The 144,179-nt window shown below is 41.5% G+C and overlaps 5 protein-coding genes across 6 annotated transcripts; 2 read left to right on the top strand and 3 right to left on the bottom strand.

The window, feature by feature from the left end:
- Window positions 1-5,115: 5,115 nt before the first annotated feature.
- LOC118566559 lies at window positions 5,116-8,956 on the bottom strand. Its single transcript, XM_036148909.1, has 6 exons — window positions 8,703-8,956; window positions 8,504-8,625; window positions 6,871-7,024; window positions 6,663-6,778; window positions 6,487-6,580; window positions 5,116-5,261 (listed from the first exon to the last, which is right to left on the bottom strand). Exons 1-6 carry the CDS (start codon window positions 8,890-8,892, stop codon window positions 5,197-5,199), a joined length of 741 nt encoding a protein of 246 aa, XP_036004802.1. The 5' UTR covers window positions 8,893-8,956; the 3' UTR covers window positions 5,116-5,196.
- A 4,460-nt stretch (window positions 8,957-13,416) lies between these two features.
- On the top strand, window positions 13,417-15,832 carry LOC105924865. Its single transcript, XM_012860636.3, has 3 exons — window positions 13,417-13,817; window positions 13,947-14,159; window positions 14,458-15,832. Exons 1-3 carry the CDS (start codon window positions 13,539-13,541, stop codon window positions 15,583-15,585), a joined length of 1,620 nt encoding a protein of 539 aa, XP_012716090.2. The 5' UTR covers window positions 13,417-13,538; the 3' UTR covers window positions 15,586-15,832.
- Window positions 15,833-17,842: 2,010 nt separating this feature from the next.
- LOC105924864 lies at window positions 17,843-21,878 on the bottom strand. Its single transcript, XM_036148908.1, has 6 exons — window positions 21,615-21,878; window positions 21,416-21,537; window positions 18,517-18,670; window positions 18,309-18,424; window positions 18,136-18,226; window positions 17,843-18,000 (listed from the first exon to the last, which is right to left on the bottom strand). Exons 1-6 carry the CDS (start codon window positions 21,802-21,804, stop codon window positions 17,858-17,860), a joined length of 816 nt encoding a protein of 271 aa, XP_036004801.1. The 5' UTR covers window positions 21,805-21,878; the 3' UTR covers window positions 17,843-17,857.
- A 2,703-nt stretch (window positions 21,879-24,581) lies between these two features.
- On the bottom strand, window positions 24,582-30,492 carry LOC105929799. Its single transcript, XM_036148907.1, has 9 exons — window positions 29,999-30,492; window positions 29,706-29,817; window positions 28,776-28,964; window positions 28,166-28,388; window positions 27,967-28,088; window positions 26,343-26,496; window positions 26,135-26,250; window positions 25,959-26,052; window positions 24,582-24,727 (listed from the first exon to the last, which is right to left on the bottom strand). Exons 1-9 carry the CDS (start codon window positions 30,478-30,480, stop codon window positions 24,663-24,665), a joined length of 1,557 nt encoding a protein of 518 aa, XP_036004800.1. The 5' UTR covers window positions 30,481-30,492; the 3' UTR covers window positions 24,582-24,662.
- Window positions 30,493-34,347: 3,855 nt separating this feature from the next.
- net1 (neuroepithelial cell transforming 1) lies at window positions 34,348-72,854 on the top strand. 2 transcript variants are annotated; one of them, XM_021319096.2, is made up of 12 exons: window positions 34,348-34,566; window positions 43,387-43,450; window positions 53,707-53,769; window positions 55,714-55,776; window positions 68,946-69,053; window positions 69,157-69,321; window positions 69,691-69,753; window positions 69,993-70,166; window positions 70,264-70,521; window positions 70,609-70,779; window positions 70,873-71,059; window positions 71,163-72,854. In XM_021319096.2, exons 1-12 carry the CDS (start codon window positions 34,430-34,432, stop codon window positions 71,609-71,611), a joined length of 1,902 nt encoding a protein of 633 aa, XP_021174771.2. In that variant the 5' UTR covers window positions 34,348-34,429; the 3' UTR covers window positions 71,612-72,854. The 2 variants fall into 2 exon arrangements, with proteins under 2 accessions (XP_021174771.2, XP_012723185.2); XM_012867731.3 differs by lacking the exons at window positions 34,348-34,566; window positions 43,387-43,450; window positions 53,707-53,769; window positions 55,714-55,776 and adding an exon at window positions 66,423-66,722.
- The last annotated feature ends 71,325 nt before the right edge of the window (window positions 72,855-144,179 follow it).

The raw sequence follows: 144,179 nt of genomic DNA on the forward strand, positions 1-144,179 counted from the left end.
CCACCCCCCCCCCCGCTCGGCCGCGATTGCCCCACCCCCCCCCCCCCCCCCCCCCCGCTCGGCCCGACCAATGTGAAATGCGTTCCGCGGTCCATGGCTGAAATAACTACTTGTTGCTCCAGAGGAATACCGTCTCCGATAGAAAACAGTTAAAAAAAAAAAGGCCTTAAAGCAGATGAACCACTGCGGCAGAGGACCACACAGGGTGACATTCTTGTCAGCTAAGACTGGGAAACTGAGGCTCACCATAAGTAGACAATAACAGACTTCCCCATTTCAGCCATGCTGTTAGCAGCGCTGATAAACCACTGGGTTCTGTATGGCTAAGCCATGCTAACACAATACACGCAATGGAAACATCACAATACACTGCAAGTCCAGACTGATTAAACCAAAGATTCCCTTTTTATTTATTTTTTTTATTTATTTTTTTTGCTAAGCAGCAGATCATGAGTTCTGTCCTGCAAGAACAGTTTTGTTTAATTAGCTGTTCTAATACTTAATGATACCTCATTCATTTTTTTCTGACTGGTTATAGATGATTTTAATTATTCATACAGTATAGAAAAGTCAAAGGTACCCCAGTCAAATTAATAAAAAAAAAAACTGCTACTATAAAGTTTAACATGCAACAAACAAAAAAGAAACTGCTCAACAAATCAATAAATAAAGGTTGATCCTGAATAGACAATTAAGTAAAATGGTCATTAAACATAAAATGTTATCATAATCATGTGCAACTACCTAATTGCTCTTTCATGGCTGTGTGCTGCAGCACCTGAATCTGTTTAACCTGTCATCCTCGCACACCCTAATCAGTGGACAGGAAGTGTTACAGGCGAGGTGATTGGTCTGCAGACGAGCTGCTGTGCAGTTTATCCAATGAAGGATAGGGTTTATTTGGTGACAATAGAGGATTGACCACTAATGAAAGTCCCATCTTAATGACTCATTTTCAAATGTAATAACTCAAGTATGCATTTAACAAGGGTTAGATGAGTTTAAGTATTGAACACATCCATTTACAATTTAATGGGACATAGACTAAAACAACATCACATAAATATTTCTGCAGCAGCCTGTTAATATTTTGGACTGTGGGCCTTATGGGCTTCCATTGTGCAGCACTTGGGGCAGCTGTAGCTAATTCATAAGAGCCATCAGACCTCCGTGTTGATTGGTGGTGTTCTCCCGCTGGGATCATGAAGCGCCCTGACACACCTGTGTCATGTGACCCAGAGAGCTCAGCTGCTCTGGTTCACCAGGATCCTCTCCACACATCAGCTCGGCCCTGCTGGGTTCCTCTGTAGAACAGGCAGGCTGGGAGGCTTTCAGCTGAGGCGTCATCCACTCTGGTGAAGTATTTGTTTAATTTTCACATGTAAAATACAAAAAAAAAAAAAATTCTTTCTAAACATAATCCATGGCGACAGAGCTCAAATCTCTTCAAGCCTCTTGCTGTTCTTCTCTAAACTTGTAGTGTTTGTTTGCTTCTGTTTAATCATTTATTGCACCGTTCCCACGCAGTGTTTTAGGAGGGGGGTTAAAAAAAAAAACCCTGAGCTGTGCTGTTTGGATCTGATAGGTGGTGCGGGGCATCTCCTGGCTGCAGCTGAACTCACAGAAGGCCTTCTCTAAGAAGCTGGTTTCACGTGGTGGTTTAGATGTTTGTTCCTGTTGTCTAGCACCATATGAAATCAGTGTTCTTGGGGACAGAAGGATCGCTCTGGCAGCAGGCAGGCTAGCATCTGGGAGACCAGCCCGGCGTCGGCCTCTCCCCCTTTGTCGCCACTAAAAAGATAACTGATTTCCTCTGGTGCTTAGAGCCGTCTGCAGCCTTCTAGCACCATTTGAAATCGGTTATGGCACTGTGGATCGCTGCATCTGAGGCTTGTCGACTAATCTGAGGATGACTGGAGAAAAGTCTGGATTCCAGTTCAAGCTGCTGTTTTTATCAAATGTTTAATTCACTGCAATGTGGGTTTAATAAACATGGTTTTGTTTTGTAAAAAGGAGTTTGATTTGTTAACTTTTTTCAACTTTTGTAAATGTGGCTGCGATTCACATTAGTTGCCACTAGATGTCGCCAGAACTTAAAAAAAAATGCACATTGGCCGTAAAGGAAAATGAACTCAGTGGGACAACGATTGTGACCAGAAGACTGTGGAACTGGTTTGAAGGCGAGCGAAGGCTTCAGGTTCACGTTACCAGGAGGGAGAACTCATCCCTGCACCAAAAAAAAAAAACTGGGGGAAAAATATTAAATGGATTTTATTCCCTTTTTAAGCTGTACTGTTGGTAGAATTTACGAAGGTACAGATTTTCTGAAATTTTCCATACATCGACCTTACAAATCATTGCTGAATGAATGCAGTTCAAACACATTCTTGTTTGAGTAAAATCTGTCTTCTGTATGCTATTCATGTTACCAATGGAGCGTTCCAGATGCTCAAACACCAGACGTTTGTGGACATGGCACACTCCAACCAAGATGTGGAGAAATGGCCTGTGAATACGTGTGAAATACTGCTGTTTAGATCTCTGAGAGCTTATGAAATGATCCAAAATTCATGTTCTGCTGTATCCTAAAGACTGTCCAACTGAATGAATTCTTGCATCTGTTAATGCTCCAAGACCTAGTTGGAGCCAGCGATGCCCTCCATGTTGTGGATTTGCTTTCTCTGGAATCGAATGGAGAAATATTTTGCCTCGTAGGATAATGTTCCACAGGCCCATGTTCTAAACTCCTCTGGGACAAGTGGTTGACGATCACGATGGGGTGATTTGACTGCTGGCTAAGTCAGAGTAAGGACCATGATGGGCTCACAGAAACACAAAACCAGGAAGGGAGTCCATGCAGAGTTAAAACAGACTTGTCAAAGAACACCGTTTTTATTCCTAACTTAACATGCCAGCAGGCACCTGAGCATGAGGCTTAACCACAAGACGATGAGGTACATCGCATAAAACCGGCATGTGGTCTGAAAACAGCATCGCAACTTCCTGACTTTTTACGTTTAAATAAAACTTTTAAAGTGTTCACATCTGAACTACACTTAGGACTAATGACACTGCCAAACCCAATATTCAAAAACGTCTTTATTCGCCCACAATCAAGGAATTTGACTTTGGTTACACTACAGCACTGGTGGTGTACAGACATTTGTTGTCCACGTGAAAACAGTTTGGGGGTTTTAATGCAGAGAAGAGAAAAATGGGTTGTGAAATTGCAATATTGTTTCACAGCAGCGTAGCAGGCTGATCAGGGTTCTAGGTGTACATGGTATTCATCAGAGGTTCTGACCGCACCAGGGGACCAACACCACTGTGCTTCAACACCAGCCACTCAAAGGTTTCATGACCGAAGATGTCTGGGTTACATCATGTAGTCCTTTAAACCACGTGGAGGGGTGTTTTCTTTTGGACCTGGATGATGGAGAATTTGAAGCAGGAGGGAACCTCACACAGTTCAAGAGACTTGTTGAAGATCCAAGAATGGAGCCAGTTAGTGAGTGCAAGCCTATATCAACCAACTTTTTACTCACATAGAAAGTACTGCTGTGTTTCTGTTTTTTTGTGTGTGTCTCTGCTCTGTCTTCTCAAAAAAAACCCAGTGGGTCGTGGCAGATTGCCGTTCACACCCAGCCTGGTTCTGATTCTGCTGAAGGTTTCTTCTTGTCAGTGACATAATGTCAACGACTGTTAACTGTGGCTCCACGTTCATCCAGGAGTGAATGCTGCTAGTCAATGACTTGCTGCAACCTGCTGGGTTTCTTTAGATTGAAAACCGTTAACCAATCGGTCTGGGAAGTTTGATTGGATTGATTTTTATCAAGTGCCTTCAGACGACATTTCTATATAAATACACAGATTTGATTTCTGACAGAATGGGGAAATATCATCAGGTCCTGGGGCTTTTTTTGGACTTGTGATGCTGAAAGACCCCATTTACATCCTCGGTCATCTCTTGGATCAAGGTAGGAGGTCAGAGGGGAGATGGATGTTGGTGATTGTAAAGCTCATAAGAGATTAGTATTCCTTTACTGTCCCACATGATCAATACAACATCAAAGTCAACTCTTTACTATTATGTACACTGCACCCAGAAGTTTACTTCAATGATTTTTCCAGGGTGGGTGGAGTTTAGGACAAAAAGGGTTGGGTGCACATGTTCTTGTAATTTCTGAACTCATGGTGTTGGCCGCATCATACTGTGGGACTTTAGTGTAATTGCAGGGGGGGCATGGTAGAAATGGACTGGGGGAGGAAAAGAGAAGAGAGAGAGAGAGATGAGAGCGAGAGAGAGAGAGAGAGTAGCGAGAGAGAGCAGAGTAGAGAGAGAGTAAGATGCGAGAAGTAGAGAGAGGGTGGAGGGGAGAGAGATAGAGAGAGGTGGGAGGGAGAGGAGACGAGAGGGGGAGGGAGAGAGAGTGGGTTGGGGGGCGGTGAGAGTAGAGATAGAGAGGTTTGAAGAGAGAGATATAGAAGCTAGATGATGTAGAATGGAGAGAGTATGGAGATTGATAGAGCGGGAGATGGAGATAGAGATCGAGGTATGGAGATGTGATAGGAGATATATAGATAAGGCTATATGTATATTTATGTGTTAGGTATATAGATAGAGGTTAGAGGTAGGATCTAGATATTATGAGAGGGTAATTGATTTATATATATATATATTAATTTATTTCTATATATAGTATATGTTATACTATATATATATATATATATATATATATATATTTTATTTTTTTTATTTTTTTCGGTTAATCCTTCTGGTTAGGAGGGGGGGGCGAGACTTTCTTCAAAATCACAGGGAGACTCACCAGGAAAAGTCTGGGAACCACTGCAGTAGGCTAACATTAAACTTCAGTTTCATTAGCAAATGGTTTGGAAAACCATGCATCCTCCTTTCATTTCACAACGTGCACTACTTTAGGTTGATCTAACACGTAAAAGCCCAATAAAATAAATGGGAGTCTGTAGCAGTCACATGGCAGCGTGAGGAAATCTACAGCAGTAGGAAGACTTTAGCAAGTCCCTGCCAGTCTACCATGATTAGGACAGAATCTTGCGTGTGTTAATTGTTAATTCATACAGAAAATGAGCCAGAGGTAAGTATTTGTCAAACATTTATTGTGGTTTGGTTTTCCTTATGTACATTTATACATCCATCTAAAATATCACAGAGTGTGGTCAGGTGGAGCTTTTAAACTCCTCGCAGTAGCCTGGCAGCACAGACAGAATTACACTCTTAGCTCCTGTAACAGAAGACACACAGACATGATTATGCTTCCGTCGTTGCTTATCCAGCAGACAAACATTTCTTCTATCTTAAATTATTTTTTAGAGCACTTACAGTCCTGGCCAAAAGTATTGTTGTTTTAAAAGCTGTGATTAAATACAAGCATTAAAAAGAAGATTCTGTTATATTCCCTAAATGTTACCACGATGACGTGACTTGCTAATGGTGCTTGGTTAATGGGTCACAACCACTTAGGATTTGGTCCAGTCAGTTTTATCATGATCTTGGGCGTCATGCTTCGCAGCTATAAGAACTTTCCACAAGGTTTGGAGGTTTGTCAAAGGATTTCTTTTGCCTGTTCTCTTGGAAATACATCAGTTGAGACAGACCCTGAAGTTGGACGAGGTGGCCTGGCTCGCAGTCTCCGCTCTGATTTATCAAAAAGGTGTTCTGGTTCGGGTTGAGGTCGGGCAAGTTCCACAACACCAGCCTCGTTCATTTATTCGTCTTTATGGACATTGCTTTATTCACTAGAGACGAGTCATGTTGGGACAGAAAAGGCAGTATATCCATCCATAGTCTGTAACATGCAGCCGTAAGTGGCTCCTTGGATCTTCCACCATGGCTCTTAATAACCCTGGCTAACAATGATAGAGAACCAGCTAATGTTTTTAAATATAGATACAATAAGGACATTTTATGGAATAATTGCATTGAATTTCCAAAACAGAATGGGACAAAAAGTACCAGTGACATTTTTAATAAATCTAGTGTTCTTGTCATAATGAAGCAATCCTCGTTTTGGAAAAGTAGTTTTTCTTTATTTAAAAACCTAAATATTGAAATAAACCCCACATTTCCTAGAGAAATAAAAAAAATAATCAATTACTTTAATCTTTTATTTAGCTTGTTTAATTGGCCCTTTGGTTGCTGATATATTAAATAATTATTTTTGTGTGCTTGCTGTTTTGTGTTGCTGTGTTCTGTGGGGAATAATAAATGTGGGCCTTATATTCTAACAGAAACAGTGTTTGAGTCCTTATTTGTGTTTGCCGATCTCTTCCGAATCTGAATAAAAATTTCATAAAACAGTTGCCGACCCCTGGTCTAGAGCAACTTATCCTCGCCATTGGTCACTCAGAATACTTCTGGCCATGACGGTAACGACAAAAATGTGTCCAGATGTGTTATGCATCTCTGCAGTAGTGCGTTTAATAATTTAATAATTTGGCCTCACTGACCTGAGCGGGCGAGGCAATCATAAAAGTGCTTCAGTTCCTCCGCAGTGGGAGGTGGAATTGCAGGCTTGGAGTTTCCCGAATCCTCGTTTGTGGTCTGAAATGACACACGCTGGGCTTGTAAGTCACACTAAGCAATAAGTGACTCTCCCTCTTCGTAAAGACCAACAGATCGGTACCTTTCTCCTCTTGTTTGGGTATGAAAAGTTGCCGTTGTGCACAGGTTCGCCACTCCGCTGGCTGCGTGGCGAGGCAGGAAGAGGCGGGGATGACGTCGCTTGCTGTATGCGCACAACTTTGAACACCACAGTAACACTGTCAGTAAACGAGCCCAATACGTATTCATATTTATGTGGATCATGTGCTGCTCGGACGATAGCGACTTACCCGCATCGAGGGCGAAGAGCGTAGCAGCAACATGTGAGCAGGCCGCCTCCAAGCCCACTATGCATGTGCAATGGGCGGAAACAACAAGGCCGTTGGGCTCAATGATAGCCCACACGTGGTGAGGATTCTCATCGACGCCTTCTGGATTGATCACCTGAGGGGAAAACAGAGGAGGGGAATCTAAAGAAGTTGCATATGATACTGGTAAGGGGGGATAAACAAAACTGATAAAGACGGTCCCACTCAAAATTCTCCAGCTTGACGTTTGAATCAGCGGGTAAAAGTTGGGACAATGACCCCAAAGGCACAGAGTTTAGATCAGGAGTCCTGATCTAAACCCTAAAAAATACCTGGACTGTGCCTGAAGGCCATATCCATAGAAAGAGACCAAGCGCTTTCCACAGAGAGTGGGTCAAAGAAACAGCCAGAGTGAGTCCAGAGTTTCCTGATGGCTGCAGAAACCTGGTTTTGAAGTGAAAACTCGTTCATTTAACTAAATAATTAGTTGAGGCGGATACTGTATTTCAGCCTGGGTGTCTTGTTGCAACACTTCTGGACCCGTTTGTTGTTTGCGGCATTGCTATTTAAAATAACTTCCACCCTGGGATGTAGGGTTGTTTAGTATACCGGTACTAATTTGGTGCCGGGTTACTGCGACATTTAAAACTGTACTATGCCTTAGATCAATGAATAAACGTGTCAGAATGGCCTAGTCAAAGTCCAGACCTAAATCCAACTGAGAATTTGTGGCGAAACTTGAAATTTGAATTTGAAACTCCTTCCAGCGGATGAGGGTAAATACACCGCTACCGTGTCTCCCTACTAGTCCCCCCCCCCCCGATTAACCCATGAGAACCCCTGAAAGCCTCAAAAGCTAAATTTAAAGGAGGTCTCAAATAGTGTCAAAAAAATTAAAAATGAAATATTTTTTTGTCACCAATGGTCACTGAAAATTTTTTAAGCTCAACATGTCCAGTATTTAAAATTCAAAACATTTATTCACAAATATCAGAATCAGACATACTTTAATGATCCCAGGGGGAAATATGTTCTGTTTTTTACCAAGTGGAGCCAGCCAATCCTGTTAGCGGATGCAAATTAGCCATGTGCGTGCCAAACAGAAGAAAGACATAATGTTGACAATTAATACTCAAAATTTTTCAATTTTAGTATTAGGGACTGATCTTATCTGTTGTGCCTGTGCACATTATCTGTTTCACTGTTGGTGAATGAGAAACATCCTCTCGAGTCCTTGTATGTCTTGTGAATGTGAAGAATTGACATTAAAGCCAACTTTGACTTTGACATTGTAATGTTATAGGCCTACTGCATATTGAGAAAATTTACATCGGTATTGCGCAACAATCGGGAGATGGGGGGACCCCCACCCCCCAAATATTGACAGGTATTTCGCACACTGCACTCCTCTCTTACTCCTCTCTCTTGGTGTATGATAATAAATCCCAACAAAACGCATTAAAGTTTGCAAGGCGATAAAATGTGGAAAAGTCCTGCATATTAAGCAGTGACAAAGAGAATCTCGGGGACATGTGTTTATTGATGCTTAATAATAAAAACAAACTGAAAATGGACCAGATTGTGCAGAAAGCCTGCGGGTGTGGCTCCGGGCTACCTGGCTGGTTATGATGAACTTGTCTCTCTGGGTGCACAGCCTCACAGATCGGACCCAGCCACGGAGGAAGTACCGGTAAGCCTCCAGGTTCTGGTAATTCCTCAGAGCGACCGCGCTGTACCCTGCATGCAAAGCCAGCGTTACAAAGTAGCCGCCAAACACGGCGTCCACTCGCCCTGTTGTTTAGAAGCCGCGGTACCTGGGACCTGGATGAGAAACATGAAGATGTCAGGGTAAGCCAGGGCTGGCAGCTCCTGGGTGCTGCAGTGTCTGGCGGCTTTCTGCTCCGTCGCGGGGATCAGGTACGGATCGGCCCCCACGGCGCTGATCTTCTCCTCATAGCGTTGCCTGCTGACGCTGTCCAGACCTTGGTAGAGATCCGACCTCATCGCTTCCAGCCGACTAACCTCCTCTGAGCAACGATGCACGCCTTCTTCTTCTTTTTATTTATTGGTGGATTGCAAACAGCTTCGAGGTGCACAGCGCCACCTACTGTACAAGAGTATGTAACTTCAGGACCTCCACAAACTATTCTATTTTTCAGATTAGTATTATGTTAGAATGTCAGTAATGCTTTCCTAGACATTATATATATCTTCTATGTACGGAAGAGGATTAGGGCCATTCAAAAAAAAGTCTATTCAATTCTGACTTTTTTTCTCCGAATTCTGAGATTAAATATAAATAAGATGATGGAGATGAGTTGTTCCTATTTTAAGAGCAAAAATCTTATTTCACTGGCAGGTCATTTACACTTGCCTGCCTAAATCAAGCACAAATACACTCATTTAAAGTAATTTTATATCATCAGAGAACCCTCACACCCCCACCATGGACTGTTCTCCCTGCTACCTTCTGGGAAGAGGTTCCGCAGCATTCGCTGCAGGTTCACCAGGTTCTGCAAAAGCTTTTTCCCTGCTGCCATCAGACTGTTGAACTGCTGAAGCTAAAACTGGACTCTATATCACATGTGTCCTGCATTGTTTACATTTCAATTGCTGTACTGGGAAACACACACAGACATGATTATGATTCGGCCGTTGCTTATCCAGCAGACAAACATTTCTTCTATCTTAAATGATTTTTAAAGCACTACTGTCCTGGCCTAAAGTTTTGTTGTTTTAAAAGCTGTGATTAAATCCAAGCACTAAAAAGGAGATTCTGTTAAATTCCCTAAATGTTGCCACGATGACGTGACATGCTAATGGTGCTTGGTTAATGGGTCACAACCACTTAGGATTGGGTCCCGTCAGTCATAGTCTGTAACATGCAGCCGTAAGTGGCTCCTTGGATTTTCCACCATGGCATTTAATGATTCTTGGCTAGCAATGATAGAGAACCAGCTAATGTTTTTAAATATAGATATAATAAGGACATTTTATGGACTAATTGCATTGAATTTCCAAAACAGAATAGGACAAAAAGTACCAGTGACATTTTTAATAAATCTAGTGTTCTTGTCATAATGAAGCAATCCTCGTTTTGGAAAAGTAGTTTTTCTTTATTTCAAAACCTAAAAATAGAAATAATTGGCAGTTCTTTGAAAAAGACCACATATTTCCTAGAGAAATAAAAATAAATAAATCAATAACTTTAATGTTTTATTTAGCTGGTCTAGAGCAACTTGTCCTCGACATTGGTCGCTCAGAATACTTTTGGCAAAAATGTGTCCAGATGTGTTATGAATCTCTGCAGTAGTGCGTTTTATATATTTTTTAGAACCATCTAAGTGTGACGTCATATCATTTGCAATGGGGATTTAAGTTTTCAATTGAAAAAACAAAAATAATAATATTTAATCAGAAAAAAATAGACAAGGAAATAAAATTGTAATTATATAACCATGAATTACAGCAAGTAAAGTGTGTAAAGATTTTTAGGACTATGGTTTGATGAAAAACTAAAAATGAATATACATATTCAAAAAGTTATTGATAAATGTAAGAAAATCTTAAATAATATGAGATGCTTGGCTGGCAGTGATTGGGGAGCAGATAGGCAATCACTAAAACAGATTTACACAGGTATGATAAGATCAAACATAGACTTTAGTTGTATAGTTTACGGTTCAGCAGCTAAAACACATCTGGCTAAATTAGACATTATCCAACATCAGGCATTAAGATTATGTACTGGAGCATTTAAAACCATCAACAGCAGCAATAGAAGTAGAAATGGGAGAAATGCCATTAGATTTAAGAAGAACAAAACTGGAAATAAATTATTGGGTGAATTTAAAAGGTAATAACTCAGATCATCCAACTTGGGAAATTTTAAATCCATGTTGGGAAAAAGAAAAGAAAGAAATGAGGAGTTTTGGATGGACAATTGAAAAGAAAAGAAAAGAATTTAACATGAATGATTTAGAAATTACTCAAGCAACACAAAAATCAATTATACCACCATGGATTTTACCAGAAGCGACAGTAGATATGGCAATAATGGAAAAGAAACAAGATAAATCTTACATTGTAGATAGTTATTCAGTGCAGTTACATTTAAGCAATTATTATCAATATATTCAAATTTATATGGATGCATAAAAAATAAATGGGAAAATAGGAATTGTATTTCTAGTACCAGATTTCAATATAAGAATGGGGAAATGAATTACAGACGGATTATCAGTATACACAGGAGAAATGTTGGCAATATTATTAGCTTTACAATGGGTAGAAGACATAAAACCATTAAAAAAAGTCATTTGTTCAGATTCAAGTTCTGCATTATTAAGTTTAAAATATAATAAATCAGATAGTAGGATGGACATTTTATTAGAAATATTTCATACATTATTCAGAATACAAAATATGGGTTTAATAGTTATATTTGGAAGATGGTTTCATAAAATTCAGAAGACACTAAGAGAAAGAAGAAATGGAAGACGGAATAGAAAGGAGGAGAGAGTAATAACAAGGTTAAGATTTGGACATACAGGACTTAATTATACACTTTTTAAAATTCAAAAACATAATACTGGTAAATGTGATTATTGTGGAAAGTATGAAACAATAGACTTTAGAGAGAGACTTTAGACAGCATTATTTGTCATTTTGTATGCACAAAGTGCGTACAGAACGAAATTTCGTTTGCATACAGCTTGAAAAGCTCACAGTAAATTGCACTAATTTTCAGGATAAAAATGCAGCAGCGATTTATGTAAACAATTGAAATGTAACAATGTAAACAATGCAGGGGAAATAGACAGTGTGCTATTCACGGTATCCAGGAGAGTATTATTAAAACCGTGTAATATACGAATGTGGTACAGAGTCCATGTGTGGCTTCAGCATTTCAGAGTCCATTTTGTGGCTTCAGGCGGTTCAACAGTCTGAAGCATATGTGCACATCTGTAAATGTGCAGTTATGCGAATGTGGCATGTTATATTAGAATGTAATAAATATGAAAGAGAGAGACGATATATGAGGCAAGAGTTTCAATGTATTAAGGAAGAGATAAATGTATTATTATTATTATTATTATTATTATTATTATTATTATTATTATTATTATTATTATTATTATTATTATTATATATTTTGAGGAAGCATTTGGGGATTAAACATATGCAAATAGTTATTCAATATGTGAAGATAACTAAATTATTCCATAGAATTTGATTATAGAAGGTGTGAATTATATAAATGAGTAAAATACTAAGATATATATAGATATACAGTATGTAGATATATAGATAATCCATCAAGAACCACACTCCATATCAGGTGGTGGTAATGCTGCTAAAAGTTTGTTGCTAACCGCCATTAAACACCAGACGAAGAAGAAGAAGTCATATCGGATGGGAGATAGAAAATATTATAAAAGATTTTGTTTTTTCTGATATAAATATTAGTCAAACCGTTTACCCGTCTCTATTTCATAATAATGTTGTTGATTTGACTTTGTTGGAGAAAAGGAAAGGAGAAAACATTTCAGATCCATATTTGATTCAATCATATTTAGATAATAACTACTATGGATATGTCCAAGTTTTTACAGATGCATCTAAAAACTCAAATAGCAGTAATGGCGTGTCTTTCATTGTTCCAGAATTCAGAGTTAAAAAATGTAAAAGAATTACTGATGGAGTATCAGTTTATACTGGAGAGATGATGGGAATCATTTTAGCTTTAGGATGGATTGAGGAAGTCCGTCCATTAAGAAGCATAGTTTGTTCTGATTCAAGTTCTTCATTATATTCATTGAAAAAAAATTACGCTATTAGTAGACCGGCTCTTTTATTAGAAATTCAGTTAATAACTTATAGAATTCAAGCAATGGGTTTATTAGTTATATTTACATGGATACCGTCACATATAGGAATAAGAGGGAATGAGTTGGCAGATAAATATGCAAAACAAGCTTCAAAATATAGTGTTATTGATATATTAGTTCCATTTAGTAAAGAAGAAATCAAATCTATTATTAAACAAAAGGTTAAGGAAAGATGGTTGGTGCAATGAGGAGAACAGGACGAAATAGAAAGGAGGAAACAGTTATATCTAGGTTGCGTTTTGGACATACAAGGTTAAACAGTAATTTATTTAAAATAGGAAAACATCGAAATGGAAGTTGTGATTTTTGTGGTCAAGAAGAGACGGTAAAACATGTTTTGTTGTTCTGTACAAAATATCCTGTTGAGAGAAGGAAATTAGTTAGTCGGTTACAAGAAAATAAAGTACAGTTAAATTTACAAGATATTTTAGGAAAAATGTCTACTTCTAAAGATATAAGTTATTTAATTAATTATCTCAAGAAAACAAAATTGATAGAAAAGATATAAGTTGTTTTTTGTTTTGCTTTGAGGGGGGTGTTTAAAGTTAGCGTCCCGATCCACACTCCATTCCAGTAGATGGCGGTAATGCGCATCTAAAAGTTGCTTGCCAACCGCCATAAAAAAGAAGAAGAAGAAGTCATATCACGTGGTACGAGGTATAAAAAACTTGCGGTGTCCGCCATTATTTCACTCTTCACAACACTGGCTTTTCCTCGCTAAACCCACTGCTTTTTCCGAGTGTAAAACGTCTCCTAACCATGGTTTTTAAACACTGTTGCTATGGAACGTGCAACAGCGACTCGAGGTACTCTCATAGACCGCACATGAAGGACGTTTTCTTCATTAATTTCCCGAAATTCAAGAGTGCCAGGGAGAAATGTGTGCGCTGGGTACACTTGTGCGGTCGGCCCCCAGAACAGTTCAACCCGCAAAAAGTGACCAAATTCACGTACATATGCAGCAAGCATTTTGTCGGAGGAAAGGGCCCAACCGAAGAACATCCTGACCCAATTCTAGCGACATCATGCAGGGAACAGGTAAGATGTTTTTTTTTGGTGTTTTATTGAAGCTCAAATCTAATCATACGTCGAACAGCTCAGGACGAAACGAGCTATCCTTTGTTACACTTATTTCACGTCTGCATGTCTGTTTTCTCATCATTTCAGCTGGATAGGTACTCTCAATATAAAAGAAAGACCCCCACACATCGACTTTTCACCAGTCCGCCGGTCTCAAAAAGGAGGAAACAACTTGTTGGTGGTTCCAAGGGGGATCTTGATGCGGCCGCTACTTTGCTTGATCTGGGTACTACCTCAGTTCAAACAAATGACGTAACTTCAAATTCCTCCGTGGGATCCGAGTTAGATGTTTTGGATGAGGTGAGAATAACTATCACATTTAATCAATTGTTCTGTAGAATAACATTTAGGCCTGGCTAGGCATAAATCGTTTTGGCATTCTTTTAAAAAATATCAAAATCACTAGAGCAACAATTTTCATTAGAATAAATGGATTTTTTTTAAAATAAATTTTAAATAAGGCACTTGCTAATGCGAAAAACAAAACAAAAACTAATGCATGTGCCCTATTCGACGATTGAACTCTTCTCAGTAGAAAATGATGTGATATTTTTTTATATTTTATATATTTTTGTAAAACCCTGTTTGTCTTTTTCAGGCATTCTCGGCAGCCGCCCTGACCGAAGTGACACAAAAGGAGAATCTCTGTAGTCGTTGTTCTGCCCAGATCCAAAAAGTGGACGTAGGATGCCAGACTGTATATTCGAAATACATCTTACAGTCTAAAGACGAGAACGTTATCCTGAGGAATCGGCTGAACCTGTCAGGAACTACGTCGCCCGTCCCCTCTGAAGGACGTCGGCCTACGCCTCACCTCAGCGTTGACGTCCTCAAGGACGATGACAGGGCGATGAAATTCTTCACAGGGCTTACCTATCTTCACTTTGTGGCTCTGTTCAATTTTTTAGGACCTGTGGTGAATAATCTGACTTATTGGAACGGGTCACAAAAGCGGGAAGTGAAGAAATCTGGAAAAAGGACAACATCCCCAATAGATGAACTTCTAATGTGTCTTGTAAGATTGAAAAGAGGATATTGCTTCTATACCATGTCATTTATGTTCAAGCAATCGGAGTCGTGCATCAGGTCAATCTTCACAACCTGGCTTCAGCTCCTGTATTGTCACTTCAACGATTTAAGAGCAGTGATGTTCCCTGACAGGTCTGTGTTAAAGAGGTTCATGCCGAAATCATTCAAGTCGTTTAAGAACGTCCGTTGTTCCGTAGGTTGTACCGAGTTCTCTGTCCGGGTGCCTCGTAACTTTTCTCAGCAGGGTAATTCGTGTTCGAATTATAAACATCGTCACACTTATAAATGCTTGATAGCGGTTGCGCCTAACGGTACGGGCGTCTTCGTGTCAGATTTATACGACGGGTCTATGAGTGACAGGGACATTTTTGAGCAGTGTGGCATATTGTCACACCTGAACCCCGGTGATCTCCTGCTGGCGGACCGCGGCTTCACAGTCGAATACTTGTTGACGCCTAGACACGTACGTGTCAACGTTCCGCCGTCTTTGAACTGTAGAGAAAAACCGACCGCACAAGAGGAACTTTTAACTCGCAGGATCGCCAAGTCTAGGCTACACGTCGAACGCTATAATGAAAGACTGAAGAAGTTTAAATTAATATCGCGCACTATTCCCTCAACATTGGCCCCACTTGCATCTCAGGCTGTATTTGTTGCATCTTGTCTGGTAAACTTCCAGGATCAGTTGGCTAAATAATGTCATTGTAGCCCTTTTGTGTGTATTGAGTCAATGTATGCTGTAAAATTCAAAAGTATTTACTTGAACAATGAACACAAAATTGCTTTTTCAGTATGAAATATCTGTATTTGAATCTACATGTATTTTTTTTTTTAATTTCAAGAAATGGCAATAAAAAAAATGAAATAACATTTCTCCTTTTTTTCTGGAATGTATGAACAAAGAATCACAGTTCAATGCAAAAAAAACAAAAATTTGAGTCACCGCAAACCCTATATCAGTGTAAATATAATGAATGGCAGTATTGTAAACATCACAATGGGTTGATCACGGACACTGAGGAAAATGCAACATAAAAAGAAAAAAAAAAGAAAAACCACAAGAAATATAAAATGCATTACTCTGATTAGTAAATCAAAAGTTGCCGTCTCTTCATACCTCAGCCCATTTTCAATATATGTTGTCACAACATCCAGGCCCCACACCTTCTTTCTGATAAAGTCCAATAGTCTCTGGTTCACTGAAGATGGTAGCGCATCATGATCTTTTATAAGTTGCCACATCTCATGGACTTATTCTGTGAGGCAGTCATTCTCAGGTATCGTTCTGAGGTTCCTGAGGTATATGTCTTTATTCTCTATGGCAAACAGGTAGCTGGTACTCACTGTTTATGTAACACAGTTTCCCACATACTAACAGCACCTGACCCAACATTTGCAACAGCCAACTCGTTCAGAAAAGTCTTAATGGCGCCGTCCGTCACACTGCTTCCATTTGGTCGAGGATCAAAACGTTTAACATTCGATGGCGGTCGCTTACCATAACCTTTTTCACTCACAGGCCCAGGCGTTTTCCTTTTTTTCCCTCTATTCCACTGACATGGGAGCTCCGTGCAGGCCGGCTTTCTACCGTTGTCTCCTCTAACCACATACTTTGTTAAGAGCAGTAACAAAGCAGCGACGTGGCTGCAACGTCCAAAGCCAGACGCCTTGCACTGGCACCCAGCAGACCTCACAGCGCCACTTATTGATGACAGTCTGACCGTGACGGTGTACTTTATGCCTTTCGTGGAAGCCTTGACAGTACACTTGTAGTTCATGATATTTCCTTTTTCGACGAATTTCACAGAATGTACAAAGTCAGAATCAACATACTGCCAACCACGACGGAGGGATTTTTCAGCGATGACATCTGTATTATCGTCTTCATCGTCGCTTTCTGTTCCAGGAGCAGTTGACATTGGCACAGACTCAACGAGCCAATGGTACACCTTCCCGTAGTTGTAGAGGGGAGGCAGGTTGAAGCTTTTAAAGTCCTTCCAGTCGTCTATCACAAGTGATGGATCTTGGTTTGCCCGACTTGAAGAAATTGCAGCTTGGCAACTGAAAAAAAAATAAAAGGAGTATTTAGTCTAAACCATCCTAATGTCTACATGTAGGCCTAGGCTACTACTTACTAACTGAACAGCAAGCCTGCCTCTTAGGGGCGGTTCTAGACAGGGGCCATAACAGAGGCCTGTGCCCCTGTAGAACTGTTCCTGGCCCCTGTTATGGCCCCTTTATTAAAAACATGATATTCAATTTCTTAGGATGATAAATGCTGACAAAGATACCGTGACTCACTGGTCATTTGGATCAGTTTTATTTTTTTTTCGTTTATGTTTTTACCCAATAATAAGATAACAAAATAATTTAAAAATAAATATATATTTAAAAAAAAAAAAAAAAAACAATAATTAACAATTAAGCTGTTTCACGTTAAGCTCCCGCTGTATTGAGAAGAGGTCAGGGGTCTGCAACCTGCAGTTCCAGAGGCACAATTGGCATTTTGGCTTACTTAATACATTAAACGATAAAATGTTGACCTGTTAAGTTTTTTTCCCCCCCAATCTTTTGTTCTGTGCCCCTGTAAAAAAAACACTGGCCCCACCCTGGGCCCCCTTCTAAATTTGGTCTAGAACCCCCACTGCTGCCTCTACATGTTCCCTCTATAAAAGGCCTAAAATAGGCCTAGCTAGCCACAGATAGACAGGCATGATAGGAGGGCGACTAGCTAAAAATAAAGGGCCTGCTACCATGATAGCATATAGGCCTAAAAAAAGACCCTACTCAAATAAATTTCAAATAACACAAACGTTAAACAAACAATTTGCCATGAATTTATTTTTGAATTGGAAATTACTCTGAGATTGAAGTGCAACATTGGAAAATAAATATACCGATTCCTGGACGGTTAGACAGACAAAACGACCGATGACGCCATGACAGCCGAGCAGGAGAAAAACACCGACTTACCGTTCGATCAACTCGGCCCGTTTTCCAGTCTTTCTAAGCCCTCGACACTCAAGCCATCGTTTGAGCTGAACGTTGGTATGTTGTTCCACAGTTCTGCCTGTAAACTGGGAGCCTGGGACATCTTGTGATGGTTTCACACCTGAAAAATCGGTCATATCGTATGTGTTGTGCGTGCGCTCTGCCACTGTCCTACCTTAGCGACAAGCGGCGCTGCACGTGAATATTAATGAGATGGTGACGTCACGAGCGCGGAGCGCTATTTGGCCTCACTTACCTGAGCGGATGAAGCTATCATAGTGCTCCAGTTCCTCCGCAGTGGGAGGTGGAATTGTAGGTTTGGAGTGTCCCGAATCCTCGTTTGTGGTCTGAAATGACACACGCTGGGCTTGTACGTCACACTAAGCAATAAGTGACTCTCCCTTTTTGTAAAGACCAACAGATCGCTACCTTTCTCCTCTTGTTTGGGTATGAAAAGTTGCCGTTGTGCACAGGTTCGCCACTCCGCTGGCTGCGTGGCGAGGAAGGAGGAGGCGGGGATGACGTCGCTTGCTGTATGCGCACAACTTTGAACAGCACAGTAACACTGTCAGTAAACGAGCCCAATACGTATTCATATTTATGTGGATCATGTGCTGCTCGGACGATAGCGACTTACCCGCATCGAGGGCGAAGAGCGTAGCAGCAACATGTGAGCAGGCCGCCTCCAAGCCCACTATGCATGTGCAATGGGCGGAAACAACAAGGCCGTTGGGCTCAATGATAGCCCACACGTGGTGAGGATTCTCATCGACGCCTTCTGGATTGATCACCTGAGGGGAAAACAGAGGAGGGGAATCTAAAGAAGTTGCACATGATACTGATAAGGGGGGATAAACGAAACTGATGAAGATGAAACGGTCCCACTCAAAAATCTCCAGCTTGACGTTTGAATCAGCGGGTAAAAGTTGGAACAATGACCCCAAAGGTACAGAGTTATAGATCAGGAGTCCTGATCTAAACCCTAAAAAATACCTGGACTGTGCCTGAAGGCCATATCTATAGAAAGAGACCAAGCGCTTTCCACAGAGAGTGGGTCAAAGAAACAGCCAGAATGAGTCCAGAGTTTGCTGAAGGCTGCAGAAACGTGGGTTTGAAGTGAAAACTCGTTCATTAAACTAAATAATTATTTGAGGCGGATACTGTATTTCAGCCTGGGTGTCTCGTTGCAACACTTCTGGACCCGTTTGTTGTTTGTGGCATTGCCATTTAAAATAATTTCCACCCTGGGAAGTAGGGTTGTTTAGTATACCGGTACTAATTTGGTGCCGGGTTACTGCGGCATTTGAAACTGTACTATGCTGCATTTGGATAGGACCGGTACTTTCAGCGCGGCGGCATCACTGAGAGAACGAGGAGCAAGTAGTGGAGAGAGAGAGAGAGACACTAGATCTGATGAGCTTTCAGAACCCTCTAGAGACGTTTTTCTAAGAAAAGCGACGAGCGACAAATCTAGCGACCGGGGGCGGTTCTAAACGGGGGCCAGTGCCACTGTAGAAATGGCCGTGGCCCCTGTACTAAGGATATAACATTAAATACACTTACGAGTATGAGCACTGGCGAAGAAACCATAACCTATACAGTTTTACTCGAACAAGGATTTATAAATGAAGGTGTTTCCCGTTTAGCTTTAGCCGTATTGAGCTGGGATAACTGAAGCCTGCAGTTCCAGAGCCACAAGTGGCTCACGTAAGATTATTAAACCATTAAATTTTACCGATTTATTGTTTCATGCTTTTGTTCTGTTACCTGACTCCGCCAGATAGATTTGCTCCGCATATCCATCTGGAAACCTTCCGTTGAAGTAATTTTGGGAAGGGGCTAAAATACTGGTTAGCTGATTGGCCTATGTTGGTGATAGACGGGCCAAATGAACCAATCAGATCAACGAAGCATATGACGTACTCGTCAACATGCTTTGTCGTTGCGACGACGAAAACACAAGCCAAGCTACTCTTGCTGCTGCAGGTAAAGGCTCGTTAGCTCAGCAAAGAAATACTCTGTAATTCCGATAAAACTTGCTGGATAGCCACGCTAACGCTAGTTTCATCGGCTGAAGCCGCCATGTTCTTTAGACTGAACTGTCGCGCTTCCCGTTGCGTCACACCTCAACCCGCCTCAAAGCCAACGCTGATTGGACGTTCGTTTGGTGAACGGCTCATAATTTTCTTTAACGGAGAGTAGCCAGACTGATCTGCGAGTGAAACCTTGAAAGCTCGCGAGATCAGGATGGTCTCACGAGGCTATTTGTTCTGTGCCCCTATGAAAAAAATACAGCCCCCCCCCCTCGGTAAATTTGGTCTAGAACCGCCACTGTTAATGACTTTTCTCCGTGTCTGCAGTTTGACTCAGCTGATCACGTCACCACAGATCTTGATAACTATTGAAGCTTTCTACTCATAGCAGCTTTATTTACTGGTGATGACTTTACTCTGATACCATCACCGCTTTATTCTGGCAATATTATGACTTTGATCTCCTAGTTAAGAATCGTCTAAGTACGGCCGTTCCATGCACTTTTGACTCAGTAATGATATTTAGTGTCCTATTTTTATTTGAAAGTATCAAAATACATGTTGTTAAATGTTGGTATCGTGACGACACTACTGGGAACAATTAAATGCCCCCAAAGTTATTTCAGTCAAACTAAAAACCAAAATGCTGATGGCTAAACCACAAGCTTAATGCGGAAGATTAACTTGAAGATCACATCATATTGGCATTATATATCTTTTTCATTAAAAAAAAAAACATATTGTGACATGGCTGTCCACATACATTTGCAGGCCTGGTAGGGAGAGCAATAACCTGTGAAGCAGGCACAGTAACTCTGGAGATCAGCATCACAGATCGGACCCAGCCACAGAGGAAGTACCAGTAAGCCTCCTTCTCTTGCGAAGACTCCTGGTCTTCACAAGGTAAGTAGTTAATTAAAACTGATAATCGAAAAGTACTATTTTCACTGTGTCAGACCAAATTCTGCCTCGTGTGCTCTGACAAATTAAGATAGGATTTAGTTTTATGTATTCATTTCGATATGCTTGCATGTTTATTTGACGTTAACACGCGTTTTCTTTTGTTGTTGTTGCTGCTTTCTCACGTGCATATAGTGAATGGCAGGGGAAAAACAGGCAAAAATACGCCAAGAAGGATTGCGTGTAGTGAAACCACGTGCAAAATGTGCCACCAGTAAATCATGTAAATAGAATAGAATGTAAGTAGTTTTACATACAGAATGTAAATAAATACAAACAAACAAACGTGTTACAGTGTTACAGCTCTTAAACAGTTTCGAGTTCCGTCATTGTGTCCCCCCGAACACCCACCCCCCGCGCAAAACTGGTTCCGGCCGACAACTCACCACCTGGCCTAAGCATTAACAAAGAGAATCTCGAGGACACGTGTTTATTGATGCTTAATAATAAAAAAACAAAAACAAACAAAAAAAAAAAAAAAACTGAAAATGGACCAGATTGTGCAGAGGGTGCAGAAAGCCTGCGGGTGTGGCTCCGGGCTACCTGGCTGGTTATGATGAACTTGTCTCTCTGGGTGCACAGCCTCACAGATCGGACCCAGCCACGGAGGAAGTACCGGTAAGCCTCCAGGTTCTGGTAATTCTTCAGAGCGACCGCGCTGTACCCTGCATGCAAAGCCAGCGTTACAAAGTAGCCGCCAAACACGGCGTCCACTCGCCCTGTTGTTTAGAAGCCGCGGTACCTGGGACCTGGATGAGAAACATGAAGATGTCAGGGTAAGCCAGGGCTGGCAGCTCCTGGGTGCTGCAGTGTCTGGCGGCTTTCTGCTCCGTCGCGGGGATCAGGTACGGATCGGCCCCCACGGCGCTGATCTTCTCCTCATAGCGTTGCCTGCTGACGCTGTCCAGACCTTGGTAGAGATCCGACCTCATCGCTTCCAGCCGACTAACCTCCTCTGAGCAACGATGCACGCCTTCTTCTTCTTTTTATTTATTGGTGGATTGCAACGTCTTCTTCTTCTTTTTATTTATTGGTGGGTTGCAAACAGCTTCGAGGTGCACAGCGCCACCTACTGTACAAGAGTATGTAACTTCAGGACCTCCATAAACCATTCTATTTCTCAATTTAGTATTATGTTAGCATGTAAGTAATGCTTTCCTAACATTATATATATATCTTCTATGTACGGAAGAGGATTAGGGCCATTCAAAAAAAAAAAGTTTATTCAATTCTGACTTTTTTCTCAGAATTCTGAGATAAAATATAAATAAGATGATGGAGATGAGTTGTTCCTATTCTAAGAGCAAAAATCTTATTTCACTGGCAGATCATTTACACTTTCCTGCTTAAATCAAGTACAAATACACTCATTTAAAGTAATTTTACTTACTTTTTTTTCAGTGCAAGCATTTTTTAAAATAAAGCGTGACCATAATCATGTCCTTATTGCTGTGTATAGACTAAACTTTTATCTAATTGTATTTCCAGCTGACTCCATAAGAATGCTCAAACTGGATGCCTGTGTCTAAATAAGGCAAATGTGCAAAACCCCCTTTTTGCGCTTTGTATCTAAAATGTTTTACACATCTTGTTCCCACAAACAAACAGAATACTTCACTTATTTAATTAAAATGTTGCACTCTTAGATGATTGAGCAGGCAAAAAAAATAATTCACAATATAACTGTTTTTGGAAAAATTCCAATTATTGAGCCTCATCTACTTTGACTGGACAATTTTGGCCCCGTGTGACAAACGTTTGTTTGGGCACCTCTGATTTTGAATGCCTGTGGAAACACTCCCCTCAGTAAAGTGGTCTCAGCAACTTGCCACACTGCAAAAAAAGACTGAACAGCGCAGTGAAACTACTGCTGGACTCATTACTGCCATTCTTAACCATCTTCACTGTTACCCATCAAATATCTCCTTGATTTCTAGATTATCTTCTGACTTTCAACTCTCCAAAACCTAGCCGGAAATTGCGACGGCGTCAGGTGAGTCAGCCTCTAAAGTGTTGCAGGCATCACTTGTCTCAGTTAATGTCAGCGTTCATGACTCAACAATAAGAAAGAGACTTTGGAAATGCTGAATCCATGGAAGGAAGTCGCAAATTTACAAAAAGGACATCTTGAAAGCTCCGAATGCCTTTGGGGAAATATTGGACCAATCAGAGAAAAGTGGAACAGTTTAGAAAGTGAGCATCTGGTGTAGAATTAACATAGCATTTGTTGTGCCATTATACACTGTTTAAAGTTATTTAATTTTTATTAAATAACCCTCTGTTAAGTATTGTCTGGTGATAATCAGCTCTTAAGCTGATATCAGGACAATGGTTGAAAGAGATGAATTCGAGCACAAGCAATTTTTTAACAGCAAACCCTGCACACAAATAGAATAAAAGGAGTGACAACTTCTTTTCACGTGCAAGAATTTAATAACAGAAATAAAATGAACATCCAGAGAACATCACTATGTAATGCTGTTTATCTGAATTAACACAATATTTCTATCAGTAAATCCTCTCTACTAGGCTAGTGAACCTTAACTAAACTATCAAGCAAAATGAAGATAAAAAGAAGCTAAGCTAAGGAACTATTTACATGCAAAACAAACAAAAAGACTAAACAAAAGTGCTTGATCATAATCAGAATAATTCGGTGAATCCCGTTCACTGCAGATCTGATAAAAAAACAAAACATTGAATGGAGTAAAAAAAAAAGATTTGGAATGTGTTTCAATTCATTCAAAATGCAAATCCTGAGTTACACAAAACATTATTTGAGGGAATAATATTTTGAGGAATGATTTGCTCAGTAAAATGATTACCTTAGGATCGCTTGCCTTTGTTTATGCGATTCTACCTCCGTGTGCTAGGGGGCGCTGCCGCGATCGGTCGCTAATATTGGTTACTTTAAAGTTACCAAAATTGCATTTAAACCGGCATTAACATTCCATATTAATGCAGGAATAAGGCTTATAGCTCTATCTAACGACGGAGCAGAAAAGAAAAAGCGTTATGCTTTAAAACAAGCTCCTTTGAATGTCCGAAACCGGATGTTAACCGAAGCCAATAGCATTTTGGCTAGCGGATTATCGGCATTCATTTTAAAGACTTTAGCTTTATTTTTTAGTCATAGTGAGTGGCCCGGATAACGTAAACATTAATGTTCCATCAATGTATGAAACCCTTGTGGAGATAACCTTTGTTATAACCATAAAAACACACGCGACAATGACAGGGTACCAAATACTAGCAATGAGCTACCTCCGTTAGCCCCTTTGTTCAAAGACACCGTGTACAACTTTAGAAGAGTTTATCAGAGTTGAGCGCGCAGCAAACAGAGATGGAGCACGCGCGCAATGTTTAAACGCTGAATACCATTCTCACTGCGTGCCCAAACAAAAGACACAAATATCGCTCCAGAAGTTGATATAGAAAAGAAAAGTCTGGGAACCACTGCAGTAGGCTAACATTAAACTTCTGTTTCATTAGCAAATCACCATGCATCCTCCTTCCATTTCACAGCGTGCACCACTTTAGGTTGATCTATCACGTAAAAGCCCAATAAAATAAATGAGAGTCTGTAGCAGTCACATGGCAGTGTGAGGAAATCTACAGCAGTAGGAAGACTTTAGCAAGTCCCTGCCAGTCTGCCATGATTAGGACAGAATCTTGTGTGTGTTAATTCATACAGAAAATGAGCCAGAGGTAGGTTTTTGTCAAACATTTATTGTGGTTTGGTTTTCCTTATGTACATTTATACATCCTTCTAAAATATCACAGAGTGTGGTCAGGTGGAGCTGTTAAACTCCTTGCAGTAGCCTGGCAGCACAGACAGAATTACACTCTTAGCTCCTGTAACAGAAGACAGACATGATTATGCTTCCGCCATTGCTTATCCAGCAGACAAACATTTCTTCTATCTTAAATGATTTTTTTAGAGCACTTACAGTCCTGGCCAAAAGTATTGTTGTTTTAAAAGCTGTGATTAAATCCAAGCACTAAAAAGGAGATTCTGTTAAATTCCCTAAATGTTACCACGATGACGTGACATGCTAGTGGTGCTTGGTTAATGGGTCACAACCACTTAGGATTTGGTCCCGTCAGTTTTATCATGATGTTGGGCGTCATGCTTCGCAGCTATAAGAGCTTTCCACAAGGTTTCGAGGTTTGTCAAAGGATTTCTTTTGCCTGTTCTCTTGGAAATACATCAGTTGAGACAGACCCTGAAGCTGGACGAGGTGGCCTGGCTCGCAGTCTCTGCTCTGATTTATCAAAAAGGTGTTCTGGTTCGGGTTGAGGTCGGGCAAGTTCCACAACACCAGCCTCGTTCATTTATTCATCTTTATGGACATTGCTTTATGCACTAGAGACCAGTTGGCGCAGAAAAGGCAGTATACCCATCTATAGTGTATACCAGGGGTCTGTAACCTGCGGCTTATGAAACCACAAGTGGCTCCTTGGATCTTCCACCATGGCACTTAATATTCTTGGCTAACAATGATAGAGAACCAGCTAATGTTTTTAAATATAGACACAATAAGGGCATTTTATGGAATAATTGCAATGAATTTCCAAAACAAAATAGGACAAAAAGTACCAGTGATATTTTTGATAGATCTATTTTTCTTGTCATAATGAAGCAATCCTCGTTTTGGAAAAGTTGTTTTTCTTTATTTCAAAATCTAAAAATAGAAATAAAAGGCAGTTCTTCGAAAAAGTCCACACATTTCCTAGAGAAATAAAAAAAAAAAATCAATTACTTTAATGTTTTATTTAGCTTGTTTAATTGGCCCTTTGGTTGCTGATATATTAAAGAATTATTTTTGTGTGCTTGCTGTTTTGTGTTGCTGTGTTCTGTGGGGAATAATAAATGTGGGCCTTATATTCTAACAGAAACAGTGTTTGAGTCCTTATTTGTGTTTGCCGATCTCTTCCGAATCTGAATAAAAATTTCAGTCTAGAGCAACTTATCCTCGACATTGGTCGCTCAGAATACTTTTGGCAATGACGGTAACAGCAAAAATGTGTCCAGATGTGTTGTGAATCTCTGCAGTAGTGCGTTTTATAATTTGGCCTCACTAACCTGAGCGGGCGAGGCTATCATAAAACTGCTTCAGTTTCTCCGCAGTGGGAGGTGGAATTGGAGGCTTGGAGTTTCCCGAATCCTCGTTTGTGGTCTGAAATGACACACGCTGGGCTTGTACGTCACACTAAGCAATAAGTGACTCTCCCTCTTTGTAAAGACCAACAGATCGCTACCTTTCTCCTCTTGTTTGGGTATGAAAGGTCGCCGTTGTGCACAGGTTCGCCACTCCGCTGGCTGCATGGCGAGGCAGGAGGAGGCGGGGATGACGTCGCTTGCTGTATGCGCACAACTTTGAACACCACAGTAACACTGTCAGTAAACGAGCCCAATACGTATTCATATTTATGTGGATCATGTGCTGCTCGGACGATAGCGACTTACCCGCATCGAGGGCGAAGAGCGTAGCAGCAACATGTGAGCAGGCCGCCTCCAAGCCCACTATGCATGTGCAATGGGCGGAAACAACAAGGCCGTTGGGCTCAACGATAGCCCACACGTGGTGAGGATTCTCATCGACGCCTTCTGGATTGATCACCTGAGGGGAAAACAAAGGAGGGGAATCTAAAGAAGTTGCATCTGATACTGGTAAGGGGGGATATAAGAAACTGATAAAGACGGTCACACTCAAAATTCCCCAGCTTGACGTTTGAATCAGCGGGTAAAAGTTGGGACAATGACCCCAAAGGCACAGAGTTTAGATCAGGAGTCCTGATCTAAACCCTAAAAAATACCTGGACTGTGCCTGAAGGCCATATCCATAGAAAGAGACCAAGCGCTTTCCACAGAGAGTGGGTCAAAGAAACAGCCATGCTGTTTTTAGCGAGCAACGAGAGCCCCCCCCACCTTCCAAACACTGAAGCCAACGCTCCGTCCTGGCTGCTGCTTGCAGCCCGCCTGCCGAAGGAGACCCGTTCCACGGCGTGTCCACATTTCAAATGAATCACACCTGTGCAAAGCAGCCGCTGATCCTGCCCTGGTCTATGAAGCGGGGTGTTTATGTCATTATGTTGTCACTGCACCGTCGTTGCACCAGTTCAAGTCTTTCGTTAAATGTTAAAATGTTCGGCTCAGGCCGTGTCTGCAGTTAGACTCAGCTGATCACGTCACCACAGATCTTGATAACTACTGAAGCCTTCTACTCATAGCAGCTTTTTTTCCCTGGTGATATCACGACTTTACTCTGATATCATCACCACTTTATTCTGGCAATATTATGCCTTTGATCTCCTAGTTAACAATCGTCTAAGTGCGGCCCGGTCCATGCACTTTTGACTCAGTAATGATATTTTGTGTCCTCTTTTTATCTGAAAAAGTATCAAAATACATGTTGGTAAATGTTGGTATCGTGACTACACTACTGGGAACAATTAAATGTTATTTCAGTCATAAACTAAAAACCAAGATGCTGATGGCTAAACCACAAGCTTAATGTGAAAGATTAACTTGAAGATCACATCATATTGGCTTTATATATTTTTTCATACAAAAAAACCCCACCATATTGTGACATGGCTGTCCACATACATTTGCAGTCCTGGTAGGGAGAAAAATAACCTGTGAAGCAGGCACAGTAACTCTGGAGAAGCTGCAGAGATCCATTGCTCAGGTGCAACAATGTGTGGACAGGACAGCTATTACTTGTGTGCGCTATAAAACCTGGTCTTCACAAGAGAATGAACCTGTTAAAGCCCTTGGAAGTCCTGTTTTACTCTGCAAAAGCCTGGATGAAGGCACTCTGGTCAGATGAGACAGAAAACAAGAACGTTTGGCCTAGATGCAAGAACACGGCATATGGAGGAAAACTAATAGTGAAACATGGTGTTGGTAGCATCATGCTGTGGATCTGTCACAGCATGATGGATGGAACTGAATACAGGGCAATCCTGCATATTAAGCATTAACAAAGAGAACCTCGGGGACATGTGTTTATTGATGCTTAATAATAAAAACTAACTGAAAATGGACCAGATTGTGCAGAAAGCCTGCGGGTGTGGCTCCGGGCTACCTGGCTGGTTATGATGAACTTGTCTCTCTGGGTGCACAGCCTCACAGATCGGACCCAGCCACGGAGGAAGTACCGGTAAGCCTCCAGGTTCTGGTAATTCCTCAGAGCGACCGCGCTGTACCCTGCATGCAAAGCCAGCGTTACAAAGTAGCCGCCAAACACGGCGTCCACTCGCCCTGTTGTTTAGAAGCCGCGGTACCTGGGACCTGGATGAGAAACATGAAGATGTCAGGGTAAGCCAGGGCTGGCAGCTCCTGGGTGCTGCAGTGTCTGGCGGCTTTCTGCTCCGTCGCGGGGATCAGATACGGATCGGCCCCCACGGCGCTGATCTTCTCCTCATAGCGTTGCCTGTTGACGCTGTCCAGACCTTGGAGGAAGTCCGACTTGTGACGGCGTGTGACGTCACTCAGTAAACTCGGCAACTGAAACATATTACATGCAAAACACTTTAAAAACTAAGGAATTAATTGTTTTATGGATGTAAAGAAAACATGCAAAAAACAAAAACATGCACACATTCATATCATAACTATCAAGTACTATTCAAAATAACAATTCACAATTTACCTCGAGTATGGTTATCATAATTTCTGCTTTCTTATCAATGTTATACAGTTGGAAATAATTATGCACCTTACTACCAAAGTTTCATATTGAACAATCTTACAGTTAAGATTGCGACCCGATAAAACACCTTTGGTTTTTCATCTTAACACCGAGTCTCGTGTAATAAATAATATTCGCTGGGGATTCAAAAGAAATTGTAAACCTAAATAATCCTTTGTGAACAATGTTTTTTTTTAACCTACCCGCGGCAGGTCATCTTCTGAGGCGCTGTCCATGTCCGACTCTGCTTTCGTAAGACATCCGGCAGTGGGACAGATTCTTCGGAGAGCTTTAAGGGCCCTACGTTGTTGCGACTCGTCCAGACCAGCCACTTCTACGCGTCTCTGTTTGTTTACTTTACACTTGGCGGTCTTGCCATGTTGCGCTGTGACCTGTAATGAAACAAATAAAATCATATTTATGAGAACCAAGCTCTATATATACTTCACTGAGCCAGGGTAATGTTCACATGTGCCTAATAATAGGCTATAAAAAAATAACATGCACCCTTCATTCTTTGTGTAAATAAGGGGAATTTATGATTAACACTCAATAATAATATATTGAAACCTAACCGGCTGGCACACAACAAATAATGAATTGCAACGTTTGCATGAGCAGGTTGGTCCTTCTACAGAAGCACCATAGAGAGCATTCTGACCAGCTGTCTCTCTGTGTGGTGTGGAGGCTGCAGTGCCTCCGACTGGAAGAACGTGAGGAGAGTGGTGAGGACAGCAGAAGGGATCATCGGGGCTCCTCTCCCCTCCATAAAAGACATTTCATCTCAGCGCTGTGTGTCCCGAGCCCGTAACATCATCAGGGACCCCTTACACCCCCACCATGGACACATTTGCACATTTGTACAGTACCCTTATCCAGCATTATAAATGCTGCTCAACTCTTAGTCTCCAATCACTGCTGCACTTTATTGGAAACTTACTGCATGTTTACATTTGTTTACATTTCAACTGCCTACTGTTCACTGCTGCACTTTACCCGGAAGTTAATTGGAACTGTAAGGTATCCTGTAGAGTTACTGCAATTTTTCTGAGCTGTATGAAAACGAAATTTCGTTCTGTATGCATTCTGTGCATACAAAATGACAATAAAGAAAGTCTAAGTCTTTGCAATACCTTTTTCTGGGCGCAGTCAGCGCTTGCCTCCGATTCCTGGTTGAGGCCGAATCTGCCCACTGCTTCCACTCTGAACAAGAGAGCAGCAATGTGACTGCACGCCTCTCCCAAACTGCAAAGAAAATCAACATACATGTAAGCAGAGCCAAACCAAAGTGGAACATATTCCACAGCTAATACGACGGAGTAAATAAATTCTATTACATGTACAAACATTCACTTTGCTCATTTAGTTGGAAATCTGGCCTTTAACCGGTCAAAATAATATATGGAAACATGTTTTGTTCCCTTACCCCGTTTCACATGTACAATGTGCAGCTACAACGTTTCCCTGTTTTTTGTTCAGGCACACCCACGGCTCCTGTGGCTTGTCGCTGGCCCGTAGGGATGGGGATACCTTTGCTTTCACAAAGCACACAGTCGTGTCCTTCTCCAGCATGTTACACAAACACGTCTGAATACGTCCCGATATGAAATATTTGTAGCCGTCCAGTGATTTCATGGCTTTCATGCTCTCGCGTGTGTACTGGCCCGGCGTGTTGATAAGGTAGTTGTATATGTCGGCGTACGGAACAGTTGGCCAGCATTTCACGGACTCGCTCCATCCCTTCAGGCTTTTGCTGTGTGGATCTGGCAATCTGACACCATCAACCATCAACTTACTCTTATAACGATCCTGTGATACGCTATCTAGAGAAGAAAAATACGCCGAGAACTCGTCGTTTACTTTGTTTTCGTCCGCCATTGTGTTCGCCTTTACCAGTCCGGCGCGCATGCGCAAAAAAAGCCGAGTAACTTCTTCTTTTTCTTTTTTGGCGGGTTGCAAACAGCTTCGAGGTGCACACCGCCACCTACTGTACAAGAGTATGTAACTTCAGGATCTCCACAAAGTATTCTATTTCTCAATTTAGTATTATGTTAGAATGTAATTAATGCTTTCATAACATTATATATATCTTCTATGTACGGAAGAGGATTAGGGCCATTCAAAAAAAAAGTCTATTCAATTCTGACTTTTTTTCTCAGAATTCTGAGGTTAAAGTCAGAATTCTGAAAAAAATAAATCAGAATTCTGACTTTATTCTGTCCCCTTCTGTACCTAATATTCCTTTCTAACTCCATTCTCGTCCTGCTTTTTGCATCATTTCCTTTACTTTCTCTCTTTCACATAAATATACTACACATTTCATTAATATTTGTTCAACTTTTTCTTTTTCTGCACAAACTATGTTGCACTTCTTCCTCTTTTTTGTTTATGCTTCGTCTTCTTTCCGTTTGTTGGCGGCTGTCAACCAACGCTGAGGTATTGCTTCCGCCTATTGGGCTGGAGAAGGAGGTACTTGGACAGGAAAGAGACATAAATCTCTTTTCTATTCTTTATTATTAATATTAAAATAAATATCACTCCAAATCAATTATACAAACCAATATCAGGTTTCCTTTTTCGGTTACACTTTATTTGAAGGGGTCTACATAAGACTGACATTACACTGTCATAAACATGACATAACACCTGTAATGAACATAAATGACTCTTTATGAATGTTTATGACTGTTGTCATTAATTGTCATTCGGTAAATTATGACACTATTAAAGCAAAGTTGACATTGTTTAAAATGTCTTTGTTATGAAAACTTGACATTAACAGAGACAAGGTTAAGTTTAGGGCTTGATTTGGGATTAGGTTAAATTTAGGCCTTGATTTGGGATTAGGTTAAATTTAGGGCTTGATTTGGGATTAGGTTAATTTAACGGCTTGATTTGGGATTAGGTTAAATTTAACGGCTTGATTTGGGATTAGGTTAAATTTAGGGCTTGATTTGGGATTAGGTTAATTTAAGGGCTTGGGATTTTGTTAAGTTAAGGGCTTGTCATAACAAAGACATTTTAAACAATATCAACTTTGCTTTTATAATGTCATAATTTACCGAATGACAATTAATGACAACATTCATAAACATTCATAAAGAGTCATTTATGTTCATAACAGGTGCTATGTCATGTTTATGACAGTGTAATGTCAGTCTTATGTAGACCCCTTCAAATAAAGTGTTACCCCTTTTTCTTCTTTTTTTTTTTTTTTACCCTTTTTCTATTATAAAGGCAAGGCAAGGCAAATGTATAGCACATTTCAGTACAAGGACAATGCAAAGTGCTTTACATGATTAAAACATATGAAAATAAAAACTGAATAAAAGTAAGTGGAGAAAAAAGGTTACATGCAAAATAGTAACAACAGAGGAAAATGGAAACTTAACGGAAATATTAGGGATTTTAAAAACAAAGCGATTGATACCGTGCTTGGGGTTCCTTTTCTCAGTCTGGAGGGTCCTACTATTGAATATTTACTTGAGATCATGCAACTATAACGTGTGTCAAACCGTATTCTCTTTATTTTCCCTGTAAATAGGACCACAGCTGCCCAGTGATTTTTATTCAAAAGCAGACGTTTTTGCACTTAAATCTGCATTTTATTGATTTATTAAATCTGGCTCAATACAGCACACTGCAAAAAGGGAACTAAAATGTTATAAAATGTAAAATGTTTTTGAAATGAATGTGCTCGCCCTTAATTTGAGCAGATAATGAGGCTATCTGCTAATAGAATGAGTATTTTGACCCCTAAAATAAAATAATTAGGTATATTGCACTTGAAATAAGATGATGGAGATGAGTTGTTCCTATTTTAGGAGCAAAAAGTCTTATTTCATTGGCAGATCATTTACACTTGCCTGCTTAAATCAAGTACATATACACTCATTTTAAGAAAATTTGACTTACTTTTTTTTCCAGTGCAAGTATTTTTTTTTAAATAAAGCGTGACCATAATCATGTCCTTATTGCTGTGTATAGACTAAACTTTTATCTAATTGTATTTCCAGCTGACTCCATAAGAATGCTCAAACTGGATGCCTGTGTTTAAATAAGGCAAATGTGCAAAACCCCTTTTTTGTGCTTTGTATCTAAAATGTTTTACACATCTTTTTCCCACAAACAATCTGAATACTTCACTTGTTTAGTTAAAATGTTGCAGTCTTAGATGGTTGAGCAGGTAAAAAAAAAAGTTCACAATATAACTGTTTTTGGAAAAATTCCAATTATTCAGCCTCGTCTACTTTGACCGGATAATTTTGGCCCCATGATACAAAAGTTTGTTTGGGCACCTCTGATTTTGAATGCCTGTGGAAACACTCCCCTCAGTAAAGTGGTCTCAGCAACCTGCCACACTGCAAAAAAAAAAACTGATCAGCGCAGTGAAACTACTGCTGGACTCATTACTGCCATTCTTAACCATCTTCACTGTTACCCATCAAATATCTCCTTGATTTCTAGATTATCTTCTGACTTTCAAAAATCTCCAAAACCTAGCCAGAAATTGCGACGGGGTCAGGCGAGTCAGCCTCTAAAGTGTTGCAGGCCTCACTTGTCTCAGTTAATGTCAGCGTTCATGACTCAACAATAAGAAAGAGACTTTGGAAAAGCTGAATCCATGGAAGGAAGTCGCAAATTTACAAAAAGGACATCTTGAAGGCTCCGAATGCCTTTGGGGAAATATTCTGTGGACCAATCAGAGAAAAGTGGAACAGTTTAGAAAGTGAGCATCTGGTGTAGAATTAACATAGCGTTTCAGAAAAAGAATGTCATCTAATTGAGTTAGGACTCTAAAACAGCTTATTTTTTTTACTTCACCAGACTTGTTTATAGTGTTCAAAGATGAGAAATCTAAGGCTTTGATTCAACCTGCTTCATCAGAACTTGTTTTGTGATTAGGTGACTTTTGTCTTTCGAAATAAATAGGAATTTTTCCTTCACTCGAGCAGCATTGTTTGAGGACATGCAAGGTGGGTGCAGGATAAACCTTCTGCCTCGGCTACCGAGGATCTAACGACAAGAGAGGAATATCTGAAGCTGGGGCAGATCCTTACTGCAACATTTTCCTGTGATCTTAATAATTTATTTTATTAACATCCATATCCAGAGACTTTTTATTTAGCCTTTTTATGCAAAAGTCAAATAATGTTTTGTCTGTTGCAGATTTAATAGGAAGTTATTCACATTTGTTAATGTTTAAAGTTAGCCCAGGATCTCTTGAAAATGATTTCAAGATAACAACCACTTTCTGGATCTCCTGCTTGTTCCATAGGAAGAGGGCCATATTGTTGGCGACACACCCCACCCAACCACTCCACAAAAAGGGCTCACCAGTCTTTTGGGGGTCACAGGCTTTGGGAACCCCTGATCAAGGGATGACAAAGTTTCGCTTTGCAAGGAAAATTTCACTCATGGCCCAATCCATTCAAGCACCTTGTTTGCTGTTTATGTTTATTTTTTATTTTTTTGAAGGTACAAAAACTTCTTCTCTTGAATGCTAACTGATCTCTCCACAGTTATGTCTTCTTTTATTTCATCTTTACTTGCAAATTCTGTTAGTGCTATTTTAAAAGCCCTGTTCTCAGGTTCTGATTCTCAATGCAGTTAGGCTTCCCTAAACACAGTCAGTCAGCAGTCTTTCCCTGTCAGACTCGCCTCTTGCTCAGCGTCTGGTTTTAATTGGGTGAAACCTCTGTGGCCCCGCCCCTCCAGTAAAGGTTCCTGTCTCTCATTGGTCAATATTTCATGTTCCGCCATGTTTGAAAAAGTGCTTAGGAGCTGCTTCTGTTGTGGTTCTTCTTGTCATTGTTGTGTTATTAAGGCACCCTGAAGACAGCTGAAAACCTTGGTTATGTTAATTGAAATGGACGAAAACGGTGAAGCTGACGGCGACATCTCGACTTCAGAGAAACGCAGAAAACAAGCAGCTGGCATTAAGGGGAAGCGTTCAGCTGATGGGGAACAGTCTGGCAACAACACGCTGAGACGGTGAGTCATTTAAACTATGTTTATGGACCGAACCGGGCTATAAACCCAACATTATAACCACAATTTAAGGATATCCGGCAGAATGCCATTGAGCGCTGAGCTCCAATTCCAGCGGAACTGAACTGCAGTGGCGCCCCAGCGCCACAAGGTGGCAGCAGGAGACCACTCAGAACACAAGAACAGCCGCATCAGTCCTGGGGAGTGTTGGCTCTTTTACTTCTAGGCAACTTGGCTTGTTTCTCTGTCTTCTTCAGGACAACTGATCACATTCTTGTTGTTTTAGGAGTTAAGCTCTGTGGAGGTTTTCCTAACCACGGGTCAGACATGTCGATGTGCTAAACTTTGAGCGCCATTATTCTCGTTTTATCCTGGTGATGCATAATACTCAAAGGTCCACATGCCATCTGGCCGCATCAAAATAGTTTGAACAAGTGGCTTTTGAACCAGCCATTCTTTGTGCAGGGCACTGCAACCCCACAGGATGCCTTTGCTACCCTACTGGAAGAATTTTAATTTTATTGTGATGTGTATCTTATTTTTATGATTTTATTTAAACTGTTTTATCAGTTTTCTGTGCAGCGCTTTGTGATTGCTTTGTCTGTGAAAGGCGCTTAATAAATGCACTTTACTTTGCTTACTCATGGCAAAGCTCAACTTTTCATTTATTAATATATATATATATATATATATATATATATATATATATATATATATATATATATATATATATATATATATATATATTACTTCCTGCAAAATGTCAGTCTTCCTGCCCATTTTCAGGCAGTTCTTGATGGTTTTACTGTACAAACATGGCCTCTGTGCGACCACCAGGCCTTTAGCCTTACTGAGCATGCAGAGATTAAAAAAAAATAAAAAATTGTCCCCGCTGCCAATGCTGACTATAAAGGAGACGTCAGGAAGTGATGACCCTAGCTGGACACTAAGGCTGCGTCCGAAATGGCCTACAGCCTTACGAAAAAGAACTACAAAACACGCAAGTGAGGCAAATGTAGCGGAGGGCTGAAGCTCTCACTATACAGACCAGAACATATGAGGGTAAACTTATACAGACTATCTCGTTGGAACAGTAACTGGTTCAATTGCTTGTTATTGTCTCCTTAAACAGAGTTGACATGTCGGCGATGATTTTGTTTTATTTGCTTTAATTGTTTTCATTTCATGAATAGGCATTTTAACAGAAAATGGTGTATATACGTTATAAGCAAAATAAAGATTCACCGATTCTCTGTTACCGGTTGCGATATTCTTTTCAGGATACTCCGTCTTAAAGTACATACAACAAACATGCAATAAACAATGTGTTCAGATTTTTTTTTTCATATTAGATCGTGCAAAGATAAAGAAGAGAAAATGGTTTAAACAAAAAAAGAAAAAAAAAAATTGTATCACAGTCCTAGGGGTTTGGTATCAGTCCCCTTGCAAGTGAGATGAGCCATGTTACATAGCTTGGTTGTCCTTCACGAATCACAAATAATAAAGTAATAATATGGGTTGGCGTTAATACAATAGCAGTATATATCGATTGATTGATGTATATACGTATTTTGATGATAGGAAAAAAAGGGACATTTTGGTGCAAAGTGAGGATCGATCCATGCTTTTCATGTTTTAAGGTAACCATTGCTGACAGAAAACCACAAAGGCTTCGAACACATCTGTCTGTCCTTTATAGCAACCGGTCTGCTTATTGGGTCGATGATTGATCGATGGAGGGGTTTTTGCTGGACTCTTGGACTGCTTCGCCCTTTGCTAACGATACGGTTGTAGTAAAACGCTGTTAGCAAATCATTGCACCAATCAGGCCTCTGCTGGCTGGTTTGACCTGGAAAATCCAATTCCAGTATGACAATATAACAATGTGTGCATGAGCATAGAGTTAGTAGTTACCCTTCAAAGCATATTGTCCATAGCCTTTAATCTAGATTTTAATAATTTTAAAATGGTGCATTAAAGTGCCTCCTGCTGTTCACTGCATTTATCCCCGATGCCAATGTCATCTGATGGATTGCATGGATTCTGTTTGCCAATTCTGGTAATATTTACACATAAACAAACAAGCTTGCAGGGAAAATGCGAGTGAAAAACCCGTGGGAACATCAACTTTTACATCTTAGACAGGAGAATGTCGTCTTTGGTCGCACTTTGGTCCTTCAGAGATTGAAGGATGGCCTGAGGAAACAGACACTGATTACATAAACCGGCATATTGCTCTGCCTGGTCAGCTGCGCTGCTCCAGAAGAAGAGTGGAGATAAAGTTTGGATCTGGTGTTTTCTATGTGTTTGAATAAGTAGGAGACATTAGTTGTGTATTTGACTTTTTTTTTTAAAGTGGGAACTTGTTGTTGAAGAATGAGAATAGAGTCAAAAGAGCACACCTGCTGGGCTTTAGATGCAGGTTCTTCAGCCACATTTGTTTTGATTCCTTTCCTATAGAAGAGCAATGGCAGATAGTCCGTTTACAGGAGTACTTCATCTTTTTTCTTCTCTATCACATAGAAAGAACACATAGAAAGTACACCACAATGCAAGCAACTGCCTGCTGTGGCTACGCGCTCCTCCAGGAGGAGTGACAGCTGCAGGTTAATGACTTGAAGCAACTGGCCGGGTTTGCTGAGATAGGAAACCTTTAACCAGTCAGAATAATAAACCGAACTAGAGTGCACTGCTTGGTCACCAGGATCAGCTGGAATGCTGGGACCTTTCAGTCTGCCTGGATGATTGAGTTTATTATTGCAAAGGGCCTTGAGATGTGAACTGGCTCTAGATAAACTCAAACTGATATTGAATCTTTAACATGCACTAGTCAAAGCCCCAGGCTGAGTTTCATCTGATTAAACATGACAAAAAAAAAAAAAAGAATTTAAGCTAAACTGCTCAGCAATTGCTTAAACAACTCAACTCACTACACACTATAGCAGCTGATAGCAGCGGCTGTGCTGCTATCAGCTGCTCTGATGTAATGACAAGTCAGATTTTTGGTTTTGTTTTGCATTCGGCCAGCCAATCACCAATCAGGGAACTTCCTGAGCTAAGGAACGCTTATTTTAATTGCTTGTTATTGTACAAGTGTTGACTTAACAGCAGTTTATACCACAATGCCCAACTCATGCTGCAGACATTGAAAGATGTCGACCAAAAATTGGAAGTTTTTTTTTTTTTTTTTTTTTGAACAAAGAAGCTGAATTAAAAACAAACGAGGACAACATGAACGGGCTTGTGAACTCAGCACCGTGAGATCGTTGTCTCCGTTGAGATCATTGCCTCCTTGGTTTCCACGAACTGCAAATCTTGTCCTGTTTGCGCTTCGTATAAATTTACTGCGCAGAAGCGTTTGCTTCTATAAAAGGCAGAGGAGGAGACGAAGGGTGGCAGAGGGGTCAACCCCGGGCCGGTTTGGCTTCCCCGTCAGAGGGCTTTAACAAACAAGGGCAGGGCCAACAGCGGCGCTGAACCACTGACTCATGAGCCACGCTGCCCCGAGCACGTGACCGCAGGTACAGGTACAGAAAGAACCTTTGTCCTCGGGGCGGCGACCGCCACAAACTGGAAGCAACATCCAGAGCCCAAAATGGTAAACACAATTATCAGGTGGTCCTTCTATAGTAAACCCAAACGTTGGGTACATTTACCTCTGATGATTCATATACTGTGGAGTCTTTTTATGACCTCAAGATTTGATAAAGACACACACACACACACAAGCTTAGATTACACCTTAGAGCCTGTGTTTAAGGTGCATAGTTGTTGCTTATCTGTCTGTAGGGAGTTTAAAAAAAAAACTAAGCAGGGATCTGGTTTCTCTCAAGAAAAGCTTCCTGGGAAGTTGCACAAAATGTTGACGTTTATAATACGATTAAACTCACACGCTTCTATTTTCTCACCGGCAACTTACCTGTTGTTGTTATTATAATATCCTATTTCATTTTTATTTTTAAGAGGGAAAAACGGAGACGGCAGGTATGAGAATTCGATCTGGATTGCATCAGGTGGATCTTTCAGTTTCACCGAAATACGCAGATCAGATAAAGTGTCGTGACAGGCATCCGGCGCGTGGAACACCTGAGCATGTTTAGATGCACGGCGGGGAGTTTTAAGTGTCACTTCGCCAACTGGTTAATCTAACAAAATAAAATAAAATAAATTTGTTTGAACCGAATTCCCACTTTGACGCCGCACATCATAAAGCCAGTACCTAAGAGAACAGCTGACCCAAGCACACAGTTGTAGTTTTTTTTTTTTTTGTCTCTCTGGCATCATTGGGAAACAGCTGATAGTGGTTGTTATGGAGACTTGATCCCAATCATTGATGCTGTTCTCCAGCAGTTCATATTTTTGGTTAACTTCCCTTGCCGTCCTGCTCAGCCTGCCTGGTGGCCACATTACCACGGATCTCCTCCCACACTGCAAAAATGGATCTAAAAATAAGTAAAATGTTCTTAAAGTTAGTGTATTTGTCCTTGATTTGAGCAGGTAAATAAGATTATCTGCCAGTGGAATGAGTATTTTGACCCCTAAAATAAGATAATTAGACATCCTGCACTCGAAATAAGATGATGGAGATGAGTTGTTCCTATTTTAAGTGCAAAAATCTTATTCCATTGGCAAATCATCTTATTAACCTGCTCAAGTCAAGGATAAATGCACTAATTTTAAGAACATTTTACTTATTTTTAGTTCCGTTTTTGCAGTGCAGCTTGGTGGCCATAGCCTGAAAAGATGGGTCTCTCTGTTGTCATATTTATACCCTTGGGGGATGGGGGAAGGAGGTTTTTAATGAACTCCAAGGGTGCCTGATGCTGTTGTACACACATCCCTTTCCTTGCTTTAAACCGTCTATCTTCAGCTACTGGTTTAGTCAGCCTTCATCCTAAGATTTGACTTGTTGAACTATAACAATATAGGTATCCTGAAAATAAAGCAGTTTGAAGTCAGAACACCACCTGCAGAAATCTTTGACCTCTGCATTCCCTTCAGGACACCCACAAAGCTTCTCGTTCTCTTGTTTCCTGCAGTTTGTTTTGATGCTGAAACAGCAACTGCCGCTCCCCCACCTTACGTTTAATGTGTGTGGTCCCAGCAGAGAAACGTATATCTGCTCCCTCGTTGCTTTTCATTTCATCCTCTCGTTGCTGCTCGCTGTCAGTTTCCCATTAATGTGAACCAGTTCTTTTGGGTTTCCAAAAAACAACAGTTGTTTCTGCTTTGATGTAAAAGAATGTATGAACATTAATGCCACGGCTCGGCTGCTGTAAAGCTTTGACGCTGTTCTGATCCTGTTTCTCAGTATTTATTCCTAGTCCATCTGTTTTTTTTTCCTGTTTTAAAGGTGCATTGTACAAATTTTGAAGTTGAATATTATTGATTTTCTTTTCCATACGTGACCTTAAAATTGCTCCACATGTAAAAGGAGTTATGCTTTATTTACTGCAGTTGCCTCAATAGGCTCCATCAGTCAGTTCTTGACAGAGTGATTCAGCCAAATTCTCTTGCCATGGGTGTGCTCTTGTACACCTGGATACTTTGTTGAGTCTCCGCCGTAATCGATATATTAGAGAGAGAAACATGAGCTAACTTCATTATTCATAACTTACCTCAGAAGATGTGACGCCTCTAAGCAAAATACCTGTGCAGTCGCAGCGGCAGATGCTTTTCTTCTTCTCCCACGCCTATGCACAGCACTGGTGTCATTTAAACTTGTTGCCACAGGGGGCAGATGTCTGCAAAAATCCTGCAACTTACGCTATGGGCCTTTAGCTACTCCTAAATCATTTGTACTATTTCACCCATTCATCTTTTACAGTGTTACGACCATTCAAGACATTTGCTTTGTCCTACGTGCGTCACACATATTCCATAGTCCCACGTTCATAGTAGTTACGGGTATATGGCGACCTCCCGAGGTGAATCAGAGGCCCAAAATCTGTGGGCTAACTCAAGCCCCAATTCTGTCACAGGATGTTAAGGTTGATCATGAGGCGTCACAACAAATGTAAAGTCAATCTGAAAGGGGCTTTTCTTGTGTTGGGTATCTAAACACGTTTTAACTGCTATTTCACCCATAAACAACAACAGTCGGCCTACATTTGGCCGGTTAAAATATTCAAATGTACTTTTAAAGTGTTGCTTTTACCTTTTACAAACACATTGGCTACTTTAATCTTATTGGTTAGGTTTTGTATTGTATTGCTGCTACTGTTAGCTAAAGTTATCTAATATGCTAAAGTCATACCTCTCAACTTTTGACGACTGTTGAGAGTGAGATTGTTGATGTTGGTCGATTGTTGACGGGGGGGTGCTGTTGATCGATTGTTGACGGGGGGGGGGGGTGGCTGTTGGTCGATTGTTAACCGGGGGGGGAGGGGGGGGGGGGGTGCTGACGGTCGATTGTTGACCAGGGGGGGGGAGGCTGTTGTTCCATTCAAGACGGTCACTATTTTAGACGGACTTCGCTTTCATGTTACAGTTTGTAATGACACATGCAGACTTACCATTTAATTCGCACACGACACGGACCGTACAAGTGTTTCACTTTGGATGAGGGAAACTTGTTTGCGCGGCGGCGGTCCTTGCTGCTGTGTTACCTCTACTACTGGACGTGCGGAAACCATTGTACCGCAATTTGGTTCCGCCGTCACGCGAAGCGTCCGTACGCGTGCGTTTCAAGAGTGAGATTTTCATTGTACGCTTGAGATTTTCAAAGTAATGCGTGTGAGCGTGTGCAATTGATGAAATGCGTGTGTCACACGGTCAATGCGTGAGAGTTGAGAGCTATGTAAAGTTAGCATTGTAGCTAACTATATTAGCTGTTGGCATAGTTAATGCTAGTGATTGTTTATAAGCTGCTGTTCATAAAGCAGGCAGTGCTGTGTGCTTTTACCTTTTACAAACACATTAGCTACTTTAATCTTATTGGTTAGGTTTCGTATTGTATTGCTGCTACTGTTAGCTAAAGTTGTTTAATATGCTAAAGTTAGCATTTTAGCTAACTATATTAGCCGTTGGCATAGTTAATGCTAGTGATTGTTTATAGGCTACTGTTCATAAATCAGGAAGTGCTGTGTGCTTTTACCCAACATGCTTTTCTTTTTTTCAGTAGATTTAACTTTAAAGGAGTTCATGTTTTTTGCAGTTTTCTGTCAGGCTAGTCCGTTGTTGCTTCAGATCTGAAACGACTCTTAACAGAGGGGATGCTAGTAGTCGGTCTGCTGTGATTCCTTTACAGTCTTTTTTCAACAAACGTCTCGTCTTATGTTTCTGCTATATTTTACTCTTCAACAGACATTTCTGCTTCGGCTCATCTTCTTTAGCATTCAAACTGCGTTTTCACAGGAAATGCAGCAATTTTAGTTTTAGCTTCTGCTGTTTATCCCTTTGGGGGGGGATCACACCTTACAGAAACGCCAAATCCAGTTCACAGTGTTGGCACCTACTGTTGGCTAGAAAATTAAGGGAGTATCTCTGCTAACATCTCTACCCGTCTGTGTTTGGTGTCTATATTCTTTGGTTAAACTTTGTTCCTTCTCATTTCTACCTGGTCTATAATGTCTAATGTGTATAATATGCGGCTGGAATATTGCAGTGCCTTGTTGAATTGCTGTGTAGTTAGCAGTAAACTCTGCCTTCAGGGGGCATGACTCAGGGTGGGAGTCGTGAAGTGTTGCGGGAACTCGTAGAGCCGCCTGCAGCTCTCACTTCTGGACGACAGTTGTTGTTTAGTATGGCTGGAATGACTCAGCACTCGCAGGACACACATGCAGAACAAGTGTTTCGGAGCAGCTCGACATTCCCCGGATGCTCTTGCCTTTTTCAGACCCCCCAAAGAGGGATGAATCTCCTGTATCATCGGCGGTTCAGACACTGCTTGGGATCATCATCCAGAGTTATTTATAAGAGATGGGCCACGTAGGTGGCTTGAGTCACCCTGTTGTCACTGCGTGTCTGATAAAGAAATTTGTTTCTTTTATTTCCCAGTCTGTATCGAAGTTGCATTGAGCCCATTTATTTTGTTCCTTTATAACTTATATGGTTAAATTTGCCACGTATGGTGGCTTGGGGCCTATTTCTCACAATTGAATTTCAGTTAATTGTTTGGACAGGACTAATCCTTGCCGAGTCGATGTTTTCTTCTGTGTAGTCATGAGTTCATTGAGTATGATGTGTTGTGTAATTGTTCCCGCCATGGCCTTGTTCACCCAGACATCACGGTAATGCTTTAATACACAATTCATGCGGCTGAAGAAAAGCAGGGTTCACACCCTCCGTGGCGGGGGACAAGGCCAAGAAAAAAAACGGGGGTGGGGGTGTTCCTAACAGCATCCGCCTGTGAGTTTGGGAAGTGTGTAATTAACGACTCCTCCTCCTTCAAATAGCGACATGAGACCTTATGGTCTGAAGACAGCTTCCAGGTCATTGAGGAAGTCCACAGTGATTATGTTGCTTTTCTCTGGCCCACTGGACCCTTTTCTGTCAGCGTTGGTGAAAGCTGCAGCTTCATCATGCTGAGGCTGTGGTAGGTTCTGAGGAGGGAAAGGTTTCCTCATGACACCGCCATTCTGAGTAACAGTTCTTTCACATCTCCCTTGTGAATGCTTTGAAGTCAGCTTGACTCACTCATAAGCTGGGACTGTGGGTCAGCCGAAAGACCATGGGTGGTTTGAAGCAATCCTACCTCAAAAGTTCAAGGATAGATAAAAGACTAAATCATCTCACTTGTTTGTCTTGTAGGTGGATGCTGGTCTTTCCATCCTGATCCTCCCTTCTAATTTATTTGTCTTTTCTGTCTTCGTCATGATGCAGGTCACTCCAAAGGGGTAGCTCGTTCACATTTCTCACCACCGGACCCCAATGGGATTTCACTTTGGTGAGTATAGACATTTTGGGCGATAGTACTAACTACGGAGTGCAGAAAACGGGCCGCAAACGGTTGGACCATTTACTCCCCATGCATGCTGGTAATGAATTTTGTCGTGGCCGCCTGCTGGTTTCCCAGCTCGGGCGTGGGGCTGATTGTTTAGTGAACTTGTGTGCTTCTTCCAGTCATTGCTGTGTTATGGCTATAATTCTCCCTGGGCTTCCAGTAGAACCTTTGACAACGTAGCTCTGCTTATTGTCACAGCAGTCAGAGGCAGCTTCCGATAAGCCATTCTCCAAAAAAGCAACTTGGTTTACATTTTAGATCAGTTTAGTTTTACGGTAGCAACTGAGTAAGGTTTACAGAAAGAAGATGGGTAAAATTTTTGGAATACATTTATAATGTGACTTGGCTTTTTAAAACAGGTGTTACAGGAACATGACTTGGTTTTTTTTTTCTTTTGGCATTGTGGGCAGAAAGGCTTGTCTGAAGATATAAGCAGCGGGAATTCTGTCGGGTCCAGGTGTAACTCACATTGACTGTAGTCGTTCTCCTGGTCTGTTGTGTCGCTAGCCGAGATGGACTGAACATGGTTTGCGTCTGAATTTTTTCCTTTTTTTTACCCTCACATCCCAGTGGCAGTTAAAGGGGTGTTGCACAAGTTTTGAAGTTAAATATTATTTATTTTCTTTCCCATACATGCCCTTACAATTGCCTGTCGTGTAAAATGAGTTATCCTCTATTTATCACAGTTGCCTCTATAGGCCCCATTAGTCAGTTGATGACCAGAATCCTCTGGCCAAGCGTGTGCATGTGACGCGCTGCACGCTTTTGTTGAAACTGTTGTTCAACTGTTAATTAGACTCTCCGGTGCAACCGAGGTATTAGAGAACACCGACTGTTTTAGAGGTGGATCACAAAATGGCAGCAACAAGCTTATCACAGCACCGGGAAAGGTGCTCCCGAAGCTTTGTTTTTCCCCTAATAAAATGACTATTGACTCAATATGAAATATTTCCATTCAAAGTAAAATATTAGTTCTGTATATCATATAACAAAATAATATATAAAAATTTCTTTCCTCAGAAGACATTTCTCTCAAAAAAAAAAAAAAAAAAAAAAAAAAAAAACTTGTGAAGTCCTAATCTTCTCCCATGCCATTGTACTACACTGGTGTTATTTCAACTTGTCACCAGAGGGGGCAGTCGTCAGCAAAAATCCTGGAACTTGCGCAATGCACCTTTAAAGTCCCCCATCATAATTATTTAGCTGTGACTGGACTGTACAGGCACACCGAAATGAATGACATTTGACCAGAAAGTGAGGTTCTCACACAAACTGATTCAATAGTGACCTGGCCTTTTTCAACATATAATGACCGAAGATTAGGAGAGACAGAGTCAGAACTAAACTTCTGTTTAGAGGTAAAAGTTGCAGTCTTTATATCCTAACTGAAACATCTGTGTAAACCGTAATTTTAACCTGAACACATTAGGGCTGGCCGATATGTCTTAAAAATAAAATCTCAGATTTTATTATACCAAATCCGATGAATCTATTTCCCCCCCCCCCCCCCCCCCCCCCTCCTTTGCGTTTCACAATAAGAAATTAGTTTTAAAATGTACTTTTATATCAAGCATTTTGTCTCGAGGTTGACATGAATTCAAAGTGCAAATTAATACAAGCTGTGAAGCATGCATGTAAAACAAGATGGCGGCCCTGCCATTGCAGACAATGAAAATATAACTAAATGTTAGCTGCTAGCGGTGTTACACAATGAGCTCAGAACAGGCTTCACTTCAATTGTGTAACTTCAAAATAGCTGAGAAAATATAATTATATTAATAAATGAAAGTGTCTCATCTTATGGTACAAAAAAGTTTCCTCTTTACAATATTTTGACAATCTATTTTCCTAAACATATATTGAGCATATATGCTGTGGCAAAATAAAATCCCGATTTTCAAAAATTAAATCTTAAACTGTAAATTAGAATTTATCTATTAAATCGATTTTATCGCCCAGCCCTAGAACACACGGAGACCCTGAAGCTGAAAGGCCAAGTTAACAAAGCAGTATCTCAGGTAGTACCTGTCATCTTTATGAAAGGAGCTTTAGGCTCCATCAAGCCAGGATTTATTCCTCATGTCTCCATCTAACAGCTCAAAGATCTGTGGCGGTGGCTGTAAATGTGGCCTGATGCCTGTTTTTCTATCGGCAGAGGCTCAAATAAGACTTCGCCCCTCTATCAAACGAGCATAATGGCCAACAGAGCTTTGCTGTACTCATGAAAAAAGGAAAAAAAACAAAACCTAATCTGCTCCTTGTTTAGACTCGCTCTCTAACGAAACGCGATGATTAGAAACAGGAAAGGGCAAACGGCGAGCAGTATATAAGCACTGTGAGGTTTACAGCTGCTAGAAACCCGATCCATCCGTCATCTGCAGCCAGAGGTGAAATAAAAGCAGACTGAGCGAAGGCCAGCGGCTCTTTATCTCATGCCAGCCTGCTGCCTTTGATTTGCTAACGGTGCACGCTTAGGTCATCTCCTAGCACCATGTGGAACCTGTTAGCTCACTCTCACCCTCCCGCCCCCCCTGCCTTATTTAGAAATCTCCCCAAAAAAGTTGGCAATGATCAAAAATACCAAAATCACATGCCCCTCTTATCTCGAGCCGACCAGCGAAGTTTAAAGGCTTTTGGCCAAGGCTTGCTTTGGTGTGCGGCTCATTCTCTCTCACTCGCGTTGAAGACGAGCCGTCGGCTTTCGCTCAGCACCAAAATGTGAGTCAGGTTTCCAGCTCGGTGCCAGGGTGATGGAGATCAAACAAGCCCGATGCGTCGTGGAATGTGGAGGTAATTAGCAATGGTCAGAATTGGTTTTCTGCAAGCTCAGGCAGGAAGAGATACCAGCCCCAAGAGTGGGCTGCAACGTTCCAGCTCTGATCACATGATGATGATCACAATGATTTAACCTGTTTTTTTTTTAATTGTAATAAAAATAACAATGAATATAAGAGTAATAAGGTGATCGCCAAAGGTCTTCTTAGCCTTTCAGTCTTTTTTTACATTTTGCTTAATTAAAAACCACCAAACTTCAATGTATTTTTTTGTATTTTATTTGACAGACTAACACAAAGTATTTCCTGATTATTAAGTGGAAGAAAAAAAAGATGCCTAGTTTTCGACCTTGTGTTGTGCAATTATATTCAGACCCTCAGTTAACAGTAAAACAGCCATCAGTACGTTTACATCATTAGGTGTTTAGGTGTTTGTCTAGCAGCTTTGCACATCAAGAGAAAGTTCTTTCTGTCATTGGATGCAGAGCATGTGTGAGCAGTTATTTTCCTAGTCTTATCGCAGATTCTCAGCAGAATTGAGGAATTTACTTTGACTTTGTCCTTCTAATGAATCTACTTTGATCTAAAGCATTCCAGTGTAGCCTGCCTCGCCGGTGTGTTTAGACCTGCCGCTCCGCTGGACGGTTGGCCTCCACTCAGGTCTCAAGTCTTCTGCAGATTTTCATCTAGGCTTGCCCCATATTTACTCCAATCCATCTTCCCGTTGACTCTAATCTCTCTCCCTGTCCCTGCAGCAGAAAAGCAGCCCACAGCATGATGCTGCCCCCACTGTGTCTGATGGTAGGGTGACGTGCACGGTTAGTTTTTCACCAAACACAGCGTGTTGCAAGTAGGGCAGAAAGTTTAATTTTGGTCTTATTTAACCAGAACAGTTAGTTCCACACATTTACTGTGTCCCCTAAAACTTGTGTAACTCAATAGAATAATTGCCTTTTATTCCTGCCAAAGTTCCATAAAAGCTTATATTTTCATACTGCACCTCTAGTCGTCGTCATGTCTAGAGATCATCCCACCTTAGCACTGGTTTCTGTCATCATCGAGGCACATGGCCGTTCACATTGAGCCTGGTTCTGGTTCTGCTGGTGGTTTCTTCCTGTTAAAGGGGAGTTCTCTTCCACTGTCGCTACATGCATGCTGGGTATGAGAGATTGCTGCAAAGTCAACAACACAATGCCAGCGACCTGCCACTGAGGCTAATGCTCATCCAGGAGGAGTGAATGCTGCAAGTCATTGACTTGATGCAACCTGCTGGGTTTCCTTAGATGGAACATTTTTAACCACTCTGAATAATAAACTGAGGTTAAGGTTTTTTTTTTTGTGAAGTGCCAAATGCAGCACATAACAGATTTGTAGACTATTGTACTGTCAGGACTGTCAGGACATTGGTACAAACCCTCTGAATCTTCTTTCCTGAGCTATGAAGCCTTCCTGTTAAACCAGATTTTAGTGCTTCCAGCTATGAAGCACTGCGTGTGTTTTACAACAACCACAAACTACAGGTAGAAGTGTGCCTGCAGCTCCAAACTTCCCCCACAGTGCTTAAAGGCGCCCTGCAGAGCAGTCAGACCTGCCCGTTGCCTTTACTGTCATTTCCATGGGGCTGAGGCGCAGGAGGACAATAACACACGGAACGGTTTGGTTGCTCCGCCCAGCATGTTGCAATGATTTTGCTGGTTCAAAGTTAAGATGTTTGTCCCCCATTGCTTTCTTAATTTTTCCCTTCTTTTTGCCGCCACTTTTTCTGCCAACGGGTCCGTTTTTGAAATGTATTTTTTCCTCCCCCAACGTAATCCAGACCAGTTCAGACTAGGCTGCTTGTCAGATCAGAGCGTAGCTTTTATCGGAACAGTAAAACCATAATTTCATGGTATAAAACATGTTCGATCTTCTGAACCGTTGCACGCCATAAATCCTTTCAACAGGCTGGGATTAAAGGACAGGCCTGAGACACCCCCTTATTGTCTGTGCTTGAGTCTTCTGACATTTCTGTCATTTCAGCAGATGTGTCATTGTTTTTCGCTGTCTCTGCAAACTATAGGGCTATTTTCCTAACAGCCAACTAAGTCAGGCACTCCCGGCACTTATTTTATTAGTAATAAAGCAACCCGCACCAGTTTCTGTAGCCTCAGTGTGTGTTTTGAAGACGAGAGGTGGGCCGTGTTTGTGAAGTCGGAGTGTTTACATTGAACGCTGCCTACCTGAACAAGTCCATGCTGGAACTGGCTTCATGTACAAACTGCTGACAGAGGGATTTCCTGGGGTTATAGGAACAGGACGGCTAGTTTTCTCCATTCCCCCTCTGTGTCTGTTTTCGTGCACAGGTTGCTCCAGTGTTATTTTCATCTCCTGTTTAAGACCTGAGCTTAAGGCTATATTAAACTTGGAGGAGGTGTCACACATGGGACACAAGCAGAGACATGAATTGTGATCTACGAGCTTTAGCTGTCTCCTCCTCGCAAAGTCTGTTAAAAGGGTTTTGTACCCTTCGACTCAATAGTTTGATTATATTCTCCCAATGCATCTTTTTTTGCCCCAAATACTAATCCATGTCAGTAAAAGATTGACACGGCGCTGATTCTTTGCTAGGCCAGTCAGTAGCTGCAGGAGGATTCAGGGTGAGACCAGAGACGGGTGATTCTCAGAGAGCTTTTCAGAAGGTTTGCCAAAGTTATTTTTCAATCTTACACTAAAGGGGAGCACGATGTGAAGCAACACTGTAGAAGCGAGGTGCTCAAGAAACACGGCTGAAAAAACCTCCTGTCGCTCTATGGGAGTAATTTTTACTCCAACCCAAAAACAGCTGCCAGGACAGACCAACATAAGCCCCATTTACATGCATTACTCTTTTGAAACCGTGCCGAGAACAGTCCAAGCTAGGTGACTGAGATAACTATCCAGTGTAAATGGAACACAACTAAACTGAACTGTGCCAGACACAACCGAACCGCGCTAAATCTAGACCAGTTCGATAGTAGGGTTCGGCAGTGGCTCGGTTGTCTGATAACAAGGAGCGCATGAGCAGACCGCGTCATCTCCCTACAGTCAGCTGACTAAACATTTCTGTACGCACAACAACTATAAGGGATACTTAAATGAAACCGAAAAATATATAGTAAAACATGAACTGATGAAAGCAACAGTTGATAAGCCTCCGTAATCATGAAATTTCATACATTTATAAAAATACTAGCTTCCTTACCGTGCCACACGGTTTCCAGAGATGATTCTGCTTTGCAGCGTGATGAACCTCAACGTCTGTCGTTGTTTCCTGCGTCTGTAAATCCTGATTGGACGTTTGTTTGTCTTATCCACTTCCCAAAAGCCGACTGTGTCAAGTAAATTTACCCAAGGTTGCCCTCATCGCCTGACTCTCCGGAAACAACTAAATATCACAATTATAACGAAACATAACTTCTTGAATGTTACGGGCGCCGCCATTTTGATTTGCTTGAGTCCCTCCTTCAATCCTAGAGAGCAGTAGTACCGCAGATCGTCACTAGGAGGCGAGGAACCGTGCTAGCGTGATGCGTAAATGACCGTAAGAACCAAGCTCGGCACAGTTAACTGATCCAATCTCGGTCCGAACTCGGCATGGATCGGTTTAATAGGCTAAATGTAAATGGGGCTTTAGTCTCACTCTCAACTTGTTGACGAGTTGGGAGTGAGACTGTTGGACAGACAAGGTGCACCAGCCAAGATTAACTTTACACAAAAGTTAATGCATTTTTTTTCTAATGAGCTTTAAAAAGTGTTAATCCTTAAAAGCTAGTTAAGTTTTTCTGATAGACCAATTTTAACTTTCCATCCATGGATTTTTCCATTCCCACTTCTCAAAGCAGGTTTGAAAACGCTGCTCGACGTAACAGAGGGGCTTTTGACTATCTCCAGTGGTTAATGGACAGGCCACCACTCACAGGGCTAAAATTTAACAGTGTTATTAAATGTCCACTTCAGTTAAAAAAGGCCTTTTTATAAACTTATGAGTAGTGATAATTTGTTGTTGTACACCAACAGGCAAGCCAGAGACGGATTACTGTAATGTGCGATCTGTGTTAAATTAAAATGTATGGCGTCTTCATAGTGTTGGTTGTGTGTCCCGTGTTGTTCCTCACAAGCATCTTTTGGTAATTTGAGATCAGGAGTACCAACCATCAGGTAAAATGTTCTCAGATTCAGTTTGTTTCAGTACATGTCCATTAGAATGAACCCTTTAACAATTGTTAAAGGGTTCAACATATATATGTAACTCATTTCAGAAAGTGGAACTTTTATAGCATCGTTGTACAAAGAGTGACTTACTTCAAGCCTTCATTTCTTGTCGTTTTGATGATTAAGGCTAACAGACAAGGAAAATACTATATTTAGTTTCTTGGAATATTACATAAGAACAATAAAAGAAGATATTTTAAACAGAAATGTCAAACTCCTGAACAGTCTGTTAATTTGTATTCACTCAATACTTGACTGGGGCTCATTTCACATGGAATACTGCATCAATGTGGCATTGAGGCGATCAGCCTGTGGTTCTGCTGAGGTGGTCAGGAGGCCCAGGTTGCTTTGATGGCAGTCTTCAGGTCATCTGCCTTGTTGGTTCTGGTGTCATCTTCCTCTACTCCATAGATTGTCTACAGGGTTCTGGTCAGGTCGGTTTGCTGGCCGATCAAGCCCAGTAACACCATGGTTAGTGAACCAGCTTTGGATTGGTCTGTGTGTGGTGGCTCTTGATTTTGCTTGCAGCTATTTCTACCACATTTTTTTCTTCCACTCAACTTCCTATGAATATGCTGGGCTGCAGCACTGGTTGACCCTCTGTAACCCCCATCACCTCACCAGCTCCAGCCCTAGTCTCCTATATGGACTGTTTAAAACTACATTAGGCGAGCCAAGCTACCAGCTACTAGCACCAGACTGCAGTTCAAAGTAGGAAACGGGAGATGTTATCAGTCTTTGCATTTGCAAGCTTCAGGTTTCACACGTGCCTGAAGTAATGATGAATATTTATGTAGATTGGACTTCAGGCCCATCCTCACACTTAAGCTCTATTCAACAGACCCCCAACAATAAGAGCTTTATCAGCCTCTTTTTGTCATGGATCTTTGGTCACAGTATTCATTAATTCACATATTATTGACTTCCCACTATTATCTGATTTTTAGCTTTGCCTAAACAGTTTGGAGACCAAATATTCATGGTATATGAAGGATTTTCACACCCCAGCCAGATTTAGTTTTCAATTTGAGCAACATGTTTCTTTTTTCTTTATCACCATCAAACTGTTGAAATGGCAGTGGAAATCTACAAAATGCTGGTCATCATTGTTATAATCCTCTTATAACAAGGGGTTGAGATGCTGTAATGCAAATGTAAACTTTTCCACTGATTTAGCAAGATTTTTTTGACGTGCTAATTTTTTTTAGAATAAAATCAAATTTAACATTTTTAACTTGGTTTATCTTTGAAGAGATGTTTCTCTTTTCCCATCGGAAAAAGCCTTCTTGGCGAAATTAAAATAACTGTTAAATCTAAATCTGCAAAGGTTGTGAATAATATAATTTAATTATATAAATGTATTTATTTGTTTTTTACACACAGCTTAGTGGAGCCTAGGGAAAAGGGGCATAAAATATCTGCCTCCCATTCTACTTTTAGAGACTCTAGAAATCAGCAGTAGATGCAGGCTGAGAGCGAAGTGCTCTGTTAGGAACAAGTGGGGCTATCAGATCTGATATATGATGGAGCTTGACTATTAAGGGCTTCATATGTGAGGAGAATTTTAAATTTCTTTTCTGGATTTAACTCTGAGTGAATGAAGAGAAGTTAAAATAGGATAAACTCTTTTTATTATTCATCAGAACTCTTGCTGCAGCATTTTGGATCAGCTAAAGACTTGGAACTGCATTTTGTGGACTTCCTGATGGTAAAGAATTACAATAGTCCAGCCTTGAAGGAACAAATACATGGACTAGTTTTTCAGCATCACCCCTGGACAGAATAGTTTCTAATTCTGGCAATACTCCGTAGCTGAAAAAAGGAAATTTTAGAAACCTGTTTAATATGGGATTGAACTGACATGTCCTGGTTAAATATCACACCAAGGTTTTTAAATTTTACTACTCTGAGGCCAATTTAATTCCATCTAAGTGGTTGACTTAGCTGTTCGTTTCATAGAGCTTCTCTGAAAATCTGCTTTTATAACTAGTATGACACTTGGTGGCGAGGGTTGCGTGTGTTCAATCTGATTAATAAAGGAGGATTTTTATATTTGGACAGGATTACAAGACGGCTTTTCTTAAGCTTCAGGGAAAGTGGGCTGTGGGCTGTTGACTACATACGTAATCATCAGTTACACATCTGGGTTTATTCTCACTTCGCTGATGCACGTCATTCGCAGCGCTCCCTCTGGATTGTTGCTGTTGTTGATTTCAGTGAACTGATTGGTGTAAAACTCTCGATTCATTTGAATAAACCTTAACATTATTGTCTAGAGGTTCGACTTTTAGCAAACGGATATCATGTGATCATTTATGTTTGTTAAAACGTCCAGTCCAGACTAGAGATGGCTCTTTAATGTTTTAGTAGGTGCACATGCCTGCAGTAGCTTCTTTAAACTGAAATCAGCAACCATGGTCGTCTCGGCTCATCTGCGGCTCTGACTGAATCTCCTCTGAGTCAGTCAGTTACGCAACCATCTGTTTGCAGCGCTGCTCACAGCTTCCCATTGAGGCGTAACGCGTTCTGAACAAACACGGCATTTATCGTTGCGTTCGGCTAACAGCCAGAAGCAGCAGGAGCTTAAAGGCAGGAGAACACGACGAGGTGCTCGGTCAAAGTTGTTGGGCAAACAGCCCGCGGATCTTTATGGATGTGGGAAAACAAACACTGTCACCCACCCCTGACCATTATGTATCCATTTTGGTCTTCTTCACCTCACTGGTTATACAGGTCCGCACCTCCTTTGTGCTCAGCCAGAAGCACTCAAGCCTGGTGGTTAATGGAGCGCAGTAGCAGAGCCCCAGGGGTCGCAGGGACCACCAGGGCATCCTGAGGCTTTTTCTAACGGCCTCTGTTCTCGCTTGCTGTCTTGCTGACTGACACGCAGGTGTTAAAAAGCCCGGCCGCCTAATCAACCTTTTCCTGATCCAAGTTTGACTGAATGCAGTCTGCTGCTTTACAAAAGAGCCCCAGGGGCCAGGGAGCTGAAATGGTCCGAGGTACCAACAGGTAGACCAGAGGCTGCGTGTTTTTCCTTCACTCCAGTTCCAAAAAGCCCCCTTTTCAGCACCAGACAGCCCAGTGGGTCCCAACCTGAATACCTGCATAGTTCATCACCATGTTGAATGTAAAGCTGTGTGTTCCTGTAGATATTGCGTTTTGCTGAAGTCCAACCTACTCTTGTCCCTACAGAAGAGGAAACATCGACAGAAGGATGACGGCGACGCCATCAGCATCTGCGGCTCAGACTTTAAGGTACGTCATCTGACATGAAGGGACCGAGTAGCTCCACTCTCAACTCTGAGAGCCAATAGGCTTAAGGAACAACAAATCGTTTGACTTTATAGCCGCTAGCTCACACATCGTGACTGTATAGCATCCCGTTTTTTTTCACAATGGAGATACAAAAGACCTGAAATACTGGTACACTGATTCTGTTAGAAAGGGCTTTTAACAAAGGTTCTATGTACTAATTCCAGCCTAACATGAACTGCTTTATTTGATTTTTGAAGGGTGCATGGAGAACAGTATTGAGCAAGTCATTTTATCTTAATTTGAATATTTCTGAAGGTTCACACCAAATGTCAGAAACAGCCCCAGCAATCCACACATACATTGAAATCAACAGAAATTCTTCCACAAATGAAGTTTGGGATAAAAGACTGGACTGACACAGGGAACAAAGGATCAAACACACTTTTCAGAAATGCTTTAAGTCTTTCCTGGTACTGTCCACTTCAACATGTCTCTCATACGGAGAAAATAGTCACATGCATAGCTCAGTTTCTGTAAGAATGGCTAATAATTTGATACGTCAGGTAATTGGCTGGGCCATTGTAGCAGCTTAACTTTCTTTGTCTGAAAATCGATGAAGAGTTTCCTTGGCTGTTACTTTGGGACTGTTGTCTTGCTTGAAAATCTCACTCGTTTCATCTTCCGATTCTTTTCAAGAATCTCTAGGACCATCTAATATGAAGTGTGGTCAGTACTATATGATGGAAGGCAATCCGCACCATCACTTTCCTCCCTGCTAACTCCATTTTGGCATGGCGATTTATTTTTTTGATAGTGTGCGATGGCATCCTGTGAGCTCAGCTTTTCCCTCATCTGAACAGATTCACCCAGTATTTCTCCGGTTAGTCTGAGTCTTCTACAGCAAACTCAAAAAAAAAAAAAAAAAAAAAGTGGACTTTTTTTTTCCCTCTTCAGCAGTGGAGTCTTGTGCAGTGAGTGTGTATAGAGGCTATTGGAGTTGAGTCTATAACGTATTGTTGACATGGGGAAAAAAAAATATACCTGCTATTTCCACATCTTTCTGAAGCTCTGTCCGTGCACGCTTTGGCTGATGGACAATTTATTAGATTATTCTTTTGACTCTCTTACAGTAGCCGGATTAGGGTGGAATTTTCACTTCTGGATTGTGGCTCCAGTGATTCTAACTGGAACATTTAGAAGTTTAGAGATAGATCTGAAATCTCTGGCATCAGTAAGTCTTGTAACAAGAAGCCATTTTTGTGAAGGCCTTTTTACTTTTATGTCTTTTGCTTTCATTACTTATTTTATCTATTTTATCCATATTATAATCTCTTCAAATTCTCTACCTCAATTGTTTGTGAGCTCTTAGCTTCTAATAGCTTAACTGGGGGAGAGGTACACCCTGGACAGGTTGGCAGTCCATCCGAGGGCAACACAGAGGCGCACAGGACAAACAACCATCCACTCAGTCACTTTTAGCAATTAGCCAGCTGTAACTTTTGTAGAGGAAGCCAGAGTACCCAGAGAGAACCCACGCCTGCATGGGGAGAACGTGCAAACTCCACGCAGAAGGGATTTGAACCACAATCTTCTAGCTGCAAGGCAACAGTGCTTATCAACTCCATCGCCGTGCAGCGTGTGGTCAGAAAATAGAAGATTTATTTGTTTTTTATCAAGAAGTAGCCGGAATTCAGAAAAACTGTTGTCTTAGAGGTGTAGCTTGGAGAATTAAACTCTACAGATAGATGGGAAAGATACCAGTGGTGAGCCCAGCCTACCTAAAATTCCCACAACAGCAAATTAAAGCATTTCTGGCTCTAAAATATCAGGATATTTGTTTATTTAATTCTCTCCACAGTTAATCTGTTTAATAAGAATAATGTTGTGTTGTCCTGGGATCTGTTTTGTACAAGCGTGCTGAACTCTTTGTTGTATTTCTCACAGAAATCAAAATATAGACAAAAGGATGACAGCGACACCATCAGCATCTGCAGCTTTGACTTTAAGGTACGTCTTCAGGTAGGGCTGATTTTACTAAACCAAGTGCGATTCATCTATTTTTTTTCTCCCTTTCATTTCATACCGACAAATTACAGAAATTATTTTTGAGGAAAAAAAATGTTTCCCCCCCTAATCTCTTCTGGGAGTTGACCCAAATTCAAAGTGCAACTACGAACAAGCTCTACTGTCCACACTGGAAAACAAGATTCGATTCCTTGGTTTAGGAAAGGTCAACCCTTTACAGGGTTGACTGGGTTTTAGACTAACTCATATTTATAGAACATGCTGTATTGTTTTTCACCTTTAACAATGACTGACTCACACACTGTTGTCCTGACAACATAATGTTAGGACGAAATCATAAGAAGCACACAGGAAGTAATACATTTACTGTAATAAATTGTGTTTTCTTCACATAGCAGTTTTAGTTTAGCCCAGATTTTAATCGTTGCAATCCTTCCTCGCTAGCAATGACTTAAAAATGCTTGTCTGGCTTATTTTAAACTGCAGACTGTTATCTGTTGAAGCGTCAGTTTTGTTTAAAGTGACGAAGCTTATCACAGGAAGACATTTAGTTAAATCTGATTGAAACCTTTTCCTTTGTTAGGTTGAAACCGATTACAGGAACAAAATAAAATAACTTGTTAAAAATAAAACACAGTAGTGTAATTCCCCTTTTTTTTTTTTTTTGGCTCGCATGTATCTAAAACAAACCTTCAATCTTAAATCTTATGGCTTATAACTGACTCACATTGCTTTAGGCGTCATCCATGTCACCCACATTGAAATGACTGGATGCAGACATTTGGGAGTGAGATCAGTTTGTGTCTGGGCATTTAATGAGCGCGCCTCCCCACATAAACACAATGATCTGTCAGTGGCATTCATGTGTGGGAAGATCTTGGCTTAAATGAACACCTGTCGCTTGAGGCACAGTTCGCTGCCTGTCACGTAGGGTTCCAATCAGACGCCGGAACGGAAGTCTCAAATGTTGGATTGTGAAATGTCTTGAACGCAGAAGGAAGTTCAGGTTCACCGAACTGTTCACGCCGAGCCAGTATAAACCTATGACCCCATCAGCTTTTTGATCTTGCCTCCGCCCACATGAGTAGGACTGGGAAAGACATCTGGAACTGGTTTGATTAGTTCCTCTGATTTATCTAAACAAAGTACAGTGTCGTTAGGATTACCGGAGGCCACCCTTTTTATTCTAATCGGATTGCTTTACTTGATCTTTCTGTTTGAGTTGCTTTCAGTTTCCCAGAATACTCTGCTCCACACTCAGGGCTTTTTTTTACAGAAAAATCCTTTGATCATCTGGCTGTTAACATGAGATTGTTTTTCCAAATGGTCATATTAAAGTCCAATAGGTATTCTTCGCAATATTTCTAATATGATGCAGGAAGGTCAGGGAAGCCAGTGGTTTTAGTGGGGCATGAGCAGAAGATATATGTGTAAGTGTTGTAGAATGTAAGCAAAATAAACTACAAAAGCCAAAGGTGGCAGCCTGAGTGGAGGAGAGCAGAGAGAAGTCAGGGCTTTTTATATATATATATATATATATATATATATATATATATATATATATATATATATATATATATTACAATAGATTTTACTTCTGGCCCAGGGTTCAACTGGTTAGCTGTGTGTTTCTCCCAGATGAGACCACTGAAGGTCTCTTCTGTTATTAACCCCTGATATTAGCTCCACTTTTTATTTATTAGAGAAAGTACTCCTAGCTCAGCGCTTCTGTGTTTTTTGTGCAGGATGCTCTGTCTTCTCGAAACCCCAGTGGGTTGCGGCATAGCCTGGCTCTGCTTGAGGTACCTTACAGGGGGTTGTTTCTTTCCACTGTCACCACATGCATGCTCAGAATGAAAGGCTGCTGCAAAATTAACGACTTAATAAAAGTGATTGTCCGCTGTTGCGCTGCTTGTTCATTCAGTTGGAGGGAATGCTACAAATTAAGAGATTCAGTGGGTTTCCTCAAACAGAAAGGTTTGGAGCAGTTGGAACAATAAACAGAACCTGACCTCGCTGTTTTTATAACCAAGGTTAACTTTGAATTTCTGCTAATCACTTTAGATAGATCTGTATAGTTTGAGTGAATTGATAGCACATTTCTTTAGAAGCTGAATTGAATTATATGTGTTAGATCGGCCCAGTCAAAGTCCTGACCCTCAGACCAGTCTGTCTGGGCTTGAGCTGTTTTTGTCAGGAAAGCACAAATTATCTAATTAATACAAATATACTTTCCAGATTAAGTTTGTAAATACATTTTGAAAACTATATCATCTTCCTTCCATTTAACAATTATGTTTCATTAAGGTTTGCGGTTGTAATGTGACAAAGTGAAGAATTTAAAGGGTAGGGATACTTTACAAAGACGTGAGAATACTCCTATAGTGCTTGTTTAGAGATGACTCCTTAGCAGAGTCAGTTGATTACAAAGTGTTAGAAATAAACGAGGAGAATATACTCATTTGCACTGAAACATGATTTACTGCCATTAAGTGCTCTAAATGTATATGTGAGACTGTTTGAATAACTAGAACAGTATTTGTCAGGTAGGTTGAATATGATAAAACTAACACATAGAGCTATTTATAGACGAGTAAATTAATATTTCTGAACCTTCATGTTAAAACAAAATCTATGCTTCCCAGAAATCCCCTACTGCATGCAGACACATCACCCTAATGGCCCCAAGAGTTTTAATGTCATTGGAAAATCTATCAATGTATTCCACAACGACACATTTCTGTTTCACTTTAAAATCCCAAGAACTACAGTTTCCTATGGGCCTGTCGCACCAGAGGGACTTAGGTGGAAGGCTTCGCCACACAAGCCTGGTCTTGCACTCGCCTTTTAATCCTCGCCTTTTTTACGGACAGAAAACAAAAACATCTAGACCTGATTCATATGACGTTACGCGGTTTGAGGAATAGGCTGTGCTGGATTCCCCTTTAGTTACTCGGTAGCAAGAAAACGAAAGCTTTCCCTGTTTTTTAATTCGGAAAGCTTTCACTGAAGCGGAACGAAGCTCAGAAATGAGGGTGAAAATGTGAACTTGTCCTTTTCCTGTCTAATGGTATATCAGCGCATCGGTATGCGTGTCTGAGGTTTCTATGTTAGTCTTGTTTACCACTGCTTTGTTTGGTAGCAACCAGGTCTGCTCTGGGTGTGAACACTGACTAAACAGGAGTACCTCTGGAATGACTGAGTGCTCTGCAGGTACTTTGGTCTTTCTTGTTTCTTTAACCTGGTGTGTTGATAAGATCACTTTCTACATCATCCATCTAGATTTGAAGTGATGGGTGTTTTGGTAGCTTCCACCTCTTGGGTGGAAACTTGATTCCTTGTTATCTGAAGATATTCTATTTACACTCTACCAAAAAGATCTGGACTTACACAAATAGAAGCAAATCTCTTAATAACTACAGCGTCCTCTTTCAATGCTAGCATTTGTAAGGATCAGGACCTAAAAAGAAATGGAATACATTCCAGGTTCTAAAATTATTTTAGTCAAATTATAATTGTTGGAAAAACACACAAAAGATCTCACAATGCAGTTAAAAAAAAATAAAAATCCTGTAATGTATTTGGAGACCAAATACTGGACCAAAACCCTTTCATGACCAAGAAGCTGCGCAGGCATTGTAGCAACGGAAGCACCACCTCAGATGGTGGACCAAATCTAAGACTAAACATTTACCAACACCGGAATCAAAATGTCTGGTTGTTGCGTTCACGGTTGTCCGATATTCTCAGGACGGATTCTCAGGCCCCGTGCAGCGGGGATGCCGACCATTTCAGAGACACTGACAGCCGCTCTGGCTTCAAAAAATCAAGTGGGTGGAATGGACCGAGGATCCTATTAAAAATACACACGTCTGCAGTGCCCATAAATTATCAGGTAAGATTATGCATCTGTACTTTGATTTTACTAAACGAGTGTAGACCTTAAATTTATTGCAGTTAAATTTGGATATACTGTATTATCTTATGGCTAACAAACGCCGCTTTATTTGCAAAGGAAGCGTCGCTGGACTAGCACGGTCTTGACTTGGGTCTCTGGCTTTGTTTAGTTTACACAAGCACAGAAGGAACAAAGGCAAAGATGGAAAAGTATGGATAATTAGCCTTGGGCTCTTTAATGTTTTTGAAATTTGTCATCTTCTTTTCCATTGCCAATATATTTAATAAGCTTTGGAGCTGGCTTTGAAATACTGCTCTGTAGAAAAAGTTAATTCAGTCCAAATGTTCATCCATAGGGTATCTCTCCACACCATTTTCATTGTAGGTACCTTAGGAAACAAATATATTTTGTCTTGTAATTGATTGTTAGACATCCAATGGTTGTGACATTCCAGGAAAGGTTATTAAATAAATATTATAAACAAAATTACAGATGTGGAAATTGTTGGAAATGAACATGTTTAGTAAGAGTGGCTTTTCTTTTCACTCCTCCTCCTCTTGCCCCCCTCATTTCCTACACTGCGGTCCAGTGTTCCCACAGCCATACGTTTTAGTAAGCTAGTAAAATTTGTTAGTGTATATATATTCCAATCCATCTTTTGTCAAATGGAGTGTGTTTAAAATGCTAGGATGTCCTCCTACATTCTGGTCACATTTTGCAGTATTCAAGCTAGAAGATTCGTCACACGACTGATCAGTTGCGGGAGAATAGCACAGTCATATTAGGTGTAACAGCAGATACTTCATTTTGATATGTCATGCTTTTTTGATGCAAATGTTAACTGCTCTTTTTTCTATATTCAAGCTCAAGATGATGTCCCAGCCCCAATGAGTGAATATGATGATCTCAACTCAAGGCACTGTCAACCTCAGAACACACTACAGGCTGAAAGTTAAAAGTTAAAGGAGAAACTGGAATAATCTAAGTTTGCCTATGCAACTGGTTAGTGCAGCATTGGACAACTTATCCTTTAGGGGCATCTTCCTGCTATTATTTCATTATATTGTGTATAGGTTTTCATTTACATTTAGTGGTAATTAAAAATGTACTTACCGCTTTCATTTTCAAAAGTCTGAAGTCTGTTTTTCTGTAGATTTTCTCAATATGATGTGTAGTATTTGGTAAATGTTACTTGGATATGTACAGTATACAATGAAAATGTAGCTGTATTGATGCCCTGATGTACATCAGTATACAGACAGCAAGTGACTCTGGCTCCATGCACATCCAGGAGGAGTGAATTCTGCTAGTCAATGAGTCGATGCAACCTGCTTGGTTTGCTTAGCTCACTTTTTACCCAGCCTGTGTGGATCATTCGATTGAATTGGTTTTGTCAAGTGCCTTGACATGACATGTTGTTAATCGACACAATATAAATAAAGTGATCTGAGTTTCTAAGGAAACTGTTACTTGTCTAAATACTAAATTTTGCTAACTACTGTAGGGATAACTGTAAGATGTTCCTAAATGTTTAACACGTATAAAATATTTACAAAATTATTATAAGGTGTTTTACAAACATCAAAAGTTTTGGAGATGAGTATTAAATAGCTAAAGGCAAATAGATTGTCTAACAGCCAGTTAAGTCCACAACACAATGATGCAAAAGATAACACTTTGTCATATTCAAACTCTCATGGGATCTCTCTGGCTTTCCCTACAGAACCATGTTGCTGGCTTACTTTTGATTTTCGAACCGCTGTGGTGGAAGCAGTTGTTGCATTTGACAAAGCAGAGCATTATGCCAAAATCTGGCCTTTCACAGTACATAAATCATGTACAATAGTATTTTTTCCTTATCTTTAGCTAGGGAGAATTTCAGGTTTTAGGACACAAAACTCTTCCCCTATGTCATGGTGTCTTACCTCCTCTTCATGTCCGCAAATGACTTGGTGCATCAAGTGACTTATCTTGTTATCTACCCGCTAGGTTTTTCCACCAAATATGTGTAAATATCAGGCCACTGAATATTTAGCTACATGCTAACGTCATGCTGCCGTTCAGTAATAAATTCATGGATCTGGAAGCTGGTTGCCATTTGTTTTGGTTATTTTTTTTTTTAAATAAGCTTCGCAGTCTTTTGCATATTACTAGCATAGCTTGACAAGCCTCAACTAGTTGGCGTTGCTTCCATTGCCACATTAAGAGAGACACATTTGTTGCTGCCAACCAATCTGAGGTAGGCAAGTTTCTAACATCAATCTTTATAGGGCAAGAAATGTAATTCATTCAATCATTCTGTCAAGAGCCAAAGATGCATAAAGACTCCTACATGTCTTCAAAATTCAAGTAAATTATGAGTTTTGCTTTTGCATTTTCCAGTAGTAGTCACATATGGAAACAGGCTCTCTGCAGTGATTCCGCTCTTATTTATACGTACCGTCAAACTGGGGAGTTTTAGATTTTAAAATAAATTGGCTTTATTTTATTCAAATAAATTATCACATAGTAGTAAACTATTCGCAGAGAAAAATAGACTGTAAAAGTATAGAATTTTTAAATTACAGATGTTTAAGAACAATAAAAATTAAGAAGGTTGCTAATCTTGCCCAGATGCAGATGTACCAGTAAATAACCTTAACCTTAACTAAAAAGTCCAACTGCTTAATACAAAGAGAAAAACACGCTCTATCTTGGACTCTGCAGGCTTCAGCATATTAAATGTTAAAGTTCACGACGCTACACCTGGAAAGAGACTGGACAGATGTGGCTTTTTTGGTGGGATTGGCAGGAGGAAGTCTCTTTAAGATAATATACCAGCCCAACTTAGGTTGGCAAAGTTGCAACTGAATGACCACAAGATTTCTGGATTAATGTCCCTTGGGCAGATGAAAACAGTTTATAGATTTTTGGCCATAACACACAGCACCACACATGCCACATCAGCATAAAAACCTAAATTCAACTGGCAAGCATGGTGGTGGAGGGGTGAAGATCTAGGCTTGTTTTGCTGCCAAAAGATTTGGACAATTTGCGACCATTGAGTCAGTCGTTAACTTTTCCATGTACCAACGTATCTTTCAATTCAATTCAATTTTATTTATATAGCGCCAATTCATGAAACATGTCATCTCAAGGCACTTTACAAAGTCAAAATCAATCATATTATACAGATTGGTTAAAAATGTCCTATATAAGGAAACCAGTTGATTGCTTCAAAGTCCCGACAAGCAGCGTTCACTCCTGGAGAAGTGTAGAGCCACAGGGAGAGTCGTCTGCATTGTCCATGGCTTTGCAGCAATCCCTCATACTGAGCAAGCATGGAGTGACAGTGGAAAGAAAAACTCCCCATTAACGGGAAGAAAAACCTCCAGAAGAACCGGGCTCAGTATGAACGGTCATCTGCCTCGACCGACTGGGGTTACAGAAGACAGAGCAGAGACACAACAAGAGAGACAAAAAAGCACAGAAGCACACATTGATCCAGTGATCTGTTATACATTAGATGGTAATAGCGGGTGAGCCGTCTTCTCTGGATGATGTCACAGTTAACAGAACGTCAGACCAGGTGTACCTACTATGAAGAAAAAGAGAGAGAGAACAAAAAGCTAAAAGCTGAAATGACAGCAGTCATTTCAATGCAATGCAATGCAAAACTGGAGAACAGTAGAACTCAGCAGAGTGAGAAAAATAGGCCCTTATATCCTCCAGTAGCCTAAACGTATAGCAGCATAACTATAGAGGTAGCTCAGGGTAACATGAGCCACTCTTACTATAAGCTTTGTCAAAAAGGAAAGTTTGGATCAAACTTTACATCTACCTAACACAAGAAGCAGAGCCCAATCTGAGTCTTCCCCAAAACAGCAGCAAATCTCTAACGGAATAATAGAATAGATAGAAAACCTTGATGCTCCAATGGCCCAGTCAAAGTCCAGACATCATCTTGACTGAAATGCTGATGTCTGCTTATCGGAACAGGTTTAGCCCTTATTAAGTTAAATCTTTAATTTGAAAGAAAAAAAGAAATCTAATATGAGGGCAAATACTATTTAGACAACACTGCATATAATGAGCACATATATAATTTATTGCGTATTCTAAAGTAAATAAACATTCACTGACCCAAAACCCTGTTCTGACTCTTTTTGTACAGCAGCAGGCATCGTCAGCAGGGGGCAGCAGCACCTCCACTGCCTCCGTGTTGCTTTTAAAACCAGTTGGCACCGTGTGGGACTCTTTGAGCCTGCTCTAAAGCTGTAATTAGGTTCTGTGCGTGCTGCACTCGCTGCTGATGTGGAGGAGAATGAGCTCAGCAGCCGGCAGGCCTTGAGGCCCAGTCTGTCCCTGGCACGCCATGGGTTAGATAGAGGTGAAAACCAGCCGCCTGCTGCCTTACTCATTCTCCGACAGCCCTCCGCGCTCAGACGGAGCGTAAATCCCGACTGTACTCCAGCTGCAGCTGCGTGTGACGGGAGAGAGCAGGCACGTCTAGCCATGTTGTTTGGTTTTTATAGTGGCTGGGTCAGACATAAAGCTGATTCAGCTCAAGTTAGCTCAGCAGCACCGCTGCCCAGATTTAGCCCTCTATGACTCCTCTAGAGCTCCGTACTGCACACACAAACCCAAATCTTGACCAGGCGGTCCAGCAAGTATCCCAATCCAACAGCTGCCTATTTTGTATTGATGTCCTTCTGGTGGTGTAGATCAGACGGTGTCGTGTTTATTTGCACCTGATGAGCCTTCCAACAAACCAAAAGAACATGGTGTTAACGTCTCCAAACCTGCTTCAGCGTCTGCGTTTTGTCTCTACAAACGTGCACAGATGCCTGAGCAGCAGCAGCAGCAAGCCTGTGTTATGTTTTACACCTCCGGGTTGAGCCAGCGGGACGAGGCACTGCTCGGAACAGGCTTGTTCGTTTGTCCCGATTGCACTGACACTTTGACACGTTGCCAACCCGCACCTCCCCATTAGGCGCTCCGTCAGGTTTAACGCCTCCGTCTTCACCGCGCATTTGTGTACCGCAGCTGTTTGGGTGTGTAGGCCTCAGGTGTGGCTGTCCTTCAGCAGTGCTTTTCTTCATTCAGTTGCAGAGTAATAAGAAAAACACTCGGCTTAGCCTGTTGTCTCGCCTGAAACTTTCTTCTACCAAAGCAATGGACGTGTGTGCAGAAGTCTCACCCTGCCCCTCCTCCCTCAATACACAGGTTTCAGTGTAAACAAGTGGCTGAGTGCGCCACTGTGCCCCTGGTATTGATATTGTAATCCCCCCCCCCCTCCTCCAGTGTGAGCTGATCAGACTGCTAAAAGCTCTGTTTCAGGCGTTGCTCCAAAGCAGACGGCTTTGATTAACGGCCTCCTCAATAACATCTGAAACAAACTAGCTCTGTGGTTTGAGCTTTGATTTCACTTTATTAAGCAGAATGACTCATTCACTATGCAACTCTTTAAATTACTTAACAGCAGGCTAATTATACTCCATCTTGGGTTTGGGCTTTAACAATGTGCGCTCATTTGAAGTTCAGTCGGTTACATTAGAAGACTTTTAGCAGCCTCCTAATTGCACATTAGCGATCGCAGTGTTGCAGTCAAAGGCAAACCGAACTGATCAGACTCTACACCTGTTTTAGTGGAAATCTGGGCCTGTATACTGCAGGCATGGGCCAGCATGAGATGAGCTTTGGTAGACATAATGGGTACAAATTACTCTTTCTGTTATGCTAGGGAAAGGTTTAGGAGCCTTGTATAAGCCAGCTGACTGGCAACGTGCAGCCATAAGTGGAGGAAAGGCAGCAATGGAGAGAAAGCTGTATTCCAACGCTTCCCCCGGCACATCTTTAAGGAACTTTAAGTCTCATGAATGAGATGATGGGATAGTTTAGTGTTTTAAAACGGTTGTATGCCTGGATACCAGTAACCATCCCATGTCTAATAAGTAAAAAGATATATAAAATGTTCCTCATCGTTGGAAACCTGAAGGACTATTTTGATTTAGTTGTCAAAGGATTCACTTATTGCTAATAAAGTTTTAAACAGTTCCGTGTTGGGAAGACTGATTATTTATCCCTGCAGTGGGGTTACACTTACTGTCTCCGGATGTAATGTGTAAATGTGCATTTTAATAGAGATGCCTTGATTTTTTTTTTTTTTTTTATTATTTAATTTTTACTTTTTTTAAGGACACACAAGGGTAAACTGTGCAACATGTTCCTTGACAGAGGTGGTTGTTTTAAATAAAGAAATTGCAATAATTATCCGTATTGATGTGTGTGCGTTGGTCGCTCTGCGGTTTGATGAATGGGGGGAGGTGTGATCTGCTGATCAACTGATAGAACTGATTAAAGGCAGTTTGGCTAGCTGACAGTGGCGTTTTTTTCCACCTTCAGATGTATTTATGTTTCTAACTAAAAGTTGCAATCTTTGCCAGGCTCTACTGGGCATTTCAGCCCAGTTCCCTGAAATAAACCCTTATTGGGTTGTCTCTGGGCGCCTAATGAACCCCTATCTGCTTTGTTTGCATCAGCTTCAGTTAACAGTAAGGTTTACCTGTGATCTTAAGAATTCTCACTACTGTTTTCACTTTTATGTGGATGGTTCAACAGACCCTGCGGGTACGTTCTCCTCACTTCCACGTACACGGTCCTCATGTGCAGCTACTGGGCCCTTAGCAGCAGCAGCCAGCCAGCCAGCCAGACAGGCTCCTCCCCCTCAGCTGGCTGGGCTGTATAAACCCCTGCCCCGCTCAGTGCGTCTCAGAGCAAAGTTTAGAACGCGTGGAAGAGCGCAGCTGAGACAGCCGCCTCTAAAGAGAAGGATCTAGGCACGGAGGAGGTGGATTTATTTATTCAGACTGATTTTCTATTTTTTCCCCCCTCTTTTGTGGATTACTTGGAGCTAACTCGCCAGGATTTAAAGGATACTGTGTTTTCACTGAAAGCTATGGTGGCTTACGATGAACTGGGTAGCTTGGTGCCTATCAAACGGACTCTGCAAGTGATAGACTGCCAGAACCAAGCCAACAAGGAATCCGAGGTGAGACGCAAAGCCACAGAGTGGCGGCCGATACTGGAGTTATTCTGTAAATGTTTGACTGTGAAGTCATATGTGTGTGTCCCGGGTGAGATTGAGAGGGAATCAGTGCCTAACCCTGGTTTTATCACACTTACGCACTGTCCAGGTATATGGGAGGAGACTTTGACCCCTGTGCCTTCGGATTGCGTGCAACTCTCAGCTTATCATCGCTGTTTCTGAGCCGTAAACTTTGTGTATTCCGCTGGTTCCTCCTTTGAGCCGGGACCCAGCAGGCAGCTCTGTCTTGGTGGGATACAGTGGGAGCAGGACAGTGAGTGCACTGAAAGCAGCAGAAACAATGAAGCAGCAGGAGGGGGGAAGGAGGGGGGGTGCTCTCACTGTAACCCAAAAGTAGTGGTTAGCTTTTGACCTTTGACATCTGAAGGCGAAGTGTGTTATCTCTGCTGTGATTCTGGCCCAGCAGCTTGGAAGCGTTACCCAGGCACTGACTGAAACACAGCGGTGTTCGTGAAAGCCAGGTGTGTCTGAAAGTCTCTCCTTCAGCCTCTTCCTTCCTCCACGTGGCGTTCCACTAACCATAAAGAGGAAAGAGGAAGCTCCAAAACACATTATGATGCAAAGCCTGTTTCACAGAATTGCTCAACTTGAGACAGTTTTCACTAGCCGAGGCTTCCCGCGCCGGAGCTGTGCTCTCAGCTCCAGCTGTTCTGTAATCACTGCAACACATCTGCTGCTTAAACTTAGACATCAAAGGGCAACAGAGGAAGAGATGTTCATGAGGTTGTAATTTCAGGGTCTTCTCAGTGAACCCAGGCTCTTGAAATGTCCAACCTGAGTGCCATTGTTCCTCCGATTAGCATCCACACAAAGCAAAAAAAACAAAAAAAAACAACTTCATCTCTGTTGCCTCCTGGATCCAGCCTGGCGACCTGAAACTGTAGTCAGACTGACAGGAATAGCAACTTTTCTCTTCCTGTGCGCACCGTTTCACTTTACAGCTGACAGACAAAGAGCAGGACTAGTGGCCCTTTGTTATTCTGGGGCCTCTTGCCAAAGGACAGGAAGGGCAGAATGCTCATCACGCTTTTCCAATATTGACTTTAGAAAGGCCCTTACTGTTGTTTTCAGCTCTCTTTGTCTAGATTTAAAATGTGGTGTTTTTTTTTAGAATGTGAAAAGGCTGCAAGTTAGAAGCCAGCGCGTCTGAACTCAAGAAGCCACAGACCGCAGTTAAAGCCGTCGACATGCAGCATCGCTTTGTCGGTGCTTGCCAGAGGGGGTCTAAGTTCTCGCGGGTCGCAGGGAGACTGCGCCGATCTCTTCCACAGCTGTGTAGCCGTTTGTCCCAAGTCAGGAGGGCAGAAAAACCAAGAAGCTTGTGGCAGTGAAAAAGTGAAGACTGCTGGTTTGGAGTTCATGCTGTTGAATCCTCACTGCACCTCTTCAGCCCGTTGATGCAGCTGCTGCTGCTGGAGCAGAGTCAAGCAGCTCTTTTGCTTCTCTTGGCCCCGGGGCTGGGTGAGGATGGGGGGGGGTCACCTAGCCCAGGTGTAGGATTGCTCTCACGCGAGGTTTGCAGGAGTCCTTGTCTAAACCTGCAGCCATAACACCTCCCCCTACCTCCCCCAAAGCTGGTCATACTGCACTGTGCAAGGGAGGTAGGACCACCCGGTTTGCGGGGGCTGCAGGTTTGCCTGAGCCCCAAAGCAGCCCGGCCGCTCCGGACTAGAGATGCGGCTGTCGTCAGGCCAGATAGTGACGGAGCGCGCACGAAGAGGGTTACTGAAGGGACCAGAAGCAACGGTCCCGTGCATTCCTGGCATTTCTATAGACCCCCTTCCACAGCAGATGAGCAGTCAGGAGGTCCTTTGTGCTCGGCGGGCCGGCCCGGCCCTCCGCTCCTCACATGATGGAGCCAACAGCTGCTGGAGCTGCTTCCTCCCCAGTATCAGCCTGTCTGCATGCAGCTCAGCTCTGGCTCCAGATACTCCCCTCTCGTCGCCGAGGCTCAGACAGCGCAGTACATTAGAGGGATTTATAAGCTGACTGGACGTGCTCTGTCACTGGGAAGTCACAAGAGCGTTTGCGCTTCCTGCTGAGCTCTCCCAGCCAGCAGGGCCGATTGAGTCATTCTGTCTTGGTGCAGTCTGAAAGAAAAAGTCTGACTTGTCTGAGAGAGGCCACCGCCGGACTAACCTGTTTCCTTTTGATGCGCTCTTTCAGGAACCCAGCAACAAGCGAGTCCGTCCACACGGCAGGGTGACGTCGCTAGCCAGCCTCATCTCTCCGGTTAAAAATGGGGCCGTCCGGCGCTTCGGCCAGACCATACAGGTGAGCCCCCGCCGACGTCCTGCAGGAACGCCGCCCGTCCGCGCGCCAAAGCCTTTTTAGCGACATTGCTGACGTGTGGCCTTTTACCCCTTTTCCCGCACAGGCCTCTTTCCGGGGTGATGGCAAGTCGTCGGGCATGCCCCAGAAGCCTTGCAGCAAGGCAGCAGCCCCCACGCCGCCGAAGCGACGGAACAGCACCCTGTGGTCGGAGACGTTGGACGTCCGCCAGAAGGGAACCTTTTCCACGCAGGAGATCAAGCGGCAGGAGGTGAGATTTTGGCTCCAAGACGCAGAAACACGGTACAGGCAGGAGGTGGGCTAAATGCCTGCACTCAGAAAGCCAGACAGGAAGGAATGCTAGCCGTGGGCCAGACAGGTCTCACAGGTCCCCGCAGTATTTGTCTGAAAGCAGCTAACTCCAAATCGCAGCCAACATCTGCTCCTCTTGTCCTTCATGTTGTCAGACATGGCGGCCAAGGGGCCGAAGCGTTGAGCGCAGGAGAGTTTAAGACAGCGAGGGAGCGGTCAGAAATGTCAGAGCAGACAGCTACCTGTTAGGTTCAGGCCGATGGCTAAGTGCTCGCTCTGCTGGAACGGTTTTCTAACAGGGTCCGTGTCTCCCTCCGTCTCTCCTCAGGCCATATTTGAGCTGTCTCGTGGAGAACAGGACCTGATCGAGGACCTCCAGCTTGCACGCAAGGTTTGTTCTTTTTAAATTCTTTCAGGCGTAGGGAGTACATCTAAAAGCAAACATATTAAATCAAACTCTGGCAGGCCGTCTATGCAACCAAGCCAGGAGCTATAAAAAGACAGAAATCGTTCCTCTTGCCTTTGCCTCGCGGCCCTAAAGCTCCTCGTAGAGCTATTCTTAGCAGCTGCTGTGGTCAGAGTGGCTGGATATTGAAATTTGACCGTCCGGGTTTTTCTCTCCTCCTGCAGGCGTACCATGACCCTATGCTGAAGCTCTCCATCATGTCCGAGGAGGAGCTTACGCACATCTTTGGCAACCTGGACGACTACATCCCCCTGCATGAAGACCTGCTGGCTCGGCTGTCCAAGGCCACGGGCTCGGATGGGACCGTGGGCCAGATAGGACAGATAGTCATCAGCTGGGTAGGTGTCCTCTATTGGCGCTCACCGATCCTGTCAAGACGCCTGCTTTTTTGGATGACGACCCTTAGCTAAACCGTCTCCGCTCTCCCCCCTGCAGCTGCCCAGGCTCAACGCTTACAAAGAGTACTGCAGCAACCAGCTGGCTGCCAAGGCCCTGCTGGACCAGAAGAAACAGGACCGGCGGGTGCAGGACTTCCTGCAGCGCTGCCTCGAGTCGCCGTTTAGCCGGAAGCTGGACCTGTGGAGCTTCCTGGACATCCCGCGCTCTCGTCTGGTCAAGTACCCGCTGCTGCTGAAAGAGATCCTCAGGCACACCCCGCCAGACCACCCCGACGCCGGCAACCTGGAGGAAGCGGTAAGTGGGCGCGCCCGGAATGCCGCAGGAACCGCCGTTGTCTGTGAGCGCCACCGTAGTCGTAACCCGCTGCCCTCCTGTGTTTAGATCACGATCATCCAAGGCGTTCTGTCCGACATCAACATGAAGAAGGGAGAGTCCGAGTGCCAGTACTACATCGAGAAGCTGGAGTACCTGGAGGACAGGCAGAGAGACCCTCGCATCGAGCAGTGCAAGAGTCTTCTGTGCCACGGGGAGCTGCGCAGCAAGAGCGGCACGGTAAGCGGAACGCAGCAACCTCCTGTAGATGTCGTGTACCGAACCGAGGCTCTGTGTTCTAACCCTTTTCTGTTTGTTTTTTATGGATTGCAGAAGCTGCATGTGTTTTTGTTCACTGAGATCCTGGTCCTGACCCGACCCGTCACCAGGAACGAGCGGCAGTGCTTCCAAGTGTACCGGCAGCCAATCCCGGTGCAGGACCTGGTGTTGGAGGACCTGCAGGATGGAGACGTCAGAATGGGCGGCTCCTTCAGAGGAGCCTTCAGTAACTCAGAGAAAGGTAAGGCTTGAGTCACAGTTCTGGCAAATAACGGGAGCCTGATTGGTGCGTCAGTAGTGGTTCATGCTTCATCTCTGATCCTCAATTCCTGCTCTCTCCACAGCCAAGAACATTTTCCGTGTGCGCTCACAAGACCCGAACCACCCGCAGTCCCACACGCTGCAGGTCAACGACGTCTTCCACAAGCAGCAGTGGCTCAACTGCCTCCGCAGCGCCATCTCCGTCTACAGGCCGCTCGGCGAGCCGCCCGCCCAGAGTCCGCACGCGAGCGACGCGCACTCCAAGCGACGCATGTCCTCTGCCTCCGCCATCATCCACCTGGAGGACCCGGACGAGAACTGCCCCCGCCCGACCTCGCAGTCTGCCCCGAGCTCGCCGTGCAGCAGCGCCACATGCAGCTCCACCACGTCGTCACTTTCCTCCCACTCCTCCTCCTCCTCCTCAGTTTCCTCCTCGCTGTCCACGCCGCTCTTCTCCTCCTCCTCGTTCAGAGGCAAAAAGGAGAAGAGGTCCCTGTGTTCTCTAGGGAAGAGGAAGGAAACCATGGTGTGAAGTGAGCAGGAGAAAACGGACTCCTACACGGACTATTTTATTTTATTTTATTTTATTTTTGTATATAAATCAGAACAAAGAAGCGAGGGACTTTATTTATGTGCGTCTGCGTGTGTTTGTATTACTCCAGCAGTGTTCTGTGTTACTGTCCTCTTCGGCAGCTATGTACAAGTGCATCCCAGACATGCCAGATGTGGAAAAAGTGCATGCCTTGCTTTAAAAAGGGAAGCACGGTGGGAACCGAACCCAGACTTCACACATCAATCTGTGTGATTCTGTGAAGAACCAGGTTGTGATCCAATCCTGTTTACTATTAAATTTGATATTTAAACAATATTTTAGACCTATTTTGGGGTTAATTAACGTTTTACATTTTTATATTTTCAAGCGTATTGCTGCAGGTATTGTAAAGCAGCGCTGTTTTAGCCTCTTTTTTTTTTTTTTTTTTTTTTATAATTTTGGAGCGGGTTAAGGACGATGGTGCGCCACACAAAGCTAGAAATAAATCTGGGGACAGACTTTATTTAGATACATTCCTGAAATGACAGATTATGACTCCTGAACACTGTTGTATCTCCTTGCAGAGGCGTCGGTTTAAAACCCAGAGCAGGCCTTAGTTTCTCACTAAGAGCCAAAGCGATAACGATCAACGATGTGTTCAAATCACGTGAGAAGAAATGATGAGTTTTGTTTTCAGACAAAATTTTGAACTGAGCCATGTTGGTTTTTTTTTTTCTTTTTTTTTTCTTTTTTTTTTTACAGACTTTTTAAGAATGAAACGAATCACTTTTCAGCGTAGCATCTTGCATGGAGCTTTAGCTGCGGACGCTGCCTGCAGCATCATGCATGTACCTGTCCTTCAGTGGAACAGGGGAATGTGTAGAAGAGTTGACGTTTGGGGAAAAACTGAGTTGGATTTTGACGAGAAAAAGGGCATGATGGGTAAAGTTTGGTTTTGGAAATGAAACGGATCATCGGAGCAAGACGTGGAACCTCGGCCGACCAGGCGAGGGTGAAGGGTGGCTTAGAGATGATAGATGCTGGAAGCTTACGGAAGCTTAAAAGAACCAGGAACGATGGGGGGGAAAAGTACGTAGGGGACGAGAACAGACAGAGGGTTTGAGTAAGTGTGAAAAAGGTGTTTTGGATGTTGAGATGTAAACCAAAGAGGAAGAGGCAAATCGCCATGAGTTTTTATGTAATTAAGAGAGCAATAAAGATCTTTGTAAGATTTGAAACTGAACTTTGGATGTAATGTTTTTATTCTTTACATTCTACACACATCACAACGTATCACATCCAGATTTCCCGATGAGCAAAAGCCTCGTTTCTTGTAACTACACAGTTTTGTTCAGATATTGGCTGCTAAACATCACTAAGCAGATCCACCATTGTCTGTACATGGTACATACTTGCAGTAAAGGAAGAGAAAACTAACAGTGATTCGGTGAGATTGAATCACCCATGTTTTCAAAATAATAGTTCACTTGACCACTTATGATGCCACATTAAAATGGAAGTCATTATTTCTGTGCAGAAATTCTTCCAATTTATCAGATCAAAGAATGAATTTGTTAAATTCCAGTATAATATTTGCTTCATAGAAGTTTATCTCACTCAGATGATTTCATTTAATTGCTCATTAGGCTGCACCCGTTCTGTTGAACGGCTTCAACGTTAGAGACGACAAGCAATACCGCAATTTGAATTCAAATGTTATTTACACTGATCAGGCATAACATTATGACTACCATAATAGCCACCCCAACTGGTCTCCGGCGATAAATAAGTAGCAAACTGATACATTTTGCATTTATGCATCAGCTTAGCCAATAAACAATTCATCCATTTACTGACGGGTGTCACGAAGAGGCGAGCGTTAATGGTCATTTTACCCGTCTGTGGTCATCGGCATATCAAACAGCAGCTCATAATCAACAGCATGTATTAAAATATCTCCATCTGGCATGTTTGTAAAGAGAATAGCCAGAGGTTCATTACCTTTTCATTAAATAAATTACTAAATAGAAACAGCAGGATACAGAAATGATGAATTTCCAAGACAGGATTTTAACGAAATAACCCAGTGTCACAGGAGGTCATAACCACTGACACTTGATGGTGAGGATCAAGTGAGAATTGTAAAAAAAAAAAAAAAAAACAGGAGCTGACGCCAAGAAAGGAGTTTCAGGGTGATTTTATTTTTCTTCAGTAAACACTTTGGTGATTTTTATTAATCCTGAGGCGTTTTGATGGATACTTCCCAGAAGAAAACGGCTGCGACACAGAAAGAGTTCCTGCTGCAATCATTCGAGGATCACCATGTGTTCGAGTGAGAAGCTGACTATCGAGACACGAGCCACGATCGACGCCGGCGAGAGGCTCAAACAAAATGTGATGACTGGCTGAACTCAGACCAGTGTGGCTCTCCTGACGTTCCTGTTGGATGTTCTTCCAGCGGTAACTTTCTGCACCTTTGTCACATCTGTACCGCTTGTTCTACTGCTTTCACCCAATTATCTGCTGAAAAAGGACCTGCTATGTTCTGGTCATTAAACACTCCCCATAGTGCACGGTCAGGCTGACTTGTGCAGCGCTGAATCTGGCGCTGACTTTTATCGTTTACTTGGGTTCTATTCAACAAGGCCAGTTGGATCACGTTCCACAGGCAGCCAAGGCCGGGCTAGCAGGCGCCAATGGACTCGTCGTCGCTTCTGGTGGATGAGGCAGAGGTTTCGCAGTCGGCCTTGAAGGCCTTTGCTTTGGACACTTCCACCACTTTTATTACCGCAACAGATTGTTTTATCACAGTTATGACGATGTTGCAATGGTTACCTTACGATTAAGTGAATGATCTGCTATTAATTTAGATTCAAAGTTCATTTCACAGACACTTGTCACATTCGGAGGTCAGGAGAGGACCCTTTAAAGAACTATTCACTAGCTGGAGAAGCTTTAAATCTCACCTGTGAACGTCACGGCAATCAGCCGTTATGTTTTTTTATACTTTTTTATTTTTCTTCGTCAACAGAACCCAGTAGCCCCACGGTACCTAAAGCGTCTCTCTCTCTCTCAGCAGCCCGTCTGGGCAGCTGGAAGAACCGTGGCTCAAAGCGGTGACAGACTCCAGGCAGCTGAAGCTCCTGTCAGCGATCCGTCACAATACGTCCTCTGACACTCATCTCCCCCCGCCGCCGACCAAATAACTCCCTAAACACACCCTGACAAGCTGCACGGCACTTTAAACTTCCTAACCTGCTCTTGTGTTCGCACCGTGAGGAATGGACTGCTCTGACTCAGCCACGCTGCTTTCTCACCAGAGCGCAGAGGAGGCGACACCTCCCGCCGGACATGCTCGGCTGATGAAACGCTGAGCTGGAAAGGGAATAGTTCACCACAAGGGTCAAGCCAACTTCCTTATGGGTTCCACCTCCTGAATGGGCTCCTGTCTGTCAAAGGCTCCTCTTTAACAGGAGTCAACCCTTTTAGTTTCAAAACGTGTGGAATGCGTTCTGTAATGGCCGTCTTTCGAAATGACAAGCTGAAAAATGACTGCACGCTCCCGCTGCTGCAGTTAACTTGAGGGAGTTTCACCTTTTAGCCCCCACAACATAGAGACCCGTGTTATTTTAATCCCAAACGCAGCAGCTGCAGAGTCAGCGGTAAATAACAAATGGAAGCAAACAGCTACAAAAAAAAGGACAATGTTCACAATTTAAAAATAAAAAATCAAACCGGTCCAAACAAAACGAATACAAAACCTCTTTATTACCAGACAATAACAGAATATGGAAGCAGAACAGCGCAGGCTCCTGTTCAGTTCTCCTGATTTCAGGACCAGTCTATAATGTAGACAGTTATATTATAACTGGATTGAGATGACTATATTTCTCTGTGTAAAATATACGTTTTTTTATTTTGTAAAGGGCCATAAGATGAAATTTAAGGTGAGCTGACTCAAAATAGGCTGATGTCCATAAGCAGAGTCCTGGCAATCCATTTATGTTTAATTCACAAGCCACGTCATCTCAGGCCGCTCTATCCAATCAACTTAGCTGAGCTACATGGAGACTGTGCTGGTTTCACAGCATTTTGACAAATCAATTATTTTTTTGTCCAGAGTAAAAAAAAAACTGTTCAACGTGATAGATATTGCAGAGAATATTCACTTAATGATTAGACGCTACCTTTACATGACCTACATTAAAGCTGACTCAGTACTCCTCATATAACTTTGATCAAATAAACCCAAATTCTTGTTTTGTCCAGTGCTGAAAGTGAGGCAGCGAGTGTTGCTGCCCTGCTGTGGAATGTTTAGTGCTCGGAGCGGCTATTTAAGACCCGGTTTATCTGGGACTAAGGCCAGGCTAATACAGGAGAACATTTATGGGCCCGCCTGTAAAGGAAATTGTCTCCAAAAAGGCTCACCTCCGACGGGCGTTTGACAAATTGCCGTGGTAAAACAGCAGAGGAGAAGCTCGTACGTGTCCGCAGGCAGCGACGGCGGGTTTGACGGATCTGGGAGCGGGGGCCTGCTGTTAGCTGGGGGAGTCGTAGTAGGCGACGAATAACCCGCTGTGCGGTTATGCACGCTAAAGGGGGCCGAGCAGACAAATGTGCACACGTTTGATTATCACATTTCTCTACAGTGAAGATTCCCTCAAACAGACTTCGACATTTATGGGGAAACACTGTATATGTTAAATGCAAGGCGGCACAGGGGCAGAAAACGGCAACGCACGTTTGGAGGTCTCAGTCCTGGTTGTCAGGGGTTCGAGTCCCGTCACGGGTTCTAACCTCGACCCGGAGAAATGTTAATGAGATCAATCAATCCGTTTATCCGTCCATTCACACCACCTAATTCTTTAGTTCCAAATGTTTCCTATAAATCGCATAACAACGGGTTTCTTCGCCGACCGGGTTTGCATTGAGGAGGATTTGGTTGGGTTGGTGGCTTGTGGATGAAAAGTTACCGAACAGCCAAATCACACCTGGCCCTGACAGCCAGAGAACGGTGGCTGAGGAAGACCACAGGTCGCAGGGGTTCACGGCCCCCCCTCCCTCAAAACGTGAACCGCGTGTTTATGTCAAAATACACTCCGCTCTGCTGGTCCTGACAGAGCAGGAGGCCGCTCGCTCATCACTCACGCCGTTCCTGAAGGAGCTGTCAGCTCAGCCTGCTTCTGCCAGATATCGCCTTGTGTCTCGGATTTCCTTTCGCTTCGGGTCGCTACTTGACAGCGTAAGACGAAACTTTTAGTACCCAACAAGGGCTCGCAAAAATATTTGCCTCTTGGAAAGCAATGACAGAAAAATGGCACACACAAAAAAAATAAAAATAAACTGGGAAGAGGTTGTGCATCATTTTGAAGCGGAAGTGTGTACCCCTGTGTTCAGCCCCCTTTTACCGCGGCGTCCCTAAATATAAAGCAATTCAACCAAAGGGGACCAACACAGTCGATCTTTATGTAATCTAATGTGATTATTGATCCAGCCATTTAGCAAAGGCCTCATATAGGCTGAGGAGAACCCTAAAGTAGGATTATGGATCAATGTTCAAGTCGGTTATCTAAAAACGAAAAGAACAACTGCGCCTATCTGAACCGACAATTAGAACAGGGACAGCTTTCATCAGTGGGAGCCAAAAGAACCCGTGATAACGCCAGAGGACAGATCAGGTCGCGATATGGCAAAAAATGGCAACAGTTCAAGGTGCTTTTGCAAAGGCACCGAAGGAGGAGCTTGTGATGAACTTGCACAACCCAAAGCCCTCTTTTAATAATCTAATCACTGCGGCCGTTGGCTTGACAATAAAGTTAATCATAATCAAGTGGTCAGAGCCATGCTCTAAGGCATTGACAAGATTGTGACGCTTTCATCCAGCTGTGGGAGCTGGAAAAAAACCAAAAAAACCTGCAGGAGAATAAGGGTCCTAATCGCAGAAACAAAAAGCCTCTGGAGGGTTTTACTTTACCTCAATAGCTTTAGCCAAAAGTTGAAAGTCGACTGGATGAGCTGGATAGTGAAAGCATCGTAGACCACAATCGTACACAGATGCGGAGCATCACCAAAGAATTTGAAAGTACTCCATGCTGTGGCGATGCAAAAACTGTAAAACAGGTCTGAGGAGGGGCCCGACTGCACTGAGCGAACGAGCCGAACGCTGCCCAGGAAGAAGGAACCAGCGCTGCGGCCGAAAATAAACGTAGAGCAGATGTTTTCAGGTGTTTTAACATAAACGGTACTCCTGCCACAACATAACGCCCTCTGTGACAGAGGAAGACTGGAGCTTAAGTTTTTCATTTCCACATAAGGAGGCCCAAAAGCTTTTGGAAAAACGTTCCACACGGATGTCAGCAGCGCGCAGCTTTCCCTCAGCTTTTCAGGTTGCAAGTCTGGAGAGGTGCGTAATCACTTTTTATGTGCTGACGCTGGCAGAGATAAAGTGCAGCTGACAGCAGAAGTACTACATAGTTATAACATATAGATAGATAGATAGATAGATAGATAGATAGATAGATAGATAGATAGATAGATAGATAGATAGATAGATAGATAGATAGATAGATAGATCAGAATAAAAGCTTGACAATAAGCTTTTCTGAACTTAAATGTAACTTTTTTTCCTATTGGCACCCATCCTCCTTAATAAATGCACCAGAGTTGATCCAGGAGCACTTTCTATGTGAAGGAGAAGCTTGATGGGTTGAGTAGTTGTCTTGCAATTGGAAGGTTGTGGGTTCAATTCCAGCTTCCCCTTGTCACATGTTGATGCGCCCCTGGGCAAGGCACTTAACCCCTACCGAGCTGCGTATCGGTGTATGAATGTGTGTGTGTAAATGAGTGTGATTGGGTGAATTGGCTTTAGTGTACAACGCTTTCGGGGGTCAGTATGACTGGAAAAGCGCTATATAAGTTCAGTCCATTTACCGTTCTATGTAGTTAGTGTGTGAGAGGGAGATAAATACTGAAATATGAATTCAGTGTCTACAACATCAATGAGTTTAATAATCTGAATAAACTCCACATTGTGCATTTAAGGGTTTTTACACTATTTTCAACTGAATCCTCATTCCCTCTCAATTTATATTTTATAGAATTAGCATTGAGACCTAGAGTTCTAAGGTAATGTAAAAATTTGGCTTGTTTTGCAGGTCCAGTCAACAGCGCACCCCCTTTTTAAATATTTCAAATAAGAATAAAGACAAGAGTTTTTGTAGGAAAAAGTTCAGAATTGGAAAAATTGTTTAAACGAAAAGCTCAAATAAATATTAAAATTGGTTTAAAGCAGTACAAGCTACTACAGCAGAGTACCCTCTATGGGAACCCTTTATCCGGTGCTTTGAGACTGTCTGAGAATCTATCTCTTAAACACAATGCAGGAGGTAAACTTAAAGATGCAGGATTCTTCTTTTTTTCCCTCCAAGACCACACAGAGGGAATTTTCAAGGAGGAAATACGTGAGAGTGGCTGTTGCTCCAAGCTCCGTCTTCTGTCCGCAAACCAGAAGCTGATTACGGTAATTACGAGGAGAGTTTAGGACTGATCCCTTGTACATGTTTGTTGGAGCGCACATGTTGCTGTTGGAAGGTCATGGAGGGGAGATTTAGGAGAGACTCGAGCCGGAAGGTGATCCATGTCAGCTGAAATCCTGCCCTTGAGGTCCTACGTTACTCTAGTTACACAGACACCAACATCTTCTAGCTCCCAGAACATCCGGGGAGCCAACGACTGAGCAGCTTTTTAGCATAAAAACACATGATATCTCATTCTATGGGACACCTCTTTGCAGATGAAGAGCAAGTCTTCTTGCTGTGTCACAGCTAACAAGCTTGACTCTCATCTTAAAGCCTTGATGCCATCGTCACAAAATGGCTCTTAAAATGAGACCGGAAGCAAATCCTGTGATCGGGCTGAACCTTGTCACACTTTTTTTTAGCGTTCTTGATCCAGGCCGGCGAAGGCCTTTCTGCATTTTCTCTCTTTGCGTTTGTTTTGTGTTTTTTTTCCAGGCACTCTGGCTTTCTTCTGCACATTAGTTCAACTGACCGCTCTGAAAATGCCCTAGGGTGCGAGTGCCTGTGCGCCGCATGATGGATGTTAACCCCGCTTGTCATCCAGTGACCGCTGGAGATGGATGGAAGCTGTTGGGGGGGGGGGGGGGGGGGGGGGGGGGGGGGCAACGACATTTCTCTTTATCATGGTGGATAGAAATACCAACATCAAGGAACCACAGGTAGGTAGGGAACCCAAACGTTGTAACTAAATAAGAGTAGCACTAGTTTAATTTATATTTTACTCAGGTAAAAGTAAAAAAAAAAATTGTCATTCACGACAATTCCTCACTTAAGAGTAAAACTATGTGACGCTTAAGTACTGAGTACTTGAGTAGAACAGTTAGGTTTGATTTAGTTTGTGAAAATGACCTCACTAACTATACAGACAAACTATACATTCATAAGCAGGTTCTGGTACTCAGAGTAACAAAATAAAAATGTGTAAGAATAAACGTCGTTATTACAGAATAACAAATTGGGGCAGAGGAAATACCCGTTTTTCAATCTCAGTTTTCCTAAACTTTTTGAAACCAGTATACAAGAACGTACACATGTTAGAAAAATCTGGAAATATTTACTGTTACTGAATATTTACTTCAGCTCCGAATGGTGCCGCAGGCTCAGCAGATAGAAATTAGAACAAAGACGCTTGTCTTCAAACCAAAAAAGTCACTTTTTGGTTAAAGCGTTGGTTCGTCATGCAATGAAGCAACCAGAGGACCGTAGAGTAGCCAGAAATCAGACTCAAGTAAGAGTAACATTACTTCAAAATAATATTACTCTAGTAGAAGTAAAAACTAAGTTGCAGTTTAGATTAGTAAATCTAAATCTGTGGCTCAGTGGGTAGAGTAGTCACCTTAACAATCGTAAGGTTGTCGGTTTGGATCCTGTTTCCCCGTCATGTGTGACAGCCTTAGAAGGAAGAATTAGACTTTTTTTTAAAGACTTGTGTTTTGTTCATTTGCTTATAATGCAATGTAAATGACAAATGTCATATATTTACTGTCAGATCAAAAATTCCCAGTAGTGAAAATAAATTGTCTATTTTATTCAATGCATTTGATTCTGCTGGTCGTACTTTCCCAAATATTTCCAGCCAGTCATTTAGTTGTTAATTTTCACACTATACTCCTGATCTTAAGCCGTGTCTTCAACTCAGTGGTTTGTCCTACTGAACGTCACAAAAAGGCGCCCCTCAGGGCTTTGTCCTTTTTCACCAATCTTTTAAAATGTGGGTTAGATTAGTAATATAACATCTCTCTATCTCAAGGCTGAGTTGTTTATTATCATCCAACGCAGTTGCAGTTGCAGTTGCCCAGTTGTTTTGTTTTGTCAGCCGATTGTATTTCACATTGTTCATTCAAATGAGAGCTAAACAGAGAAAAACTACATTTATCTTGTTTGCATCAAAAAAAGCATTCCACTTATTTGTGTCTTCTAAATATGTAATAAAATATTTATTAAGAATAAAAATAAGTAGAACAGAAATTTTTGCTTGCCCCTCTGATCGTTTGCAACTAACTATGCAAACAACCATTCTGAGTGGAAACTCTCTATGGCATTAAGCAAACAAAAATAATAATTCCAACTCGCTCAAAACAGAGCAGGTCTAATTTTAGTCTATTATGGCAACAGAGAGGGAGAAAAAAAAAGTTTAAATGAGAATGTAAACATTTGGTTTCATGTGTGTAAAGATCTCCCATAAAGATTCCACTTGTCAGCCGTCATAAAGTCAGGCGTGGAGACTAAGCAGGAGGTTTCTCCTCCTCCCCGCTCTCCCACTCCTCAGTCGGTCATAACAGTCGACTTGTTAGACTGGACAGTGGAGCAGCAGCAGAAAACCAGAGGAACAATGTTGTTCTATGATCCCATGGGTCTTTGCTCCCCACCCAGACTTCATTTGCATACACAGGCCTTCTCTGTATAGCCAGAAATTAGGACACTTAAATTTCAAAGTCAGATTCAAAGCTCTGAATAATTAATATGTGGATACAAGCTCTACATTGTAGACATGTAAGGCATTTTGATGCAATAGACTTTTTTTTCCCCCAGACCAACCATTTCAAATAGGGATGTCATGACTAAGACTTTCTTGTCTTCAATGCAAATGTGGAGATACAGCCTTTTAATAAATACATACCATGTAATCTTTCCACCTGTTACTTGCAATGGAACGCCCCTTTCCACCCAATGTACTGTATTTCCAAGTCACAGCACTAATGGCCTCAAACACATTTAAACTCTCCAAATTGAAAATCTCTTCCTCCACCTCATTTTAGAATCTGAACCCTGCATTACAATGATGTATACTTTGTGTTTGGGTTTTGTCTATTGTGGTTCTTTCTCCAGTATTTTCTTGTTTATCCATCCATCCATCCATCATTCCATCCATCCATCCATCCATCCATCCATCCATCCATCCATCTATCGTCTTCCGCTTATCTGGGGTCGGGTCGCGGGGGTAGCAGCTTCAGTAGGGAGGCCCAGACGTCCCTCTCCCCAAGGCGTTCCCAGGCCAGCCGGGAGACATAGTCCCTCCAGCGGGTCCTGGGTCTTCCCCTGGACCTCCTCCCGGTGGGACGTGCCCGGAACACCTCACCAGGGAGGCGTCCAGGAGGCATCCTGACCAGATGCCCGAGCCACCTCAACTGGCTCCTCTGGACGTGGAGGAGCAGCAGCTCTACTCTGAGTCCTCCCCGGATGACTGAGCTCCTCACCCTATCTCTAAGGGAGAGCCCAGACACACTACGGAGAAAACTAATTTCAGCCGCTTGTATCCGGGATCTCGTTCTTTCGGTCACGACCCAAAGCTCGTGACCATAGATGAGGGTAGGAACGTAGATCGACCGGTAAATCGAGAGCTTCGCCTTTTGGCTCAGCTCTCTCTTCACCACAACGGATCGGTACAGCGCCCGCTTCACAGCAGACGCCGCACCAATCCGGCTGTCGATCTCCCGCTCCATCCTCCCCTCATTCTTGAACAAGACCCCAAGAAGCTGACTTAAAAAAACATGAAACATTCAATACATGAGTGAAAAAAAGCCCACGCTGAAATTATATCCTTTACTGTAACCAATTATTAGGAGTGAAATGATAAAAATGACAAAATCTTGTGGTCCAGGTCAGCTAAGTAAAAGATTCTGCCAAAGTACATTGGCCAAACAGAATACTACTGTACTATGATACCTGTTTTAATAGCCACCCCAGAAAAGAATGTTATCACAATATGACACATTAAATCCTGGGATCAAAATGGCGATGATGTAACAGGCATGAGTAAAATCTAAAGATCTCCATGAATGTTTTAGGTGTGTTGTTTGGTTGCCAGGCAACAGCTGAGCTGATGTTGGTTCAGTAAGTCACACAGCATAACACCCTTTTATCGACAACCTGGTTTAAGACAACATTTCAGTAACTATGGTGTACAGAAGCTTCTTTCCAGGGGCATGCCTTGGATTAAACTACAGATGGAAATCATTAGCCATGTCAAACAAGACACGCTAAGTAACTCAGTTAACATCAGTAAATATAGGATGAATGCTTTAAATGTTTGTGCAGAAATATTGGATTCATATTTACAAATAATAAATAGAAAAACAAATGAAATACTTTTTTCTATGTTTTGTAACAAACACTGTTGCTTTAGCATTTCAAAAGTCTCACTTGATTATTTTGGGTAATAATTGTTAATATTTAGGACTCCAAAGTGCTTCAAGCTACATGCCGTCACTCACCCGCTGGCGGTGGGGAGCTACGTTGTAGACACAGCTGCCCTGGGGTCCGTTCTTCGTACGTCGCTAACTCAGTTAGCAGGATTTCATTGTTGACGATTTGGCATGATCTTGGATCGTTTGGTTCTTCGAAAGACATCCTGCACTTGTTGTCATAGCAACATGTGCGCCAGCTTAAGCCTGCTCCAGAGCAGGCTTATTTCATGTAAACAAGATTAGATCATGGCTGTATAAGCGGAGGAGATGGGGAAGTCTGCCGTAGCCATGTCCATTTTTACGACAGCAACCTGTTGCTGAAGGTGCAAGAATAATTTGCAGAGTTTTTCGAATTAATCGCATATTGCGCAATAGACAGGATCCTTTAGAGCAGCGAAACAGTGTAATTGTAGAGAGATTTTTCTTGGTGGCTGTTATAAACAGACAAACACATCATTTAACAGTGGCTTTTAAAGAGGAAAAAGTGATGTTGGAGCCATAAATCTAAAATATTTAAGTTATTTGTATGATAGTTTGCTTTTTATTTTTATCATATTCAGTAAGAAGATTTGTTCAGGCCATTGTATTGTGAAGTTTCGTTTTACTTTGAAAGGCTTGCTTCCTGTCGAGACGTATATTGAATTAGGAAAAACTATGGATGGATTATCTAGACACGGAGCAATACAGTTTTACCGTGTAAACTGTGGATGTCTTGGAAAAGGAAGATTTCATTTTTTTATTGTTAAAGATTTTTTTTTTGTTAAAATTCCCAGTTTGCACATGTCCTTTACTTCCCATGTCTAAGGAATGACACTGAAATTTGGATCTCTTGACATAACAAGTGCCTTTTTAAAATAAAGTGTAATAATTAAAGGCTACCATTTTGTAGAATATTCTTGTATTTCACTTTTACTTGTCCCCATGTTCTAGTGGGTCCCGTGGAGGCTCTGACATAAAAGACCAAAGTAAATATGAAATTATTAAAATGCACAAATTCATACTGTAGAAAGTGATCGAAACATCTACCATGGACAGTATTTACGCATTAATTTGTCTGCTGATTTTTGCCAGCCCTCTCTCCTGGCTTTAGCAGATTTTTAGGTGTTTTAATTAATGACTCAAATTCGGCATAACCTTCCAAGCTCTTGTTCTGCTTGGGAGAAAAACTGTGGGCGTTCTTTGGCCATGCTGAACAGCCAATAGCAGCGCTGCTGATCATTGTTTCTACCATCGATACATTTCCCCTTTTAAACAAACGCATGAACGCGCAGTTGTCTCAGATAACTCAATCCAGCCATACTAATCGTAAACAACAGGTGTGTTCAAAGAACCCAGTTAGCCGGATCATGATTAGCCGGATGAAATCATCTTGGATGTCTCATTTGATCTTGGATGTTTTAAGCAACGTACGAAGAACGGACCACTGGTGGCAGACTGACAGAAGCACGGCTGCCTTAACGTCAGTACTACCAAGCTCTCTGACCACCAGCAGCAGGCAAAGCAGGTGAAGCGTCTTGCCCAAGGACAGAACCACTGAGATGGACTGAATGGGTGTTTGAACCAGCAATCCACAGGACGATCTCCTAGCTCCTGATCCACTGTCGCCCGATAAGAACAGCAAGCCATCTGTAGGCCCAGATACACAGCTTCTATTAAACATGCTCTGTCCATATTACCTTTAAATGTTTCTATCAGATGAACCATGCCATTTGATTCTTGTTTGTTTAATTTATTTGTGGTATTATTTGTTTGTTGTTATTGGTTATTTGTTTTTATTATTTGTTTTTATTTATGTTTGTTTATTATTTGTTTTTATTATTAGTTTAATTATTATTGTTGTTATTATTCATCGTTTGTTAGTTTATTTATTTTTATTATTATAATTTTTTAATTTTTAATTTTATCATTATATATTTTTTTTATTGTTTGATTATTAGCCAAACTGCACTTGAAGCGGTAACTGACTGTCCTTCAGACGAATAACAAAATCTCCAAATACTGAGATAAGAAAATGTTGCCAAACCATCCTCTTTGATTTTATTAGCCCTGCAGCTTAATTTACGGAATGCGTCTTTGAGGAGGACAGAGATATCTGAGACGTACCGATACACTCAAGGTCTGCGCTGCACAAGAACCAAAACTATTTTCACATGCATGCTTTCCATTCTTTCCAATGTCTGTTTCGGGTGCATCTTCTCCAGGTAAACACCGAAAGTACTTTTTGGATCGTGGGAAAAACACTACAAGTACCTCTTACATGCCTGAAATACATTTCAGTCATTGCAGACAGTGAGTAAAGGAAGGCTTCTCTCACCAGCCTGTTTCCTCTGCTGGAGAGAAGCTCCACCTGCAGAGAGAGGTGGATGTCCTTCAATCAGCCCAGTCACTTAAAAAAAATGTTGCCGTCCAATTATCTGTCTGGAATAAGTCAGGTATTATAGGGTATCCGTACAAGACGGACAGGCTAATTTAAAAAGGTTTTCTACCCTTTTCTTTAACATTACTTAGCAAAGCTAAAGGTGCCAAAACTTACAGAACATTTTGGCTATAAAGCACAACACCAAAATCACAACATTTAATTTTTAAAGCAAGTTAACAATCCACTGAGAAACCACAAAAATCTATTAAACGGTTTGAACCTAAAAAAGAACAATAATGATCCCCTCCCCCCATTTGATTTAGGTATTCACTGTAAATCTGATCTTTTACCCAGCATTATTCTGCACAAAATATGTCTGAACAGCGTCTAAATGGTCCACAGATGTCTAGGCTGAAATTTGCACATTTGGTTTGTTTAATATGTTTTAAGGCGTGAAAACACATTGATGTAAATGTAGAATAGTGTTATAGCTGAGAATGACAAGCCTTAGAAAAAGTGCAGTAGTTGGGCTCAAACTCAGGACCTCTATGTTATTACGACAGCATCTCTTACATGATGAGCTGCACAATCACACTCTCATCAGTGTAAATAAAAGCCCAAGAGTCCTCGTGTGGACCAGTCATGGTTGCTGGTAAATTAATGACTAGAAATTAAACCTTGATCCTTATAGGCCTTGGACATAAACTGTCAGCGCTGCTTCATCTCTGTGGTCCAAGCATCTGGATTACAGGGCGGCGCCATTGGATGATGATGTTGTGGTGCTGGTAGGAAATCACTACTAGTTCTGAATAACTGATGTTTGACTTTCATAAAAAAAACAAAAAACTGAACTTACCTAGAGAGCAACAGAACCGATTTCAACATTAAAGTTCCATGTATACCTCATTTAGGAGAGTCGGTCCTTTGTAGCCGTAATTTTGACCCGTACATTTCATCTAGATTTAAACCAAACTATAATGCCCGGTCTAAAATTAGCAAAAGCTTAGACTTAAAAGCAAAAAATTCATGATGTCCAAAAAAATGTCTGTAAACGATGCAAAATTAACAGAAAACATAACTTAAAACTCAACGACAGATTTGTTTTATATAGTAATATTAACTCATTTCGTCTTTTTTCCATTGGGAGGATGAGTAATGCTATCAGTGTGCGGAAATTGCTCTTTGTGTTTTATGGGGGGGCACAGTTGAGACAATAAAGGCAAATTTTGATGAGACGCGTTCCTATTCACACGTTACTGATAGATTGAATTACATTTTATCTAAAGTGTTGACTAATCAAGGCGTAGCCTACGGGCCGTGCAATGCTTCAACGGTAACATCAGACACGAGCGATGTCATGAGAAAAATGTCAGCTGAGCAGCAGGAAATGTAACCAGAGCAGTCTGGAACAAAGGGAGGACACTAAATGTCGTCAAGGCGGGCAAAGAATGGAGTTTAATATGTGTGTAAAGCAAAAGTGATAATAGTAATTCCGTTTTCACATCGTGAATCGTACTTGTGCTTTGACAGTTGTAGGACATAAAAAATAAAAAAATTAAATTGTCAATGAGAGGTTCCAGTGTCCAAGACTGGCTGGTGACAAGCTAGCTTTTTTATTATTTGGTGTATGTTCGTGGATGTGCGCTAAAACAGTCCTACAGATTGAGCTTTGGGAAAAAATGCTTTCTAAGCATGGGAAAACCCTCAAACAAAATGTCATAGCTAGCCTAGTATCATACGAACATCGAAATACTCTCTGGGTCGTCTGACTGAAACGGTATCCTATTTGTAGCATTTTAGCGTATTAAGCTTGAAAGTTTAACACTAAAATGCATATTGTTGCTCTGAAATACTCCAAAATACTCATTCTTTTTCCACATACTGGTATTACTGCAGGCTAACACTGCTTTGACCGCGCCGGACGATGCACTCGTTAACGTAAGCAGGCTCACTCCCTCCTCCGTGAATCTGGTCCTACCTGCGCCGCTCACTCTCCTCCCAAACCGGACCTCCTCAGGGAACGCGCGGCATGAATCAAGCCATTACTCAAGCCTGGATTAGTCATACCTTTGCTCCCTGGCTCTTGTAACATACTCGAAAACATCTTTGTGCGAGACAAATTCCGCCGCAACAGGAGGCGATCCATGCCAACTAACACGCCTCTCGCCTGCAGGGCTGAGGACAAACAAAACCCGACTCTCCCATCCAAGCAGTGACACGGACACGGACCTCACGCAGCAATTCCCCGAGAAAACTGCTATGTCATTTCAAAAACAAATGATGAGACGTACGCTAAATAAAAGGTCGGACATCAAAATGCACGTACAAAAGTCAAGCTATCCGGTTCCTCAAAGGCTCTCGAACAATATGAGGACAGTGACATCACGCACGCCCCCTGGGTCACTCACTACCCCGTCACACCAGCTCTGACTGTATCGGTTATTTGAGACATAAAAAGTTCACCAGACTTACTATCCGGCCCATCATGGTTTCCCCATGTTCAATGCCGGATATTTTATCTGTGTTTATGTGACATCATCGTGTGCTCCTCTGCATCCTTCCTCTGCAACAAATCGGTACCAGCAGGTAGGTAAAAGCCTTTGTAGCCACCCCTCTCGTAGAAACAGGAAGTTGGACCCATTTATGGATAATGACGTGTCATAGCTACAGTTCTTCCAGGTGGAACAAAAGCTGCTTTATTAAAAAATTACACATTTTTAATGCAAAAGTTACTTATTTTGGCCTCCTAACTGCAACACGGAAAAAAGATGGAGGGAATCTTTAGCATCTTCTAAGGTCAGTATAGCCGACTGAGGAAGTGAACAAGTGAAGGGGACAGATTCTCTTTTTGCCTCAGCATTAAGAACTGGACTCTAAGATTTAAGGAGAAGAAAAACACAGCAGGGATGGAGAGGAACACAATGCAGCGTATGCTGAGGTTAATATAGAGATGCAGCAGGCCTCAGCAGCTAGGCAAAAATTTAGGTTACTAAAATTTTATTTGTGAACAAAAGGTTCAGGGAGCAAAAAAGCTGTATTTAAAATCTTTTTTTTTTTTTATTTGCCCTCTGTCAATAAAAAAAAAAAAAACATCTCCCGATGTTTGCAGGTCGAGCTAAACCTTTAACTGTTGGCCTAACCTGGCTTAATCTTTTGTCTTCAGCTGCATCCCTTCTATTTGTCAGAGTCTGAGATAAACAGATGACTGTTTCACTGCAGCTGCGACTGCAGTGAACACACGTTTTATCTTCCCTCCCATCCAACAAACATGTAATATTGACATTTTATGGTCCAACGAGATGTTTTAGTGTGAAAAGCGACTGCAGAGTTCGATCAGTAACACCATAAGATGTCAACCAGTCCATTCCCAGCGAACAGCTTTTAAGATACGACTGAACAAAGTCTAAATGGTTCATAGACTCGTTAGATCCTTGGTATCAAAGTTTTGGACATGTGGAATTGGTTTGTTGCTGTTTATTGGGGTCTAAATGTTGACCCGTTTTTGCTGAGACTGAGTAGCGCAGAAAACCAGCAGTCAGCTAAATTTTTACGATTCTTGTCTTTCTTTTTGGTTTCGTGACAAATTCAACATAATTCCTTGTTTGCCTCAGTGACGTCCTGTCAGCAGCGCTACAAATAACCCGGGTGTGGAAGCTCTGGTCAGAAATTAGGCTTGATGCTGAACGGTTGAGATTCTTCTCACACAAACAGAAGGACGTTCCTCTCTGCTGATCTCAGGGAAGCGTCCTGCTACCAGTGCCGCTTAAACATTTACCAACAGTTCAGGTTCAAATGCACGTTGTTACCATCTGTCAGTAGAGTGAATATATACTTTTTCTTCCAAAGCGCTGTGCACATTTTTAATTCCAAGTGTAACCAGATCCAATTTTAGACCCGTCAGCGTTGCTCTGCCTTTAGATGGGATATGTGGGTCTCAATAAATGTGTAGCTTCACCACTGAAATCTATCTATTGCTTCCTGGGATGTTACACTCTGAAAATTTTACAATCAGGATGACAGGTGATTACATTTTGCACCAAAATATAATTTTTTTTGTTACCAATCCTTTTAAATCTTCAGCCATAGACTCAAATCACTAAGGGTATCTAACTTTTTTGGGACCGTTGCTGTGCTTTGCTATCTTTGCATAATATAGATTTGAGCTAACTGGAATATCCTTTGGCATGCTGGGCAGGTAATATGAGAAAGACGGAGTGCACGCGGATCTTGCTGAATGAAATTTCTATTTTTTTTGTTGCATGCACTTATTGTACGGAGTTCCTCCTGATCTCCTATTGATGGAGATAATAAACCTTGGTGATGGATGGATGAAATCAAACCATATATATAGGAGGTAAAATGGCCCGAACACCTGCTGACGAGGCAAGCAGATGATCGAGTTGGGACTCAAAATTATGTAATGTCTTTAAAAATCTGTTTTTTTACTGATAATGATGGCAAGAAAGAAATTAATAAACAACATATTAAGTTTCTACTTTCACATAGTAACAAGACGGAGATCACTGTTGTTCTTTTGGCAATTATACCTTTATTCATGAGTGTGGAACAAGTCCAAATAACTTTAATGTTTTCAGCATCCTAGATGCCTCTGCAGAGGGGTTCAAATTGCATGTGGGGGGAACTCAGCCACCTGAACTGGCTTTATCCCCCCCACCCCCTTAGATACGATGCTGTTATGATGTCAAGTGGAAAGCCCCTTTTCTTTCTGTGATGGGTTCAAACAAAGTCTCCTTTGACCGCCAACAACACCGAGCAAACACTCATCCTGTCTGAAGTGATGGACGGGGTGACAAGATAAGTACCTGGAGGAAGATAAAAAGCCAGAGATTAGCGTGAAAAGAAATCTGCCATCCTGTGGTGAACCAGATGGATGCACTGTGTAAAAACAAAGCTGTTTGTGGGAAATACAGGACTAAAAATAGATTCTCAGTCAATCATTTAAAGCACAGCAACAACAAAAAACAGATTTTAATCAGTAATCCCTAAATTTTACAGCTGTTTATTTTTACTGAAAACAGCACAATTGTAAAATGAACCAAAACATGCTTGTTGATCTTCTGAGCTGTAAAGCATCCGTTCATTCATGACCAGCTCTTTCTCCCCTCAAGATTACTAGGTGGCTTCAAGTCAATGGGCCAAAAGGTGGGATTAAAAAATGTTGATTTAATTCAATTTTATTTATATAACACCAATTCACAGCACATGTCATTCAAGGCACTTTCCAAAGTCACATTCAATTAAATCATGTAGGCAGAATGGTCAAAGTGTCCTATCTAAGGAGGCTTCTGGTTCGATTTAGATTAAAAAACAATTTCTCTGGATTTTAAATCTACAGTCAGAAGCTGAAGCAAATTTGGACTTTATAGAAAGAAAATCTGCTGTGGGAAAGCCAGAAGAAGTCCTGCTGGCCACCAGCCATGTAGGGACCACGGTGAACATGCGGTAAAAGTCGCTCTAGTCAGCGGACATCATGCTGGCCTACATACAAAACATTAAATAGAATTATACACTATATATTCTCCTGAAAGCAAATGTGCAAACTCCACCAATGCCTTATTTGTTAAACTTTTTCGTTAAAATTCCTCTTATTTTTGCTGCAGCTGATCAGAAAAGATTACAGAGAAGACTAACTTTCCACGGTGGGAACACGCGCCGCAGGAAAACATCTGAAGCTATTGATAGACGGCAGAGTCTCCTGCTCTAAGCACGGCCATCACTTTTCTTTTCAGAGGTAAACTATGTTAAAATGTCTTTGATTTCAAGGTGACTGTGGCTCAGTAGGGAGTCGTCTTACAATCACAAAGTTGTGGGTTTGATTCCAGCTTCCTCCTGCCACACGTTGATGTGCCCTCGTGCAAGGCACTTGATTTCCGAACTGCCTGCCAATCTACGTAGCAATGTGAGTGTGACTCCAGCATAGTGCGAGTAGCAAATCGAATAAATCCTGACAGCTTCCAGGGTAGAACCTTGTTGTTTTGTGCACGTACGTTTTGGAGAGTGGCCAGACCGCCGCAGCATCCCTGGTGTGTTTGCCGGCACCAATTCCCTGCATTTATTCAAACAAGTGGCTGAACAACTTCCCATCACCTCAGTTCAGTAAAATGTCAGTAGCAATCGCGTTATTAACACAAGGTGAAACAGAGATGTAATTGGGCTTACTCAGCAGTTATTAAGCTTAAAGATAGAGGAAATAATATGCCCAGGAGAATTTCCCAGCGGTCTAACAACACTGACCTCCCGTCTACCCTATACAGCAGCATGGAGTCAAGTCATAAAGTCCTCCATGGGGGTCAGCTCTGGCTGTGGATTACTCGTAAACATGCAGTACTGTTTTTCATTAAATGTTCATTAGATGAAGTCATGGCCACTGGCAGTCATTACCTGTAATTATTTAAAAAAAAATTACTGTTAATATCCTGTATTTTTACCTCATTCCTTGATTTGGTTTTGGAAAAAGTATTTTACAGGGTTTGCATTGTGATTTAATCAGTAAGCTTGTAATTTAAGCTAAATGGAACAGAAAACATATATTTAAACAATATTAAGTTGTATTTTTTTTTCACCTCTATCCTCACTCACCACATAGTTCACCCACTACAAAACAGAAATAAAATACATTTCCAATTAGTGTTGCTATTTAATCATAAATCCTTATTTAACAGGTTACAACACACCAACCTCCACTCAAGGCAGTCAGTTCCAGTAAACATGACCCAACATTATTAATTACAACACAAAGAGCGGGGTGTGCTGAATTGAGTGAGAGAGAAACACTGAAAAGTAAAAATATAAACTTTTTCTGCACTTGACAGAAAAAAATCAGGTCTTCTCTGCTTATGCATCTTAGAACGCCCTAATATCACCACTTGACAGCTAAGAATAAGATGCTTCAGAATCCACATTGTCAAAGGTTACTCATCCAACCACTCATGTAAAGCCTGGAGTCCCGGTTCAGATTGTCTTCTTTGTTCAGATCTAGCCCGCCAGCTAGTTTCACGCCTTATAAAACGCTGTGACATTAGTGACCCAGATGCTCACACTGCAGAAATAATAGGTCAGGAGTTTGTTGGATCACTTTTTAAAAACTTTGTTCATACTGCTAGATTTAAATATATATATATATATATATATATATATATATATATATATATATATATATATATATATATATATATATATATATATATATATATAATGCAACTCTTGTTATTTGCTACAGATCTTTACAAATTTAAAATACCAGAGGACATGCAACATTCTAAAAAGTTAACGTTAACCATTTTGTGTTAGCGAGCGATTTTCAACTATTTATTTAAATGTTTGGAGACATATTTGACTTTTTTATTTTATATCTGACGGGATATAGTTTGTTATTAAGGAAAGGTGTGCTGAAGATTAGGATCCAATATGGCAAAAAAAAAACAACCCAGGAATGCAGTGAGCAACCTGAATGGTTTACCTATTAGCCGTGTTAGCGTGTGTCTCCTTGAAACGTTAACCAGGATCACGGCCTGAGACCATGAGAGCTACTTTTCATGTTGCATTGTTCGACTGTGCGTATTCCCCCTATGCCCCCCCGCCCCCCTTGTGCCTGCTGAACTACCTTTGCATGCCACCTTTATGTGTGAGCTGTCCTTTGTCACGGATTAACTCCTAACAACGAGGCAGCGACTGAGTGCTGCAGCTGATCTGGGAGTCCTCGCAGCAGTAGGTCTGTAAGCTTATCCTCGGGACTGTGGATATGACCGTCGTGAGAAAGGCGAGGGGAAAACTCCCTGTTCTGCCTGCGCTTTATCGTCTACGGTGGGAACTGAAGCGGCAGCGGGCCCGGCTCAGCCCTGCAGCAGTGGCAGACTTATCTGTCAGAGTAAAGAGGGAGAATGGAGCTCTATTGTTGAGCTGATAAGGAGTGTTTGCCCATATGTTGGCAAGGTGACGTGCATTGTCTCACTGAACAGGTTCTGACAGCATTCGGCTTGGCTGTGGCAATGCTTCCACCCCTAAGAGATACGGTGGCTGCTGCACAACTTTATCACCTTAAAGTGTTGTGAAGCAATCACTTGGTATCTTTTTGTACAACATGACCCCGGTGTCTGAACCACTTTGCCTCCCATATCACAGAGTAAATCTCTTAGTAAAACGCCGTCGGTCACAAAAAAACTATTGATGGGTGTAACTAAAGTGGGTCAGTGTCCTGCTGTAAGGTGTCCTGCTGTAAGGTGTCCTGCAAGGTTCAGATGAAGTGAACGTTTTACATTGGTTTACTTGTTTCTTGTTCTTCTACAGTGCTGCCCCCTTAAAGTTTTTGTGACTCTGAAGTGTTTTAAAAAAAAAAACGTGATTTAACAACAGACAGAAAAAACCTAAGTAAATGTTTTGCAGTTATTTATTAAAGGAACAATGCTGGCCAAGCAAATTCGCCAGCCTTGGTGAGAACAACAGCCATCAAACATTTCTGATAACTGGAAATGAGTCCCTCCCATCGCTGTCGACGAGTTCTGCACCTCTGTTCTTTGCACAGTTGTGTTACATCTGAGCCTTTTAAGTTCATGACACAGCATCTCAGGGGGGTTTTGACTAGGCCAACATTTTCTGAGGCGTTCAGAGGTGAAGTTGCTAGTTTGGATGCTTCTCTTGTTGCATAAAACAAGAGCCCATCAATTAAAGCAAGTAAGGAATTGCGTTATAATGAGGATACCCATTAACGTTCAAATCCAGGGTTTGGCATAACTTAAGGTCGCTACCCAAACTGCAGTTTGTTTCAAAGACGCCCGAACTTTCCCAAGCTGGATACTGATGAGTGCAGCATATGGACTATTACTGGTGAAATCCTAATAAAGGTACATTATGTGCTTTATGGAATGCAAGATCAGAACATCCCAAAACACTCCCTAGCTAATGTCACTTAAAACAAAATTCAAGCCACATATTAGCTTCATCATTGCTATGTGTTATATTTTTTTCTATATAAGCAAAGACTAAAGGAGGCTCTGATTAATCGTGTCTACCAGTCAGAACTTCTCTTAACTCCTTTTAGCTCCTGAGAGTCCCTTTAAGCTTAATTGTTAGCTTTGTATTCAGTTATCGTTGTAGTTCATAGAGTTCACTCAATGGAGAGGAAGAGGAAACATCCTTACAATCAGGTTTTTTTTTTTATTGTTTTGAGACTAATTGATTTATGACTATCAAAATAATTAAGTCTACTGTTAGTCCACAACAATTCACCCTGCTCTCTTCACCCTCTTCCCCCATGACTACTCTGCTAGTCATGGGGGAAGTCAAGTTTATGGACGACACCACTGTGGTGGGTCTCATTTCCAACAATGGTGTAAGCAAAGACTCACTACAGAGAGGACGTCTGCAGTCTTCCACCTGGTGAAGAAGGCCCAACAACAGCTCTTCTTTCTCAGGACATTGAAACAAACCAGGCTTTCCACTAAGCTGTTAAAATCTTCTACAGAGCTACAATAGAAAGCATTTTGGGTCTAAGCGTAACACTGTGGTATGGCAGGTGCATGGTGCAGGAGAGGACAGATTTAGCACAGGTCATGAGGATAGCTCAGGGGGTTGTGGGATGCCGTCTACAGGACCTAGACACGGTCTAGTCTGTTAGATCAAAATCTAACAGACTTAAAAACTGCTTCTTTCCCAAATCTGCGAGGGCTATGACTCATGCTAAAATGCAACTAACCATCAGCCTGGTTCATAGTCTGTGACATGTTACAAACACACTACAGCTTCCACAGGTTTCTGATCTGATGTAAATCAAAATCATTTATACTGCCTCTTACTTACAAGTGTGCATTCACACATTCAATCTCTCAGGGACTGTCTGTTTAGAAATCCACGCAAATTGCACAATTTGTACCAAAATCCACTGCACAGTACCGTAGTCTGCTGTGGGATTTTTGTTTTTACTTGTAAATGAGTCCATTAGCTGCCAAAGACTATATGCACGCTTCAGCTCCTCAGGGGAGTGATGTGGTTGGCCAGTGCAATCAACTTGTTTCTAAATAGAAAGTCAGCGACACAATGCTAGCAATGATTGGATGATTTGATTGAACTGACTTTGTAAAATGTGCTGACATGACACGTGTTGTAAATTGGCACTATATAAATAAACTGATTAGATTCGATATTGAGTTTTCTTCTGCTGGATTTAAAAAAAGACATCTAATGTTGAAAGAAAATGTAATGTGTAGTAAGCATGCTGATTCTGTAAACGATCCACCTTCTAATTAACTAATTAACATTTTTATTGCTTTGTGAAAAGTTCCCTATAAGCCAATGTGCAGTTAATCAATCCCATGCAAGAGGTAATGTAATCTTATGTTATCACTAGAAAAAGTGTATTTGCTGAAACTAGAAGAAAATAGAAGCACCCCTAGTGTGGCATTGTGTTGCTCTCTGCCCTCTAATTGCTTCACCACCCATAACAGCTACTTAGGACTTGAGATTCAGGTCCACAGAAGTCGGTGACCCAACAGAATTAGACCAGAAAGAGAGCTTTGTTTCACTGCTCTGAACACATCATCTGGCTGCAAAAAAAAAGCAGGAAACTGTGTTGGTGTGAATCTGTGACATGGAAGCAGTTGCAATATTCTTGAAATAGTGATGAGTTTTATTTTATTTTATCACTTTTATGAATAAAAAGAAATGTATGTGCACATCCTTGAAATAATTGATACTTTAATGAATGTTTTCCTAACAGATGAAAGAGAAATGACAAAACAGTGAGTTTGGATGGAAAATTGGCCCATGTTTGTAGGTAAGCAGCTTCTTTTGATCTGGAACGTTTAGCAGCATCTGGTCTCGGGTCGCTCCCCGATACGCAGAAACAGGCAGCTGTTGCACTCGTTCAAGGCATAAACTGTAACCATTTCTCAGAAGGTAAATGGAAAAGTAATCAAAACCTCATAGTAGCCAAGATTCTGTAACTACCAGCATTTTTGTACGAGAATAAGGAACTATATAATAGGTTTATAAAAGCATCATAACGAAATAAAAGCATTGTTGAACAGGGTGGTTTAGGGTTGATGGTTTGGTCTTGTTTTGCAGCCATGCCACCTGTAATTTATGCAGCCGTTTAGTCGATCGTGGACTTGTCTGTTTGCAAAAGAGCCAAACGCGAGGCCACTCCATTTCACAGCAGGAAACATGAGAATAAATCTACCACTACCACAGTATGCTTGCAAAAGAAAATAATCAAGGTGTTGCAATGGACCGCTCTTGGGCCAGATTTTAGCCTGACTGAAATGTTGTGAGAGCTTTGCATACATCAAGCTTTAACAAACTCAAGCTTTTTGTTAAAGAAGCATGGGCCAAAATCCCTTCAACTTATTCAATTTATTGCTGCTGTGGCTGTTTTATGATAAAACAGTCACTAGGTCTAGGAAGGTCTACGAAGTCCAACAAAAGTTGCCATGCTTAGAACAGACACGTCTCCTAATCTGCAGTTACAATGTCATTAAAACATTTTTAATTTATATATATATATATGTATATATATTGCCTAACACAAAAAGTGACTATTTGATTTAAGGCTCCATGAAATATTGTTCAGCTTCTGACGTTGAGGACCGTGTGTGTAGAGACAGAGCGACACATGGACCGTACCTGCAGGATCTTTGGTGTGTCAATAGAGTCATGGTGGTCTGATATTTGTATTCCTCCGATTTCTTAGAATCTATGTGAAATGCTGTGGGAACGCTTCTCAGAAACCGAAAGGGCATCAGCTGCTTGGCCATAAACACTTAAATCACCAAACATCCAGCTGATGGAAACTTCCCACATGTGGCAAACGTGCGTCACTGAATCGGCCAGCGGTACGATAGACATTACATCAGCTTTCACTGTAAAGCGAAAGACTGACTGAAAGTGACCTCAGCCCAGCAGGTGATGTTTGGGTTGAATAAAAAATAAATAAATAACGTCTCGATGAAATAAGACCTGAGGATGGCAGCAAAGATGCCAAGTGTTGGCTCATTTTGCTCACTTGTTTCCAGTAAAACACTATGGCTCAATGAGCAGGGCCCTCTGTCCCTGTCCTGTTATACATAAACTACATTTAATTGTTAAATAAACAATAAACACTCGGGAACGAATTGCCAACAGATTGCTAAGTGCACAACCAATAGTTCTGACAGCAGAATCTCCCACCTGAGCAGTGGGCTTTTGAAGGCTCCTCCTGAGTTACCATGGGCCTCGTGGTGTGCTTCCTAATTGGGCGACTCCTAAAGGCAGTCAATTGCGCTGCCCCAAGCTGTAACTAGATACATGAAATGTTATGTAACAATTAAAAATATGGGGTGTCTGAAATCCATTACATGTACTGTATTAAATAGGTAATTACAATGCTATTACATTTCAAGATACTCCTTTACAATTTGTGTTGTGTCTTATCTTCTGTAAAATAAAATTAAAAAAAAGGAAGCAGTGTAAATAAATCTATTTACCCGTCTTTGGCGCTTACGGGGTAAATGTCAGATTTCCAAGTGGTGGCAAATGTCACGTAGAAAATCCAGCTCCCTGCCGTCATGTGTCTGTGGAGGGTAACAGAGTGCATCAAGCGGGTATGTTGGAGTGGTGAGAGTTGGGCCGCTTCACCATGGCGGCACATGATTGTACAGCTCTGGCTAACGCTACAGTGTGCGTGAACTGAAACTGGCTTTATGTGAGCAGAGCCAGTTAACGATAGCGCCACCATTTTAAACCTGAACCTGTCCTGAGGCAGCCTGGCGTGGTGAGAGGACCCGACGGCAAACAGCTAATCATCGACACATGGGATCACACGCTCACAGTGTCATCACCCTGGCTTTCTGTTTTTATGCCCTGTTTTGAACATACTGCAGCACTCACATTGGATGGTGAGGCATGCTGTGGGAAGCCAACACATTTATGTGGTGGGGGTAAAATCCCAATGCTACCAAGATGAAATGTCTCATGATCCAAAAACAGGACTGCCAGGTTAACCGAGTGTGTGCGTGCACAGTTCTTTCATGCTGGTGTACGTGGTGGTGAAGCGGTGTGACCCGTTGAGAGATCCGACTCCTTGCTAAGAGCTGTAAATCTCATCTGAAAAAGCAACTTTTTATGGGCACCTATGACAGCACCAGATACATAGAAAAGCTCTGAAAAAGTAACTAAATGGAATTAGATTACCTGGTTAAGGTGATTGAAATAGTCACATTACTCTAACTTTTTAAATAGAATGACTCGTAACTGTGACCAGTCACATTTTTAGTGACCTATCCATTACTGTCGGTGCTTCACTTTTCAGAATTATTTAGTAAAATGCTTTAAAAAAAATTTTTTTTTGATTGGGACACACAGCAAAAAATAATAATGAAAATAACCTTTTTTCATGTTGTATTGGACACTAAGTGTGTTCATCGACAAAGATTTCTACAATGATAACATTGACAATGAAATAGAAGCAACAACAACCAAAAAAAAAGTTCTAGACAGATGAAATGTTGTTTCATCTGTCTAAAGGTCATTTACACTCATCAGGACGTCACTTTTGTCAGAGGTGGTGTTTCCAGTGACAGTGAATGTCACAGGTTAAGTTGCAGAGAGATCCATGCTGATACAAAAGGGATGGAGACAAAACAACCCCCATGAGCGGTGGAGACGACAAGAACATGGCCGCCCAATCATTAGATAAGCACGTCCGATTTTATACCATTATCTTTGCTCACAGTTAACAGAGCATTACAACGACATCCCCAGACGACAAAAGAGCCCTTTCAACTGTATTCTGATCAGCTCATAGGGGCTTTTAAAAGCTACCGTTGTGAAATACAAAAGGAATTTAATAAATCGATGATTATATAGAACGATGGAAAGAAAGGCAACCGTGGTACTTGTGATGATGAATAGTTTCCAATATGTTGTGCTATAAAAGTCCATCGAAAATAGAAATACTTTAGTAGAGCCAAAGAAAACTACCCCCATGCTGCTACCTGTTAACGCTTACACAATGCGGGTCATGCTGTTCTCACCTGCAGGGATATTTGCCATTTTTTTTAATTGGCTGTGTGTGGCAGTTTTGGCAAGAATATTTCCCTGAATCAGCTCCTCTTTTTGCCACAACATACACAACCAAACACACACACTGTGTGATAAAGCCCATTCTGCAAAAAAAAAACTTTTATAAGGCAACCTTTTGGAAACACAAAGAACTAAAACCAAATCTAAACGGACGAACAGAGGGTGATTCATTTCCCTTTGAAAGAGCGTAAAATCCCATATTAACTGTAAAATATTCTATTCATGGTTAAACCAGTGGATGAACTGCATTTAAAGCCTTTTTCTAATCTAAGGTGGTGTTAATCTTTTCTGTTTTCACAAGTAGAAACTAAATTTCCGGGAAATCTCTTTTCCATGTTAAATTATCTATGTATATCTATAACAAAAGCTCCTTAAAAGCTCCAACACACCTCTGTGGGGGAGTAAGGAAGGCAGTGCAGGAGCTATGTTCAATTATCTTGTTTACTCAACTCCAACTGAGAACAACAGCCAAAATCACACATCTGTAAAAGTTTACATCCTGTAGTCTGGGTCTGAGGGGAGCCCATCAGCCTCAGCCCTTTAATTTGCCTCCAAATCATTAGCTGCCAACTTCAAGGACAGCAAAACAGCAAACACATCTCTTCAGTGACTGGAGATACAAATGAGCACTAGACAATTTTCACATGGGAACACTTTTTTTTATTTAGTGTCACGGCGTCCCACTGACCATGGCGTCCTGGGTTGAGAGTTTTTTAGATTAGTTAGATTGCATTTGTGCAACATTTTGAAACATAGAGAAATCAAGGTACAGGAACAGTTCAGAGTTCAAAGGAAAAAACTATGAAAAAGGGGCAGAACACGTCGGTAGTGTAGATATTCCTCCATTCACTTCTTTAGTAACTTTTGACTTTTCCTTTTTGCCTAAGTCCTCATCCCCATGAGACATTTCAGCCCAGCCTCAAGATGCACAAAAGCATTTTTCGATATGCCCACCACACTGTCACTCGATGGTTTTTGGTTCTAACGTTTGCGTCACAGCTGCAAGCCCCGAGTCCACAGCTCGACCACAGCTGTCTGGCTGCCGCCTGGGAACGGGATTATGGAGAAACAGTAACTGCTCATTGCCTTATTTCATCTTGATTATACATTCACTGGATACAGATGTGTACGGTCTGGGCCAGAGCGAGCGTGTTTTTAGAAACGTTAAAGATGAGACGACGTCCTAATGGCTTCAAAACGGCTGCAAGTTTTAAACAGTCCTGAACGTTTGAAGCGGCGGACAAATAGCTTTTGAGTTGTTTGTCTTCATAGTTGGTTTACATGTGAGGGAATTGTTCCAATACTCTCAGTTTAAACTAAGACAAACCGGTTCATCGGTCAAAAAAAAACAAAAAAAACTGGTTTATGGAGATGAATGTCTCTGCTGCTGAGCTCATGTCTCAGTCAACAGTGTGTCTATTGTTGGCTGTGGCTTGCTGCACGGGTTCATGTCTATTAGTGATAAACTGCAGCCAGAATTTCAAGATACGGGTTCTCACAGAGAGGAAGGCGAAAACCAAGAGTCCAACAGCAGGCCGCGATAGTCAAAACATCGAAGCTGCAACCCACACTAGGCATGCCTGTCAACCACTGTGACCATAATTTGCTCATCTGCCATAGATCATAGATAGTGTCCAACATCGGTTGCAATCAAGCACAACTCTAAATTGTTTGGGAAAGGAAGAAGTTTTATGGTTTCTTTCAGAAATCGTTTCCAGTAGCATCCTGTGACTTCAAGTATTCATTCTGTATATCTGTCTCCAAACTTCGGGGGCCTCATGTATAAAGTGTGCGTATGCCCAAATCCCGCGGCGCAATGTTTTAAGCTCGGGATGCATAAAAATGAACGCTACGTGACAGTCTGCGGTAATCTGTGTCAACTTTTGACCGTCTGTGAAAATGTGTCTCAGCAATGCAAACGTTTTCCTAAAAAAGTCCTAAAACTCACCCGAAAACACTGTAATATAACTCCATTAAGCTTTATTTATCTCAAGGCGCATCAAACCCGATGTTTCTGCATAACTTTGAGCTTATATGGTTTAAATCCATACAAAGATATTAAACCATATTTAGCCTCATACAATAACCTTACATACATCAAAAATAATGGAAACAACCTCAGCCAGATGTAAAATGTCAATATTTCTCTGTTTTTGTCACTTGTAGGTGGAAACATGCGTCATGTTTAAAGGTGGAGATGCCAGACCAAAATGCAAGCAGGAGTTCAGGATCTGCATGATCACAAATGTTTTTAATGAAAACAAGAAGAAATCTTACAGGTTGGCATAAAATAATGAAGACCACGGAACAGATTAAACAAAGTGTAGCACCACGTATAACGGAAAGGTGTGCCATAACGCGTCTACGCACCGTTTTATACCTCTGAATTTCTTTTTCGAGTGCTGAAAGGTTCGAAATTTTTCACCACTGCCAACTTTTGGTATGAAAGCTGAACACTGCATGCATAAAAGCATGAGGCCCCCGGCCACAAAAGCCACATTATAAGGACTAGATAGCCCTGAATTGGAATATCTTACATTGATTACTGATTAATGTGACAGCGATAACTGAGTCTGTGATTTGTGAAACCCTTCAGTAAAAAAAAACAGCAGAGATTTGGGTGTAGAAAATGACAGGATCCCCGTAAACCCTTTGGACAGAGTTTGACACTGAAAGGGAGCAAAACAACCCAATGAAAACCCTGCAGCTGTTTTTTTTTTTTCTTCTTTTCTTTAGGCACTAAGTTCTGCTCAGCCAAGGTACTGATTCTTCTGCAGCAGCTGCTGTATGAATTATTCTCCCCTCTTTCCCTCATTTCCATCAGACAAAACAACGCAGCTCCCTTGATTAAAGCACTTCCTGCCTGACTGGCCTGTAGGATCAAAGAGCACGGCTGTGGCTCTCGTATTATTTTACCCCTGCGGTTGTGGGTTGAGGGCCCCTCCTCGGCCCCCAGTAAAGTGTACTGCTGAAACTGAAGGAGAGGCTGTGAAGCAGCTGGCGCACTCATGACTCCCAGTGAGAGAAAATGAGGACGTCCAAGCGGCGTTGAACGAGATCCGGTTTCTGCATGTTAGTCAGAAAGATTTGGTTCCCACCTTTTTGGAGTCAAAGGAAAGTTCCTCTTTTCCCTTGTTCCTATGAAGAGAAGAAAATATACTTCTGGGTGCGACACTCAAGTAACACATTTATAGAGAAGGAGAAGAAAAACTGTGAATGACCAGCTGCATCCTTGGCACAATAACACAAGTAATTATTTTCTTTATACAACAATTTGGTAAGATTAACAGTCTTTCAACTGGGAGATCCTGATGCTTGGTCCAAGGGGTTATTCTCTCTTTTATGAGTTCTCCCATCAACATAAACAGAGTCCGCTGTAGTTTTCCTTTTACACATAAAATGTTGCCATACTTGCTACTGTCACATGGGTTCCTAGCTTACCATGTCTGTTGGCGTGTTCAAAAAGAGTTTGAGCATTAGAGCCGACGGTGTACACTGGGTATGGACAGGATCTTATCTTCCACATTTAAGGACCTCCGCACTGAGGGCACTCAGATGGTCAAATAATTATTAGCCAGAATACCTGAACATTAGGTCATGCCATTGGATTCATTTTAAGTTTCAAGCATGCAGCATCCTGAGGTAAGTATGCTGCCTCACGGCACCACAGCAGGGAGTAGAGACTCTCCATCGTAAAGTTTTAAGTCAAAGATGTAAAATGGATTTGTGAGAATCTTCTCCTCAGCGCTGTGTCGGCAATGCTTAGGGTATTCTTGTCTTGAAGTCTGGTGTTATTAATCACCTGCGGCGTTGATATTAATGTGTTTTTGATTAGAACCACACAGACTGAGTTGACGTAAACTAGCACATTCCACCACGCTGATCTGCGTGCGGCAATAAAAGTGATGTTATCTTTACGGAGCTTTGCTTTGGTAGCATCCTCTTTTCATAAAACCTACTGGATGTTTATCTGAAGCCAGTGGGTTTGTGTGGTTGCTGCGGGTACCCGTCTTTTCCCCCATTCCTCTACAGCCCTAGAATGTTTTGTACCAACCTCTTGTAGCCTTCACATAAATATGTTCTACTTGGAGGAGTGGTGCCTAGTGGTTAGACCAGTGCACTCGCATTCTGAGAAGGCTGCTGGTACCCGGTTTGATCCCCACGGACTGTCTCCATGGGTCTCTTAGCCCCAGATTGCTCCCCCAGGCTGGGTTAAACACGGAGACAAGATTTCCCCTCTGTGGGACTATAAAAGAACATCTTTTTCTTCTTCTACTCACCTGGTGGCCATCACTGCCTGCCTGAATCTTCTTACGTATCCCTGCAATTTTTAACAAAAAACACAGAGTTAAACTTCAGTTAGGCATGGATGATCGTCTGTCACGAGTGTTTCTGCAGTCAAAAGTCACAAATGCGGTTTCAAGTTAGTTTTCGTCTTTCATCCTGACAAATGTTTACCTCCGTAACTCATTTAAATGACTAACAAAGAGAAACAGAACCACAAGCTATAGTAAGTACAACTAAAATCTCTTCTAATAGTTAATGTGTAGGAAATGGTGGCTGAGGAGCCCCGGAGGATAAGATTTCACTCAGCTTTCATGGAACCTCTGATGCTTTTCGTTAGCGTACGGTTTTATAATGGAGCTAGTGAGATGGTCAAATATAGTGCTTACAAATGCACATGAGACCGTATTACAGACAAATACAAAGGATTAAGATTAGGTTCTTTTGTAAATACTTGTATATTGATAAAACTCCATTAACTCCCACTGCTCCCTTCTCAAACATTTGGAAAGAATTAGCTTTGCCAAGCAACAGGCAAGTCAAATGCTGCTTTCTGCATGGGGAGTACTATAAAGCGGGCCTTCCGTACTGTCCCACTGGAGCTATTGGCTGGTTTCAGGCAGCCAGTGGCTGTGGTCCGCTTTTTAACTCGTGCTGAGTGAGGAGAACATAGTCTGCCATCAGCAGGCTGGGCTGCCAGCTGAACCATTATGTTGGCTGTCGGCCTGTGAAATGCACAATGGAAACCCTTCAGGATGTGTTTTTTTCTTCTTCTTTTTTTTAACGTTTTTTTTTTTAAAACAGCACTTAGAGAAAAAGCATAGGAAACACTGCCGCATTTCTTTACAGCGTTTTGCAAATGTATTCAAACCTTTGGAATCTTTTGCATCCTGTCCAGTTACAAGCACAGATTTCAGCACATTTTGTTGACATTTTATGTGATAAACTGTCAGAAAGTAAGCTATAATTGTGAAGTTGAGGGAAAGTTATCCATGCTTCCTGTAAAGTGTTGCATTAATTTTTATTCAGATTACCGCTACCAATCCTTTGTGGAACAACTTTCTGCTGCAGTTAAACCTGCAGGGCTTTTATGTCCCTACCACAGACTCTCAGACGGGATTAGAGCTGGACTTTGACTAGACCATTGTACCACATGAATGATTGTAGCTCCCGCTGTATGTTTAGGTGCATTGCACTGCTGGAAGGTGAACCTCCGCCCCAGTCTCAAGTCTTCCTCAAGCTCACTGTATCGTGACCAAATGTGAAAAGGTTCAGGGGGTCACAGTATAGAAGTTCAATAAAACCCTCTGTATCTGCTGCAGGGTCAGAGGGAGTATGTGAAATCCACACAGATAAAAGAGCTTCAGTGTGCACCTTACCACTGAGCACAGGCTCAAATTGTACTTTGCTGAGGCTTATGTTGCCAGATAAATCACGTTTCATTGCAGGATTTGGGGACTGCTTTCACCCTGAGGGCCCCGCATATCAGCAGCAGATGGTATTGACTGAGTCCCACTAAACTTTTGGTATGAGTTTAAAGCGGGGCGGTGAAACCAATATTCCGCTGTAACCCCATCACATGACAAGATGTTGTCATCAAAGCAGGCTAAAGTCTGTGATGAACATGCGCCAGCAGGTTTCTTTATCTTGCGCTTTATTGAAGGGTTTCCTATTAGTTCTGTTATCTCGGGGGCCTGGTCTCCCTGTGCGCTCTGAAAGGAAACCCCCTTTTTCCATTCCAGTGAATTCCCTTGCCGATTTATCTTAGATTTAATAAATCAGCGTCTTAATATCAACTCTGTACAGCGGCGGCATGATAGAAGTGGGACCAGACCTTAAAGGAGAAAAAGGGTTGAGAGCACACAGCACGGCGTGCAGACATCATAAAACAGGTTTCTTTATAACCTTCTGAGACAGACAAGTAAAGGTTAGGGGAAAGTGTTTATCCATCATTCCTTTTGCAGCGTTCGCTGCCGGCTGAGGTGAGAATTAGGCTAGTGCTATTTTAAAAGTACTCTAATTTCCTCTCACAGCCCATGTGAGGATGAGCTCTAAACGGATCGAGGTGTGAGTTTTTCCGCATGTTTTTTCTGGGGAGGGGGTTTCTCCACTGCTGAATGCTGGGTTACAACAAAGAGGGTGAACGTTTACTTTAATGTTCTATCTGTAGATCCATTGTTGAGCCCAGGCACATGCATTGGTAGAACATTAAAGCATCAACAGATTGTGAAGTAGAAAAACTTAATAACTGGGTCCCAGGTATTAAATGTTCACTTATATATAGAAAGGCTATAATTTATTTACTTTCTTTTACTTTTTTTTTTAGGTATCACATTACACATGTCAGCTTAAATAATAATACATATGATTTAGCAATGGTATCAAGATGTTACACGATTGTATCTGTTGCTTTATGTCTGTTGGTTGTGCTGTTCTTTTTGTGTCTCTTTCCAGGTGATGGAGCAGACAGAGGAAGTTTTATCATTCTCTTCCTTTTATCTCTTCTTTCTTTCACCTCTTCTTTCTCTTTTTTTTCTCTTCTTGTTTTTCTTTTACTCTCCTACTTTCCCATTGTAGTGTCCATATAATTTGAAATTCTCCCTGCAGGAATCACAATAAAGCTATTTACACGCACAAATCAAGCGGAGCATTATGGCGAAAGCTGTGTGCTCCACTTGTGAAAGTAAAATCTGTCGAGCTCTATTTGGCATTAAGATATCAATTTTTATTGCCACATTGCTAGACAGGACACTGGGAGAAAAAAAAAAAAAAAAAAAAGTAGAAAAACTTCACTTTACTCTTTGTTGGACCTTTCACTTTTCAGTTCTCCTGAATTCTTGGTATAATCAGAACATTTGCACCGGTGACACCGTGGGAAGGCTTTGTTTGATGTCTGAAACCAGAAGCTGATGTCAGACGGCTTGTTCTCTGGACTTGTTCTCTTGTGTACAGTTGTACATCGTACTCCATAACTGGGAGGTAGGACAAAAAGAACACATGGCTTTTAAATGTTTTGGGGGTTTTCTTTACAAACACAAATCTGAACGTGCTTTACAGATGTATTCGGTCCCCTTGGGTCAAGTGCTACCTCACTAGAACTAGCCTTCATTGAATTTCCAGCTGTAGCCTTGTAGGGGTATGTCTCTACCAGCCCCGCACATCTAGAGACGGAACATGTTGTTCTAGCTCAAGCTCGGTCTGACTGGATGGTTTCTCCTGCTGACATCAAGCTCCATGTCTTGTCCAGTAAAGTGACCTTGTAATGTTGCTGCTAGCTTAGCGCTGGAATACTGTTGCAGGTAAGTAACTTACGTTTATATGATTCTGAACGAATCCAAACTCGTACAGCATTCAGTTGGAGAGACTTTTATCTGGTCGTTGTTATGAAGCTACAGCTAACATGAGCAGGTTGTTGAGTCATCCCATAATAATCCACCTAAAGTATGTCACTGGTTAATCAAGCTCATCTTTCCACTGTACAAATGTGTAACGACTCTCATAGCGGCTTCCGCTCGCTCTTCATCGCACAAGATAAAACCGGTACTGAGACTCGAGTCTGAGGCCAGGAGTCCATTCCCAAGTCTTCAGGGCACAAGTCATCTATTTTTGTGACTCAAGTGTGAGTTGGAGTTGTACATTAGAGTCGCCATTTCTGCTCTCTCACAGCTGAACTTTAGATTTTGCTCATAATTTGGATTCTAAAACCCTGTCATAAGTCTGAGGAACGGGTTGGGAGAATTAAAAAGGGGGTTCTAACAGAGGAACCAGGTCCTGAAGCCAGAAAACATCCTGATAGTTGGGCAGGTATAAAAGCCCCTGCTTCTTGGTCAGACACCTTTTATTTTCTAAGAACTAATTTAGGGTTCTGCTCGGGTTCTGTTAGCAGGTAGTTTTCTGTCTCTTGGCGGGAAGCATCATCAGTCATGGCTTCGCAATCCAACAGCATCACTGTTGGATTTTTTTTTTGGGCAATTCCTGTCTTTGGAAGTCAGAACTAAGTTAGAACGACGTTTTGGGTGGGTTGTCTCCAGGACAGGTATGAGAAGACTAAAGCAAAAAGCTTGCTGGATAATGAAATCATCACTGTAAATAAAAACAATGCAATCAGATTTTTAAAACAAGTAGACCAGACTTGTCTGCTGATTTGATTGGTTACCACTGCTTTGTCCGTTCTATGTGTATATCTTTTCTCTTCAGGCCAGGAGGCCATATTTATGGAGTGCATGACTCCTGAGTGGACAGATTGTTCCCTCTGGACCTTAAATCTCTGCAGCTTCACCAGAGTTTCCATTGACCTCCTAGCTGCTTCTCTGATTATTGCTATCCTTGTGAGTTTAGGTAGATAGCCATATGGTGGATGGTTTCCAGTTGGCCCTTAGTCTTTCTATCTTCTGTGGAGGATTGTACAGAGCTCTCTGAGATGTTCAGAGCTGGGGGTAATGTTTTAGACCTTAACCCTGCTTTAAACTTCTCTGCGTTTGTTGGTCTTCATGTTCCCTAATGTTCTCTAACAAATCTCTGAGGTCAAAAAAAGAACATTCGATGGCTAAAGGGGGCTGAATACAAATTCATTCCAGACTTTACAGATTTATTTAAACTATTTAAATTCAATTTATCCATTTCTCTCAGATCACAAATGTGTGCTACATTGCCATAACATTCCAATAAAATGAAGTTTGTGGATATAATGTGACAAAATTCTTAAAGGTTCAAGGCAAGTCATGTTTATTTGTATAGCACATTTCATTAAAAAGATAATGTAAAGTGCTGTACATGAACAGAACATAAGAAAAGAAAAAATACAGAGGAAAGTACATTGCAGTGGAATAGTAGCAGCAGGTCAAGAGAAGCTGGACTACTAACTTAATATAATGATGTTTCAGTGAACTAGAACAGTTTAAATTGAACATTAGCACTTAAAGGCAAACAAATAGGTTTTTAACCTTGATTAATAGATACTCAGGGTTTCCGTAGTTTTACAGTTCTTTGGGAGTTTGTTCAAGATAAGTGGAACATAGGAACTAAATGCTGCTTCTCCATGTTTAGTTCTGGTTCTAGGTATGTGGAGTGGACTGGAGCCAGAAGACCTTAGTGGTCTGGATGGTTGATACACTGATAACAAGTCTGTGATGTATTTAGGTGCTAAGCCATTCAGTGATTCATAGACTAACAGAAGTATTTTAAAGTGTATTCTCTGAGATACAGGGAGCCAGTGTAAGGACTTTAGAACTGGGGTGATGTGCTCTACTTTCTTAGTCTTAGTGAGGACGCAGGCAGCAGCGTTCTGGATCAGCTGCAGCTGTCTGATCCACTTTTTAGGCAGACCTGTGAAAACACCGTTGCAGTAATCAATTCGACTAAAAATAAACGCATGGATTAGTTTTTCCAGATCCTGCTGAGACATCAGTCCTTTAATCCTAGAAATGTTCCTCAGGTGATTGAAGGCCAACTTTGTTACTGTCTCTAGAAGCCTTTAAAGGTTTAGATCTGAGTCCATTTGGGCCTAATCAATGGTTATAAGTATCTGAAGCTGTGTCCTAACTTTTGATCGTTACTCTGTTGGTTCAAATATTATCACTTTGGTTTTGTTTTTATTCAACTGAAAAAAGAGCTGTGTGTCGTCTACGTAACTGATGTTGTTTATTATGATCTGGAGCATGTAGATATTGAATAGGATGGACCCTTGGGGAACCCCACATGTGATTTTTGGCATCTCTGATATAAAGTTACCAACTGACACATAAAGTCCCTGTCCTTTAAGTAAGATTTAAACCAGTCGAGTGCTGTACCACAAAGGCTGACCCAGTTTTCCAGGCATTCTGATAGGATGGAGTGATCAACTGTGTTGAATGCTGCAGTTCCAATAGTACCAGCACGGTGGTTCTTTCACAGTCTGTATTTATATGGATGTCATTGAACACCTTGCCAAGGGCAGTCTTTGTACTGTGGTGAGCACGAAAACCTGACTGGAAACTGTCAAAGCGGCTGGTCATTGTTAAGAAGGTGTTAAACTACTGAAAGCTTTTTCAAGAATCTTACTGATAAAGGAGAGGTAGTTCTGCAGTAAAAGTTTGTCCAAATTCTTCTTTTTCCAACAGCAGTGTTGGGTCAATTCTACAACATTTGTGTAACACCTGCTTGAATTCTGTAGCTGTGGAGCCAATGTGCAAAAAATATTTGTTTTGCCTTGAAGTTGCTCATGCCACACAACTAAAAACAAAAAAAAGGTATGGGGCATCTTAGCCTAGATCTTAGGTGGTCACATGGCAATGTGGCAGAAATATTATCAAATAAGTGTCACATGGTGCAGCTAAACTGAATAAAGTCAATAGTCAGGTCAAATCAACTTGTTTCATTTTTATTTTTAAATGAACAGAATCCACTTTTCTAGCTCCTAGGATCATTACATCAACGCGGCATGTAACAACCAGAAATAAACCTCTATTCAATCATTACGTTTTAACGCCACAGGGGGTGGTTTCCTTTTGCTAATGCAGGTTACCTCATAGTGAAAAGGCCTCCTGCTCTTTCAGGAGATCAGCTTGCTTGTGTTTGGCTGCTGTCTCAGAACAGTAAACTCTAAAGGACACGGTGTTCAGCACTCCCTCATCGGTACAGCCTCCGTGTGACTTCATTGTCTCTAAATGAAGAGGCTGTCCTGTGTCGCCTCTCTGTCCTCTGTCAACAGACAAGACTGCCCCCCCCCCCTTCTCTGTCTTTTATCAGCCCTCTGCCGTTCTGCTGTCTGCTCCTTTACAAGTGACCCGCTGCCACTTTTGTCTCCTTCCAACAGGCACAGCTCTCGCTGCTGGTACCTCAGACGTGCTGGGAGGGAATAAGGGTTGAACGACGAAACTGTGATTGTCACCTGTGATGATCTGCTGAGACAAAATCAGAGTTTAGACACGTAGTGAAGCTGCCATTAGATAAAGAGCTATTGTTTTCACCTTGGCCTAAAAGGGCAACCCGCCTGCTGTGCTGCATTCTGTTGGGCTTGCTGGTCACAGACATGTTTGCACAAACAGATGAAACGGTTATGCTTTTATGACTGGCACCATTAAGAGAGTTCTTTGTCAAGCTTACACAGCACAGTACAGCGAGAAGAAACCGCGGAGTCTAGTGGATGTCTCTAACAGGCATGTTTACCAAATGATGTCAGATGACATTCTGAAACTGTGTGGGGGTGTTTTATCTGCCGGTACAATGAGATGCTTTTTGTTCTCTTCGGATTGCTTTATTAGGTGTAATTTTGCTAGAAGGCAAAAACTTGCCAACCGTAGTCCGGAGTGGAATCTGACGGAGAATCTGTGGAGGGAGCTAATATATCAGGAAGTTTCCTTTCCAAGCTTAAAGGAGAAATACGCAGGACATTTGCTGCAAAATTTACCAAAATCATTCTCTTTTGTCCCCAGGATGGACGTAACACTCCCTATAAACGATCGCTCCTCTCCATCAACAATGTCTTTGTCACGTTTTTCTGCTTTCTAATCTAGAGGTACGGTCCGGGAAACAACTTGGTTCAGTGTGTAGCCCGTGTCTACTTCCTGGTTCTTGAGCCAATCACACGAGGGTTCCCAGGGTTCCCGAAACAGAGCGCAGCATTTGGTATTTCAGCAGCCTGCAAACATGGAGGCCAATAAGAGAAGCGGAGCAGAAATAGAACAGAATACAACATCCTATACCTGTCCTGTTTAAATAAAAACTCAGTGGCAATTCACAGCAACAACAGACCGTTTTATCAGTCTTTTTTTCCCTCTATCACATTACACGTCTATTGATATATATATATATATATATATATATATATATATATATATATATATATATATTGTTATTGAATTATCGTTCGGCCTTAACGTCAACTCACTCTAGGCTTGCCGACAATCTGGCCGCTTCTGGCCATGAGAGGCAGGTCTTTAGAGGCAGGATAACAGGTGGAGGTAATCCGGAGAGAGGCAGGTAAATCTGCTCACGCTAATTAACAGACTGAGCAGCGCAGAATGTGGTGAACAGCCAGCCAGCCCAAAAAAAAAAAAAACAAGACAGGCATGATGCATGACAACCATGCTAAAAACAGAGCCCACTGCACAATAAAAGACCTCACCTTAGCAAAGACCATCCATGTTGTCGTCTAAGACTGCAGGGCCCCGGACATTTTATGCTCCTGAAATGGATGACATCACAAGAGTAGGGTATGAAGTTAGGCGGTTTTGTGGTTGAGCTACACATTAGTCAGTCAGGTGAGTGCTAATTTGTTCATCCAGGCTTTAAATGGTTCATGTGCTTTAGAAAGGCCTAATGCATTCAACAGGTTTTAAGGAAGCAGGCTAAGCAGAGACCAAGCTGAAGAACTGTACAAGAGGTTAAAGTGGGTTTCAGTAAAGCCTTTTATGTGTTTGACCATGGGATTCCAGCCGGGTTTAAGGCTTCGTGGAGTCAGAGAAGACAGGAACAGCTGCTGGTTTCATCATGAGGTTGAACGAACCACACCGCTGCTCTGCCCACCGACTTCCATCCAGTGTTTGCTTTGTAACCTGATTAAAACAGGAGCACTGTGGCCAGCTTGTGTCTTGCAGTGTAAACATTGACTGATTGCTGTGACAAAGCTGGGATAGTCATCAGGATTGCAGAGCAGGAGTTTACTGTTGTTGCTCAAAAGTGGTTTCATTTTGTTGAATTTATTGTCCTACTTTATCCTGCAGGGGGGGGGGGGGTTGAAATATGATGGCAAATCTGAACAGAACTAAGTCAAAGACAAGAACCTGACTGAGCTGGGTACAATGTCTGGTCATTTCACTTTGAAACAGAACTATTTCATTTTCTTGGTTCCAATAGATGGCAGTTTTCATATGAACAAAGAGTAGATTATTTCAAAATGTGCAGATGTGGGCAACGTTAAAGGCCTAATATGTACTGAGTCCCTAAAGAGACCAAAATTATGCTATGAAACAAAGTTTTGCAATAAGACAGGAAGAATAATGGAATGGAAATACGGTTATATTATCCACCAACTGCTTTTTCCATTGCTTTCCTACCATATCAGTACTGCCAAAGTCCTTTTTCTAAAACAAGCAAGAGTTTTCTCTCATGCCATCAAATCTGGAAATGCACTTCCATGGGTATGATGATATGGGAACAACCACGTTAGCTTGAAGTCTATCACTGTCCACGGATGTCAGTGAGGAACGGATTGCTTTTTTTGAAAAAAAAAAAAAAAAACAACAACTGCAAATCAAAAAAACACAACACATTTTTAACGGGTCGTTTACCAGCAAAGCAGTAAAAAGATTGGAATGTGCAAATATAATCTTTGCAGAAAAGGTGGAGGAGCTTGATGGAAGAAATCAGTTGAGGAGAACGTATTTTTTTTGAAAAACAGTCTCCCTGTTGTAAAATCATTTTGCTCCCAAGAGTATAAAGAAATGTGGAATCCTGAATTTAAATTAAATAACCTCAGGGTGATAGGTGAGGGTAAACAGTTTATGCCTCTGCAACAGGTTACTGAGATGAGCCCAGCTGTTGTTTGTGAGCATAAAGTTCCTCATCTAAGGAAATGCTTTGTTTTACAATCATTTTACTTTTTATATGTCAGTAGAAGGCGCCTGCTGATGTCTCCGGTTTTTATTAAATCCATAACTACTGTCTGCCATTACACCTCTTGTATGTTAGCTTCAGGTGCAACAACCTTTTTTCCTACTGACCCAAAGGACTCCAACCATCACAACAAGAGAAGGAGCAACATGTAAAGCCAAGGAGGTGGGGACATCTCTCACTTTGCCAACCAGACGATGTTTGCAAAAACAGCAGAACATCTACAATAAAGTGGCAGAAAATTTAAAGAATAAAGGTGTTGCAATACCTAATTAAAGTACAGAATCAGACAGAAGTGCTGTAGATTTTACAGAACGATGCCTGCAACATTCAGTGAACAGAGAAAACATTGTAGGGGTTTTTACCAGATTCCTCCACTGCAATGTGAGTCAGAGAGAAAACGACTGCTGAGAGTAATCTCTCCTAAATGTGGTTCTACAAGCTCTTGACTCATGGCTTGTACTATTTCACACCACTTCTTTATTTTGGCTTCATTCGGGTTTAGTCATAACAAGTTCAATCACATTGATCTTGTAAGAAGGAAACATCCATCGGCATTAATAGATAAAACCATCAGTGAAGATACCTCCTGAAACATTTTTTGAATATGAAAAAAAAAAATCTGCTGTACCTTGACTCACTTCAGTGGTTGCTATTTTTAGAATAAGAAGCTAATTTTTTCATCGGCTTTTACTCCACATAGTATGTGGCAGTGGGTAAACTGCTGGTATTCACTTTGACACGTCTGGAAAAGCAGAGTTAACATGTTCCATCTTGCCGCGACGCTGTTTTCAGCAGGCCTTTCGGTCGTTTGGCAGACACCAGGGCGTGGGCCTTGTGTGTTTTGTTCTCGTGGAGCAGTAACACAATACACGTCGGAAAGCCTCTGGTGACAGAAGGTACACTGGGTTAAAGCTAAAAAGTTGCATTGACAGAAACCAGTGATGTGCTAAGAGCTCAGCTTTGTCACTGCAGATGACCTAATTCACGCACCGACGTCTTCTAAAAGAGCCCGTGTGTTTTAGCAGGGGGGGGGGCGGAGTGGGACTGTGATGCCTCACACCTTGCAACTACTTTAAGAATCACACACACACACACGTCATTATATATGCACAATTTCTATAGGTACATATGATAATAATTTTGCTTTAAAGATATTGCAACAAAAATACATTAAAGTTTGTGGCTGTAATGTAAAAAAAAAAACAGCAACAATTACACAATTAAGGCAATCCCCGTTGTTTATTTGTGTTTACATTCCCTTTGCAACCCAGGAGCGTACGGCTTTCTGGTGGTAAAAGTGACGCACACGCAAACCGGTTAAAAAAAAACAAAAAAACATACACAACTTAAAGCTCTGCAACCCCACAATGATGTCATTTACCTGTGGTGCCGTTGGGTGATAAAGCCTCTTTTGTGCCTGTTAACACACACACACATACACTGTTAATCCAGAGAGGAACTCATGTGAGCAGGGCAGGCAGAATTGAACACATATGTGGCTTATCCCTGCAGGGGCCAGCAGGGTATTTAGCATTCATTTGCTGTCTCATTTGTCAAGTTTGGAGGAAGGGGAACGCTGTTCCTCTCCCTCTGTAAGGTTACTTAAGAAGACGGATCATGCCACAGACTTTTTTTTTTTTTTTTTTTTAGACTTGTAAAGACGTTGGGCCTCTAAACGAGGCATCCGTCTGCCTTTTGTCATCGTTACAGAGACTGTTACAGAACAGGCTTGAAAAGTATTTAGATCTAGTCAACCGTTTTACAGTTTGTCACGTTACAACAATAAACGTTAATGTATCTTATTGGGAATTTATGCAGACCAACACTAAAAAGTGCATAAAGGGAAGGAAATGGATAAATGTTTTCAAAGATCTTTTACAAAATAAGCAAAAACTGAGTGAGTACTTTTGCGAAATATTGTAGATCTCACTGGAAACAAGGGTTAATCTATAAAAGATCAGATCAGGACTTCTGATTATGGGGCTCCACTGGGTTTCTGGTGCAGAGTTGATTAAAACTGACCTAAACGTTTCAGTTATTGCCTTTTTTGTACAACCCTGCACACATATTTTAAAAAAAAAAGCCTATTTAAATTCCTTTTAGCTCACTGTTGCTATTTTCCAGCCAACAACTTGCATCTAGCTGAAACATGACTTTTGGCCTGAAAGCTCGGCACCCAAACAAAAATCTGTCGGCTGGATATAATGATGTACAAAAGTGTTGAAGGGACAGAATTCTTCCCTGTGGGTTTGGCAGGAACAAAGTTTTGGTTGGTCGTGCCCAGAGTCCTACAACGCTATTATTCGCTCCTTTAAATGCAAATATTGTCAATTTGACTGGAGGAACTCTTTATCATCATGTGTTGCTGCTAGTAATTAGAGATGTCGAAATTTAAGAAATGTGTTGCATTTTCTGTAATATATTTGTTTTACCCCAGAATTCCCTCAAGAGTTGGTAAAGAAGCTTTTTTCTGCACCGGCTCTCGGATTAACTAACAAAAGGGATCACAGCTTCAGCACTTTTCCATCTAAACAAATTTAAAACTTTATGCACAAAGTGTTTCACTGGAGAATGTAACTGTTATTTTTACACTTCTCAACGCTGCAGTAGGTAAAATGTGTATCAAAGTATTTTTTTATGGATTTGTTAAAACCAAGTCACTGTTTTGCACGTCCCAAGTCAAGTCTCAAGTCTTTACTCCAAAATCCCAAGTCAAGTCTCAAGTATGGACAGGGAAGTCAAGGCGCAAGTCAAAACAGGTATTTCTCAAGTCAAGCCCCAAGTCTGAAACTTGTAATTTCAAGTCGTTTCAAGCCTTTAATAATGTTGAAATACATGTGAAATGTAAATAATACTGCAATAGACTGGCGAAATGTCCAGGTTGTACCCTGCCTCTCGCTCATTGACAGCTGGAGATAGGCACCAGCACCCCTCGTGACCCCAATAGGAATAAGCGTGTAAGAAAATAGATGGATGGATGGAATTAATAAATAATGAATAATAAACGAACATTAACACGTAGCAAGTAATTACATCTCATTCATCGAGGAAACAAAACTGCATTTTTCTTGTATAGAGAATATAAATGAGATCAAACAACACCCATCTGTTCCTTATTCCTAGATCCCATGATGCTTTGCATTATTTCTGTTGGCAGCTCCCAGACTGGTATTTTTACATGTAGACAAATGGTCTCTCGCAGAGCAAATATGGGTAAAAGTCATGTGGGAACATTGACCTTTACATCTTAAACCGGATGATTTTAGTCCAACAGTCTCTCCATCTTTCAAAGATTGAGATGACTTGAAGAGATGGACTCTGTTTAGGTTTACGGGGATCTTTGTCACACTTGTCAACTCCACGGCAGCAGACTGCAATGGAGGTCAAGTATGCGTACAAGAATAAAAATACCAGCATGAACAAAAATTAATGGATAAACAAATAAATCTAACAAGCAAAGACTGAAAATTAATATAATATGTCTTGGCTTGGTTCTGATGCAATAGAAGATATAATCATAAATCAAGAGGATATTTGAAATAAGTTCTGTTTTATAAAAAACAGAATCTTCTAGAATTCTACAGAATCTTAAGTTTTTGTCTTATAGATACAATTTACTGTTTTAAAATGCATTTAAGAAACAAATAAGACGTTTTCTTTGCCCTTCAGTTTTCCCCTTTGCTCCTATTAGATTAGTGTTATAGTTGGGTTTTTTTATTACTCAGTTGGTTATATCGCGAGCAGAAAACACTAGAAATGAAATCATCACTTTACAGAAAGTGCTGTAAAGCAAAGTCGCACCTGTCCAATCAAAGCGTGCCATAATAAGGCAGACGCTTAGATATGGCTGAGATAAGTCGGCCATTATGAAGAGCAATAGCGTGAAGCTGCACGTAGAGCCTGGTGACACACGGAAACGCACGTCTGCCTTGTGAGCTGCACGTTGCAGAGCAAAATAAATACTTACAGTAAGTGGTGTTAGAATGTCCTTTGACCCGTTACACTGCAGTCTAACTTGTGTGGTGAAGATCACATTCACATAGTGTATAGATGAACCTCACCCTCTTTATTATGCTGACATTCTATGTAGATTGGATTTATTTACGTGGCTATTTTTGAGCACTGTAATGAAGAAAGGCCTTAATAGATATGTAGATTTAGTATAATTATAGTCACTTTAATAAGAGTGATTTATAGTGAACTTACATTTTGTCTCGGATGCTGAAGTCCCAGTCTCAACCTTCATTTAAATTATTGCTCTAATTTAGTAATTTAATTCTGTGATTGCGTAACACTGAACTTACTTACCAGAAACGATCCAAATGCTGCAGTTTCTCCATTTTGTTTACCTTTACAGCAACAGATATTTTGTCCCGACTTGGAATTTCTGCAGGTTCATAAGCTGCTCCAACAGTGGGTTAACTAAGCTAAGTAAAATGCTATAATGTTCGCAGAACGCACCGCCTTAAAAACCCATCGCTTTATCATTATTTGCTAATTCTGTGTCATCCAGAATCAACAAGACCAAGAGTGACACAGCACACTGCCTCTCTACCCCGTTCAGGACTTACAAGTTTCTGCGTTACATTAACGCACAGTCTACTGTGTGTATATAGCTTCTGTATATATATATATATATATTCCTTGGCAATAAACTTGATTCTGATTCTGATCCAGAGCAGTTAGCTGTGGTGCTAGGCTAGCATTAGCATGTTTATTTTCAGTTTTTATACGACTGGTTCATCATTCACATAGCTCTCAACTCTCACGCATTGACCGTGTGACACACGCATTTCACTAACTTCACACGCTCACACGCAACACATGACATTTCACACGCAAACATGGCATTTCTCACGCATAAAAATCACAAAGCCCATCTGGGCTGCGGACGACAAAACTCCGCCTTCTGCTGAGCTGTTTCGGCTTCTTTCACAGCTTGTGGCCATCAGTAATTCCTGCTGCAGTTCGTGTTAACAGAGCAGCAGGAAGAGTGATCAGAGTTATGAATAATTTTAGTCTTAACAGTGGTGAAAGTGAGCCGGTAAGGTCCTGTACCGCGTACACAGGAGGGGAGGAGGCGGGGGTGGAGCTGCTGCAAGATGACCGGTTCATTCAGAACCAGTCATGGCTGCACGCTGATCATAAAACAGTTCTGCTAACCAGATGCAGTTTAAAACGCCACTTGGTCAGTTTATAAGTTTCGTTTTTATTAATTCTGCATTTTGTAACTACATGCACCGTATTTCTGTGCCTCCGCGCTTGCTCCTCTCCCCCCTCCTTTCCCTCGGAGCAGGTGCTTTCTGGGCGTCAGTGCGCCCAGAGCGCACTGACGAGAGCAATAGAGATTTGTGTGGTCAGCGCGGCGACTGACTGAGAAACCTGTCGCTGTGAAAGGTGATAATGGTTATAAACTGTAACAGTCTAGAAGTGCATTGAGCTGAAAAGAGGGAGACATCAGCAGCTGGATCGTGCGTAAAGACGCAGCGGGAACCTCTGTGTGCTTCAGTGTTGCTGCTGAGGGGATCATAAAGGCTTGATGAAACTCAGTCTGATTCACCAATCAGGTTATAGATTTACAATGATAAACAACCCATAGATGAATGTGTAACAGTATAATAATTCGGTTAATAATTAAAATCTACTTAATTTTATTCAGTATTATTTGAACAATTGTGTATTATTTATGTTTTAATCCATTAACTGAACAATTAATTAAGTATTATTATTATTAAGTATTAATATGTCTCTTTCTCTTTTTAACACAAGTAATACATGTCTACTTCATTGTCTGGTGGGATAAAAATGAGATGGAGTTGACTCCACCGGCTCTTCCAGGGTCCGGTTAGCCCCGCCCCCAAACAAGCCCCGCCCCCAAATTAGCATAATCTCACTCCTAACTTTTGATAAAAGTTGAGAGGTCTGATCATTCAACACGTAGCATGGCTATAGCGTTCAGCATATTTCCAATAAATCAAGGGAAGACAACACTTCCTGAAAAAGTTGATCTCCTTGTTAGATCAGCAAAATTTGCACGGCCTGCGGATTTGGGAGCCATGCACATGACATGACCGTAGTTGTAACTGGTGTGTTTGGTGCAACAGAGTTAGCGATTAGAAATTTCTAAAATTCATGCAGAACAGCACAATCAGGATTTGAATTTGCTGGAGGGGTTCTGTGTGGCTGGCTGCGGGTGGGGGTTGGTAAAATGCAGACAGCCACAGCCATCAAAGTTTGCACCAACAGCTCTTTTCCTCCACTCCGTTACGCAGATTTGATTGCGCTGATTATTTCAGCTCATTCAGGTACCTTATTCTGTAAAGGTTTTAGACCACACCTATCAGCCAGATTATCATTTGAAGTGGTCTTTAGTTCTCCAGGTTTTCTCCATTTTCAAATGAAAGGCAGTTTTTTTCTTGTTTATCAAAGTCAGTTTTGATGAATGAATTAACTCATGGAGAGAAAAAGACCTTTACGCTTTAACGATAATTCTTAGATTATCGGCTAACAGCTTGAGAAATTGCTGGATTTTTGTTTTGAGATACTATTCATTGACTGTAGATGATAATGAAAGATAAAAATAAAACACCTTCAGGAATCTTGGAGAGCTAGCTACTAATCAACACCGCTTTCAAACAATGCAAAATGAGAATCTTGCTGCTTAGAAGGAAAGTGTCATGAAATTAGCTTAACGTATTTAAATCAGCTAAACAAGGGCCTGTTTGGTTCTAGCTTTTCTCAGCATTAATTTACTTTTCTACAAACTTATATCTGTCTCATACCACATTTGTCTGCTACAGATAAGAGAACAGTTCCTAACTTTGTTTCCATTGACCTTTTTAATGTGTGTTTTTTAAATATCGCAAGTTCTGACGTAGCAAACATTTACCTCACATGACTGATCAGCTGTTTCTGCTTCCACCGTCTTCCTGAATATTCCCATAACACTCGAAACCAGGGCTGGGAGCAACAACAGGTACATGTAGAACCAACAAAGAAACTCGAGCATTTCTTTGTCTCGTCCGTGAAATAAAAATGTCTAAATATTCCTTAAACCCTCGCTCCATTACTGGTCTGTACTAGTTAACAACCTCTACTTCCTGTTTAATACAGCGAAACATCAACATATGATACCATTACGCTTTGCGTGGCCTGGTTATTTCACTGTAAACCAGTAGATGGAAGCATGTGTGATTTGCACTTTCTATTTTGTGACATTTTAAAACTTTGCGCAGAGTTTGCATAAGAACTGGATGGTTACTGATAAGAGAATGACACTTCGGGGATGGTGGCTGTTTGGGTGAAATAGTCGTCTTGCAATCAAAGCGTGGGTTCGATTCCAGCTAATGCATGTTGATACACCCCTGGGCAAGGCACTCAACACAAAGTTAGTGAGAGCAATTATGTGAATGTGGTTCTAGTATAAGGTGCTTTGAGTGGTCAGTGTGACTAGAAAAGTGCTGTATAAATGAATTTAATTTACCATTTACTTTAAATCTGAGCTATCCCTTTCCTTTACCTCTCCATTATCTGACTTTTCCCACAAACACAGCAGGTGCAGAAGTGACCAGAAGATAGAGCTAAACATTTCCTCCAAGCGAGCTCCAGCCACCTATAGCCACACAAGACACACATACGCAGCATTCTCTGCATCTATAACCACTTAAAGTGGCATCCGAAACGTATTCAGAACAATACTTGCAAAACAAGTGATCCAGACGTAAAGCTGAGCGGCACGATGTGTCTCTTAAAGTGATTCCCTTAGAATGAAGGCCCCTTCTTAAAGTTCAAAATGTATCAGAGTACAACAGCGGTTAAAGGGGACTGGTGCTGTCCAGGCCTGCAGCAACACTGGACACATCTCACTGACTAAAGAAGAACAAGTTCAAACCAGACTGGCCGTGTGTCAAGGGGATAGAGTAGTCATCATCGGCCAGAACTGGTAAGTTAGCAACTGCCCCCAGGAGATGTCCCAGTACACTTGGTAATGTGTTTTTTATGGATAGCATAAACAGATTAGTCTACCCACTGAGCTAAATAAACAGATCTTTCATTGCATCGCGCTCCGGCACATGTGAAAAAGACAGAGGCAGAATAAGGTTAGCAAAGTAGAGGTAAACAATTGTACTTTTACTGACTGTTAGCATTAGGTGACTTGCCCCGCTGGCAGTTTTTGTTTGCCCAACAGTCCTCCTTTTCCTCCTCTTTACACACGAGCCAGCAGGTCAAAGTTTAGCTCGTGGCAGCTATGAGCTCATGTAAACGGCAGCTCCATCACACCCCCATGACTCCCGCCTGAGTAATGGGAGGTAAGTCCAAAGACTGAGGGGGAGGAGCAGAATACCGTGTCCTTTCTGTTGGACACTCCAAAAGGCTTGGCTCACATCTCAAAGCCTTGGAAACATGCGGTGAAGGGAAACTAGCCATTTGCTTTTATCGTCTTATCTCTCTGGTCCAAAGGCTGAGTTTCACAGCAAAGAGCCCGAAGGTCAAATATTGATTTGAAAGGATGTAGCAAAACAAAAGTTTATGTCCCTAACTGTTTAGTTTGGACTTTATTTTAAGCTACACGGACAGTCAAAATGAATATAAATGTGTCATTGACATAGTAGGTCCATAGATGTTTTTGATACAAGTAAAATGAGAACAGAAAATGAGTTATTAAACCAGGACTAAGGACATATTCCCTGCAGTCTTTCTGTGTTCTCCTTTCACTTGATCAATTATAAACCTGCTGTCACGCTGTTTTCCATCTTACCATGTATGTTGCTGAATCTTATGCTGTCCAAACTTGGTTCTATACTGCATCACACTTTGTCTTTTTCAACACCTAATGAAAGCTCGACCATCTGGGCATGGACTTCCATCGCTGTCGGTCAAAGCTTTATTACCTGGAGGATCAGAAAACAGGTTGGGCTGTCCTGCTGTTGGAGCCATTTAAAGAATCCAGCCTTCCGAGCTGAGGGACTATGTTTAGTCGCTCATCAAATGAGGCTTTGTCGAAGGTTTTTATTTAGTTTTCTTCGACAGACATGGCTACGTCTCTGGTAAATGAGATGTTCCTGCATGGATGCCTGCAAAGTTGTTTTGTTTACACACCCTGTGGTGTATCTGCAGCTTAGCAGATTCTCTGGCTCTGTCCCATCATATTTCCTGTTGTGTTTGTTTCTCTGGATTGTACATTTTGGCTTTCTTTTTAAACTACATCGTTCCCATGATTCTGCCCAAGCAATGGGTCTTCCACCTCCACACCTGATGACAGCTGCAGTACACGGTGTCTAAAAGGTGAAGCTGGAGTGTTATTTACATAATGAGGCGAATCTCTTTACACTATGGAAACACACGGCAGAGACACGATGCAATGGAGCGTTATGCTATTACATAAGCATTGCATTGTTTAATTTAGGTCATGAAAAGTCTTTTGAAAAGTATTTATTTAGTATTTTACCTTAAATTGTGCATTTCTGTGCTCTGCATTGTCTTGTAAGCAACTTAATTCATACTGTGCATACATGTCCTGTGCACATATTCCCAACTTTTAAGTTTTTCTCGTGGCTTTAATGAATACTTTCGTTCACTCACAATTTAAGATCTGTCTTTCTTTGTCGTGAAGTGTTTTGATGAATTATATACCCTAGACACTTTTAATAAAGCAGCCGCTTTTAGTATGTTACATTATTAGCGGTTTAAACTGTGTATAAAGAGACCAAAAGAAGACTGAAAGCCTGATTATTAAGAAACCAAAACTACTATTTTGTTAAGAGGAACAAAGTAACCATTACCAGTAGTAATTCTAAATATAAACTTTTAATATTTACCTCCATTTGTTTTTTTATTGGGTGTTATTTTGTGAACCATTGCTGATCTTTTTTAGTGTCACAATAAATCATTTACGGTTCTGGTGAATGTGTTGTTTTTTTTACTCGAGCCATTTTCATGAGAACAAACTGTTACCATATGTTTTATTAAACCTGTCCCTATAAAACGCTTTAGCTAGAAGCAATGTTGAACAAATTAAGTGCTGAAACGTCATTCGTTCTTTTTCTTTTTTTTCCCAGCGAGCGTTTGTGTACTCCAGCAGGTAGTGTACACGATGTAGCGACGCACGCTGGGAAAAGCCGCAGGCTAATTGTTCAGTGAGTTTTTGAACACTGCGCCCACAGCACGCTGCCGTTATTTGAGGCTGAGCTCTTTGGAAATGAAACGTACGTTTGAAGCCGCGTTATGAAGCTGCATTCCTCAATAAGCTGGAGAAGATTTGCTCCCCGCAAGCTCACCTCAAACGATCTTGGCAGGGCAGAAAAAACACAGAGCGCATAAGAAGGCAAAGCTGGGGCCAAAGTACGGGGTCGTTCATTTAGCTTTGTTTATATGTACATGGTGCTGATGTAAAGTAAAAGCATACAGCATCCAAAAAAAACCCTACCCAGGGGCACCGTATAGGGGACAAACGTTGGGACAATTCCAAGGGCCAAAGGCCCCAAAAACATTTTTTAAATATATATATATATGAGCTATCGAGATGATTTTGTTTTTTTTTTGTCATTGGGCCCAGAATTCATGACAGCGCTTCTCCACCCAACTCTCTCTCTCTGTTTCTGCTCTGATAACCAAGTGTGCTTCAGATTGTCCAGTAGAACAACGGGGCTTTTGAGAGTTAATAGATCACCAAGTTTTCACAGATAACCTGTCAGCTCTGAGCCGTGATTAGATAGAGATAACAATGAGCTACCTACGGTTATGGGGGGAACTGTGTCTGCCCAGAATTCGACAGCTTGTAGAGCCACTTGTTGTTTTCTAACATTTTCACTCACCAATGATTTTGCCCGCTCCTCTGTCTGATGTTCCCTCAGTTCATGGAGGCTTGTGGGTGATTTATGCACAACGTTCCTAAAATACCAAGGCAGCACGAAATCCAGGTGGAGGTCTTGACTTTGACTCGGCCACATTGAAACATCTTGAATCTTTTTCTAACTATTGTTTTTTATTGATGTGCTGCCCTCATTGTCGTTGTTTCACCGCCAGGTTTTAACCAAGCTTCTGTTGTCAGACAGAAGCTTGGTTAAAACCCCACATCTGACCCTACAATGCTCCGGTACACAGAGGAGTTGTCGACTGCAAGGTACCCAGGTCCCGTGCCTGCAAATCAAGCTCTTATTGGCAATTACGGAAACTTTCTTTTTTCCTTGACTGTAAGTAAAGTCAAAGCCTGAACCAGGGTATATTGAGCCAGATGCCATCCGTAAGGTTTTCAAACACAATTAGGCTGTAACTTTAATACTACTTTCATAATATTGTGTGGATCGCTGTGGGGATCATCGTCACCAACTCTTCCCATTTGAAAGCAGTAATAAAAGTTTAAATAGCAAGAGAATTTTTGCCCGATTCTAAGGATACTACCTCCATGTGTTGGTGAAATACCAACGGTTCCATCGTAGGGTCACCAGAGGGAACATTTAATAGCAATTCAACATGAATAACATTCAACCTTGACATGTATCAAACATCATATACCTATGACGATTTCCTACTTGCTTTGTGTTTTACTTGATCGTCAGACAGTGGGGCTGTCACGCTGCGTCCTTACTGTCATGTGTGCTGGCAAAATAAGACAAACATGTTTCGCAAGTCTAAGTGTAAGAAAAGAATGGCCATTTGAAGGTCATCAAGTCCTGTCATGTCTTAAAGGTGTGGGTTGCTTTTGATGTGCATTTGTTTCGAGTAGTGCGTCTGTACTGCAATCTAATACTATAGTATAATTTGCAGTGTTCTGCTGTGTCAAGACTGGATACCTCACTATGCAGTGAGGTCTCGTCACCTCATATTTAAGGATCGACTGAGTGTCCAGGATGGCAGTGCCTAATGAGCAGTATTTAGCCAATATGAATCAAAAAGTAAGCCATGCCATCAGTTTCCTAATTATCTTTTTGCACCTTGCATGCTTAGATGAGTAAAGCATCTACTTACTGCAATACCCGAATATGTCATTTTATTATTGCGTCAGAGGCGGGACCAAGCCATTGCTTCCTTAGCCACAATAAGTCTCAAGTCAAGTTTAAGTAATTAACAAGTCATAATGAGCTATCCCTGAAACAAAATACACACAGAAAAGAGTTTGTTTAAATGTAACATCTAAACAATTGCTTTCTGTAGATGTTTAACGTCTTTCTTGAAGGCTTTCAGCCCTGTGGTGGCCTGGCAGCTTGTTCAGGGTGGACCGTACTGTTTGCCTGTTGGCAGCTCTCTAACCCAGCTGCCTTAGAAGACCATAGATATATGGAAATGAAAGGATGGATGAAGGTGGTCATAAAACAACTTTTAAATGCCAATAAAACACCAAATTAACATCACGATGTCACAGTCCCAAACACCTTCAAGTAGATAAAGAAACAAGAAAATTCCTTCCTAGTGTTTCTCTTCAGTCTTAATTTGTATTATTATTATTTTTCATTTATTTCTATTTCAACTTAGTCAATGGAATAAAATATTTTTTTATTTATATGACAATTTTTCCTTTTATCCTGTCTACAGGAAAAGAAAACAATGCTTCAGCACTGCTAGAAAGACATTTCTGAAAAGCTATCCAAAAACATAAACGAGAGAAAAATACAACTTTACACTTTTGTCCCTCTAATTATCACGGTGCGGATGATATAGAACAGATACATATTGTTTTCAGCTGTGATATACTGCTAAGTATTATGGTTAGGGATTGCCCAACTATTGTTATAACCTTTAGTCATTTCAACTGTATACCCCTGCACTAAGATACAGAGAAGCATACGAATAATAGTGAATAAAGAGGAAAATATTATTTAGCTGTCTGTTTGATTTTATTGGCATAACAGGCCCAAAATGGGTTTCTGATTTTAAGTGAAAGTTAGGTTTTAGGGTTTGAGCTGCATGACAGTCTGGTGAGCTATATTAATATTGGTAAAGGTGTATTATTAGTGCAATGCTACCTGAATAATCCTGCTATTCACCTCAGCAGACCTTTGTAAATAGTTGTATTTTATAGAGTATATTGGAGATTTTCGATTTTTGTGAATTATTCAAAGGAAATCCTTGATAAGTTTTATGTAAAAAAAAATATATGATGTTCTATATAATGTTTGGTTAGTAAAAACATACACAACAGGGCCTTGTTCTGTCTGGTTTCGCCTGTTGCTCGTGAATTTTTTCATTTGATAATTTGAATTATCCTGTTTAATGAGACACAAAGTAATTGCATTTAAAAAATGAATACATAAGTTAAATAAATCCTTCCCTGTTTTTATTGGTTTTAAGACCATTTTTGACTAATTTTGACTAATTTTTCTGGTGGGTTCCTTCGAGAGCCCCCAAAAATGTTCTGTGCACATGCCTGGAGATTCGCAAAAGTGCGACGGGGTGGGGTTGGTTCTGGGGGCTTAGTTTTAACGGTGCATTAGGGAAGTCTTCTGTTAAGCCAAACCTACAGAAACTAAGTGAAAAATTCTTGACAGAGAGTCATTCAACAAATTACTCATACTTTCAGTGAACCCTGATTTAGACTTTAATGAAAAGAGCCGCCCTAATGGCTTAGACACGAGATTCCTGCTTTTATCTTTTCTGTTCACTCTTCCCATCCCGGCCTTGCTTTTCATCGATACTCCTGTCTGTGATGTTGACACAGCAAATCCCTTTGATTTTCCGTCAAAGTAGGTTAAAAGGTGCAGGCTAAAGACGGTGAGGTAAACTGGAGCGCGGGGGAAGGGGCAGACCTGTAAGAGCTTGTGGAGGGCCTGAAATTGAGTTTGCGGTGACAGAAAGACAAGTACTAAAAAAAAACCTGAGGGGTAACTAAGCTGACCTCGTCCCTTTGCAGCTCCTCCAGCAGAAAGCTGCTTGTCAGAGAGGCCTAAACAGACAGGTGGACAGATAACTGCTGCTGCTGAGTTAGCGCCAAGATTTTGGGGCTAGAGCCAGCTTTTTATTTTAGCGGAAACGACATGAACCGATGCTAATTAGCCATTAGCGTCAACATTAGCATTCATATTAAATGTTGGCGCAACCGACTTCAAAATAGCCGATTTAATTACATTTTTTATCTTATTTTGTTGTTGCTGTCGGTCAGAAAAATTGAGGTCGTCGTGTTTAAGTGTGTAGCACAAGAGTCATGTCGCTAAAAAATGCTGACATAAAAGAAGAGTGGCAGCTCGGAAAGTAGCTTGAGTTCACAGCTTTAGGGAAAAACCCTTTCAGCAGTTTTCGCTAAGCCCTCTTTTAAAACCACCCTGGCTCCTGCACCTACAGAGCTGCTGAATAACCTTTAGAGTCAGCACTGCACAAATACATAGACCTTGTGAAATCATGTGCTAATAAAGCCTTTTGGGGTGATCCTCTCTTATTTTCTATTCTGAACTCAAGAGAGCCATGGGACTCTTTTGGCACTTGATATAAAAGCATCAAGTTGACGCGTATTCGGTTCCTTCCTGTGCTTCCTGAGCAAAAGCTAAAGAGAGCTGACTGAGCACCGTGGCAGTGTGTGTTTCTCTTCTCAGCCGATTTCTCTCAAGCTGCATGATTTTTTCTCTCTCTCTCTCTCTTTCTCTCTTCATTAGTTGTGAGGCCCTCAGACTGTTGTGTTTGGCCTGGCTGTCAAACCTGCACTCTAATTTCCTCTGCACTCCCAAAAGTAGCCCACTTTTGGCTAAGCAATGGCTTTGTCTTTAAAACACACCATACCTTTATCCTTAATTCACACCATTTATCTTAAATGATGATTTCCATTTACTCAGTGTGGTATACCATCATGTCTAGTGGACTTAGCTGGACTTTATCTAAATGCTGTTTATTCCTTGTTAGCAACAGAGTAAACCGATCTGCCTAAAGGTTATGCCAGAGTGGAGAAATGAACTCAACATGGAAGCCTCCACCAGGTTGTTACCAGAACCAGACAAACTTTGTGGAGCATGGAACATGGACATGTTTACATCAAAGCGTATTCATGCGTTAGGATGGCCCAGTTAAAGCTATAGTTGGTAATCCTGTTCAGAAACATTTTTGTTATACTGGGTAAAATCATCCTTCCATCCTGAAAGTAATTAATATATTATGTATTCACAAAAAAGAGGATTCAAATCATTCTCTGTGGGAGCTGCAGGCCTGTAAAAACAGAGACTGGTTAGAGGTTTGTATCTGCTCTCACCTATAGATGTATAGATGCCTTTGTCCCTTAAATTCTGGGGGTATAATAATAATAATAATAATAATAATAATAATAATAATAATAATAATAATAATAATAATAATAGAGCACCTGTTCACTATAGTCTCATGCCTGAATTTCAAAATAAAGTTGTATCTTAAAAATTATGATATAGATCGATATTTTCATTTTGCATTGATGTAATTGGATTGTTTATCATTTACTCGATACATGGATGTGGATAAATGTATTATTACACCCCTAGTATATATACTTTCCTACAATCCGTTCCGTGAGGAAGATATAGCTCTTTTCTGTCTTGTTTCTGTCTTTAACTCACTTCTGTGTTTAAATGTGTTTGACAGTTTCAACGGGGAAAAGCTTTGAACTATCACTGATGTGCTTTCGGGATTCTGCCTTCCCCTTGCGTGCCATCCTTTTAACTGCAGTATATTTTCTTCTGCTTGGCTGCAGGAAGTTTTGGTTCTTTCCACTTAAGCACATCAGTCTTCCCCCCGAACGCTGGTGTATTTCTACCCCCCGCACTCTGACCTGTCAGCTTGCCAAAAGCACATTAGAACCATCTCACCCCTCCTGCTCACGAACACACAGAGAGGGCCTTTGTTCGCTCATCAGAGATCACAACCTCTCATTTGTGGGAGTATTTGATTATTTTACACTCTGGTTCTTCTGATTAGCCTGCAGGGGGTCATTAAAGGTTGTTGGCCCAAATTTAGCCCCTCAACTCTCCCTTCAGATATCACCTCAACATGCCATGGCCTCCATGATTCACAAGGCAATTACTGTGGATTTAGCCTTAACATAAAAATACCATCATTTGCCCAATAAGAAAATAGGGATGATGTTAGAATATAGATGACAGGAAACATCCATGGACTTCATTTAACTGGCATCTCTTGAGTATAAACTGCAGAGTTGTCTTTCAGAAGCCTTCCAGAGCAACTTTCTGGTTTGGGTTACTTTTTTTTCTCTCCATGCCTATCAATGTGCAATCAAACAAGTTACAACTTGGCACAGAGTTGCAAAACAATCACTGCATGTCAAACGCAGCGTGAGGAGGATTTGTGTTTAAAAACAAACTCTACTTTGGAAAAGCATTTCAATTCCCTTTTCAGATTTTGTATTTTATCGAGATTTTAATGTGATAGAGCAGCCCAAAGCAGGGCATGGTTATCAAAAGGAAGGAAAGCTGTACTTTTTTTAAATAATTATTTTCAGAGATTTTGTGATTAGACAAAGACTAACCCTATGAGTCAACGCTTTGTAGAAACCACCTTTCAGTGACACTGGAGTGTCATTGAAAGGTGGTTGTACCAGCTTTGCCCATTTAGAGACTAATTATTCGACTATTTTAGCCAATTCATTTTTGCAAAGTATTTTAAGCTCTTTCAATAATTGCTTCTTCTTGCCACTGTTTTATAAAGAAGAGCGGCCAGCTAACAGTAGTAAGTCAGCAGATTCTTCCATCGCAGCAGCGGCTCTGCAGCTCCTCCAGTGTTACCATGAGCCTCTGTTAGCTGAGGTGGATGGCCACGTCTTGGTAGGCCTGCAGTTGTGCCATAATCTTCTAATTTGTAGATGAGGGAGACAACATGATGGAGATTTGAGAGATATTCGGGACAGTGTTTTGTAATCTACACCTGCCTTAAACTTTACTATTCTTTAAACTTTACAGACATCTCTGTTGTGTTCTTCGGTCTGTGCTGCCCTTTGTTCACATTTTAATTAACTCCTGAGGTTTCCACAGAACTGCAGGATTAATGCCCCACCACCTATGTTTCAGTTTGGCAACATAAGGTTATAAAATCGACTCCGCCCCTGTGGTGGACATTTTTTTTGCAACACGCAACCGTGCCTCCTCAACAAGCCCCAGGAAAGCAGAGCAAAGCGTTGGATCGCTTGAGGTACCAAAGCCCCAGGAAAGCGAAATTACCTGGGTAAATGTGTAAGGAAAGCTACCCAGGCTTTTGAGTGGCAATGGAAAAGGTACGACTGTTAGCAGGGACTGCTGGAACTGTTGCACCTTTTCAGCGTGGAAGCATTTGGGAAGCCGTTGAACTGACTGGATCCCAGCACGGGGTCGTCTTTGGCTAAAGACTTGCACTTGAAACTGAGAGGTAGACAGAGTGCACTTGATGATGCAGCTGCAGTAATCTCTGTTGTAAACATTTGTATGTGTGGGTTTTTTTTTTAGTGTGCAGGAAAGCATGGCCCCTGCTTCTGCTGATTTCAGCCTCATTTCACTCCTCTGTGTTGTTCTTTCTCCACAGCACACCCTGTCTAAACACCGCTTAAACTAAAACGCCTGACACAGCCCAGTCTGACTGCTTGGTAATTTCCTTTGCAATGGAACCACAAACACACACACACACACACACACACACACACACACACACACGGGGTCATGGCTTTTTTAACTGCCCCTGTTTCGAACGTGCACAGCAGACAGGCAGTTCCATACAGTAATATAACTCAAAGCAGTCTGGGAGCGGTGGGTTTCCTTCTCCTCTGACAGCAGCCAGAACCAATATCTGGGACTCAGAAATACACGGCCCTTCAAAGCTGTTCAGGGCTCAGTTTTATGTTTTATTGTAACGCAGTGTTATATTATTAGCCTCTTGCTTTTGCTACCCAAGTGTCATGACAGTGAAAATGCCTGACGGAGAATGCTATGAAAAACAAGTTTTCTTTTTTTCAGATGAGGGTGACCAGATGGGGACATGTCTCCTGTTCCTAAGCTCCTTCGTGGGTTTCTGGCTGAGCTTCTCAGTGTGTCCCCGCCTCCGGAGCTCCTCCATGATCTCCAGTATCCAGCCCGACCTCAATATAATGCTTTCTGTGGGTTCTCCATGAACTTTCCCTGTCACCTGCCTCCCTGTCACCCTCCTGAACTCTGTGCATCCTCAAGACGACCTCCTAGTCACCTTCCTAAACTTTGGGTGTTTGTTTTTTTTGGCCTCCTTCCAAAACCCCTTCCGCCCGCCTAAGTTCTAGTTGTTTTATTATCTTTTTTGCTTGGACTGGTGGGGCGTCTGGTATCGGCCCTTGGGGGAGGGGTAATATGCTTCTGTTAACTGCACCCAGATTTCTGTTTCATCTCAATTGTATTTAAGCCTTAGTTTTCTGTTCCTTGATCAGGTGGTTGCTTCAATCTAGGATTCCTGTGTTCCCTTTTTTGTTTTTGTCATTCAATCTGTTCATCCGCAATGCGCCGGACAATGTCTGTTGCCGCTTTTGGTCCTTCGCCTCCACAAAACATGACAGTCTTAAAATTTTTAACAGCCAATTACCTTCCTCTTTGTGCTCCCTCTTGTTTCTTCTCACAACCTGATGATATTCATGAATAGGCATGAATAGCCCTGGCAGAGCCCGACCCATAAAGTAGAAAGACTCAGCTGTGGTCAATGAGACCAGAAAGCCCACGAAAACAATCCAGGTACCCCTTTATTACTACATCGTCCACCAAACAATAGCTCTGGGGACACAATGGTGAGCTTTCTCTAAGTCTACTGTACATTCCTCTCAATATCATCCTCTCAGTCAGTCTGTGAGGCCAAAGATCTGGCCCAATGTTTCATGGCCAGTAATACAGATGAACAGAAATCTATCTAGAAAAACACAAAAATAAACTTGGGACGTAAAAGAAAAACAAAACACCTGGGGATCGTGACGGGTAAATGGTGCTACTTCCTAGCACCACAGGTTAGAGAAGGCTTCCCGGACTCTCCCCCATCCTTCCTTGTTAAATCATATGCCGCTTTACAGGTACTGTTCCAGTGGGACGGTTCATTAACCTGAAAGCCCCACTCTAATTTAACTTACAAAAAATAACCCAATGTATGAAATCTTTTTATATTCAAAATTTTACCAAATTTCCAACATTTTGTTCTTTTTAGGAGGTAAAAAACGAAATATTTCTCTCAAACCATTTGACACTCTGCGGCTTAAATCTGAAAACACGTCTCTTCTGCCTGAAGATACACAGGCCCTTTCAGACATCTCTGTGCTTTCTCCACCTTGGTGTTGTTTTAGCACAGGCGCTAAACTCCAGACAGAGGTGCAAGCATCTGATGCAAAGTTGAAAAGCCTCCTTTGTCTGGTAGCCTCAGACTTGTCCAGAGTCGGGTTTCTAATGGCCTCTACTGGAAGTCAGAGCGTGTGCCTGACGTAACAGTGAAATTAAATGTCTCGCCAAACCAGATGTTAGACAGAGGATGTGCTGTGGAGGACGCCGACCAAAGGGTAAGGGAAGAAAGTAAAAAAGGTGTTTACACCGCCGGCTGGATGGAAATGTTTAACGGGAAAGAACATTTGGTCTCAGTTGTTTAAGATATGACCAAAAACAGGATAATCACCTTAACAGGCGTGTTTTCAAACCTCATAGCCAATAACAGTCTAACCAGACAGTTCAGTGGTAAGAAAATCAAATTTTGTCACTATCGTGCGATAAGTAGTACATTTCCTCAACATGTATTATAAACCATCATTTTAAAAGGTACAAGCTTTTACAGTGTCTAAGGCAAATCTTCTTTGTGAACCTTTCCCTTTTTGTGAAGCAACAGCTTCAAACGTTCATATGACAGGACAACACTAACTAGAGAATCTGTGCAACAGAGCTTGTAAGTATGCTATTTTGTGTGTTATTATCCGTTTTTTATGCTTTTTTCTTTTTACTTTTGCATCAAGATAAGCTTTATTGATCTCACATTGGAGAAATTCACATGTCACATCGGCTCAGTAATCAGTAGTCATAGGAAAGAGGAGTCAATAGGAGGAGGTGCATCAAAGATATACACAGTATGTCCTCGTTATACCATGGATCAAAAGGAGTAGGTAAGAAAAAGCAAAAAGAAAGAAAAAAAATACAAAAGGAAATAAGGCAGAGAATGTCTTCTGTACATTCACTGTGGCATATATATATATATATATATATATATATATATAAAACCTCAGATTTTTATGTATGCTCTTGTCACTCAGCAGAACAGCTGCTATAACTCAGACTAAACTATAACTCAGGCTAAAAGAAACATGCTGTACCTTCAGTAAGCTGTTTGAGTGCAAAGATCTTGAAATCTTGTGGTTTCCCCCACTTACTTTTTTTTTTTTAAATCATGCAACAACCCCCCAAGAGAGAGAGGTAATGGTAGTGGTGGAATTATCATGCAATGTTATTTTGATTGCGTAAGACGGCACAAACAATATCAGCTGCCAGGTTTAACTGTGATTGGGAAAAGTCCTCTGGAGGGGAAGCCCTGAGTGGCGCGGGACCGGGACAAACTTCATTCTCCAAAAATGATCGTGTGTGTGTGTGTGTGTGTGTTCATTTATTAATTACTAAGCTGTTGAACAAAGAATCTGAATGAGGGGACTGAACCCTTTTAGCATTTTGTCATTGTTTCCATCCAGACCGAAAAGAGTGAAAAGCTACACCGGGGGGGCTTCCAAAAGCAATGGGATGTTGGGAAATTCAGGAGATAACCAGCTGTTTTCCATCTATAATGTATGGACACATGGAAAGTGGGGAGATTGAGTTGTGGAAATACTAGATCAGACAGTGAGGGTGTGAGGCCAGGAAGGAAAAAACGAGTCCCAGCGGGGCGAAAAAAGTTAAAGGGCAACAGCGGACGGCGAGGAATTTATCAGTTGTACTTTTTACCTTGATGTGAGAAGCTGGAAGAAAATATGGGACTGTCTTAAAAAAGACTGTGTTCTGACTGAATTGAAAAACAAGTCTTGTATCAAAAACATAAAGCACAAAAGCTGCTTAGCTCCCGTTGAAGCAAACCTTTAATTCAGCTTCTGTAGCATTACACAGTGATGGTTCTATTAAAAAGAAAAATATTCGTAAACGATTATGCACATGTAGTGGAACAAAGTAAACGTTTTTAGAATATCTAGCCGAGGCTGGAATAAACGGCCATTTATTCTACCGGTTCATCTGAGCCCATTCAGAACAGCTGTAGAGCTTTCTGAGACCTGAAGGTGCTCGTTACTGTGGGATTCATGAAGTTCATTACAGGGAGAATAATTAGGTGGTAGTTCCCTTATAGCTGTGGGTGGTGGTTCTTGAATGTCCGACATCAGCTGTGGTTTATGGTTGAATCTTCTTAAAAAAAAAATTATGATGTCCTGTAAAGCACTTTGGATTGCCTTGTGCATGTCTGGTGCTGTGTAACATTTGCCTTACCTTCACATCTTTCCCCAAACTGCTGAAAGAATGGGTTTTACGTCACTATCCTCCCCCAAGGCTGCGGTTATCCCTGTTGCCAGAGCAACTATCTGTAAAACATGCCCAGAAAAGGCTCCATCCTCCCATCACTTGTCAACTAGCCACCAAGATGTTTTAGATAAAGACTGACCCGAACCTGAAGAGAGAAACCCATGTTTTTCCAGTTCTCCAGTTAAAAACCAAAGCCTCAGACTCAAACCCTCCAGTACACACTGAAGATCAGGACTTGAAGACCCCAGTAGAACCATATCATCCACTGGAGGCCAGGTTGTTCATACAGAGACCAGATAGCCTTAAAAGCATGACGTGATGCATTGCTACAGTCGCTCCACTGGAGTGCATTAGCAAAAAGCAGACAGAGCTGCTGCCAACAAACAGCGATTTTCTCAAGAATTGCTGTTTTGTCAAACACGAAAAACCACCAGTGACGTAATGGTTTGGCAAAAGGATTCCTGCGCGGCCTAAAAGCTCAGGACGCTGCACCTGCTTGCCACCCCAAAAACACACTCCTACGTCCAGGTGATCTATTCAACCTGCTGCCAAAATATCTCTGTCTACATTTATTCTTTGCAGACCAATTTCTGTGTAGCGGGCATGCTTCAAAGACTCTAAAGAGTTTTTACTGTCTATTTTTTGTTTTCCAGAGTGGGTTTGTCATCAGAGCTAATGCTTTCTAATAAACTAGCTGCTCTCTTTGATGGAGGCAGCTGGCTCCAATCAACATCTTGCCTCTAGACTCCATGCATTCATTTTTTCAATCTGTAGACAATGCGAAACACACCGCATTGTACAAATACGGTACAATGCGGTGTGTTTTGCATTGCATCCCTTTCGTTAATCACACTAGGTCTGTAATGCCTTTACCTTTTTATTGCAGCCAAATGATGACATAACCTACCAACACGAAGCAAAAATGACAGTTTGAGACAAATTGCCCTTCTGATCATAAGGTACGTACGTGTATCTGTAAACTGGTATTTCAAGCTGAGAGTATGAAAGCTACACCGACACACCAGATCTGACCTCGCTTTCCTTTAGAATCCTAAAAATGTTCTCAACTGGGCCTTTAGACTAATCATAGCTGCTGCTTATTCCACACAGATGCCGTCCTAAATCCTCCAAGAGTAGCAGCTTTCTACTCGGGGTAGCTCAGCCATTCTTTCTGAAACAAGGCCCAGCGGTCTATACATCAAAACAAATGGCAGCACAATGTCATTCAGAAAATCCTTTAACCAACAACACTGACCATTTTAAAGGGGTTTCAATCATGAATCATTTTAGCAGCTGACTAAATCAAACCAAATTTTTGGGTCAGTGCTGTACTGGCGACTTGAAATATTGGTATATTTTTTGGCAAAATCCAGAAATTGACTCAAATTGCACTGAACCATGACTTTAAAGCCAGGTACATAATTAACCGCCATTCTTGTGCATCATTCACCACATTTAATTCACCTAGATTAAATAAATGAAATAGAGCGTCGCAGATAAAACTGGTTTGCTCGTACAGCGTGTGGTGTCCGGTCCGACGGCGAGCACCACACACCACACGCCATCTGATTTCACTCAGGATCATGCAGATATCAGACGGGAAATCTTGCGACACCTGTCAAGATTAAACGTGAGTTTAGAGTAAATAAACATGGACGACGGGGAAGAACAATGGTGATACTTTGTGGACTAATTTTTACAGAGAAGAAACACGACAAAAGTAAAAGGCGTTGGTTAAAGTAATGGAGAGGGCCCGACCGGGGGACTCTATGTTCCCTGTGATATGGAGGTAGCTGTGCTTTTTTTTTTTTTTCTCGGGGTTTCCCTCTCCTCTCCAGATTACGCATAACACACGGCAGGAATATCTCTTAAAATAGTCATGGCCTGTCGGAAAAGGTCCAAAGGGGCAAAATTGGGGCTAATTATCCTGCATTGTGAGCCAACATTAAGTGACCAACTTTTCAACGTTACTTTTTTTGTGTTATTGGTCATCAGTGGCAGTGGGCAGCATGGGTCCCTTCATAACCGTGGGCCTAGGGCAGCTGCACCCATTTTATTTTTGCAAAAAAGCTGAAGCTCATACAGATTTGATGGAGAGCATCTATGAACATCAATTTCTAAGTCTACCCACAAATTGACATCTGAACTTTAACTGGGTTCTTCTAACACAAGGTAATCCTTTGACCTGAATATTCCACTGGAGCTCTGGCCGTGTGTTTAGGGCCGTTCTAGTACGCGAAGGTGAACCTCATCTCCAGTTTGCTACCATATAGCAGTATCAATCATAGGCCGTGCCTATGTGACTAATAGGAGCAAGTATGACAGCAGCATTTATCTGTATCAGCCATCTTTACATATATTCATAGTACATGTGAAACTTTGTTATAATAACAATCATCTGTATATTATGCTACTGTACATATCTGTAAAACTCTATTCATAGTAATATCCACCTGTATATTATATTCGGTACATATTCAGCTGTAAATTTAGTTCACAATACTAGTTATCTATATATTATACTCATAAGACAAATCTATCAGTAAAATTCTGTCTATAATAGTATCCATCTCTATATTTATTCAGTAAAAACCCATGTCCTGTACATATGGAACCATTATTTATCCTGCACTTGCTGCTATTGCTCTTCTGGTTAGACCTAAACTGCATTTCGTTGCCTTGTATCTGTACCTGGGTAATGGCAATAAAGTTGAATCTAATCTAATTGAATCTAATCTCTGCAACTTCAGACCAGCACCGTAAACCAACAACTTCAACAGCTGTTTTCTGATTGTGCAGCTCAGTATGCCCAATTCTATTCAACTATTCTTCAACTTATCAACTGCAGATAAAACAGTAAACGCTAATAACTACTTTCTACAACCTCCTCCTGAAAGAACTACATTTTTCTCTCTTTTTTCCTGCTTAAAGTCTTTTAGAAGATTTTCTCAAGACTCTTATCAGAAGTGGACTTGAAGGTATGAATGCTACAGATCCGGCTGTTGATTTTCTCGCAGTTGAGCACCTATTTGAGCTGGAGCTCCCAAGTACCATGATAGAAACCCTATTTGAGGCCGCGGCTTTTGGGAAAATGTTCATCCTTCCATTGAAGTCGGCAAATCTGTGACCAGGGCAGTAAATGCAGAGCGTCGTATTACATGTGCCTTCTCTCCGAGCGTCGTGGGCCCCCGGCTGCAGACACTCGGCACCCTGCCTCTGTTGGAAAACTGCGGTCCTCTCAGATCATTAGCTCATATTTTTGGCCGAACCAACCCCAATATCGTTCGCCGCTGCGACAATTGCATTAGCAGACCACCAGTTCTGCCACAATCCAAGGAATCCAGACATTACCCAATGTCCGGAGAGAGTCCGAGGGGATATGTGCTTCTCACTTACAGCCACAGCGCGGCTGCTCAACAGGTCTTTGGTTTACATTCACAACAGAGGCAGATGTAAATCACATACTTGACAGTCCAGTTAATATTTACTCGACAGAGGCATCGTCTAGAGTGAATGTATGTATGTGTGTGCATCAGAGGTGGGTAGTAACTAGTTGTGCTTACTCAGTTGCATTTACCTGAGTAACTTTTTCAACAAAATATACTTTTAAGGATAGTTTTACTTGAGTCATATTATTATTCGAGTGTCTCTACTCTAATCTACCTACTGTGAGTAACTTCATGAATAAAGAACATCCTTGTTTTAACCAACGATGCACCAGAGAGACTAAAACCTAGAGTTTATGTTAAAGTGAGACCTCCTGTTTGTGCACAAGCTTTGTTAATTTAATGTTAGTTTCTATCTGCTGAACTCATTGAGCCATTTGGAGGTCAAGTAAACATACAGTAAACAGTAGATGTTGTCACCGGAAGTACTTTGCCCTGTTCTAACGTACTGTATGTATTTACTGCTGTAAGTATTGGTTACAAGTTTAACGATGAAAAAACTGATTTGGAAAAATGTTTCTTTTGCCTTTTAGTGTCTTTAGTGGATCTTTTGTCTTTAAAATGCCAGAATTTGCATGCAACCTTATAGTTTTGTCTCTCCGATTACATCATTTTTAAATATCAATTCATCAGCTGTTATGATTAGTTACTCAGTACTTGACTTTTTTCTCTTACTTGAGTAATTTCTTGGCTGACTACTTTTTACTTTTACTAGAGTAAAAGCATGTTGAAGTAGTGCTACTCTTATTTGAATACAATTTCTGCCTGCTCTACCCATCTGTAACTCTGTAACTGATGGACGGTTATGTTTAAAATACCCCTACAGCTCTTAACAATCCTATTTGGATTTGTCTTAAACTCTCATGATCCTTCTTAGTTTGCTTTGCGGAGTTTCCCAGAAAAAGTGGAATCGGAAACAGATTTCTAATTTTTCTTCTCTGTAACCAGCTCCTCAGTTTTGTCCCTGAGGTAATAGGCTAGGGCTATTACCTCAGGGACTAGGCTTTTAATTTTTATCATGAAACCTAATGGGGACTGAGGTTTTAATAAATTATATTAGTGTGCTCATTTTTTGTAGGTGTGTGTACTCTGTCTTCCTTAATCCCTGGTTGGCAGTGGCAGATTACCTGTCCAGCTACGCCTATTGCTTAAATCAGGGGTCTTCAACAGGGGGTCCGCGACCCCTAGGGGGTCCGCGGAGTTACTGCATGGGGGTCGCGAAAGTTTTGGTTGATTAGACATTTTTTTATACCCCCCCCCCCCCCCCCTGCAATTTTTTTCCACTAATTGAAATGTCTTTAAATACACATTAACATGAATTCTACACACTGTAGTAAACAGATAAACCACCCTGGCCACCCTACTCACTGTGCCTCACACATGTTTAAAATAAAAACATGAATATATGAACCTGTGTATTATTTGAGTATTTTAGTATTGAATGCACAATAACAAGGTACATTTACACATGGCACTATAGGACCAGTTTGATATAACACAATTTTATACAATATATATAATTAGGGGGTCCCCGCTCCATCTCGCCATCAGTTTGGGGGTCCTTGGCCTGGAAAACGTTGAAGACCCATGGCTTAAATAAATCTCTTAGACCGCTCTCTGTGTGTCAGGTGAATTATCGGGTCCAAAACTTGACCATGAGCACTCTGTACCTGTTTCACCGCTGTTCAAAACCTGGGTATAAATGTACCAAGACATTCTAGGAGTGTTGCTTAAGCAGAAGTTGTGGACCTGTGTTAAGATGGGTCCCTCAAGATCCTGAGGAAAGACCTTGTGAAAAAGAATGACTGTGAGCCAGTCCAAAGGGTCATTCTTGAAGTTATATTGATGGTTTTGGTGCAACATTCCAAGCTTTCTTCTAATGCGTCCAATATGTGTGTAAAACGGAGAGCAGATGCCCTCTACGGTCCTCTGTGATGTTGGAGCATGCCCTGACCCTGCCGTGGCTGATTTATGGTGTACATTTGTGCAACTTTAGGCCCATGAAAATCAAAGAAATCGCAGAGCAGTGCTGGGATCAACACTCCCAGTTATGATGTATTGTGTCGTTTCAGTTCAGATTGGTTTAAAGTTTTAGGAATTAAAAAAAATAAGTTACCAAACTTTAACTTGGAAACACTAAATGAGAAAAATCAATAACAGCATTGGGGCATTATAGAGCATTTTTAACAGTTCAAAGGGCAGGGGATGGGTGCTTGAGGATCGGTCGTCACAGGTTATAACAGAGCAGATCACACAGAACCACAAATCTCTGGGATGTTGCGTTGCAACCTGGTTAATGGTGCAAAAGACGGACTGGGATGTGGTCCTCATGGAACACCTGGGAGGTGGGAGTAATTTAACAAGCGTGTGCAATAAATCCTACGATCCCCTTTTTCGGGTCACTGCAACATCAATATAAATGTGCAACACTGTCCACTGCACAGGGTTGCATTCCAGCGCGTTTCTCCATCCTGACTCACTGTGGTGTGTAATGCGTGGTGTCAGGGAGGAGATTGTCTTACACTATGGGAAGTCGTATGGCACTTTAGGCACTTTGGAGAAGTCAAAGAATGTGATTCTATCTTGTGAAAGACGCACATTTTCATGAGCATATCCCCGATGTAAACATGTAAAAAAAAAAAACCTGACTGCAATTCTTGTGTTTTGCTGCTTAGCAAAGTGGAGGGAGTCGAGATCCGCAGAAACCTCCAGCGTCATGCTACAGACAAGGAGCTGCTCCAAGATCACGCTTGTGTGGGATCATAAAGCCACAGGTCTGTAGTCACTCAGATCCACCAGTTGCCCTAATCTGGACACTGTTATGGAACAGGAAGTCCGTCTGGGACTATTTTTTGTCTGAGGGTTTATATTAAAGATTGTCTGAAGATGGACAGAAGCGATGCTTTGATAAAGAAACAGCTGCAGAGTGGAGGTGCAGCTGGGAGGAGGAGGCAGGATGGAGAGAGGAGACAAAAACCTCAGAGCTACTCGGACTTATTGTCAACCAGCGCGTAGCCTCTGTGAGCCAAGACCAATTGTCTGGCCTAATATGTCCGACCCTTTATCATGTTAAAATATAAAACACATCTAAGTAGTCAAAACTTGACTGGGTGGTTCTAAACCAAAGGCAGAATATAACATAGAAGTTATAAAAGCAGAAATTGTTTTTAAATAATCTGTCTTTAGTTAAGAATAATTCAGTCCAGTTTTGACCAGATGGCTCGGCTAAAAGACACAAGAGCGTTTCCTGTTTTTTAGGTTTTTAACGTTTTTTTTACACGTCTACTCATTTTATCAAACAGACACAGACAGGTTACTTCTCGTTTCATGGCAGAAGAAAATATCACAGAAAACAGTAAAAATGGCGGAAATCAAATAATAGAGAAATAAAAATAAAATAAAGCTATTTTGCAACATTCTTCAAACCTTCCTGATTTACTTGACAGGTTCCCTCTGAGCAATCATTCAAAGCGGACCTCATCATGAGCATTTATTTTGAAACCCTTTCTGGAGGCTTTTAAAGTTTTGCTCTTATTTTTAATCAGCATTTTCTGCGTCTAAACAATAGCTGAAAGTTGCATCTTTATAAAATCAGGAGAAAAGTCCAGCATAGACTTGAAACAGGACCTTAGATACGCTCTGTTATCAAAAGTATTCACTCACCTGCCTTGAGTGGCATGTGTAGCTAAGAGACATCCTATTCTTAATCCACCGGGTTCAGTAATAGTAATATAGTAATATCATCTTTATTGTCATTGAAACATACATTACATTACAATGAAATTTGTTCTCTGCTTTTAACCCATCACCCTAGGGGAGCAGTTCTGGGGTTAAGGGTCTTGCTCAGGGACCCAGAGTGCAGGCACTGGGGATCGAACCAGGTTCTTGCATCCTTCTCTGAGTGCAAGCGCTGCTCTAACCACTAGGCCACCACTCCCCCACAAACACCACGTGGGTCCACCCGTTGCAGCTATAACACCTTCAGCTCTTCTGGGGACTTCTAGGAGTAGTTTTACTGCAGCAGTGATGTTATTTTGAAGCTAACGCTAATCTTCACCGAGTACCATATCCGGCTCGGTATGAGGGATTGCTGCAAAGTCAACGACACAATGCGAGCGGCTGTCCACTGTGGTTCCATGTTCATCCAGGAGGAGTGAATGCTGCAAGTCAGTGACGGGATGCAACCTGCTGGGTTTCCTTAGAAAAACCTTCTAAGCCATTTTGAAAATGAAACTTAACTTGACTGTATTGTTTATTAACTGGGATCAAATTGGAATGGATGTACTGTATGATGGGTTCGAATTGACCTTTTATAAAGGTCAATAAAGGTCATCTAAAGAACATTTAGATGAAGTATGTTGTAAACTGGAGCTACTGTATATAAATAAATTAAACTATTTGATATCAGGTATCAATTGGGATGGACGTAACTGACCTGGAATCTGTCTAGAGACGACATATGTTGTGAATCGGGCGCATTATAAATAAACTGAACTGAATTTCAGTCTTGGAAATGCCAGAATTTGCACATCATGTAATATTTTTCATCTCTGCTTGCATAATTTTCCAAATATTAAATCTAATGTTATAATCAGTACACTTGAGGTGCCTTTACCAAATACTTTTCTACTCTTACCCGAGACATTTTTGGCATGACTACGTTATAAGTTTACTTGAATAAATAGATGCTTGAAGAGTGCTACTCTTACTTGAGTACAATTTTTGGCTACTCTACACTCTCTGGGTCGGTGACTGAAGAAGAGGGAAAGCAGCACATAGCTGAACATTGAGAACCTTTCATAAACTGGGAGAAGTGCCAACTTTTAATATGGTCTAACCTGTTGGGGTGCTATAAAACATTTGCAGAGTTCCCTAGTTTCCTAACACTAAGCACAGTAAATAATTAGTACCATAATGGTAGGCAGGATATAGAACCACCGGAGCTAATACCGAACACTAACATGACTGTAAGAGCCCCCCCCCCCCACACACACACACACACACACACACAGCCATAATTCGGCAGATCAAGATTCCTGTTAAGCGCTGTCAAGTTGACACGTAGCACTGAATCCACTTTAATGGACATGTTTTGCCCGTGTAGAGGCGTTTCCAGCGTGAACACAGTGTACGGCTCCGCCTTGGCGTTCCCAGCGTTGCCACATACTAAAAAAAACGTACTATGCCTCTGTCAAACTGACAGGGTGCCAACACTGCGGTTGATGACGATCTAATTGATAGCTGTCAGGTACAGAAATGCCATTCAAAACAACAGCTTTACCTTCAGAACTCCATGTACTGTTCTCTGCACATCAATGAGCTGCAATTATCCTGGTTTAACCGACGGTACAAATATATATATACAGAGAGACATGTAAGCCCATGGGGAAGGATTTAATTTGTTTACAATACTGAACACGTTTTCATGTCAAAATCCTCTTTTAAGGCTCTTGTTTGCTGTGTGCTACAGTAATTAGATATGTTTTTTTTTAGAGGATGCTTTACTTATTACTTTCTTCAAATTGAAAGTTTACATACTCTAAGCTTAGGATAGCTTTAAATAATTCTTAGATGTACACTCCTTTCTTGACCGGCATCAAGAAATCAAATCACAGGAAATAAGCAAAGATATGCA

Source organism: Fundulus heteroclitus, chromosome 17, assembly GCF_011125445.2.
Source record: "Fundulus heteroclitus isolate FHET01 chromosome 17, MU-UCD_Fhet_4.1, whole genome shotgun sequence".
NCBI classification, from domain to species: domain Eukaryota; kingdom Metazoa; phylum Chordata; class Actinopteri; order Cyprinodontiformes; family Fundulidae; genus Fundulus; species Fundulus heteroclitus.

Excerpts from the sequence above, each read along its gene's own strand:
- LOC118566559 (XM_036148909.1), bottom strand. The coding sequence starts at position 8,892 with ATGAGGTCGGATCTCTACCAAGGTCTGGACAGCGTCAGCAGGCAACGC. Across the intron at positions 7,025-8,503 it reads AGTTCATCATAACCAGCCAG|GTGATCAATCCAGAAGGCGT; the intron begins GTAGCCCGGAGC and ends TTTTCCCCTCAG. Across the intron at positions 5,262-6,486 it reads TGATTGCCTCGCCCGCTCAG|GAGCTAAGAGTGTAATTCTG; the intron begins GTCAGTGAGGCC and ends CTTCTGTTACAG.
- LOC105924864 (XM_036148908.1), bottom strand. The coding sequence starts at position 21,804 with ATGAGGTCGGATCTCTACCAAGGTCTGGACAGCGTCAGCAGGCAACGC. Across the intron at positions 21,538-21,614 it reads GTTTCTCATCCAGGTCCCAG|GGTACAGCGCGGTCGCTCTG; the intron begins GTACCGCGGCTT and ends CTTTGCATGCAG. Across the intron at positions 18,227-18,308 it reads ACCCAAACAAGAGGAGAAAG|ACCACAAACGAGGATTCGGG; the intron begins GTAGCGATCTGT and ends GTGTCATTTCAG.
- LOC105924865 (XM_012860636.3), top strand. The coding sequence starts at position 13,539 with ATGGTTTTTAAACACTGTTGCTATGGAACGTGCAACAGCGACTCGAGG. Across the intron at positions 13,818-13,946 it reads CGACATCATGCAGGGAACAG|CTGGATAGGTACTCTCAATA; the intron begins GTAAGATGTTTT and ends TCATCATTTCAG. Across the intron at positions 14,160-14,457 it reads AGTTAGATGTTTTGGATGAG|GCATTCTCGGCAGCCGCCCT; the intron begins GTGAGAATAACT and ends TGTCTTTTTCAG.
- LOC105929799 (XM_036148907.1), bottom strand. The coding sequence starts at position 30,480 with ATGCGCGCCGGACTGGTAAAGGCGAACACAATGGCGGACGAAAACAAA. Across the intron at positions 28,089-28,165 it reads GTTTCTCATCCAGGTCCCAG|GGTACAGCGCGGTCGCTCTG; the intron begins GTACCGCGGCTT and ends CTTTGCATGCAG. Across the intron at positions 26,053-26,134 it reads ACCCAAACAAGAGGAGAAAG|ACCACAAACGAGGATTCGGG; the intron begins GTAGCGATCTGT and ends GTGTCATTTCAG.
- net1 (XM_021319096.2), top strand. The coding sequence starts at position 34,430 with ATGTTAATTGAAATGGACGAAAACGGTGAAGCTGACGGCGACATCTCG. Across the intron at positions 55,777-68,945 it reads TCTGCAGCTTTGACTTTAAG|GAACCCAGCAACAAGCGAGT; the intron begins GTACGTCTTCAG and ends GCGCTCTTTCAG. Across the intron at positions 69,754-69,992 it reads ACCTCCAGCTTGCACGCAAG|GCGTACCATGACCCTATGCT; the intron begins GTTTGTTCTTTT and ends CTCCTCCTGCAG.